This window comes from Arvicola amphibius, chromosome 6, assembly GCF_903992535.2.
Source record: "Arvicola amphibius chromosome 6, mArvAmp1.2, whole genome shotgun sequence".
Lineage (NCBI taxonomy): Eukaryota > Metazoa > Chordata > Mammalia > Rodentia > Cricetidae > Arvicola > Arvicola amphibius.
In genome coordinates this window covers 2,164,965-2,293,337 of record NC_052052.2, presented here as the reverse complement: position 1 = coordinate 2,293,337, position 128,373 = coordinate 2,164,965, and the positions used below count along the sequence as shown (strand labels likewise).

General features: G+C 51.9%; 4 protein-coding genes across 8 annotated transcripts; 1 reads left to right on the top strand and 3 right to left on the bottom strand.

Moving 5' to 3' along the window:
* Positions 1–536: 536 nt before the first annotated feature.
* Ccdc27 (coiled-coil domain containing 27) lies at positions 537–18,819 on the bottom strand. Its single transcript, XM_038335527.1, has 12 exons — positions 18,643–18,819; positions 17,850–17,976; positions 16,861–16,971; positions 15,944–16,098; positions 9,601–9,780; positions 8,908–9,000; positions 8,241–8,637; positions 7,885–8,015; positions 4,567–4,644; positions 4,068–4,280; positions 1,929–2,033; positions 537–659 (listed from the first exon to the last, which is right to left on the bottom strand). The coding sequence occupies exons 1-12, from the start codon at positions 18,817–18,819 to the stop codon at positions 537–539; spliced, it is 1,890 nt and encodes a 629-aa protein (XP_038191455.1).
* A 10,752-nt stretch (positions 18,820–29,571) lies between these two features.
* On the bottom strand, positions 29,572–107,177 carry Tp73 (tumor protein p73). Its single transcript, XM_038333413.1, has 14 exons — positions 107,103–107,177; positions 74,369–74,455; positions 73,856–73,961; positions 49,927–50,169; positions 37,986–38,172; positions 37,343–37,458; positions 35,028–35,137; positions 34,703–34,845; positions 34,267–34,355; positions 33,463–33,587; positions 32,941–33,089; positions 32,127–32,265; positions 31,645–31,738; positions 29,572–30,534 (listed from the first exon to the last, which is right to left on the bottom strand). The coding sequence occupies exons 2-14, from the start codon at positions 74,452–74,454 to the stop codon at positions 30,199–30,201; spliced, it is 1,923 nt and encodes a 640-aa protein (XP_038189341.1). The 5' UTR covers position 74,455; positions 107,103–107,177; the 3' UTR covers positions 29,572–30,198.
* Positions 107,178–109,661: 2,484 nt separating this feature from the next.
* Wrap73 (WD repeat containing, antisense to TP73) lies at positions 109,662–122,496 on the top strand. 2 transcript variants are annotated; one of them, XM_038334803.1, is made up of 12 exons: positions 109,662–109,786; positions 112,641–112,793; positions 113,348–113,464; positions 115,579–115,651; positions 117,379–117,482; positions 118,619–118,705; positions 118,844–118,978; positions 119,058–119,135; positions 120,432–120,537; positions 121,260–121,385; positions 121,746–121,937; positions 122,201–122,496. In XM_038334803.1, exons 1-12 carry the CDS (start codon positions 109,718–109,720, stop codon positions 122,347–122,349), a joined length of 1,389 nt encoding a protein of 462 aa, XP_038190731.1. In that variant the 5' UTR covers positions 109,662–109,717; the 3' UTR covers positions 122,350–122,496. The 2 variants fall into 2 exon arrangements, with proteins under 2 accessions (XP_038190731.1, XP_038190732.1); XM_038334804.1 differs by lacking the exon at positions 118,619–118,705.
* A 499-nt stretch (positions 122,497–122,995) lies between these two features.
* Positions 122,996–126,473, bottom strand: Tprg1l (tumor protein p63 regulated 1 like). Of its 4 annotated transcripts, none has more exons than XM_038334805.1 (5): positions 126,168–126,473; positions 125,892–126,068; positions 124,766–124,966; positions 124,638–124,711; positions 122,996–124,127 (listed from the first exon to the last, which is right to left on the bottom strand). In XM_038334805.1, the coding sequence occupies exons 1-5, from the start codon at positions 126,440–126,442 to the stop codon at positions 124,048–124,050; spliced, it is 807 nt and encodes a 268-aa protein (XP_038190733.1). In that variant the 5' UTR covers positions 126,443–126,473; the 3' UTR covers positions 122,996–124,047. The 4 variants fall into 4 exon arrangements, with proteins under 4 accessions (XP_038190733.1, XP_038190735.1, XP_038190734.1 ...); XM_038334807.1 differs by having other exon boundaries at positions 124,766–124,903; XM_038334806.1 differs by lacking the exon at positions 124,638–124,711 and having other exon boundaries at positions 124,813–124,966.
* Positions 126,474–128,373: the final 1,900 nt, after the last annotated feature.

The following is a 128,373-nucleotide window of genomic DNA, read 5'->3' as shown; positions in this document are numbered from 1 at the left end:
GGAAGACAGAGATGGTGCTCCTGCACTGATGCCGTCCCGTGCACGGGCGGCCGCAGGATCAGGAGAGTGTATGGCATAATATGTGTATAAAGAGCCGCTTTATATTCATCAGGGTACGGGGCACAGTCGTATGTGAAAACATCCTGACCTCAGACGCCAGGAGGCAATCGATTGGGAAGAGCTGTCCTCAGCCCCTGCACTACCTACCCCATCCCACGCTTTTCCCACCTTCCAAAGGGGCCCCAGTAGCAAGAGCATGCCCCAGGCAGAAGTGTTGGATCTGAAGCAGGGAGTGGTCTTTGGCCCTCTGCAAAGTGAAGCCTGGAAGAGGGGTTCTGGAGGTGTGGCTCTCCCCCATAAATGGGGCCGTGGCGTGGGACCTGGCCCGTGTGGTTCAGGTGCAAAGGATGAGGTCCTGTAGGTAGCAGAGAAGATGAGACCATGGCCAACTCTAAGGTTTAATTCTTTAACACACAGCAAGCCGCACAGGTCCTGGCTTCTGCCCGGAAGGCCACGTCCTGGGGTCCCTGCCAGGTCTACTTGGGAGACAGCTTCTTGAGCTTGCTGGGCAGGGAGATGTCTGACTGTTGCAGCGGGGGCACCTTGACACCTTTTTGTTTCAGCTGGCTGTAGAACTCGCTTCTCTCTGTGATGATTCTCTGCACAAGAAACAGTCCATGGGTGGCCTCCAGCTCCTTACCTTGGTCCCCCACCCCCCACCCAGGACTTGCTGCTGCAGCAGGCAAGTTGGAGTGTTGTATCCCTACCAGTGGTGGGACCTCAGAGATGCTGTCCCAGGAGTCAGCCCGTGCACCGAGCCCACCCCTTTAGTCAGTGTGCCACTGAAGGGAACCTTAGATTCCTAGACACCAGAAGCTGTTTGCAGCAGGGCCTGACCAGTCCCTTCCCAGCCCTAGCCCTGTTCTCACTCCTAGCAGAGATGCAGGGCCTTGAGCATCTTCTCTGACTTTCCGTCCCTCTTCTTCCCCACCAGCAGACATATGACCACAGGCCTGTCCCCACAGGTGACAGTGGAGTGACCCAGGCTCCTTCCCCAAAGCCACAGGGAAATGTGAGCATGTTGGGTTCGCTGGGCGATGCAGCGGAGATGTGATCCTGTGTGGCATACGACCCCAAGCAGAGCAGCCTGGTACCTCAGCCATCCCCAGGGCTCTGGTACCCTATACCTTCAGGGTAGGTGGGTTCATCCCCTTTATAAAGGGAAGGCCCTGTTATTCAGGGAAACACAGAGTAGCTAGGATTGGCACTGAGGGCTGGCAGGTGGTGACTACTCCAGCCTGCACCCCCAGGTGCTTCTGCTTTGGGGGACTCTAGGTCCATAGGAGTTGGCAAGGCTGAGGCCAAGAGGAAGGAGTCTGTGCCAGAACTCTGGCCCAGAAGCTTCTCTGGAGGGAGCTCCACCAAGGAAGCTGAGCTGGGCAGAGAACTTCCAAAATGCAGATAGCTTGTCCCTCTCTGTGTGCAGGGATGAGGATCAGGGGCAACTGGGTGCCATCCTCCATGAGGCTGAGAGCAACTCAGATTCTCCAGCTCCATGCTAGAGCTATCTCCAAGGATGGGCTGGCCCTCTCTGGTTGAGCAGGGAAAAGGCACAGTCCTGGAGTTACAATGCATGGTGATACAGCTGGGATGAGAACCGGATTTACAAACTGAGTCCAGACCTCCTCAGCGATGGGCAGGGGGATCACAGCTTGGGACCGGTCCTCTCCTCCCTCAGCCTCAGCGAGGGGCAGAGGGAACACAGCTTGGGTCCCCTTCTCCCTCAGCCTTGGCAAGGGGCAGAGGGAGCACAGCTTGGGTCCTCTTCTCCCTTAGCCTCAGCGATGGACAGAGGAACACAGCTTGGGTCCCATTCTCCCTCGAGTCTTGGGTGGTGGGCAATTGGGACACAGCTTGGGTTGTCTCACCTGCAGGGACTCCAGGATGTAGTTGTCAGAGAGCTCTGTGGACAAGTTCTTGGTCCCACTGACGCTGTAGACGGCCTGGATGATCTTATTCCTTAGTCTCTCCAGCTGTGAACAAAGGTGAAGCCATCTCCCACTGTTACTAAGAATGATGCCTGGTACTGCCACCGTAAGCCCTGCAGGCCGGGAAGTTATTTCTTGCTCTTGCGTGTTATGGCTGGAAGTGGTACTTACCTAAGAGCTGTGGCCCCGCATTGAAGCACAGAAACTTTAGCATGCCAACACACTTATTTTTAAGTTCTTAAACTAGAAAAGTACACGTCTCCACCAGGAGTCCTGGGAATTGAAACGAGGGACTCCCACATGCTAGGAAGCTCTCTACTGCTGAGATATATCCCCAGCTCTGCATATGACTTTAAAATATTAGCACAGGGCTGGGGAGATGGCGCTGCAGTTAAGAGCACTTGCTGCTCTTGTAGAGGACCTAAGTTCGGGTCCTAGCACCCAACAGGACCCAGGACTCTCAGCTGCCTGTACCTCCAGCTCCAGGGGATTGAATGCATACAGACTGTATACACACAGACTCACACATGCACCTACATAAAAATACATGTTTTAAAAATAAAAGAATGACACAAATAATTGTTTTAAATTTTAGTTTCCAGCTGCCACTGAAGACCTCAGCCTCTCTTTTGTTTGTTTTGCTTTAATTTTATTTTATGTGTATGGGAGTTTTGCCTGCTTGTACATCTGTGCACCAAATGCATGCAATGCCCACAGAAGCCAGAAGAGGGGCATCAGACCCTATGGGACCAGAGTTGCATGTGGTTGTGAGCTGCGATGTGGGTGCTGGGAATTCAACCCATGTACTCTGAAGGAGCAGCAGCCAAGAGCTCTTAATGGCTGGGCTATCTCTCCAGCCCCACCTCAGCCTCTTAACAATTCACAGCATCCCTTCTCTGTAGACTATCAGTTTTTAGACAGCTCTCTCTTATCTATGATATATACCCCTTCAACCTCCACAATCAAAACACAGCCATGGAGGCCAATACTAAGCCAGTTAAAAACTCTAGTATAGGTTGTGAGAGACAAGATGGTTCAGTGGTTAAGAGCCTTGCCTGTTCTGCTCCTGTAGAGGGCCTGAATTTGATTCTGTCTAGTTACTTTTCTATTGCTATGATAAGACACCCAAACCAAGGCCACTTATAAAAGTGTTTGGTTTGAGCTGCATGTTTGGAGGGTTGAAGTCTGCGACGGTGCAGCAAGGGCATTATGGCACACACACCCAAGACCCACAAGTAGGAGGTAGAAGCAGGCCCATCCTCCAACAAGGCTGCACTCCCGAATCTTTCCCAGGCAGTTCTACCAGCTGGGGAACCTCGCAAACAATGGAAGCTGAGCCTCTGAGAGTCCTTCTCATTCAAACCACCACAGGTTACAGCTCTTAGCACCCACCTGGGGTGTTTCCAACCCCCTATCGCTCCGCTGTGCGGGAATCTGAAGCTTCTAGGCTCACAGGCACCTGTGCTCACACGTGCTGGCGCCCACACACCACATACACATGTTTGTTTGTTTGTTTGTTTATTCCAGAGTGGAGCACAGAGTGGGCTCCTAAGGTCCCACCCCAGCTGAGGAACTATTGGCAGTTAATGAGTGGTATGGGAAGGAGTCTTTGTGACCACTGACTGCTTGTTCATGCCCCCCAGTGTGTGACCCCACAGCCGTTCACATATGGGCAGCACAAAGTGGACTCAACGGGTTATAAAAAAAAATCAACTTAGAAAAGATAAGAGGACTTGAAGCAGGAAGGGAGACACACTGGGGAGGGGCAGGAGGGGTGGGATGAGAGGAGGGCAGACATGGACATCATCACCCTCCCTCCTGCCTCTTTTTCTAGGTGAACCCAAGGTCCACTTTCTCCACGAACATTACTGGCTCCTGTCCTCTGCTTCCAGAATGTTCCATGAGCCTTCACTCCCTCCTCTACTACTTCACAAACATCAGTTCTACACTGCACGTTGCAATCTGAGGCAGAATGAGCCAGAGCCCTCGTCTGCTGGGCATATGGTCGGTGTGGGTTAGGATATAGGTGGTCATCAACATGAATCTGAACCCTCGGTGGGGCGCAACGGTGGGCGTTACCCTGGCCTGAGAGGACTCCAGGACCACGCGAGTCTGTTGCTCTGCTTGCTGGATTGTCTCATTCCGGCTCTGGAGATCATTGTGGAGCTCTTTCCACCGCTTCAGGTGGTCCTCGTACAGGTTGACCTGAGCCTGCAGCTCGCTGGCTTTGCTGTGCAGCTCCACAATGGCCTGATCACGCTTGAGGAGCTCTGTCTCCAAGTCAGACACTTGCTGGGGGAACCAGGAAGGGCAGAGCATTAGCTGTGTGGCCTGAGCTGCTCCTGTGCAGATCTCACCGAGTCTTCCCAAAAGATGGAGGCAAAGAGCCTCGGGTTCCTGCCACCCAGCCCAGCCATTGGCAGGGGACCCAAGTGTAGGTCTGTTGAGTGGGGTGCTGTCTGAATTAAGAGGGCCAACTCCACTGTGAAGATGCTACAACCTTATCTTGTCCATCATGGTACCCCAACCCACAAGGAGGATAGCCCAGCCCAGGCTTCAGTGGTGCCCGTGCCATCACCTGTCGGAGGATAAAGTTTTCCTTCTCAATGAGGCCCATTATCCCCTGCTGCTTCTTTTCCTCCCGGAGGCTGGAGAACTGCAGAGCAGAAGGTGGAGTCAGCGTGGGTCCCAGGCCCAGGACAGGTGGAATACAGACACCCGACCTGCCTCCCCACCCTCCCAAGAAGAAAAAGCCGTGGGTTTCTGCAGACATGCAAGAAGAGAGAGAGCGCCAAGGACACAGTGGAAGATGGGAAACAGAGCAGTGGATGGCATCCAACATGGCAGAGCCAAGAAAGCCAGACGCTAAACCGTTCACAGGGAAACCAAAGGCAGGCCCTGGCCTGCCAGCTACCTGCCCTTTTATCCAATCTGATAAAGACTAGTCATTTTCAGGCCTGAAGATGCCACCCTCCCCTGTGTGCTGAGTATAGAGACATCCTTAGCTTTCTGCCCTCCAGGCCCACAACCGGAGCAAGAAACCTTTGCTCGTTAGTCAAGACGCTCTTTCAGCCCCTAGCTATAAAGGAAACTTGACTGCCCCAGACACCAGAGGAGACCTCTACGGAAACTCTCCAGGGGCCACTCTGGATCACAGTGTGTTCACTGCAAAGTCCGAGGTTCCAGGTAGCCCTGGGGCAGCCAGTTTAACAAACAAATAGTAGAGACCAAGGGAGGCTCATCAGAAATGGAAGAGCAAGACATTGAAATGTCAGAGACACTGTGATCCCAGGACAGGAAGGCAGAGGCAGGAGGATTGTCATGAACATGCCTGGGGCTCAGTTCTAGACGTTGTCACAGAACGTGACAGCCAGCTCCCATCAATGCTGCCTTTGCAGGAAGAGAGGACAGGCTCTTGTGAGATAGAAAGGGGACGGCATTTGGAAAAAGAAGATAAAAAACCTTGGCAGCATAGATGGACATTTCAAACATTTGAAACAGAAACTCCCAAGCAGAGCTACCGATGGAGTTGAGGAAACCTAAGGATACAGAAAGCTAAAAGTAAGGGCAGCTCACAATGAGAGGGCCAATCCAAGTTCCTGGAGCTCCCTAAGAGAAATCAGAAAGGAAGAATGTGGTTGCTTGGCTGGAGAGATGACCAGGTGGCTAAGAGCACTCACTGCCTTTGCAGAGAGCCGGAGATTAGCTCCCAGCACCATGTCAAGCAGCTCACTCCAGCAGCCAGGCTGACCTCTACTGGCCTCTGTGAGCACTTATGCACACGCATTCATTCACACATACATTTGTGTACGCACACATACACATAATTTTTTTGCTTGTTGTTCGAGAGTTTTTCTGTGTAGTTCTGGCTTTCCTGGAACTCACCATGTAGACAAAGCTGGCCTTGAACTCACAGAGATCTGCCTGCCTCTGCCTCCCAAGTTCTAGAATTAAAGGCATGCGCCACCATCCTTTTTACTTTAAAAAGTAAAATCATCTTTTTTCCCCTTCCTATGTCTCTCTTAGGGTCCTCTTTGTTCCCTAGGTTCTCTGGGGTTGTGGTCTGGAGGCTGGTTATCTAATATCCACTTATGAGTGAGTACATATGATATTTGTCTTTCTGGGTCTGGATTACCTCGGTCAGGCCGTTTTTTCTAGGTCTGTCCATTTGCCTGAAGGAGCATAGAGGGCAGAGGGGAGGAGAGGGGGAGAGGAGGGGAGTGGAAATGTATAGCACATGCCTAACCAAACAATTAAAATGAAAAGGATGTAAAAAAAAATAGTAAACTAATCTAGAAAAGAATGTGGTTAGTTTAACTGCCAATCTGATACAACCCACAGCTGGGAAAAGAGTCTCAATGAAGGATTGTTTGGATCATGCTAGTCTGTGGGCATATCTGTTGGGGGGATTGTCTTGATTGCTAATTAATTTGGAAAGGCTAAGCCTGAAAATGGGCAGTCGTTTCCTGACTGGGGTCCGAGACTGTGCAGGAGCAGACAAAGCTGCCTGAGCATTAAGGAGCATTAAGCATCCTCATGACTGGACTTTAGCTGTTTCTGGCTCTGCCTTGACGGACTATGGTCTGGAACCATGAGCTAAAGCGAACCTTGTGCCTCCTAAGTTGCTTTCTTTTTCTTTTTTTTTCAAGACAGGGTTTCTCTGTGCAATAGTCCTAGCTGTCCTGGAACTAGCTCTGTAGATCAGGCTGACCTCGAACTCAGAGATCCACCTGCCTCTGCCTCCCAAGTGCTAGGATTAATGATGTGCGTCACCACTGCCAGGCTTTCCCAAGTTCCTTTCTATCAGGGCATGTTGTCACGTGTGGCAACAGAACTAAACAGAAGGAGGAAGTGAACAGCAGGGCACACAAAGATTGTAGAACACACGACACACTTCCAGAGTGTCACCCAGTGCCTGCCGCACAGCGTGAGGTGATTCACTTCCAGGCACTAAGGCATGGCTCTGCCAGATCTCAGGATGCCCTGGACAGAGACAGGATCTGACAGCTTTCCAACAGACAACCTTCAAAACACACAGGTGACCTCAGACTTCCCACCAGCAGGCCTGGAAGTGACAGGAACAATGTCTTTGCCTTCGCAGCAGGGCAGTGCTTCTGCAGCTGGGTGGGATAATGATTTCCAAACTGTGGTCAACCTGATGGTTATTAATGTGTAGAATTGAGGCGTTTGCAGGTGGTTTGTGTTCCCACAGCTTACAGGCATACATCCTTTCTGAAAAAAAAAAAACCTAGAAATGCGTTGCGCAGAAACAAGAAAGAGAAGGACGTGGGTGCAGAAGCTTAAGATTATGACAGGAATCTCAGTGTTGCTTAGTGAACTCTTACATGTTTCAAATGATGGCGGAAATGATGTTAGCACAGAATGGAAGCTAGGATACGATGATGTTAGGTGAGCAGAGGACGGGGAGAATGCCTGCCCCGTTGGAAGGCAGATGAGGATGCTGGGGAAGAGGAAGTCATTTGATGATGTCACAGTGAAGATGACTCTATGAGACGCATTATCTGATGCTATAGTGGAGTTTCCTGAAGAATTTTCTAGAAGACTTAGATGTCATTGCTATGGGATGGGGGCCATGAGAAGAGGCACTTGTGGGGTAGCCTGGGTAAAAATAAACTTCCCTACTTCATAACATGTTCTGTATCTGGCATTTGTTAACAGAAGCGTGAGTAGCCCAGTAGCTAAGCATATACCCTAAATGTGGAGAAACTCAGCCTAGGTATCAGGGGCTGGCAAATGTTTCAGAAGTAACCAGGGTTACCATGGCACAAGACATAGGGACACAGAGGCTGTCCACAGTCTGATAGGAATCTCAGCTCTACCACCACCAGCTGGCGCCCTGGACTTGGTTAGCGGGGGCTGCTGAGTGCACAGCCACCTTGTTGGTCATGGCTTGTATCTGCCGCTTTCGTTCGCGGAGTTCCCTTTCCAGAAGCTCGTTTTCCATGGTGATCTTTCGCAGCTGAGACTCCTGGAATTCGGTTTGCCGTTGTAAGGATGTGATGGCCCCTAACAGCGAGGCAGGACACAGGCAGAACGAGAGAGTGAGGAGAGAGTGAGGACCAGCTGTGAGCCCCAGGCCCCGAGGTGCTTGTCTGAATGCCCTGTTACCTTTTCTTGGTGCAACTTCCTGGTGGAGAGGGACCTGTATCTCCTGCCTCTCCTGCCCGCTGGACAGAGTCAGTGCAACCGAGCGCCCACACCCCATGGCAGCCGCCCCTCGGCCCTTCCTACCTGTGGCCATGGAATATCTGGTCCTGGTGAGTTCCAGCTCACTCTGGAAGTCCAACAACATGCGCTCATACTCCTCCAGCTGGGCCATCAGCTCCTCCTCAAAGGATTCGGTCAGGGAGTACGACCTCTTGGGAAGCTGGTCCTCCTCCTCCTCCCTCAGCTCCCACAGTTCTTGCTCCTCTACCACAGCCTCCTCCTCTTCTAGTCCATTTGCTTCTTCCTCCTCTTCCTCCTCAAGGCCCTCTTCACGCAAAGTCCCCATCTTGCCCATGCTACTCCCAGGTCTGGCAGTAGTTCCAGCCTCCTCTGGGGGCCCCTTGGGGCCCTTTTCCTCCACGACACTTCCTGGTTCCATCGGCAGCTCCTTGCTCTCGGTCGTGCTAAAGTCATCCTGCATCTGAGGAACAGAGAGAAAAGGGACTGGGCGTTGACACAAATGTCCTTAGGTACAAGGGAGAGGTACCTCCACCTTTCAGTATCTGTGCTCTTGGTGGGGGAGGGGCATTGATTGAGCTTGCACATTGGCCTCATCTGCATTTAGGGAGGGCCAGCAACGTTCAGGGCTGCAGGGAGGGGCACTGTGGCTGGGGCCTCCCTCCTAGCGTTCCTCTTCCCCTAGGAGCATCTAAGGAGTGACTTCAGCCTGGGGCTTCAGCCTGCTCCACACCTGCATCCAGGGCTGAAGCTCCTCCTCTTCTTTGTGTGGCGTCTTCAGCATGCTCACCCTTCCCAGCTTCAGCGAAGCCTCAAATGGCCGATCCTGTCAGATGCTGCTATGAACCCCATGCTCTCCAAACTCCCACAGGAGCTCCAGGTGATGCTGCCCTCGTCCCTCACCCTCCCGGAAGGGAACATCAATATCTCCAAGCGGTAACCATAGCAGAGGGCAAGGGAACAGTGCCATCCAGTAGAACAGGGCGAAAGTCTGTGGGTGAGCAGCTCTGGGGCTCTGGGCCCTACCAGAACAGCTTTCTGCAAACACTTGGCACAGTGAGCATGCTCGTTTGTAGTTCATCTGCCTGCCCTGTGCTCTCATGCCTGTGTTAGAGCCCTTGGAGAAAATGGGGGAGCAGAAGTCCCATCTGTTCCTCCTCAGGTATCTATCTGTGTGGGCAGTTTTTCACAAGGTACCCAGACACTGCCCATGACCTCCAGCCTCCTCCCTGTTCCCACTTCACATCTGCCCGGACAAGCACAAGCTGTTATCAGGTGTGAAAGACATCAAGTCTTGGACCAATCCGGGGACCATTCCTGGCCATAGGGTCCCGCCTCCCCCACCCTCTGCTAATATCTGAGAGGGCAGAGCCTGCAGCTCATGTGTTATCTCAGTGCTCCCATAGGCCCCTGGCAGAAGGCTCACCGTCTTGATGGAAGAGGAATATGTTTCTGTGCCTTTGCTTCTGAGGAGGGCCTTCAGTTGCTTCTTCAGGGCCTCCTTCTCCTTCTGGAGCAGCAAGATCTCCTGATCTTTCTTCTGCATCTGGGTCTCCAGCACCGAGAGGCGCTGGAGTTCTTCTCCCAGCCGGACCAGGGAATGATCCTATGTGGAAACCAGAGGCAACTCCTGGGCCACCAGGCAAGGCCAACTGTCCCCATATCCCCTCCCAGCCACCCAGAGAGCAGTAGTTCCCAGACACTTAAACCCTAGGACAAGTTTTGCAGCTCTTTATTGCAGCCATTCCTGGGGAGCCACACCCTGGGAGCCACGCCCTGGGATTCTACTGCATTAGCATCTGTCCTGGGAGTGGACCCTAAATCCTTGCGCAAAGGCATTTAGGTCAGGACCAGAGCCTGGTCAGCATTCCCGCTGTAATTCAGGATACCTGTATTCTTGGTGGCCCACACATTTATGCGGAAGTGTCACCCAAGAGTGACCCCCCCCCCCAAGGAGCTTGTTAGGGAGCCCCTCAGTCTGCCTTCTCAAAATCTCAACTGTGTCAGTTCTTCAACGGAAGGCAAATTAAAGGCATCTTCGGCTAACAGTTCCTCACCAGCAGGTATGAACTCAGAGAAAGACTAAGGTAAGGCTTCCAGGCAGGAGGAAAAGTACCCACGCGGAACAATCTGGAAGGGAAGGCAACTAGAAATCTCTCAAGTTAATTGAAATAATGTTATAGGCTTCTGTGTATCCTATGGAATGAAGAAGAAACCACTTGAGAAGTTAGGAAACATTATGAATGGATGAAATTGAATGTGGGGCCATTGTCACACCGCAGGACAAACATAAAACTGTGATGGAAGTAAAGATGCCTCAGAAATGAGTACTGTTGGCCGGGCGGTGGTGGCGCACGCCTTTAATCCCAGCACTTGGGAGGCAGAGGCAGGCGGATCTCTGTGAGTTCGAGGCCAGCCTGGTCTACAAGAGCTAGTTCCAGGACAGGCTCTAAAAAAGCTGCAGAGAAACCTTGTCTCGAAAAACCAAAAAAAAAAAAAAAAAAAAATGAGTACTGTTTTTTTCTGAGACAAGTGTCTAACTGTTGCTCCAGATGACTGGAACCAGTCTGGCCTCAAACACACAGAGATCTCCCTGCCTCTACTGAGATTAAAGTGCTGTCCCACGTGCCCAACTCTATACTGCTCTTGCAGAGGACCAGAGTTCAGTTCCTAGAACCCATGCAGGGCAGCTCGTAACTACCTGTAATTCCAGCTCCAGGGGAGCCAGCACCCTCATCTGGTCCTGAGGGTATTTGCACATGGAAGAAAGTCACACAGGGACACACACACTAAACAAACAAATAAATAAATGCCAGGTTGTGGTTTTGAGATTTACTTATTGGGAGAAATATAAACTAATATAAACAGCCATCTTAGAGGCTGGAGCGATAGCTCCATACTTAAGAGTATTTGTTGACCTTGCAGAGGACCTAGGTTTGGTTCATAGCATCCGTATGGCAGCCCACAACTGCCTGCAACTCCAGTCCCAGGAGTCCTGGCCTTTGATGGCCTCCACAAGCACTTTACAGCCACGATGCACAGACTTTCATGCAGACAAAACACCCATACACATGACATTTTTATAAATGAAGAAAATAGACACCTCAAAAATCTAAATTTAGAATTTAGAAAAGAACCAAAACTTGAGCCTAATGAAAATAGAAACCAGGGGAAAGTGTGAGACACAAGAACTGATGAACTCCCAACTATTCAGAAGACTGAAGCAGGGGGATCACAAATTCAAAGCCTGCCTGGGCAATTTAATGATATCCATTCTGAAGTTTTCACAAGAGTAGACAGAGAGCTAGGGGCATCATTCAGTGGCGGAACTCTTGCTCTGAGTGTTGAGGCCTGGGCTCAGGCCCCAGTACTGGGGGCAGACGTCAGGAGTTAACTGTATAGGGAGATGGTTGAAAGGGAGGAATGGGAGGGGAGAAATGAAGCCAAAGGAGGTGAGATGGCTCATGGGCAAGAATACAGAAGACCTGAGTTTGGTTCCCAGCACCCACATGGTGGTCACAACCACCCATAACTCCAGCTTCAGGGCATCTGATGCCCTCTTCTGGCCTCTGAAGGCACCGCGCATAGCCACCTTCAGGTCCATCCATGCATATACATAAGTAAATAAACACAGATCTGAGAAAGAAGGGAGTGGGGCTGGAAAGATCGATGTCTGGCTGTACAAGCGTGAGAACCTGTGCTGTGGGATAATCCTTCTGTACACTGTGAAGATGTGTTGCTCTCATCGTTAACAAAAAGCTGATTGGCCCATGGCTAGGGAGAATTTTCAGGGCAAAGAAAGAGAAGCTGAGGAGAGTAAAATCTCAGGGGTCACAAGGAGATGCAGCGAGGAGAAAGACGAACTTGCCCTGTTGGAAAAGGGTACTGTCACGTGCTAGAGCATAGATAAGAAATACAAGTTAATTTAAAATATAAAAGCTAGTTAGTAATAAGTCTGAGCTATGGACGGAACCTTTATAATTAATAAGTCTCTGAATAGCTATTTGGGAGTTGGCGGTCCCAATGAAGAATTCCACCTACAAACCCAAGTTTGGGTTCTCACTTCCCTCGTAGAAAGCCAGATGTGAGACCCTGTGCACCTTTAACCCCGATACAAACAAGAAGATAGCTGGAGCATGCTGGCTGCAAGCCTTGCCAAAAAACAGCTAGTTCCAGGTTTGGTGGGAGATCCTGCTTCAAGGGAATAAGGCAGAGGGCAACTAGAGAGGACAGCCAAGGTCCTTTTCCCACCCTCACAGGCATGCACATGGGTACACGTGCCTGCACATGTGTCTGCAAGCACAAAAACCACATACATACCCCTGCCCCCCCATGATGGAGGACTGTTATCTGTCTATGTTACTTTCATTGGTTAATTAATAAAGAAAACTGCCTTGGCCCTTTAAGAGAACAGAAAATTAGGTAGGCGGAGTAGACAGAACAGAATGCTGGGTAGCAGGGTGGGGGAGACGCTTCAGACAGTTGCCATAGTGAGTCTCCATGCTTCTCCTCTCCGAGATGGACGCAGGTTAAGATCTCTCCTGGTAAGCCACATCTCGTGGTGCTACACAGATTACTAAATATGGGTTAAAGGAAGATGTGAGAATTAGCCAATAAGAGGCTGAAACTATGGGCCAGGCAGTGTTTAAAAGAATACAGTTTCCGTGTAATTATTTTGGGTAAAGCTAGCCGGGTGGCGGGACACAGCCCCGCTGCTCCTTCAACACCCCCACACATCAGAAAGAGGCCAGCATGCAACATTGTAGCATTGGAAAATGTGAAAGGGGTGTGGGAATTATTTGTATGACGATTAATTTTTTTAATGTTCAAAATAAAAAAGCAAAGTGGGAAAACAATACCAGAGAACACATCTCGTTGTTCCGACCATGGTGATCTCAGACATATGTAGGTGCCTCCAAGCAGTCTGAGAACTGCTGCCGGGGAAACTGGCCATTTCCTGCTGGGGACTGCTAAGATGGCATGGGGCAAATTTGCTGGTGCAAGTGGCTCCCCTGTCACTACAGCCTCTCAGAAGACACAAAGACAATCCCAGTAACACCATCTGAGCTCCTAGAGGGAGCCAGGCCTGTCGCCATCTCTCAGAGGCTTCCATCCTGGTGGGTGAGCAGCAGCAGCCCTGTGGTGAACACCTTTGCCAGCATGGCAGAGGTGGAAGGGCTGGGACAAGGGACAGACACACTTTTGAGCTTCTGGACCTATCACACATATGCCAGGAACCTGTCCTGGCTGGGACTTGCAGAAATTCATTTGCTTCTGTCCAATGGTGTTCTTCCTCATGCATTCAACAAGTGTGCAGGGTTTCTCTTATAGCCCCACTGACTTTTAAAAAAAATGGATGGGAGGGCTGGAGAGATGGCTCAGTGGTTAAGAGCATTGCTTGCTCTTCCAAAGGTCCTGAGTTCAATTCCCGGCAACCACATGGTGGCTCACAACCATCTGTAATGAGGTCTGGTGCCCTCTTCTGGCCTGCAGACATATACACAGACAGAATATTATATACATAATAAATAAATAAATTTTTTAAAAAAGTATTTTTTAAAAAAATGGATGGGAGCTGGGGAGGTGCTCAGCCAGTTAAGTACTTGCTGAGCAAACAGGAAGACTTGAGTTGGATCTCTGGAACCCATGTAAAATAGGTGTTGGACCTGGGGAGATGTCTTAGTGGTTAAGAGCACTAGTTGCTTTTCCAGAGGACCAGGGTTTTATTTCCAGCGCCCACATGATGGCTCACAACCATCTGTAACTCCAATTCCAGGGGATCTGGTACCCTCTCCAGACTCCACAGGCATCATACACACATAAAACATAGATATACATGCTGACAAAACACTTATACATATAAAATAATTAAAAAGACAATACAGATAAAATCAGAATGGAAAGCTGTCTCATTCTATTAAAGCCAATAATTTAAAGTTAACCTAACATTTAAAAAGCCAGAAGGGGCACACACTAGCCCTGAGATGATGGACACGGGCAGATCCTTGGGGCCAGCTTAGTCTAATCAGTGAGATCCAGGCCAGCGAGAAACTCTGTCTCAAAAACAAGGCAGACAGCATTCGCAGGACAGTATCCAAGGTTGACCTTTGTCCTTTACACACACGTTTACGAGCGCACACAGATGAACCTGCACATGCATGCATGAACACATGAATTCAAGATCTAGAAATAGTAAGTCCATTTGAAAAAAGTTAGCACATCCTAAAGCCAACACTGAGAGAAAGCCTAGCACAGAGAAAGCAGCTGATCAGAAGAAGACATGACAGGAGCCAGCGGCTTCAGGAATGAAGAGGCCTCTGCTGCAGGAGTCACAGGCCATGATGGCACCGCTCCCTGCTGCTGCACCGCATTAGGTTAGTAACACAGACTTTCAGGGGTCAGACACTTCCTACATGCCTGCTAACTGCAGGAAGCAGAAAAGGGGAAACGCCTACCTTGTAAAGACATAAAATCTGTGATTTATTAAAACTTGTCTGTTTTGTAAGCACGAAATCCCAACTCACTCCAGAGGCTGAGGCAGGAGGATTGCAAATTCAAGGCCTGCCTGTATGTAGAATGAGTCCAAAGCCATCCTGAGTAAATCAGTGAGACCCTGTGTCAAAATAAAAAGTAGTAGAAGGTTTGGTGCTATAAGCACATGCAAGACCCAGGGGTTGAGCCCCAGAGGGCAAAATGGTAGGAAAGATGATTTGAAAAACAAATACTTCAGAGTTTGGGGAATAGTGATAACCTAGAATCTCCCAAAGCCTAGATGAAGTGTGTAGAACAAATTCTAATTAGTATTAATAATAAAAAACCCAGAGACAGATACTAGAGGATGTAAGCTGAAAGATCAGAGAAGCAGAGTGGCCAACTGCTAGAGAGTTCTTACCTCTACTAATGCTCAGACCGAAGAGGTGACGCCGTCTCTACGAATCCTCAGACTGCGTCTCAGACTGAATCCTCAGACGGCAACTGAGCTCCTGGCTCCTCCTGCCTTATATTCCTCTCTCCGTCCAGTCATGTCCCTTCCTGTCCCCACCTCCCTCGTTCTGAGATTAAAGGTGCGAGCCACCACCTTTTGGCTCTAGTTTCTCTTTTAGACTGATTCAGTTTTGTGTAGTCCAGGATGGCTTTGAAATCACAGAGATCTGTCTGCCTCTGTCTCCAGAGTGCTGAGATTAAAGTCTGCCACCACCGCTTGGCCTCCATGGCTAACTTAGTGGCTTAGCTCTGCCCCCTGATCTTCAAGCAAGCTTTATCTGTTAGATACAAATAAAATATCACTCCAGAAGTACTTCTGAATTTTTAAAAATAAGGCCAGAATAACCTGGATATCATATTTCAACATAATTCTAAGACAAGTGAGTTTGTGTGCTCAACTTTTACAAGTATCACCTTTGATTTGTTGTTGGTTTGTTTTTTTCTTATTTAAAGAAAGGATCCCACCAGAATGTGCTGGCTTATGCACAGATCTCTGGGCATTTCCTAGCCTCTAACTCAGATTGTTTGAACTCATGCTCACAGGGATTTCTGGGCTGAAGGTGTATAGACTGGTTGATGGCCACACATGCTAACTAGTTCTGTGCCAGGTTAAAGTGCCACACACCGGGAAGGAAGGAGGCAGGGCGGGTGTGTGAGAGAATCATTGGATTAATAGCAGCCAATGTGGGGTGTCTGGGTGTCATTTTAGGCTACGGCTAGCCAGACAGTAGAACAACAGTCCCCTGTGGGGTGGGCAGGATGCCGGACCAGGTGTAGGACCCTACCTTCTCATGGATGACTGAGATGTACCAGGGCATTCTGGTTCTCTGGGACCTCTTGACCATGGTTGGGCTGCTGGTAGGGCTCGTGGCCGGGGGCTCACTCCTCTTGCGTGAGTAGTTGAGCTCGCAAGCACTCTTGCTGAATGAAAAGAGGCGCCCTGTGGAGGAACACAGGCCAGAGGGCAGTTGGAGTCTTCCCTGTGGATATGCAGTGGAATCTTCCGTGATAATATCCACCCTTCCAGACCTTCCCTCAGAGGCCGGTATCTGTCCAGTCAGCTGTCATCCACTGCCAAACCAAAAGCTTAAAGTTTGTGTCTCCTCGACCAGAATTCTATGTATAGCCCTTGGAACCACCACAATCTGTTCACACACACCAAGAACACACTCAGGAGGGTTGTCGGGTATCAAAGTCCATATTCAGACCCCAGGGTGGAGGGACGAGAGCCTGGGATTCAGGGCAGGAAGCCATCTGCCACTGCCCATGACCCAGTCCTCTTGCACCCCAGAGTCTTGTTTTAGAATTGGGGGTTCTTCACCTTCTTGACCTTGGAGGCAGTTGTTCACTACGGGTTATTATTTGAAACTATCACGTTTATCTCACCTTCTGGCAAAGGAAAGCTTATTTAGTTATTCAAGGATGTGGTACCCAAGGGGCTGGAAGGAAAGGGCACAAAGAAGGGAGAGGACACAGATTTCAGCTGCAGTTCAGCCAAAGACAAGGAACAATGGTAGTGTCTTCCACCAATGAGAGAAGAGTCCCGCTACAGCCCTGGACCTGGGTAGCCTGTGCCTCAGCGTTTTTGAGAAGCAGGCAATTCTAGGAAGAGTTCCATGAGGACACATCAGGCATCCCTGGGGGTCAGCTTCATTGCCCAGAACCCCAGAAGATGAAGGCGGAGACCTCAGGATCCCCTTACCGTCCATACTGGTGGCAGAGCCCTGCCGGTCCAGGGGCTGGTCCTCGGACATCTTCCAGGTTCCGGAGCTGGTGCATGTGTCCCTGGGCAGATCAACCGTGGTGGCAGAACCTGGAATGTGCAAGGTGCCAGAGGTGACGAGAAGTTCTCACTGTTCCAAGATCTCTAGGGTCAAGGCTGTCATGTTATCTTTAAACAGGAGGCCAGGATCAAGTGAGTCTTCCTGATGGAGGCACAGCACTGAACCCTGGGCTCCTTCAAAACAGAGGCTTAAACAGAGCCGTGGTGGCACACGCCTTTAATCCCAGCACTTGGGAGGCAGAGGCAGGCAGATCTCTGTGAGTTCGAGGCCAGCCTGGTCTACAAGAGCCTGTTATAGGACAGGCTCCAAAGCTACAGTAAAACCCTGTCTCGAGAAACAAAACAAAACAAACAAAAAACAACAACAAAAGATCCCATGTGCTCTGTCTTTTACCCATCTGATCACAGTGTATCACCTGAGCGGACTGATGGAGGTATCTGTGAGCGAATGTAGGTACAGACCCTGCAGCCTAGACTCTGTGGCCCCTCAGCCCACCCCACAACAATTCCACAGCTCCCCTTGGGGAGTGGAGCCTATGCTGGGCTATTGCTGAACTTCACAGACAAGTCCCCAAGTTGGTGTCGGGGACATGGGGCAAGAGCAGGTCAGGGATCCAAGAGGTTGGAATGTAGCCTTGACTCTGAGATATGTGCCCTGGGTAGGCGCTGAGTGCTCTCCTGGGCTTCAGCAAAGCAAGATGTAAGCAAAACAAGAAGGAGCAATCATGAGTGTGAGGTCTGTCCTCTCGCATCTCGCCATCCCCCAGTCTCTGTGCAGGTCTCAGAGACTCTGTGCTCCCACCGGCGATTTCAGAAGCGTCCCCAGAGGCTCCTTTTGGGCTGAAGGGTTCCAGGAGGCAGCAGGTTGTTCTGGTCACCCTTGTTGGTCTGGGGGAGGGTGGTCTTACCCACGTGAGATACAGATGTAGCTCTGGTACTGAACTGGGGGCATCCAGGCCGCATGAGAAAGGCCTTTTTCATTTCTTCCATTTCAGACACAAAGCCATTAGGGCTATTGAGCTTCTTGAGTTGGCTCTGGCAGGGGAAAAAGTGAGACCAGGGGCTTGGGCTGTGCCTAGGGGTGGCTGCAGGGGCCCTGTCTATGCTGTTACTCGTGGCAATGGGCCGCCCCTTTCCTGGCCAGCTGAAAAGCATTCCCAGAAGGCTCTGCATTAGAGACAACCCTTGGCTGGGCTTTCAGCACCCAACTAGGAAGTCACCGAGACAGCCTTCACCATCCCTGGCTCCCCTGGTGCATGGTGGGTGCAGGTGGCCTTTCCATCTGGACTTCCCTTTCTTGGGCCCTTGTCTCTCATCTTCCTCTGTAACACTCAGGACAGACGGGGTCTCTTTGCTCAGGGTTCAGAGTTGACTTCCTCCTTTGGGCTTGGCTGTCCAGAGCAAGTAAGAGCCAAGGTCTGCAGAGGGGGAAGTCAGCAACTCCATACAGCTACCCCCAAGAAAGCCTGGGGGCTCTGGATAGGAGGTCATAAGTCCTTCAGGAAGTCGGGCTAGGCCAGCCAGGGCTCTGCCACACCGGAAGCAGCAGTCTGCAGGCCTCCTGGACTCTGTGTGGCAGATTGCCAATAAGCATGTGCCAATGGGGCTGCTAGCTCCCATGGGTCTTTGGCATGGAAGAGGAACGGCTAGCTTCATGCTGGCTGTGCCGGGAAGTTAGAGCTACTCCACCCAACTCCGTACCACTTTGCGGTAGTAGCGACTGACAGCCTGGGCTGACTTGCTGGGTCTGTGGTTGTCTTGCAGCTTCCTCTCTGGACCACGGAAGTCTCGGTTGGCCATGCTCTGAAGCAGCACCAGGCCCTTGCTGATCTGAGGAGATGCCAAGCTGAGCTCCTCAGGGAAGTTCTCCTTCTTCATTGAGAAGACAGAACCAAAGGCAGACAGTCACCCTGAATGACCCCACAAGGTCTATTGCTTCTGCGTACAGCGCCAGTTATGGAGGGGATGTCAACCTTAGCTTGAACCCTCAGAGGGGCCCAAGCTAGAAAAGACAAGCTTCCAATGCTCCTGTCCTACAGGCTCCTGGGAGCAGTGTGTGTCATCACAGATGTCTCCATAGAAACAGGGCATGGTCATAGTCTCCTCAATTTTCTGCAATTAGGTAAAGGAGCTGGGGAGCAGACCCACACGCCGTTCCCACAACTTCTTGGGATGTCACAAGAGTAAAGGAAATCGTCTGACCTCAGGGGCCCAGAATCCTCCTCTCTCGTTTTTGTTGGGTGCAGGAGTAGGAATTTTCTTTTCTTTTATTGGCACATATTCACTGTGCATATTGACAGAACACTTCATTCCAGAATATCACCCCCTTCATTTGCAACACGAGAAACACTGATTCCCTCCCCCCCCTTGATAATAAGAGCCCTGGAGTTCAGGTGGGCGGTGGTGCGCATGTCTTTAATCCCAGCACTGGGGAGGCAGAGGCAGACGGACCTCTGAGAGTTTGAAGCCAGCCTTGTCTACAGAGTGAGTTTCAGAACAGAATCCAAAAAAAGCTACAGACAAACCCTGTCTTGAAAAAACAGGAAGAAAGCACCGGAGACTTGAGTAGTGGAACCAATGGAATCAACACAAGTTATTTTCCTATCTTGCAAAGACGAAAATCAGCCTACATTAACTGGCATGCCCCCTCCCTCCCTTCAGGAGTAATCAGGGCAGGAGGTTTCAATCGTACACGTCATCCACTTTTTCCGCTTTTCAAGGTCTGGTAATTTATTTGTTTCTCTTAAGACTTGTTTTTACCTAAAGCTCTCAGCAAGGACAGCCAGTGTCTCCTGGCATCCTGTTGCTCATGGTTTTCTTTGTCTTCCCTCATGGTCTTGGCATATTCCGCAGCTTCTTTTCTGTTTTTCATAGTGTTGTTTCTTCAGAGCAATATGTCGGCGTTCATGTTGCAGGACGAGTGGAGTAACAAGACGCTGAACCCTGGGTGCTTTGGTCCTGGGTTTCCCACCTTCTTGGTTTAAGGGCTTTCTGAGGACGTAGTGAGACATCATCTTTAGAGAGATTGAAAAGGTTTTGGATTCTGCTTGCTCTTTTAGGTCCCTACTGGTGAGGCACAGTCGATCTGTCAGTCCAGGAATTTCCTTCTCTCCTTTTCTCTCTTTTTTTACAACAACCAAATTGAGAACGCTCAGATTGGCACCCGCAGTTTATCCAGGAACACTTGTCCTTCCCCTCACGTACCAGCAGGTGCACTCAGCCGTGGGTCAAAATGCCTTGCTTCTTGGGAAAACCTTGCTTGTCGTTCCCAGCACTGATTCGAGTGGCACAACCCTTCCCCTCTTTGGAGCACCCACAGCTACTCCTGTGGCCGTGCGCTTCTCACGACCAGATGAGGTTGCATTCATCATCCACTCCAATGGCAGCCCATGGCAGGGAAGGAGCCACTCAGTGAGCTGCTTAGGCGGTGTCGCGGAAAGAGGCTTGCCTTCCGCTCAGCCCTGGTAATCCCCTACCATTTACAATCTGTCTTTCACACAACCACGCCTGTGCATGTGTTCATCTTTATGTCTCACAGCCTGTTTTTAGTATTTGGGGCAGGATTCCTTATCATGTATGCTTTCTAACACTGCTCCCTTCTCAGATATAATGTTTACTACGTCCTGGTCTCTTATCAGATAGCTGTGTTTTCTGTTCTCTGAGCCCTTCTCAGACATGACCTGTGATTAATTACATTACTCTTGAAGAAGACCATCCGGTGTCTCTGAATCATCACACAAATGGAAGAAAATCCAATCCTGATGGTCAGTGTCTCCTCCCTCATTTCCTCATTGCTCACAACCAATCTCAGCATTTGAGCTCCAACCCCAGAATGGAGTCACAGCCTCCAGTCCCACCCGCCACCTTCCCAGGAGTCAGGTTCGGACTTTTCTAAGGACCCCTTGAAGGTAATTGACATCTCTGTCAGCGCCTCTGAGACTGGAACACAGAAGCTCACAACCGTCAATGAGCAGAGGCAGGAACTGAATGTCTGTGTTGCTCAGATGGCTCTCCATCTGAGAAAAAGCAGGCTAACACTCCCAGAAGCCATCTTGCCCCCTCTGTCTCAGATTGGCTGTTTTTATAGAAAGTAAAACAAGGAGAGTTTGGGCACTGATCAGATGGCGGTCACACTGCTGGACTTTGGGATGTGTCTCCCCGTGTCGTCACCGTCTGGACATCTGACAGTGTTGACGGTTTGTGCTTCCCTCAGGCACCACCTGGGTGGAAGGGCTGACTCAGAACACACAGGCCGTTCACAGCATGCACGTGAAGGTTCCTTCCTGTAGGAATTGTGTTAGGGTTCTCCAGAGAAGCAAAACTGATAAGGGTTTCTTTGTGTAGCCCTGGCTGTCCTGGAACTCTATGTAAACCAGGCTGGCCTTGAACTCAGAGATCTGCCTGTCTACCTCCTGAGTGCTGGGATTAGAAGTGTGCACCATCATGCTTGACTAAAATTTGTATTTATCATCCCTCTATTTGTGTGTGCACACACGTGTGCCACAGCTCATATGCAGAGGTCAGAGGACAGCCTTTGGAAGTCCGTTCTTTCCTTCCACTGTGGGCTTTGAACTTAGATCATCAGACCCATGTAGCTGGCTGGTGTTAACCATGAAGCCATCTCGCCAGCCACTCGGCACTTCTTGTGGCCTGGGCACCAGCCATACGCCTTCCGGGTTCTAGTCATTTGTATCTGAAGCACCCAGGTAGACTTTCCTCAAAATCCAGTCTTTATTTTCCTTCCACCTCTTTTCTCTTTGCTCAGGTGTCTGCAGAACAGCTCAGGACCCCTCAGGGACAGCTCCAACCCACTTGGTGGCTTGCACTGTGGCAGTTGCTAACCAGTGCTCAGTGGCTGGCTGGGCACCTCAGTCTTCAGTAGGTGAGGGGGTCAGGGAAGCAAACCATGAAAAGAGATGAGAATGAAAACCCAATACAGATTGACTTAGTCAGTCTGCCAGACTTCGGGGAGTCTAATGTCAGGAGGTTCATGTCGGCGTATTTAAAACGCAGTACAATTTGAGGAAAAATGTTCCAGGCAATAATCATTCCAATTCCAGGTGCACATAAAGCTTAATGTTTAGCTACACAGAAATGCCTTTCCAAAGTACGTATGACTGCGAGGGTGGGTTCTCTGGCTGGCTAAAAGGTCTAGTTTGGTCTCTGATAGCATAGAGATCAGCAGGCTATAGGATAAATACATGTGACATCTCCCTGAGGACGGGTTTAGCTGGGAGCTAAAGATAACAGTCTTCCCAGCACCCACATGCTGGTTCTTTTTTTTGTTTTGTTTTGTTTTGTTTTGTTTTGTTTTTCGAGACAGGGTTTCTCTGCAGCTTTAGAGCCTGTCCTGGAGCTAGCTCTTGTAGACCAGGCTAGTCTCGAACTCACAGAGATCCGCCTGCCTCTGCCTCCCGAGTGCTACATGCTGGTTCTTAACCATCCATATGAGAGCTGATGCCCTGTTCTGCCTCTACAGGCATCAGGTGTGCATATATGGTAAGGACACACGTGTAGGCAAAGCACTCATTCGCACAAAATAAAATAGTTTTAAAAGAGCCTATTAAAAGCTTACATATTGAGCTTTTCCTGTTTTCCACTCTGGCCTTTTCAGTTTAGCCTAGCTACAAACATGTGGTCACTAAGGCACCCAAGTGGACTTCCAGTTCTGCTACAGAAATGCAGATGGACAGGTGACACAGAGACTCAATCAACTGCCACAAAATAGAAAGTTTTATCCCTTGGGATGGACATCCAAATTTAATAAGTGAACCAGATCTCTAGTTTTGCTATTTCAAGGGGCGATGAACAGATTTTCTCTAAATTTGGAGGCTACGTGTGGAATAGGCTTCAGTGCAGACAGGTGGCACTGGCAGCCCCATCTGATGAAGCAGGAGTCCCTGGGGGCTGACACTGCTTGCTGTCTTGGGTCTCTACCCTAGGCACTCGTGAAGTGAGGACAGCCACCACAAGTGTGTGAGCCTTACGGGCACACGAGCTTGCAGGTGATGTGTGCCTCAGAGAACAGCAGCCTGGGTGTTTCAGGATTCCAATAATGAAACTCAGTTGGGACGTCAGATCCCTAAAACGTCTGTTTTTGTTTTTTTTTGCCAAGAGGCTAATTTTTCAAAGGTATAAATTGGCAAGAAAAGCTGTCTGTGAGCCAAGGTGATCCCCTGAGAGGAGACACTTCGCTAGCAGAGAGATTATGGGTCCAGAGAAGGGACTCCGAAGTAGAGATGGCAAGCCCTTGGGGACAGGTGCACCTGAACAGGCCAGAACTTGCTTCTGTTGGGCCAGCCCTGACATCAAGCCCCCAGACAGGAGCTCCAACCCTCAGCAAGGGGACACCCACAAGATCTTGACCCTGGCTAGAGAGCTATTCCCTAATATAGCCCTTCCCACTCCCCAACTGTACCCGCTTCTGGATCTGGTTCACCTGAGTTGAGCCATGGAGCCCTTGTGAGCTGAAATAGATTGGGGACAGCTGGAGGCCACACTGACTTTACCATGTCTCATACCACTGTCTTCCCAGGAGGCCTGCGGGCCTTTGCCACCTGATGCCAGATCCTTGGTGATCCTCCTCCCCCTCCCCCCCCAGCCCATAGGATGGGGCGCTCTTGGCAGGTACAGTTCTCCTGGCACCTGGGCGGGGACCTGCCTCAAGGGCCCCATCATCACCTATGTATTTGCTCAATGGAAGAAAAGCTTCGAAACTAGCCCGGAGCCCAGGTTTCTTCCCCTTTTATTAGGCACAGCCTTCAAAGTCTTTAATTAATGAGGAAGGATGTGGAGAGTCAGGAAGGCCAAGCTAGAGGAGAAAAGAGATTTGTGGAAAGTTCAGCCTACAGCTGCAGCTACTGTCTCATCCCTGCATCTCAGGAAATCCTGCTGCTCCATCTAGTGGCCTCCTGGTCCAGTCTCAGCACTAACCCAGCCTGGGGGTGAGTCTTTTCCCGCTAACGGGGTCAGCTAGAATATACTTCAACTGTCATTGCCCAAAGCCACCAGGGTACAAGTCTCTCCTAGACCCACATTCAGACTGCAATGTAGGGACAAATTGGAAGTGAAAATGCCTCTCCTCTTCCCTAGGGGAAAGCCAATGTGGCTGAAATTTCTTTCCGGGGGGGGGGGGGGAAGGGGGGACATGAACAACATCTCCTGCTCCTCCTAAGGTCCCATGGAGGGGGGCGGGGAACCAAAGAGTGCATTAGGTTTACAGAGCGATGGTTGAGGGACTGTGGGTGGGAGCGTGGGTGAAGGTCTGCACCCAGCGGGGATGATGACTTCCCCGTGGCTGTGTGGATGCTGCTCTAGCTCTTCCTTGATACTATGAGGTCACGTGCAGTTTTATCAGAATTGCATACACCTGGTTGGGTGGGTAGCTGGATACGGAGGTGAGGGTTCCCTGTAGGCCCATTTTTCTGTATGGCACAAGAGCCGAAAGCCTGGTCTGAGATGGTCACTTAACTCGGCAGACAAGCTGTCTCTGCCTAACAATAGTGCTCCTTTCTCTTTTGTTATTAACGTAGATCACCTGAGGAGAGGTGTTAGCTGAAGCTGGTGGTGCTCCTTCCTTTTGTAATTTGGAGGATGTCTTATAGAGATGCTAATTTAGGCCTAAGTGACAGCTAGCAAACGAGACAAAAAGCCATTCACCTGGTTACCTAGGAGACAGCCTAATTCCCCCCCCCCCTCAATTGATGATATATAAGTTGTGTGGAGAATAAACGAGGGAGATCTTGCCCTTCAAGGATGACTGTGTAAGTTGTGTCCGATTATTCCTCGCTACTCCATTCCAGTCTAGTTAGGGAAAATAGTTATCTGTGTTGGAGCAACACGGGCTTCAACAGTTCCCCAGGACTCTCCATCTCCCCCTCCAAATAGGATGGCCAATAGCCAACAAGCCCAGATTGAATGAGGTTTAGTAAGCAGGTTCAGTCGGACTCCTCAAGATGGTGCCGGTTTGCCTCAGAGGACAGTCGTGCACAGCCAGCTTTCTTCCAAGGTCATCGGGCTCAAGACAACAATGGAACTAGATAGCACTCTCCACGTTGTATGTGGAGTGTGAGCAGCCCACTGAGGAAGGTCACCCTCTCTGTGAGCCCGAGGCTACGTGGTTTATGAACCTTCACTAACCTTAGCCGTGCAGCGGAGACTGAGATTCCAGTCCTCACTGGTGTGGAGTGGCTATTTCTGGTTTGATCCTCTGGTCCCCAGCCTTCCTCAGTGATATTGATGAAGCCCCAACCATCCTGACTGACACCCATATTAACAGGTAGGATATAACAATGCATTTTCACTCACACTCTTCTGGTCCAACCCACCCTCCCCATCCCCCTCCTTGGTGGGATGTCATATCTAAATGTCAAGTCCAGTTAAGGCGTCTTGTGAGTATAGAGGCTCTTATGAAATTCCTCAGTCCCCTGTCCTGAAGTGGCCTGGAGCCATCTTGTACTCAAGGACCCTCCCTATATGTTTCTATGTCACCAGACAAGCTCCCTCTGCCATCTGGTATACCACCATTCTTGGGTGTTCACTAAGAGAGGCAACAGCTCTTAAGGTCTTTCACAAATTTCCTGGAAGTTCCCAATATCCCAAAGCTTGAAGCACAGAAAAGCTGACAGCCTCTCTTGGTGAATTCCTGGCTAGTGGGCGTCTGTACTCCTGCCACACCCCATAAAACACCTCCACTTCAACAGTGAGGAAGTCAGATGGATCCTACAGAAGGGTCCAGGACCGTGCATGAGGCTATGCTCTCCATTTGCCCTGTATGTCCCAATCCTTTTACCCTCTCGGGGAAGACACCTGTCAACACCTCCTGGGTCACACTTTAGATCTAAAGAGAGTCTCTCTCTCATATTCCTGCTCACCCAGACTCTCAGCTCCTATTTTTCTTGTAATGGCAGGACCCCTCTCCCCAGGTTGCTCAGCAGCTGCTGGGGACTCTCTTACCTCAGGGCTTTTAGGCTAGCCCCTGACTTTATGGACAGACCCTAGCAAGAGACCTGCCATCCCCTAAATTTCACCCTGGAATTAGCCGCGTTCCATATATACATCATTAGACACCATCATAACTCTCCAGAAACAAGCCTCATGTACATTAAAGGGTTCTCTTTCAAAGGCTCAAATGTCTTCACCAAAGGCACAGGTCTTGGGACCAGCTAGACTGTATAATGATTCATGCATTAAGCATCTCATTTTAACTACAGAAATTCCAGTCACAAAAATAATAACCACAGACCCTCTTGGGGACAGCGATTTTTGCTGAATTTGGATTCTTATCTAGTTCAGCCAAATAGCTAAACCTTTCTATGAGGTCTTCAGGGAACCAGAGAAAGCTGTTAGTTTGGACCCCTGAGATGACATGGGCCTCAGACCTCCTAAAATTCATCCAAGCATCAGATCCCCTGATCATAGTAAACCCTCTTCATTAGGCGTATGAGTGAGAGAGCATGGAGCACTTGGAGTTCTAACCCAAATTCTGGGGCCCTCACGGTGTGTAGTAGGTTATCACATGAAGTCATGAGATCTGGTGGTATGGGTGCTGGCTCCCTTGCCTCAGGGTCCCCAGAGCTTTTTAGATCAAGGCTTCACACTCACCCAAAAGGGGTGCTACAGTTCATACCCTTCAACCCTCCACAGTGGACCCTGGGGACCAACGAGGGATCGGGAGGGGTGAAAAAGTGTCAGAGCGTGGTGCCTCACCTGAGCGCTGTGCCTCGCCTGGTCTCACCTGAGCGCTGTGCCTCGCCTGGTCTCACCTGAGCGCTGTGCCTCGCCTGGTCTCACCTGAGCGCTGTGCCTCGCCTGGTCTCACCTGAGCGCTGTGCCTCGCCTGGTCTCACCTGAGCGCTGTGCCTCGCCTGGTCTCACCTGAGCGCTGTGCCTCGCCTGGTCTCACCTGAGCGCTGTGCCTCGCCTGGTCTCACCTGAGCGCTGTGCCTCGCCTGGTCTCACATGGATTCACCCTGTACCCTCTCATCCTTATCTCCCCCCCCTCCCCCCCCCCCATCAAGGCAGCCAGCACGGAGACTCTAGAACTGTGCTGTTCCTGCAGCAGCGGTTGCGGGAGGTGAAGAGGAACCTGGGCCTCTCTCCATCTCACCTCAGCCTCCCTTGTCTTATTCTAAATTTCATTCAACTCTTAGAAGTCTCAAACTTCCCTCAAAGCAGAGTAGGTTTGTAGAGCCTTATTTTTTGCTGAGACACGTCCACAGGCTGAAAACCAAGAAGTCCGAGGACCACAAAGAGGCCCAAGTGACGGCGAAGCGTGGGTAGAGCTGACAGAAGAGGTGTGCTCCCCCCTGTACTCACCCTGAGGTGAGCATGCAGGCTACACGTCACCTAGGTGTCTGCAATGTCCCCAGACATCCCTTTCCAGCCCACGGGGCAGATGCACAATTGCAGAAAAGATGCAGATATTCAGCAGGTACTGCTGGGCCTGCACGGGTGCACACTTCCTGCCTGTGCTTGTTCTCACTCCTATGATACTCCTCACACACCTGAGGGAGAGGTTAGTCATAAGAGCCAGTCACAGGAACATGTGATTTTTTTTTATTATATTACAAAAACAAAAATTCCCACCAAAACACAGCTAAAAAAATAACACATTTTTCTAAGATGACATTACTCAAAACAGTGAATAGTGTCATTGGGCTACATCCATCAATACTGCCTGGAGAAGCATGTCGTTACATTGGAAATGGACAGTTTGGTTTTGGTTTTCGTCTCCTGTCTGAAATGTTGTTCTAAGTAGCAACTTTTGACCCTTGCAGGATTCTCACATGGGGATCCAGGGCTGGTGCTGCAAGCTCAATGCCATGACCTCAAAGCAGCCCAAGCCAGAGCTATTAGATGGGGCAAGTAGTGCAGGAGGACCATGAGAACAGTTAGCTGGAGGCACGGAGCCCCCTGGGACCACACAGGCTGATGAGTGGCGTGGCCTGCTTGTCCAGCCTCGAGGTACCCACAATTGCTCAACAGCTGTCTCCAGGTCACCCCCAAACTCACTCCCAGTCTACCATATCAGCGCTCCCAGGAATCCAGGTGACTGAAAGATTGGCTTTCTCTTGCTTTCTGTGTTTTGCAGAACAGAGTTTATTTTGGACCCAAAGGCTGGTTCCTGGAGAGCTACACGTGTTCTCAGTCACGACAAGGCTTGCTTCTGTGACATTTATTTTCTGGAGATGGTCCTTGGCGGTTCCCTCCAAGTGTGGCAAGATCCTGAAGGCTCTTGAGGCAGCTTTGGCACTTGAGGCAGGGTCTGAGGAGACACGTAGCTCTGGGTCCTCGCTGGAGATGGGTTCTTTCCTGTTGACAGCCACTATTAAGTAAGTCCTTCTAACCCTTCCCAGGAGCACGAGGTGGGGCGCTTACGATGGGTCCTCCTGAACAATGCCTGAGACATAGTCATGTGAGACCCCGGAACTTGGGGCTCACAGAGCCAGGAGTGAGGATACAGTATGCTATGCTATCCCTATGCCACCTCAGCGTAGCTCCTGAGGTAGCATAGGGCTGCGTGTGCCTCAGGAGTGATCACCCACCTCTACTGTGACCTGACACCATAGGCAGCAACACAGTCTGTCTAGCCTCAGTTTGCTTCTCTGTGCAACAAGAAGGGTATACTTGTCCTCTCTTTGTGAGGTGTGTTAGTGTATGCCAGGATGGTCACACCCTGCACCCAGGAAGTTCTAAGCCAGTGGCTGCAGCTGCTGTGGACCATCTGAGCTCAGGCCTGCTTAGAACCCCCCTCCCCAAGACTAAGCTGTCAACATCTGTCCAGTTGGAAGAACCTCCATGATCAGCTGATCTCTGGCAACCTGGTGACTGCACCTTCCCTGAGTGCATCCAAACCCTGCCCCTCAGAGTCCCACAAAGCATGGTGTGGGTGATAGCCCCCTGAGTTTGCAGAGCCTGCTAAGATTGGCAGTGTCTGTTCCTGGGCTCCCAGGAGGCATCCCCAATCCGATAGGAAGCCAGTCCTGGTGGTGCTGACTGTATTACCATCCCATGGTCTTCACTGCCTCTGTTGGACCATGCTAACCAAAGCCAGGCTGAAGGGGAATGGCCGGCTGCACAGAGTCTGGGCAGTGCATCAGGCTTTATGGCATCAGGGGCTCCCTGTGGTCCTCTACTCCTGCAGGAACTGCCAGGGCTCTTGCTGCAGGAGTTCACAGTTTCTGACAGGCAGAGAGAGCCCCGTTGGCTGAGTATAAGCAGGAGCTGTCTCTCCAAACCCACTCTGTCCTTGGGGTACACCATGAAGGCTGAGACCCCCAGCAGCTGCCCCGGTTCCCCCATGGGGATGAGCTAGCATTTAGGCTGGGCAGGACAGATGTTCTTCTTGCAGCTGAACTTTGACCTGCCCTCCCACAGCTGTGTTCTCTTTGACTTTCCCATCCAATCAAACTGGCAAAACGGAGGGCCCTTCCTGGCTTGACACTCTGTTTTCCTAGGCTTGCTGACAACAGCATATGGAAAAGCCAGGAATGCACTAGGTTGATGACAGAAAGGAATGCTGGGAAAGTTGGAGTGGTGGGGGTGGGGGGAAGAAAGCAAGCTGACCCATCAAATAGAAAGAGTAACATTTTATCAAATATTGACAATTCAATTTTCAATAGTCTGAGACTCCCACTGTCCCTCTGTCTGCTGAGGGGGCCCATAGAAAGGCGGTGGCCAGTGTGTTTTGGGTGCTGGCTGAGCGCTGATGCCAGAAGCTTCCCCTGGTCCTCCAGTCTCCCCTGGACTCTGACTTTGTTCTGGGCAGGAGACTCAGGGGACCAGCAGAATGGCATACATGAGGGACAGATCCGTCCCCACATCCTACAGAGGCCGTCTCCAGACTTCACCTTCAAGACACAGTTTGCAATCAACCTGCAGAAGACATGGTGGCCGGGCCGCTCACAGCTAGCAGGAATTATAAGACGCCAGAATACTTTGTGGCAGAGGGTAAGTGAGAGAAGGCTCTCGCTCTGTTCTGGAGATGGCAGAGTCTTCAAGAAAGAACGGGCGTAGAGAGTGGGTACTGGCATACCTACCCACAAAGGGACAGCCCCTGTCTCAGCCTTTGGCCCACCACCTGCCTCGTGTCCATGTAGGTAGGGCAGTTCCAGAAGTTTCCTAGGGGCAGTTCATGAGTGTCATTCCTTCGGAAATGGCATCTGGCAAAGGGCCCTTGCTGTTTCCGTGGGTACAGTTGAGGGGTCCTGCTTCCAAAGGTGGTTTCTCAGACAGAGGAAGGAGAAGGCACGGCCCTCAGTGACTCTCTGTCTCTGTGAACTCCTCTTTGATGGGTTGCTTCCGAGACTTGCAGTCAGGCAGGTCAAAACCAAAGTCTGCCCACTCGTCGGGGCCCGTCACCCCACCTGGGCCTCCACGGTTAGGGATAGTGATGGTGTGGCGTACGCGGAAATGGACAGCTTCCATGACCCGCTGCCGCTGAAGCTCGCCAGAGCCACCGATGGAGATGGTGGCCGCATTGCTGCTGGAGCGAAGCAGCTGCTGCCCGCAGTCGTGGCTCTGCTTCAGGTCCTGCAGGCCCCTCCAGATGGTCATGCGGTACTGATCGGGAATTTTCAGGGCCCCCAGGTCCTGCGGGAGTGATGGACACTTTGTGGTTATAAAAGAGAAACTACAGGGTTGTGTGTCCCCCACACCAGGGACATCCTACCTGCAAGGAGGCTTCTGCTTTCAGGGGCCACTGACTTATTAGGACACGGCAATGTGGGTGACAGAGCAGCCCCGAGAGGGACAGCATCAGGGTCACCTGCACATGCACAGCGTCTAGCCACACGGTTTTGTAGGACACCTAAATGACGTGTGGGAGTGTCGGAGGGGACCGTGATGAGGGCCTCTCTGGGGGCCGCATGCAGCCTGGAACCTGGATCACAGTGAGAACAGAGATGGGGGCCTAAGAGACCACCTGTCTCCTGGCCTCAGGCTGCCCCTTGGCACCAGGCTCATCCCTTAGCTTCAAGCACATGAGTCTCACTAGTGAGGCAAGGGTTAATATGTGACTCTAGATAGAAGGAAAGGAGTTAGTGGTCACGCAGATACGGGTTAGGCACCGGCTTCACCGCCTCTGATAAGTCTCTGTATCCAGCCTGGGTCCCTGGGCAGGCAGCAGATATGGACTGGCCTCTAACTTAGGCAGGAGTCTAGGAAATAGTTACAGGAGGGGTAGGAGGGTCTGAGATGATCCCCCCCCCCCCGGGCCCTGAGGCTGTGTCCCATGGACAAATCGAGGCTGGCTGTGTTACTGGGCTGCACTCAGATGCTGGGGCTCCAGTCTTGATGTCCAATACCCCTCTAGTCCACACTCAGCCCAGAGTGAATGTTCTGTGCTGATGTGTAGGCTGGGCCCCATTTATTCCTTCTGGGCCTGTTCCCTCCTGGCTCCTGCACATCTTAACCACTGGGTCCTGGAAAAAGCCCAGCCCCCAACATTAAATGTAGCCTGACCGCGGCACCAGGGGAACTTAACAAAAGAGGAAGCCCTCCAGGCCACCCCCAGGGACCGGAGCACTTGTCCACCCAGACTCCTTCAAGTCACCGGAGCCTGTTTTGGCTTCTAAGAACCAGAATCTGAGTGTTTGTGGGAAAGGCTCTGGGAGTTCCCCTGGCTTGCAACCCTAAATGGTGCACTCTACTCTGCCTTGGGCCAGGCTCTCCATCCCTTTGGGGAGGTCTGCCGGGGTTTACCTCTATGGTGAGGTTCTGCAGGTGGTAGATGCTCTGTAACCCTTGGGAGGTGAAGCATTCGATGCAGTTTGGACACCCCAATCCTGTTAAAAAACTGCAGAGAGAATTTGAGAAGGTGGCATTAATCCCCAGTGCTAAGCTGCATGCTCAGGAGTAAGTGGTCTTGCTGGGGAGGGAACTGTCCATTGCAGTGGCAAAGCCGCTGGTCCCTTGGAGCAGGTGTGGCCAGCCATCGGTGTCTCAGCCTAGGAGTCCTGGCTCAAGTGCCCTTCTTCCTAAGGTTCTGTGCCAACACCTGCTGATGAGCCCTGACACAACCAGACCATCTTAGCCTTTCTTCCTTTGGGGGCAGCCAAGCAATACAAACACAGAATAAAACAGCCACATGCAAGGCTGCTCCTCCAGAGCAGGAACCCACAGTTAGTAACAGGTGAGGAAGAGGGGGTGCAGCACAAACCCAGGTCCGGACACGACCCACACACCTGACAAGGCTGGGGTCTGCATGATAGGGGGGTGGCGGGGTGCAGTGTGACCCCGAAACCATGGTCTGGGAGCTGTGGCCGCCATTCATCTCACCGTTGGCCGTCATGGTGTGGCTGTGGCTGTTGAGCATCCCGGAGCCTGGGCAAAAGAACAGGTCGAGGAATCCGAGAGCAGCTCCACACGTGGTGGGAGGTGTCCCAGATTGGGATCCAGCCTGGCAAGGGCTGTCTGAGGCTGAGCAAGGGCTGAACCCGTAGGCCCAACTCTTTTCCTCAAGAGGTGGAAGTGGGACGTGGCTCTGTACAGGGGCACTTAGTTTAAATGAGCCAGGGATTAGCAGCTGGCGTATGGGTGTTACCAGATTCCAGGGCCCTTATGGGGGACACCCCTGGGAGTATTGCCAGGAGCGTGTCCATTAATGTCCATGTAAAGACCTTACAGAGGAGACCCACATTCCAGTCTACCCAGCTCTACAGCTGCCCCCACCCCCGGCCCCGCCGTGAGGCCTCATGCCCTATAATCCTTCAAATGAGGGGACTTGGTGTTGTCATTTTTGCTGATGGAGAAACTGAGGCAGAGTGGAACTAGGGACCATCCTCAAGAGGAAGGATAAGCCAGGCATGTGTTATTAACTATACCACTTCTGCAAAGCCCCAGATACAGAACCCCTGGGATTGGAATGAAGACAGCCAACCTCCCTATGGCTATCGCCCTTCTCCCGGCTGGAGAGGCAGGGAAAGCAGCCCCACCAGTCCTGTTCATGATCCTGGTCTCTGCAGCCTACACGAGGTCTCCACTGCTTTAGGGACTCACCCATGGGTCCCAGGTTGGGCCCAGCTGCTGAGCTGTGTGGTGGAGGCTGGCCCACAAGCTGGTTGACGGAGGGCAGCTTGTTGACACCGCTGTGTACCTTGTTTATCGGGGAGAGGACGGGCCCATAGGATGAAGACTGCAGGTGACTCCTGCTTAGAGAACAACAGCATACGTTCCTAAGAGGTAAAGCAACTCCTTCCTTACCTGGCACTTCTGCGGACATCCCTGGATGCAGGTAAATGAAGACCCCACCTCCCGGAGAGCTACCAGAAAGACTAACGCCTCACCAGCAATGCCAGCCCCACCTGCCCACTCCTGATCAACATTTACAAGGCCCATGGGAGGCAGAGGTGTGGTGAGGGTAGGGGCTAAGTCCCAGAAGGCTAAGTTCCTGGAGAAGATGCCAGCTGAGCACTGAGCTGCCTTGGTCCTACTGTGCGCCACACCTCTCGGGCTCCTGGCCATCTCCCTGCTGGGTCAGACTATCCACACTTCCCCATCCAGATGGTGGGGTTCACTCACGGCCTCTGTAGGAGCTGCTGCTGCTGCTGTCGGTAGGAGTCGACCAGAGGCTGTGGTACAAGTTCCATCAGTTCGAGGCTTTCCTTGACTTTCATCAAGATCTCAAAGTTCTCCCGGCCTCGCACCTGAGCACAGAGAGGCAGACCCTCTGCCTAGGTGCCGGGGAGCCTCCCCTGGCTCCACGCCCCTGGTGGGAGGGGGCAGCTGGAGCCTAAGGAGGACCCCGGGTTTGTGGCAGAGTGTTGTTCTTCTCTCAGGGTCCCCTTGCACTCCAGAGCTCAGGGCAGCTTGGCTTTCTTTCCTCTGCCCATGGGCAGATGTAGGAAGGGGGTCTGCAGGGGTTCAGAGAACCGTGCCCAATCTTCCCACTAAGAGGCTCTCCTCTTCCTCCTCCCACTTGGCAGCTATAATTCTTAGAACAGGACCCACTCTCAAGGAAATAAAAAGCATTCCCTCAGAACCTACCATGACCTTGCCACTATCCAGTGTTCTCTGAATCACGTAAACATAGGCTATGCCCTGCAGGATCATGGATTCCTACTGAATCTCCACCATGGGGGTCTCTTGGATGCAGAGCTAACCTGGCTGGCATCTTCACGCTCACTGAGTTCGGGCACTAGAGGGTCTGACTCTGAGCAGAGACTCCTTCGAACCCCATCTCCTCCAGGGCCATAGTCTCCACCCCAGGTGCCTAGGTGCCATCCTTGCCCATCTCTGTGGCATCTGGAATTCGCCCACCTGGGCCCTTGGGTAAGGGGCACCCCCAGGCCTTGTCCTCCCCAGCTCACTCTGACAGTCACTCACATGCATGTAGAACATGTCCTCATCCCCATGCCGCCTCTTCTTCACGTTAGCACCCAGGGCCGGGATGGCAGGAGGGCTCTGCTTGAATGCTGGGAAGCAAGTCAGGAAAGACGCATGAGCGAGAGGGCCAAGGTGCCCAGGTGAACACCTGCCACGGGTGGAGCATGGGTACAGTGCCAGCCTAGGCCAGATGGAGCTGGGCCCAGAGTCGCCTGGCCCTGGCCTTCGAGGATAGGGTTGGCTTGGGTTGCACTTGCCCTGTTCAGCCAGAGAGGCCTCTAGGCCCAGGCCACTGAGACCCGGATCCATCCCATGGATGTGAGCATGCTTGGTGTCTTGGTGTCTTTCTGCGGTGACACGCCAGCTCACACCCAGCACGTCCAACTCCATCTTGAGGGATGACCCGCCCTCCACCCTGGCCCAGAGCACCACGCACCACGTTTACTGGCAGCCCCATTCTTTGTGGCGCTCTCGTTCAGGGCCTGCTGCTCGCGGTAGTGGTCTTCATCAGCTTTGCGGTCACGGCCAGGGCAGGCGCAGATGCGACCCTCGAAAGACCGGCGGCCCAGAACCTGTCCACTGTAGGGTGGGCGCAGCACAATGGTGAACTCCTGATCATGTCCACCCCCTGCAGACCCCATGGACTGGCCTTGGACTTGAGTCCCAGGAGAGCAAGCCCTCTCTGTGTCTATGACATGGCCCCCCACAGTGCTGGCCCAAGTCCCTGCCCCATCCCTACCATCCCGGCACCGCAGACTCACTCCCGGGTCTCCAAGGTGATGATAACGAGGATAGGCCTCCGGTTCATGCCCCCTACGCAGCTGCTGTTACACATGAAGTTGTACAGGATGGTGGTGAATTCTGTCCCCACCTGTGCACAGGGGAGGCAGGGAAAGGGCTTGGCATCAGTATGCAGAGCCAACCGACTGGAGAAGGGACTTCTAGCTGCCATGTCTGGCCCTGGTTCTAGATAGGCATAGGAGTGATACACTATGGTTCTCTGTCACCTACCCATCTATCTGCACAACCACCCACCATCTATTTATCCTGTCTGTGCACTATCCATCCATCTCTCTGCATCATCTATCATCCGTCCATCCACCTGCCCATCCACCTGCCCATCCATCCACCCATCCACCCACCCATCCGTCCATCCACCCATCCACCTATCCACCCATCCGTCCACCCACCCATCCACCCACCCATTCATCCACCCACCCACCCACCCATCCACCCATCCATCTATCCACCTATCCACCCATCCATCTATCTATCTATCCACCCACCCACCCACCCATCTATCTATCCATCCATCCATCCACCCACCCACCCATCCATCCATCCATCCATCGTCCATCCACCCACCCACCCATCCATCCGTCCATCCACCCACCCACCCATCCATCCATCCATCCATCCATCCATCCACTTGCATGCCTGCCCATCATCCACATATCCAGCCACCCATCTACCTACCCACCCGCCCACTCACCCATACACCTATCCCATTCCCTTGCCCGCCAACTTCTCACCCATTCGTCCACCCACCCACCCGCCTATCCATTTGCTTACCCATCTATTCATCTATCGACCAATTTACATTCCTGCCTACCTACCCTTCCATTCATCACCCCCTCACTGGCCCGACTCCCCCCACCTACTCACCCACCCCTCCACCAACACATCCACCCACTCACTTGAGATTGCCTACCCAGCCACGGGTCCATCTGTGCCCTCATAACACTCTGCTGGCTCTGGGATCACAGAGCTTGGGAAGTGCAGAGTCTATGGTGCGATTGCCTCAGCCATCTCCCATAATACAGATGGAGGTCAAATCTTAAGGCCGTATGTGGGTGTGTGTGTGCATGGGTCTTTGTGTCACGTGTTTGCTGCATGCTCTGGGCTCATCTGAGCAGAAGAATGAGAGGGACTCCATCCTCATAATGGAGGAAGTTCCATGGTCTTGCTAGATCAGGACACCAAAGCCACAAATACCAGCCCTTCTCAGAATTCGCACCTGGCAGCCACTAGAGGGCACGAGAATCCCACTTTGTTTGCAAGGCTGCTCAGGCGCAACCTCCTGTGAGGATAGGGAAGGATGCTGGCCCACCCGGGGCCCTGTCCTACTGATATAACAGCTTCCTCAGAGGATCACAGGACCTGGCAGAGGATAGAGGAGGCCTCATACCAGCACAGCATGAGACCTGACTGTCTACAGTCCTCCTCTGAGTCTCCACCCTGGGGCCACAGGCCATCGGTCCTGTAGAGCAACTTCCCTCCACCTTGGCCTTCAGCCCCAGCTGGGCCTCATTTCAGATCTAGAATGGTGATCACACACCCTTCTGTTGCCAAGAGTCGACACCCGCCTCCTCCAGTCTTTCTTCATTTGACTGCTTTTTGCAGCCACCACTTCCAGCCTGGATCCCTCACTTACATCCAGCCTGAGCCTCCACATCCACCCTGTACCCCATATCTAGCCTGCGCCACCCACCTCCGCTATATGCCACCTCCAGCTTGCACCCCACTTTCAAGGCTCTGCACACAGGCCCTCCTAGTCTGACCCTTCACCTCATCTTTCCTGCTCTCCTGAGCCCACGTTCCACGGCTCCAGTCTCCTTTATCATCTCCTGTGATCCCCATTCTTGTCTAGGGAACCTTTTATGACCCCAGCTCCCAGCATGGAATTCCCTATGCTTGCTGGCTTGGTTTTGCCCTTGCCAACGGAGTCTGAGATGTCCAGGAACTCTTTCTCACTCCTCATTCCCATGTCTAGAAAGCTATGCTGTGCTGACGTTGGGAGAAACAGACAAGACTAGACTCTCCTAGTAGGGAAGGGCTGAAAGCTTAGAGGTCATGTGACCATTCCTTGCTATACAGCTAGGGATAGTGTGTGTGTGTGTGTGTGTGAGAGAGAGAGAGAGAGAGAGAGAGAGAGAGAGAGAGAGAGAGAGAGAGAGGTCTGAGAAATGAACAGCCAAGAAAAGGCTCTGGAGAGGCAGGCTGAACTCAGAGCAGTGGCCAGGGGAACCCCACCCTGTAAGGTTGTTTTTGAACCCCTGTCTGGCCTCCGGCCTACCTGTGGGGGTTCGTAGGGTACAACCACGCTTTGCCTGCCGGTGACAGGGTCATCCACATACTGGGAGAGGTTGTTGCCTTCTACTCGGATGAGGTGGCTAGCCGGGGCAGACTGTCCTGCCAGGAGGGGACATAGCTTTAGAGAGTGGCACATCCTCCAACCTGTCACCCCATACCAGGTGCATGGCAGAGCTGAGACCATAGGGCGTGTCCCTGTGAGAGTCCCAGAGGAGGCTCAGTGCTGTACAACCCTCATTCAGGTGGTCTTGAGCCTGGCAGATGCTGTTCCCAGATCTTCTGACCCTGGGGGTGTTATGGGCTTCACCAGGAACACAGCAGGAATGCTTGCTCTACAAGGCTCCCCAGGGGCAGCTGGTCCCTCAGGCTTCTCCCAAGCTACACCCCTGCTGGAACATCAGCCTCTGAGGCTGCAGCCAGCGCTGAGGAAATGGACTGGGAGGGATGGGGCGGGGTTCCTGCTCAAAGTTCCTGGTGAGGGAGCCGCTAAGAGCACCACCGGCCCACTCATTGGCCGGCATCTCTCAGTTGCACTGCTGGCTGGGTTTTCCCTTCAGTTGGGCCCTCAGGCCACTGGCCATGGTGCTGTAGAGGTTGGGGACCCACAGTTGGGAGGGGGTGCTCACCTTCATTGAAGTCCCTGCCAAGCTCGTGGTTGGGGCAGCGCTTAACGATGTCGGTCACATGCTCTGCCTTCTTGTAGACAGGCATGGCCCTGATGGCCGTGCCCGGGGGTGGCGGCGTGGACACCTTGATCTGAATAGGGCACGTCTTGGCAATCTGACAATACAACTTCTTCAAAAGTGGGGAGTACTGGGGGAAGAGAAGAGCCAGGTTGAGCTCACAGCCCAGCTCAGCATGCTTGTCTGGGCTGGACACTTTCCACGAGACCCCCTTCCCAGGCACCCTGATAAGGCCCGTGTGTCCCCTCCTTCAGACATCCTTCCTCCAGAACACAGAGATGGCTATACCTGCTGCCCACTCAGCAGCCTGAATCCCAGAGGCTGCACGTGGTGGACAAGGGTCAAGGGTGAGAAAGTATGGGAGGACAATGGGGATCGGTCTCAGTCTTGTTTCCCCAGCCGAGCTCTTAGGCCCGGCTGCAGAGGAGGATCTGGAGTGTTGAGTTTGTTTGACAAGCCCACAATTGTATTTTGCTGCCTTGCACAGAAGAAACACTCTGTAGGTAGACGGCTTACGTCTTCCACTTTCTGGGCCAGCATGGCCTTGCAGGATGACCTGTCACACTGGCACTCTTCCACCAACAAAAGCCACTGAGTCCAGGTAGCCAATCTCGACAGTTGTGTGTGGCAAAACCCGGTTTCCCCACCCTAGAACCTGACTGGACCTGAGATCATGCCCAGGCGACAAGGTCATGCTGCCATTCCTCCAACCATCCTGGGGCCCAGGTCACCCATCTAAGGACTGAACTGGCCCTGAGGAGGCCACTTCAGTTATGTGCACTTATTTATACGCTAGCTGACCCTCCCTCGCACTCCTGAAACCCCTGGAGACTCCTCACATCTTCCTCCCCAGGGGCAGTGGCGGTTTCCAGGCCCTTGGGTTTATAGGGCATTTTTATGGTGCTCTGCTTCCTCTAAAGTCCCTGTTGACTTAGAATTATGAATTATGAGTTACATCAACCCGGAAAATGTTCACCATGCTCCATTGTGACAGTTGGGGAAACCGAGGCTAGAGATGGAGAGTTGTCACAAAACCGGGAAGAGCAGGTGATGCTCACATACTAAGAGTCTTTCCTTTGCGAGGGACAGTGGAGGATCCTGACCACCCCAATCCTATAGGCTCAAGGTTTCCCATAAGAGGTTTACCGAAATATCATATACAATGGGCAAATGCAAGGAAGGGGAGGTGGGAAGAGGTACCATGAAGTAGGTCCCTTCCATTCTATTTAAAGAGCAAGAGAGGCTCATTATCAGGACCCTGCAGAAGGCCTGAGGGGTTGTTTTGAAAAGCAGTTGAGAAAAAGCGTTCTAGTCAAAGGAGCCTTCTCAAAGCAGCAGCTCGGGGCCACACCAGGGAGGCCAGTTTGACTTTCTGGAGTGACATAAAGTTCACAGTGTGGGGATCCCCAAGCATTAAGTAAATTCATACACAGTGCCAGGCAAACAGTTGGTACCAGTGGAGTGCCCAGGCCTCCTATTCACAAATGAAGGCTTCCCAACAAGGCCCAGGCTCAGACAACTGTGCTTGATCTCCTGTCGTGGAGGGAGGACTGAGCTAGTCCTGAACTCACAGAGGCTTTACCTGAGGCTAACCAAGGCAGTTTCCTGGGGAAGGGATATCCATCACTAACAAGCTATGGCTGAGTAACTGTTGTTTGCCCATTGTGGAGGCCTAGGCTACTTAAAGAAAATAGACTGAGGGTTGGGGGTGGAACTGGGGTCAAAGTCACCAGGAGCAGCAAAAAGAGGTTGTTCGTTAGCCTTTGAAGTCCCCTGTTCTGGTTCAGGAATGTAGGCTGGATTGCCCTAACCACAGGGCCACCTGTCAGGTTTGCCTACCACTGACTTACCACAAGACCCCCAGATGCCAGCAATGTGGCAGAGTGCCAGCAAGGTCAGACGCCTCGTGTTCCAGCATGGCCGCTCTCACTACCAGGTGAGGTGGTAGGTGAGTTGGTACAGCTGACGGGCACACGAACCGGGGAGGGGGGGGGCTCCTACAATCACCTTTTCCAAGCTGACTACCCAGAGGTCCCTTCCTCTCCCATGCTCATGACCTGAGAAGGGTTCATAGACCCACCGGGGCCTGAGCCAGGATGGGCTGAGAGCAGGGCAGGTATGGTGGTGCCTTAGGCCACATTCCTGGGAAGCCCAAACATGCCTGGAGGGAGGGACCGTGCATTAGGCTCATCTCAGTGCTCCCATCAGGATGGAGCCAGGCTCAGGGCACAGCCCAGCCACGGAGGGAGGCATCGGGGCTCCCTTCAACCACCTACTCCTGAGCAGTGCCTTACCACAGTGCCCAACCATCCCTGGAGCCCTGCCCCAGCCCTGCAGGCCACTGTTGCCCTCCCCCACCACTGCCCTCTGAGGATCTACGCCCCAAGCCGTGCACCATTACTGCCAAGGTGTGACTAGAGGTAGCTGAGGCCTGAGCCTCCTCCTCAGAAGGTGGCTTTTGTACCTATGGGTGCCCTGGGATGGGTGTGAGGTGGCACTGCCCTCCATGGCTTACAATGGGACCCTGGCAGGGGTGGGGGAGGGTGATCTAGAGAAAGCTAGGGAAACGTTTCAGAGTAGCAGGGCTGGTAAGGGACTAGCCATGGATGCCCCTCCCTGGGGAGGAGCTCAAAGTGCCAGGAGCTGTCCCTGGTACCAAGACAGCGGCTGCCGCATGATAATCTCTCAGAGAAAGAATCACCTGATGTCAAGTCATCTCTGGTGAGGCAAGTCTCCCACCGAGCCACTGTGGATGGGAAGCCCACATTCAGGGATGAAGCTACAGAAGGTCCCTCTCCCTAGGGCAAGGCAAACACCTCACCTCACTTTTGCACCCTCAGGTGGCATCGCTATTAGGTCAAAAACAATGGTTTTTGAGGCATTGGGGCTGTACACACACCCGATAGCCCTACACTAGCCACAGGTTAAATCTGTGGGTATCTATTTGAGCCAGGAGTAGGGAGTTTCAGGGTGGGGTGCCAAGGCTTCCCCACATCCCGGAGGGCCAGACGGTAAAACCAGCGGCCACAGGGAAAGACTCCAGGATACTCAAGTCCTGAGACCAGGAGTTCACCAGTACTCCCCTTCCTGGGCAGAGTTTGTGGGGTCAGTCCTCAGGGTCAGACTCTGAAGAAGGGGCAGGAGGGTGGATATCTCTTTTCCAGAGTGTCACGTGAGAAGGCTTCCTCCCTGCTGCCCTCCTCCTGCCTCTCTGTCCCTAGAACCGCTAGATAGATGTGTTTCAACAGATTCCGAGCTGATAAAATCTTATTTATCTTCGGCTGTTGACACAGAGCCGTCCAGACTTGCCTGCGCGGATGCGTGTGTTCCGCGGGGCTTGCAGGAAATACTTTGCCCAACATTGGGGCAGAGCAGACGTCCCTCCCGCTGCACTCCTCTGCCGAACCCTCCTCCTTCGCTCCCTCCCTGCCCCCACCCCAGTCCACTATGGTCCCCACCTGGCTGGAAGACCCTAGCCTGGCAGGGCTGGTGCAGGGTGGTGGGTGAGAGGGCGGGCGGGGGCAGGCACGGCACAGGGCTGTTAATTTCCTCGCACCCGCTCCCAGGCAGCTGGGTGCCCGGCATAGGCAGGTTTGGGCAGGAGGACAGTAGGGAGGTGATAATAACTTGTCTGTCATTTTCTCAGGACATGTAGCGTCTTGAAAACCGCAAATACCGTTAACCAGCTTGGGTGAATCTGTTAGGACAGATTCTGAACGAAAGGCGGTGGTGGGGGCTTTATTTTTTTAGTTTTTTTTCATAGCCCACTTTTATATAGTGTGTGTGTGTGTGTGTGTGCATGTTTCTGGACTCTGGACCCCCCCTTGAGAGTCAGCCCCATGGTCATAGGCTTTTACTCTTGCTAGGACAGATCCAAGGAGCAGGGCGTGGAATCTGGTAAACTCAGATTGATCTCTTAAACCTGGAGGAACCCAGGTCCACAGCCCCTAAGTTGTCCTGTTCCCTTTCCCCTCAAGAAAGGCCACTGGGAGAGATGCAGACCCATGGATCCCAGCAGCCGAGAACAGGTCCTGGGCAGCCACTCGGTGGGCGCATCTTAGCCTCGGCTGAGTTTGCTCTCATGATCGTTCATGTCCATGATCAATCAGCGGACATCTGAGAGCAGGGTGGGTGCTCACACAGGCTAGGTTAGCAGGGGTGGGTGCTCACACAGGCTAGGTCTGATAGGACAAGGTCTAAACCTAAGCCCTAGAGAGGGGATGATGCTCAGGTGATGTCACTCAGCCTGTGCCAGAACACCTCCATGCCAGGATATAGGCTGAGGGCAGGAAGAGTCCGTGTTCTATGAACCCATCTTTGGAGGACCCAGGCTTCAATGCCTAACCCTGCCAAATGCGCAATAAAGAGACAGTGGTTATTCCTAAAGAGCTGCAATCTGAGGGAGGGTAGAGGACCCCAGGAGCCATGTAAAGCCTGAGTGGCTGCCACAGTCTAGGGACAAAAACCTGTCCCCCTGGGAAGGACCAGTCCAGGAGCTAGCTGGGACTCCCCTCAGGAGCTGGGCAGCTTGTCCCACCAAACAACCAAGCGGGAGCCATTCGGGTACCCTGGTACCCTGTGCCCTTTTTCACACCAAGACTGTGGAGTCAGAAGGCCCAGGTCATGGGGTTTGGGCCTGCTTAGCCTCTGCATGGCAGAGAACCTTCCAGCAGTTTCTGCCCTAGGCTAAGGAGCTGGGAAGCAGATAGATAGCTACCTGTGAGGGCCCGATAGCTGTCTCAGAGGAGAAGGGTAGGGCGATGGTTGAGAATCTGGGAGGAATGCACGGTTGAGGGGTCCACACAGAAACCTGAGGAAGGAAAGGAGCCCTGTCCATGCCATTTCCTGCAAGGCTTCTGGGTCTACTTTGACTTCCTGGGAACTAGAACTTGGCTTCCAAAAGCTGCCGACTGAGCTGGGGTAAATCAGTAACCAGACATTGTCATCTTGCGATTGTTATATATCTCTGGTTCCTTGTAAACAGCTCTCAAAATCCAGAGACTCTTCAAAGCACCAGTGCTGTTTAATGCTAACAACTAGCTTAGGGCTGCTTCCCTGAGTAGCTCCCAGAAAGATCCAGGCAGTATATGCTACACCCCAGCCCCAGCCTTTGGGAAGGAGCAGAGAGCATGAAGGTCAATTGGGTCCCCAATGTCAGATGATTACTCATGGCTTCATAATGAAGCCTCTGCATTAACCCCAAAGGACAGGACTTGGTCAGCTTCTGGACAGCTGGACGTGTGCAGGTGCCTGGATATGGTAGCCAGAGAGGACCAGGAAACTATATCCTTTCTCTACCTTGTCCCACACATTCCTTTCCTACCCTATGTTTCTGGGGGGAGAGGAAGCTGCCAGGTAGGGGTGTCTTCCCTGACATCAAGTCATCGGGGCGGACGGAGGCTCCGGAAGCTGATTGGATGGGTGTAGCTGAACTACAAGCAAATGCTGTGTGGTGCCCCAGCTCCAGAGTGCCACTGTCAGGATTTTCTGAGACTTCCCTAGGAGGTACTGTCACCTACCCCTAGCCTGGACACCTAATCTTATCCCAGGACCCAGGGCCATCTGAGGACCTCAGGAGCAGAATAGAAGGAAAGTACTCCAAACACATCATGATGGGGTCCTAAGCACCCTAGCTTCATCCTCCCCGTGAGTCCAAACAGGGACCCCCTGTCACTCTTCTTCCTGATCCAGCCACCAGGAGAGTTGTGCCTTGTGTCTTGGCCACTCACGGGGCCAGCCTGCTGCTGCAAGCAGACTTGCTTGGCCCGTCCTCTGGCCTCCAGTCATTGGCTCAGTGATAAGGGACTCACAGGCCTGTCCAGCACAGGATCCCACAGGGAGGGTGGCAACCAGCCTGCTCTGAACACAGCGTGGAGCCTACGCTGGCTGTCAGTGGCGACGTCCACAGGCAGGATCAACCTCGTCAGCATGAGGATTGCAGGGCATCATAGGACAGTCTGACACACCCATCTCCACTCCAGCTGTGAGCTGTGACCCTTCTAAACACAGACCTTGGCCAGCTCCTCTCAGGACCGGTGGCTTTCCGTATAGTCTCAGGGGCTGGTGACAGCCAGGAGTCAGGGAAGCAAGTTGAGTGTGTGTGTGTGTGTGTGTGTGTGTGTGTGTGGTGTGTGTGTGTGTGGTGTGGTGTGTGTGTGTGTGTGTGTGTTGGGAGGGAGTTGCTCTTCAATGCTGTAGGCAATAACTGATTAGAATACAAGTTTCCACTGAACTCTGGGCACCTTATTGTAGTTTTGGAACAGGAACATTCAGGTGTCTAAATGTCCAATCCCGCATTAAGCATGGCACAGCAGACTGGGAGCTTCCGTGGAACCAGCACTACATGCAGATGTGACACTGCCCTGTTTTACCTCCCGCCCCCTCTAAGGCTCAGCAAGCTCCCTTAGGTTGTCAAGCTCAAGGGGACACCAAGTGAGCAGATACAGCTCGCACTGCTGGCGGAGAGGCAGGTATACAGGCCAGGCACTGAGCAGTGAACCTGGGACTCCGGTCACTGAATGGTTATTTGCCCCACAGCAACCTGTCCAGGAGATTCTAATAAGCCCTCAAGCGCACTGCACAGCCCGGCTTCACAACCTGCTACCCCGTCTCAGAGCACCAAGGTTGGTCCACCATGTCTTCTTGGACTGATCAGTGGCGGGTGATGGCAGAAGACCCCTCCTCCCTACGCTCGAAGCCTAGAACATTCCAACTCGTACAAGCAACAGAGTTCCTGGATGGGCTCTGGGCTTTTCCAGGAGGAGGTAACAGAGTCTGGGCTATTCTGGAGTGGTCTCCATGCATCTTAGCTTAGCTTCCAAAGTGGGAGTCTGATAAATCTCATGTTTTTCCTATAACCATCACCAGCCTGGAGGGGCAGGTGTGCAAATCCCAACTCACCATTCGGCCCTGGAGCTCACCTTACTCCATTCCCCAAACCCTGCCCAGCTGTAGCCTAGCATGGACACCTCCCCCGCCCTGGTCTCTCATCTGGCTGTAAAGTGTGTTGACAGACTTGAGGGGCAGTGGGCAGGGCTAGGTCCTGCAGGGAAAGCATACCATGGATCAACAATGGGGAGAGGTGGTTCACAGACCTGGCTGGCTAACTCACCTTTGAAATTGGTCAGCCCTAGAAGATTCTAATCAGGAAGCATTTAAGAATCTACCCAGGGTGGATGGTGGGAAGATAATGTCTCTCTGCCAGCGTGAGAGGTGGCAGAAATTCTCAAGGTGCTAAGGAACAAGCCAAGCTCCCTTCTTCACAGTAAGCGGTGCCCCCCACCCCCCAAGTGTCAAAGCCTCATCATTACCTGTTCTCAGAGCTCCTAAGGTTCCAGAACCAGCCCTGGAGAACTTGAAGCAGTGGGCAGGCAGAGAGAGTTCCACAGACTCCTGGGACATGCCACTGGGTTGCCATCCCGTCCCTGCACTTTGCTGATGTGTGCCCTGACCCGGCCCCTCCTCTGAGTTCTCCTCTGCAAAGCGGGAAAGGAGGTACACACATCCCCTGCAGGCTGAGGGGTGGCACCGGGGGTCCTGAGATGCCATGCCCGTTGCATCAGCTGCACAGAATGCAGGAAATAGGGAGTCTTCCACAACCCCGGTCAGACCAGGTCTCTATCTACCAGTATGGTGTGAGTTGATGTGAGAGAGTCTATGTAAGTATCAGCACTAGGCCTCCCAGGGTCACACCAGGCAGGCTGAGTGGAGAGAAAACCAGGAACCACACTCCCAGTCCATACAGCCGAGTCTCTGAAAAATGGATGGTTCTTTGCGATGTATGAATCAGAACTCAATCCTCCATAGCCCCATGGGATAGAGTCCTATCCCACAAGGTGCCCTGTCTCCTGCTCCACACTAGAGCCCTGGAGGTATGTGGTGTAACCCAGGTGGGGAGCATCCTTCAACACGGGGACCATGTTACCAGTGTCTAGCTGCACTTGGATCCAGAGGTTCAGAGTCTCCAGGCTAAATTCTGTGCCCACTGTGGACCAAAGTCCCTTGGGCCATCAGTGGAGGAGAGAGCAGAGACCCATCTCTGAAGCAGGGACCCGGCACAGACCAGGGCCAGCCTACCGGGAGCCTGCCTTCTACTGTGAAGTTACACACAATATGAGCAATTGCTGTAATTCCTCTCTAAGTGCTCTTGTTTCCCCCCAATAATTCACGTTTCATCTCCACAATAAACATTGTTAGAACTCTCCTCTCGGCTTTAAATATACATAATTGCTCCCGGTGCCAGTAAAAGGTATTAATTCCATTTATGCATTCCATAAACTTTTAGGATAACGCAATTGATACCACAATCATGTTGGGACACCTCCTCTATTCTTCTGCTTTGCAAACCTCCGAGGGGCTGGAAAGTTTGTTCCAAATCCATTAGTGTTGACTCAGCCCCATCCTCCCCAGGAATCCCTCACAGAGGCTTTGTGCTTCCCGCCAGGGGCTGGTGGGTGGGTGGGTGCATAGCTGCTCCTTCTCAGGATAGACAGGCAGGAAAGCAGGCAGGCAGACAGGCAAGCAGACACACACACACACACACACACACACACACACACACACACACACACACACAGAGGCTGAGCACCACTGAAGTTTACTTGGGGCCGTGTCCAAACCATCTGTTCATCAATGGTGCTCCCAGGCCAATCAAGTCATCCATGAACACGCCCTCACTATTAGCCCCCTCTCTAGCAAGCTAGCGGTGTCACAGCCTTCCCCTGGGGTTCTACGGACACCACACCAGGCCAGCGTTACATCCACACGGGCCCTCTTGCCCAGCTGCAGAGCCCTCTCTCTCTCTGAATGTCTCCGATATTGAAGACAGCCACCTCTGTAAGCAAGACGAAGGCAGCGTGAAGGGGCTGCGCTTGGAGCTGGACAGCGGCTAGCCACCCTTCCCATCATGCTTGTTGGTTCCACTTCTTCCTCTGTTGAGGGACTCCTGAGACCAGGTGTCCACAATCTCACACCCAATAATAAAGCTCTCATCTGGCCAAGCCACTCGCTGCTCAGCCTTGCCTGAGGAAAGGGGCTGTCAGAACCCAAGACAGCAACCAGGGAGACTAGCATGTGTGCTTGCATGCTCATTCTTATTTGTTGGCACGCCTGTGTTTACTGGTATATGTGTGTGCATCTCTGTATATGCCCAAGTGTGTTTACATCCTTGTGTGCCTATAGATATATGTGCATGCACTACACACATCTGTGTACCGAGGTGTCCACCCATATGGGACCCTGGGCATATGTACACATACATGTGTGTATACATTCATGTAGGACCATGAACTGAGGGCCAGACCTCTTACTACACAAGCAGATTTTTAGGTTGAGGGAAGCTGATTTGGGCAAGCAGATCCTCTGGGGCTGGAAAGGTGACTTCGGCAACGCTGAGGCCAAAGGCCCCATTAACAGCTGTGGTCACTTGGAGGCCAGGGAGGGTGTTTTGCCAGTATGAGAGGAACGAAGGCAACAGTCAATATGGAATTGTGCTTGAGAAAAATATGAGTTATCTACCAGTTACCAGCCAGCAGTGTGGCAGGGGCCGAGGTGCAGAAGCCTAGACGGCAAGCCTGGGCAGCGCACGCACAGCTGGACCCCCAGAGCTGAGAGCAGCCGCCACCAGCCCTTCCCTAGGCATTGAGAAAAGCCCTTGGGTGTCTGCTCCCAGATCGCCAAGGTGCCAAAAATCTCATTATCAATGTTGGTCCCACCTCCGCCCCCTGTGTGGCAGGGCTGGGAGGGTGCGGGAAATAGCATCCTCTTTCCCAACAACTCAGCTCTGCTGCCCCGGCACTGGGTGAAGGTTAGGTTGGGAGGCCAAGCCTTCCGTGATCCATGGCAAGTCTGGCCAGCCAGGACTGTCTCTAGTCTGAGCAAACCACCCCATGAGGACAGTTAGAGCAGGGCAGCAGGAAACAAACCATTATGGGAGACTTAGTGCCAGACACCTCCAAGGGGTTGCAGAGGCCCCAAGTGGAAGGAGGAAGCCAGCAGAGAGGGCATTGCCTGCCCCTCTCAAAGACCAATACTGACCATCTGAGGTACCCTGAACCCTCAGACAAGTCAGAGACTGACCCCATCAACATCCTCAGGCAAATAAGATGGAGGGGGCAACTCTACAAGCTGCATCATCCCCAGGGTTTAGGGGACTTCCTCCTGACACCACCAGACCTCTATGACGGACCAGGTCCCCACCTCACCCTAAGAGGGAAAGGCGGACTTAGGGAAGACATTTGAAAGTGGAAGAGCAGTGTGGAGAGCCTCTTGTCACTGGAACTACCCATGTTTCTCCCAGGCTTCCTGACCTCACCCCAGGTCAGGAGCTGGGCTGGATGAAGAATCTATGGTTTACCCCACCCCAGCCCATCTACAGACACAGGAGAGACCTTCAGCAAGGATAACAGTTCTATAGAAAAGCCAACTCAGGAGGCCCCGCTGGATGGCTCCCTCATCTCCACTGCCCCAGGACAAGAGTAAGATCTATCTGTGTGCTATACCGGTCCCGTCTCTTTCGGACCCTTACCACTGCCCCTCAGTCAGTGGTTGGGGAGAATGGAGCGTGAGACAAACTCAGGATGAGGCACTGTTATAGTCACCCAGCCCCTCTTGACTCACTGGAGCCCGTCAGAGCCCCAGCAGTTGGGCTGAGCCATTAGTTAACCATGGACCAAACGCTGGGGAGCCCACCAAGAGCAGTAGCCAAAAGAAACTGCAGGAGGTCAAGGCCTGAGACCAGACCCAGGCCAACTAGACAAATCTTCTGTGGCCACATACAGGGCTGTCTCTGTCCAGCTCTTCAGTCTCCAGAGAGAAGGTGAAAGCTGCACCAGTGGGACTTAGGTTTTGGAGAGGAGCCTTGGGAGGGGCCCTGCTCCCGTTGAGAAGAGGAGGCGAGACAAAGCTTGCACTGCAGAGACGGCCCCAGCCCCAACTCCAGCTACAGAGGACGGATGCTGCTGCTCGGTGGACAGCTGGACGACCCAGTGTCCCTCCGTGCACCTCCGACTGGCCCAGCCAGTGCAGGGTTCCCTCTTCCCAGCTGGACGGCCCTGGGACTGCCCTTCCTACCCAATGCCTGGCATGCCCCGCACGTCCAGACAGTGTCCCCAAGGTCTGACCCTGCTTCTCCTGAAGCCCTTGCTCCCAGAGACAGCCTGGATGCTCAGTGGTTAAGAAGGCTTGTGGCAGTGACCCCTGAACTCCAAGTCTAGCACCTACTTACTAGGTGCACAACTCTGAGCAGGCTGTTTCCCTTCTCACACCTCAGCTTCCCTGCCTGTGCAATGGGGGCAAGATCAGACTCCACCGTGGGCAAGTCATAGCACTTAGCTGGCTACCCAACTCGCAGCCAGTGCGCATGGGGTGAATTTTGACAACATCAGCTAATTCCCAGCCACAAACCAGACTGTTCCTAGAGGCGTCTGAGACAGGACCAGAGCTCCTGGCACTGTGCTTACACTCCTGGAGATCCGGTCCACAACCAGCAAGCCACCACACCACCTGGAGGAGGTAGTCCCCAAAGGATCATGTGGGCCCCCAAGACTCAGCAGAGGTGCGGGACTCAGCTCAGGATGGATTCCAAGGCACTGAGCACAAAAAAGCCGGCCAGTCTCCCTGCCCCATGGATCTCATTGATTGCAACACTCCTGACCTTTCCAGACCCATGGGAGGCTGGCTGACTCTGGCCACACGTCCGAGGGGTGGGCACACCCAAACTGCCCAGCCCCAGAACCCGCCTCCTGCTTGATGCTCCTCCTGGCTCTGGCCAGGAGGGAACCCCATGTGGACAGCATGTGTGCTCAGACAGACCTCAGTGCCAGGACCGTGGTATTCCACCCTGCTGCCCTCCCTCCAGATGCCCACTGACAACACGGCTACTCACCGTCCAGGTGGCTGACTTGGCTGTGCTGGACTGCTGGAAGGTGACCTCGAAGTGGTGGGGGCCAGGGTAGTCAGTGTTGGAAGGGATGACAGGCGCTGGAGACATGGTGTCGAAAGTGGAGCTGGGCTGCGCGTAGGGCGAGTGGGTGGGTGCGCTGGCAGCGTGCTCCGGGGTGTAGGGGCTGGCCGGGGCCGCGCGGCTGCCCATCTGGTCCATGGCGCTGCTGAGCAAATTGAACTGGGCCTGGCAAGGAAGGGGGAGGAGGGAGGGGAGAAACGAGGGCTAAGGTGGAAGCCCCAGCTCCAGCTCCTGTCCCGTTGGGGAGGTGTCTTGTTACAGGAGCCTTAAAGGGCCAGCCGGCTCCAAGTCATCCCAAATATTTCCTGGGGCCCCCACCCCACCCCAACAGGTCACTACTTGTATTGGGATAAACGCATATTCACCTCTCCTGCCTGCCCCCTCCGTCTGCCTCCCGGGTGCCAGGGCTTCTGGGGATCCACCCAGCTGCCAGCAAGGTGGATTGGGGCTTTGCACACCTACCTGGAGGGGAGCTATTTGGTTGGGAAGGTTCCCAACCCACCCAAGACCCTGGTGGGCTCCACTGTGTTCCTGGGACAGCACAGGGGCTGGAGGGCCACAAAGATCAAAGTTCTGAGAGCCTGTAGCCTGGCTGCAAGGGTAGGGTGGGATGCACTGGGTTCTAGAGCATGGGTACCCTGAAGTCCTGGAAGGCCAGATGTGACTCCTAGGTCCAGCCCTCTGAGTGATGGGCAGAGGTGAGGCTGCCATTGGTCCCCAGAGGTCCCAACAGCCATTTTCAAAGGAATTTCTTTAAGCCTTGGCTTTATCTCCATTACTATAATGTCCCCACTCCTCCAGGGTCCAGGCAGCTCCTCCAAGAACCCCTGCTGGTTCTCTAGGACAGCCCAGGCTGTCCAGCCCTTCCTCCAAGTCAACTACCCCACTGGCCCAGGAACCTTAGGGAGGCCCCACCTCTCTGCCATGGGTGTCTCGACAGCTATCAACTGGAAGACTGGAAGACCCCCCCCCTCCCCCCGGTCCACATCAAAAGGCATCAAATCAAGAAGGATTTGGGAAGATAGTACCAATGGCTGATGCTGGTCAGAGTGGGTCCCTAACTGGGTTGCTTAATTGATCCTCTCTGCGCTGGTGAGCTTTCCTGCGAACTCAGATGGACCTCCACAGGCCTGAGGTGGGTACTGCCGTCTATTCCCACTTCACAGATGAGGACCCTAAGACTCTGAGGGGGAAATGACTGGCTCCAGTTAGCCAGCAACATAACAGAGACTGGATAGATGGTGAAGAAATGGGGTCACAGTACAAAGTGCCCCCCTTTGCCCTGTTGCCCTCTTCAGAGAGGCCTCTGAACCTGGAGTCTTGTCCTCGATGGCCCCTCCCACTAGCCAGCTGCAATCCATGTTCCCAGACAACACCGCTGCAGGCCGCAGGTTTCCCTTCTCCTGGATACTTTGTGTTCAGCCCCTCCTGTCCCTCAGTCCTCACACGGAGGGCAGTTTTACAAAGTGACCGGTGATGCCAAGGCCCCAGTGGTCCACTGTGAGTCCTTGATTGACAATTCGAGTGTCCTTGAGAACACCAGACTGAAGATAATACAGGAGAGAGGGTCCTACGAAAAGGCTGCCCAGCAGGAGGAGGATCAGCTCAGAGGACAGATCAGATGAGGGAACTCGGGAGACAAGGGGCCAGAGACAGGTTCTAGTTTGTTTGCTTGTTTTTAAGATTTATTTACTTCTTGATTGACTGATTGGTTTTTCAAGACAAGGCTTCTCTATGTAGCCTTAGCTGTCCCAGAACTAGCTCTATAGACTAGTATGGCCTTGAACTCACCGAGATCCTCCTGCCTCTGCCTCCTGAGCGCTGGGATTAAAGACATCAGCCACCACCTCCCAGCTCTAGATATATTTTTTATGTTATGTGTATGAGTGTTTTCCCGGATGTGTGTTGCTCGCCACATGCGGCCCCATGTGGAAGCAGGCCAGCATGATGTCACTCTACCCCTGAATGATATTCTAAAGAGAGACTTGTGCCTCTCTGTCAGTCAGAGTAGTAAAACAATGGACCCCAAAGAAATGGGAATTTCTCCTCGCACCTCCCACCTCCCCAACACAAGAATCTCGCCATGGGAGAAGGAAAAGGCCCCAGGACGGCTTGTCGCTCAGAAAAAGATTTCACATAAACTTGCCCCCACTGAGGCTGAAGCTCAGTGAGAGCTGGGTCGCACCCTGACCAGGATGCTCAGATATGTACATTCCTGGCCCTCTAGTTAATTTTTTTTTTTTGGTTTTTCGAGACAGGGTTTCTCCGCAGCTTTAGAGCCTGTCCTGGAGCTAGCTCTTGTAGACCCGGGCTGGTCTCGAACTCACAGAGATCCGCCTGCCTCTGCCTCTTGAGTGCTGGGATTAAAGGCGTACGCCACCACCACCCGGCTCTAGTTAAATTTTGATTTCATTTTGGACCCTGAAGCCAAACTTTAATGGCTCTCTCTGTCCTGCTTGCCAGTGTGGCCACATTGAGTAAACTTTCCCGTCTTCATTTGACTTCTTCAATTGGCTTCTTGTGTATGGGTGGCCAAAGCTGGCTCAGGACACAAGGTAGAACCCCAAGTTCAATAACAAAGAGAGCATCTGAATCCCCTGGACCTGGAGTTACAGGTGGTCATGAGTTGGCGCGTGGGTACTGGGAACCAAACCTGTGTCCTCCAAGGGGAGCAAGTGCCCCTAACCACTGAGCCATCTCTCCAGAACCAAGTTCTGTCTCTCGCCGGAACTGTGGCCTCTGCACCTGAGACTGAGGACCAGGCAGAGTTACCAGCTCTGGGACACTGGGGCAGCCAGCGGCTGCCGTGCAGAGCAGATCTGAGCAAAACCTGAGCCGAGCCAATGTCTGAGTCCCACCTTTTCCCCACTATGCAAGGCCCTACTGGACTTGGGCAAATAGACCCTGGCAGGGGGACCCATTTCCATAGTAAAAAAACATCTATCCACAGAGGGGCTGAGACCAGACCCTGACCACTGTGTACTTCCTAGTCCTGGGCAGGCTCCCAAACCTTCTCAACTTTCTGTGCGATAGGACACTAGCTCCTCCACCCCTATCCCGGACAAGTGGACAAAGGAGTTAGAAGAGCACTGGCATTGAGGACTGTGATGACATCATAGGACTGTGATGACATCATAGGACCATGATGACACCATAGGACTGTGATGAGATAGGACTGTGTTGATATCATAGGACTGTGATGCCATAGGACTATGATGACATAAGACTGTGATAACATCATAGAACTACGATGACATCATAGGACTGTGATGACATCATAGGACTGTGATGACATCGTAGGATTGTGATGACATCGTAGGACTGTGATAACATAGGACTGTGATGAGATAGGACTGTGGTGACATTGTAGGACCGTGATGACACCATAGGACTGTGATGATGTCATAGGACTGTGATGAGATAGGACTGTGGTGACGTCATAGGACTGTGATGACATAGGACTATGATGACATAAGACTGTGACAACATAGCGAGCCTGTGGATGAAACTCCAAACCTTGTTCCGAGCAGACACACAGTGGTGACTTCATGTTGGTAAACAACACAGAACAGGTGAAGCCAGAGAGGAAGATGGCAATAGACCACAGAACTGCACAGAGAGAGGTAGGGGAGCTCAGGCACTGTTCCTCTCCGGCAAGGAGAAAATGTTCTGGAGGTGATGGATGCGTACATCTGATCAGACTGAACACTGTTGGGTGGTACATTTTGTTATTTACTTGTTTGTTTTGTTCTTTTTAGTTTTTGGGATGTGGTCTCTTGTAGCCCAAGCTGGCCTGGAGCTCATTATATAGGAGGCTGACCTCGAACTCCTGATCCTCCTCCCTTTTCCTCCCCCTCCCCTCTCCCCTCCCCCTTCCCCTCTCCCCCTCCCCCTTCCCCTCTCCCTTTCCCTTTCCCTCTTCTTCTCCTTCTCCTCCCTCTCCCTCTCCCTCTCGAGTGCTGTGCTGGGATTACAGGCAGGCACCAGGGTGCCTACTTCATACTGTGCTGAGAATTGAACCCACGGCCTCAAACACTCTAGGCAGGAAGTACTCTACCATCTGAGTCACACCCCCCAGACCATATGTTTTAAATGAGTAGATTGTGTGGTGTGTGAATTACACCTTAATAATGCTATCTAAAAGCAGGAAGGAACTGATCCTTACCTTCCCCAGCACCAAGGCCATGTGAGGGGAGCATGGGATGTGACAGTTGGCCCCCCTCAGAAAGAGGGGTGAAGCCTCCCCTATTGGAGTATCTAGGCTGATACTCCATCCCATCCCAAGATCTGACGACAGATTCCTGGTAGGAAGGTCATGGTCCCACTCCTCCTCCTGGCACAGGAGTGTGGGTGTCATAAAGGCAGAACTCTGGTTGGCCCAGCACAGCCCCCCACCCAAGCATCCCCATTCTCAGACTCCTCCTATAGGCCTCTGACCACAGCCCTACCTCCCAGCAGAAGCCTCTTCCTTGGCCTTGCCATAGACTCCGCTGCGCTCAGAGGGGCTAGCCCTGGCTACAGCAGCTGGAGCATCTGGGCACTCTGACCTTTGTCCAGTCCTAATGCCTTCCACAGGAAGGTGTCACTCCTATCTCCCCTACAGAACTGTGAGCGTGTGAGGACCCACACCATCCTGTGAGTTGGACCAGTGGCTAGCACATGAAGGAAAGTATCCCAACTGCAAGGACTCTATGCCAGAGAAAGAAGGTCTAACACCTTTCTCCTAGCTCCATGGTCACACACTGAGATGACCCTAAATTGGCAGAAATAACTATCAGTTGCATTTACCAATTCCTTTCATCTGTTTTATGTTGCAGTCCAGGGACTGAGCCCAGACTTCACATAGGCAAACACTCCACCCCCGAGCCACATCTCTGTCCCTCTTCTCATCATGGGAATGCAGTTATTAAAGTCCAGAATTCCATATGTGGTTCACATTGTGCATGTGTCCCGCAGCGCTTGTGAGCCATCAGGCCCAGGAACCCCATGGATGCCCTTAACATAAAGCCCTTTATAGACAATGGCATAGCACTTACACGGAGCCTACACACATCCTCTGGCTGGCTCACAAAACCTAGCACGTGGTATCTGCCATGTAACCATTAGACTGCCCCACTTAAGGGATGAAGAGAGTCATGCCTGTACTTGTTTAGTATAAATGCGATTTTTCCAAATATTTTTTTGATTCCTACTCATTAGAATTTGAGGATGCAGAACCTACAGACATGGGTCCCCACAGACACGGGGTCCCACAAACACGGGCTTTAACTGACGCAGACAACCCCACAGACACAGAACACACAGACAGATGACTCAGCAGACACAGGATCCCACAGACACAAAGGAGCCCACAGACAGGATAGGTGTCATAAACACTGAGAGTCACATAGACGCAGACGGAGGATGCCGTAGCCGCAAAGGAGCCCACAGACGCAGGATCCCACCCACTGTGCTCCCTGAGAGGTGTGCATTTCAGAGCGGTTGCTTGAGGCATTTTTCTGTGCACACAAAGTAGCAGAGGAAGGAATGAGTGAGAGAATGAATGAAGAAGGAAGGAAGGAAGGTGACGGCGAGGCTGTGAGTCCGGTGATGGCTTCCCACGTCTGAGTGATGGTCAGGAAGGCAGCTCTCTCCGATGTGGCTGTCTAGGAATGAGGATAGAGCCGTGGTTCTACCTCATGTTTCCTGTCTTCCAGGGGATCCCTGGACCTCGGGGAAGGCATTTCCCTGTTACGTTTCAGATCCAGGATGGGACGGTAGGTCCACCTCCTTCCTGCAGCCTTCAATGTCTCCCCAGCGAAGGGCTCTGGGAAGGGAGGTCACGACAGCGGCAGTGGGCAGTAGCAGCCTCTCCATGCCCAATTTCTGTCCCATCCTGATGGGCAGAGAGCCCTGCCTCTCTTGCTCAGAAGCAGAGTACAGGCCCATGGCAGTAAGGTTCATATTTTAACTTGTCTGCATTCTTCCGTGATTGGAGGTGGGTGCCAAGGACTTAGTAATTGAACCAAAAGGAACAGTGATAGCATCTGTGGGGGAGCATTCTGCAGGAGGGACCGGGCGCTTCCAGCAGTCAGGCCCTCAGCACTGGAGTGCAGAACCTGGCTGGCATGGCGAATCTGAGGCCTTCTCACAGAAGCAGGCCCCCGAAGACCTGCTTTGGGGACACTGGACTGGCCGGCCAGTGGGCCAAACTGTCCCCTTGTCTAGTGAAGGCTGGACCTCCCCTGCCTGCTCTTTTATTGCATTTCAGGGACTCCACCCACTTGCTCACAGTCTTGGTGTCTATTATGCCTCCCAAAGACGGCAAGGACCCCACTGATTACAAAGCGTAGGAGATCTCCTTAGCGCTCTCTCCTTCCTCTGAGGCCCTGGGGAAGGATCCGCTCCTGTTTCCTCATTGCCAGGCTGTGAGGCTCAGTCAGGCCCCCTACTCCTGCCTCCAGATAGGCTGTTGAAATTAGAAGCTTGTCAGAGAGGTCTAAGAAGGTCCACACAGAAGCCCAGGGGTCCCCCAGGCCCAGAGGCCCCCCCGGAAGCCCAGACAAAGCCACTTGGCCTCAGGGAAGAACCTGGGCAAAACCCGAAGTTTTTTGGTTTGTTTTTCTTTCAATGAGAACTCCAAGATAGTGGGCTAATTAGGACATGCCCGGCCTGCGGCAGCCCACATGTGCCTACATGTGCATGTGGGGTGCCTGGGCGTGACCTGAGGAAGCCTTGAGGAACGAAGGAGTCATGGAGCCAGCGGGTGGCCTTTCCTCCAGTGTCCAGGCCACTAGTGGCCAGTCTCCACGACATCAGGGGACAACAGCTCTGATGGGGGATGGGTTTGAGGAGAACACAGCCCACCCCCAGGTCTCTGCGTCACACACTAGACTTTGTCCAGTGGTACTGGAATCATCCAGCAAACCCCCGGGACAGTTGAGAGTAAGACCTGTCCTGGACTCAGGCAGATGGGGCCCCTGTGAGCCCCACCCTCTACACTGTCCTGGGCACAGACAGATGGGGCCCCTGTGAGCTCCACGCTCTACACTGTCCTGGGAACAGACAGATGGGGCCCCTGTTAGTCTTGCTCTCTCCGGAGAAGGCCAGGCTTTCTCCAAAGAGTCTCCCATTTCCTCACTCTTAGTGGTCTGTTCTCGGCCCCTGCATAGAGACCTGCAGGAGGCCTCTCAGGCACCCCTGCTGGAAGCAGCGCCATCAGTGCCTCTGCCCTCTTTCCTTGAGCTCAGACTTCAACTCAGTTCTAACACCTTGTCTCCTGGAAGTCTCTTCATGCTGTGGGGTGACAGCACGCTGGTGACCCTGCCCTATAGCAGAGGGTCATGGAGCACAGGACACCAAAAACTGGGCCTCTAGCTCCCCAAGCTCCTGCCAAAGGCAGCTGAGTTTCTTGTCTGCTCTGAACAGAGAGAGAAGGAGATAAAGCCAGTCTAACCCTCCAGCACTCTCTCCTGGTTGACGGTGGGTCCAGGGTGAGAACTGTGCTTCAGGGCGTAGGGGACAGCAGGAGCTGGAGAGAGGTAGGAAAAGGTTCCACATCCCTGGACCTCCGTTTTCTCTTTTGCACAGTGGGAATTAAGTCCATTCATAACTCATAGCACAGTTGTGAGGGTGGGGCCTGGAAGCCGAAACCCTATGGCTATTGAAGAGGAATAACCCTGGTTCAAGCAGCAGGACACCAGAGTCCAGGAGCTCCACCGCCTTGGGCTGGCACATTCCTACCCTAACATACTGGCACAGGGCCCAGTGAGGAAGGGACAGAGGCTGTCTGCCCACAAGAAGCAAGGCTGGTACCAAAGGTTGAATAGAGCTATGAAGCTCTATGTGGGATAGACTTGCCGTCAATAGGTAGCATTCTTGAACGTGTACCGGTTGTGCTAGCACCTGGCATGGAAAGAGATGCTCAGAATCTCTTGCTGAGCGAAACAGACCCTGAAATACACACGGAGACCTAAACACAGTCAGAGAGTCCTACTCCTTGGACTTCAGCAGCCTCTGAAGGAAATGTCCGCACGATGGTCCCCGTTGGCCACAGACAGTGCCCCGGGGCGGAGGACGGGGCGGGGGGAGGGGGGGAGCAGGCTCTGCCTGCTCAATGCTGGAGTGAGGGCAGGGCCTCCCCCATGCATCCCTTTTTTCCCCCACCAGTCACCTGTCCTGACCAGACAAGGAAGCTCTCGCCTTCCGCCTTCCTGCCCTCATGTTAAACCTGGGTACTGTGCTCTTACCTTAAGGACTCCCACCTCCCATCTTAACTGTTTCAAACCCACGAACAATCTCAATCGATAGGTTCTTATACGTGGATTGAAACTGAACGTCTTTTTAAAGGCTGGGGCAGGTTACCGCCCTTACGTAGTCCCTTCTGACGTCATCAACCTCGACAGCCTTTGTCATAGCCCAGAACACCACGATGGACCACGAAGGTGGACGGGCTGCGCCCAGTTCTTCGCAACAAAAGGTACATGCTTTACACGACGTGCAACATTGTCCAGAAAGTTGATTTTTTTCCCCTAATGAAAATAATAACAGAAAACTTGCCTGCTGCATGCACTGGATGTCAAACTTAAATGCAAAGGCCTGGGGGTGCAGGCTAACTTCATTCTCTATCTCATCACCAGAAGACCAGCCTGCCAAGGTGCCCTGCCTCCAGGAAGCTCCCGTGTGCTCTTCAGCTGCCCCAGCATTCTGGGCTTCCCCTCCCTGTAACACATCTAAGGCCGTGCTGTCTGCTGTCTCCCCATCTGCTTCACACAGAACCCAACATTTTCATGCAACTGCTCTGCCTCAGTTTACACTGGGGTGATGTGGGTTGGTGATACTGGGGGGTTCGGAAGTCAGTAAGCACAGAGAAGTGGGAACACGTGATGGCACACGGGGCCGCGAGAGTGTTGTCCACTGACGAGGCTCCCTCCATACTCCACCTTCTCGAGGGGCAAAGGCGCTAGGCTCTGCTGCCAGTGTGCTTCCAAGGACCCAATACTGAAGCCTCCAAATCTCCACAGACAAAAAGAACCAAAGTCCACACACCAAAGTGACCAGTCAGTTCCTGATCCACAGTCACCAGCCAAGAGCTTGCTTGCCTGCCAGGGGCACCCAAATATCTCTGTACCCTGGATTTGGCATGCCTTGCACCCAAGCATTTCTGTACCCTGGATTCAATATGCCTTTGGGGGAAGGAAACTTCCTTTGTCTGTCCTTCATTCTTTCCTTCTTTCCTTCCTTCCTTCCTTCCTTCCTTCCTTCCTTCCTTCCTTCCTTCCTTCCTGCCTCATGCTGAGTCCACAGCTGCTCTAATAGGTCTACCTGGTCTGGCCACTTCCTCTCCTCAGCCAGGCTCACAAGGATAATGCCAGGGACCCTAGTACACAGCAGGAGATGGCAGCAGCAGCCTTAAGTTCAGAGTTCCCTGAGATTTTGATATGCACGGAGGGAAACATGGCTTCATAGACCACACAGGATACCTGGAAAGTCTGGAGCACAACTCCACCCAAGTCTACTGCGGTATCAGTAGAAGAGGACCTTTGTCTAGGTCTCCCTTTCTTCCTTCTCCTCTCCACTCTTCATCCCTCTCTCCTTCCCTTCCTCCTTCATTTCCTCCCTCCTTCCCTTCCTCCTTCTCCCCACTACTTCCCCCTTCCTTCCTTCCTCTCCTTCCTCCCTCTTCCACTTCCTCCTTCTTTCCTTCCTTCTCTCTTTCCCTTCCTCCTTCCCTTCCTCCCTCTCTCCATCATTTCCTCCCTCCTTCCTTTCTTCCTTCCTTCCCTTCCTCTCTCTTTTCTCCCTTCTTTGCTTCCTTGGCTTGCTCCCTTCCTCCCCTTTTTTTGCCTGTCTTTTCTTTCCTTCCTCCCTGCCTCCTCCTTTCTCTCTTCCCTCCTTTCTTTCTGAAAATCACCCCAGCCTCTGTGTGTCCCCTCCTGTGGATGACAGGGCAGTTGTGGCCCACCCTGGATTTCCCACAGAAGTAGCTGGGATGAAAACTGGTGAAAGGAGCTAGCTGCCATGTCCCCATTTGCCGTGGTCCCTCAGGCTCCCCTGTGCTGCCGCTAGTACTTCATATTCCAATGCCACTTCCTCAACGCAAGGCCTAGGCCCTGGGCACTTGTTCTGTTGTCCCATGGCCCCTTTCTGCTTTCTTACTAAGGTAGTAACTCTGGGTAGGAGCCAAGTAGTGTTTACTCATGCAGCACAGGTATGAGTGCCATGGCCCCCGTGACCACATCTGCTTCTGTGGGGTCTCAGAGTTCTACAGAAACCTGCTCACTCCTGGGCCTCTTTCCTTTTCCCTGGGGCAAGCGTCATGCTCATTCTGATGTGAGGGATGGGGAGACAGGGTCCTCTCATTTCTAGAACACCAGCCGAAGCTGTGTGGACTCTTCTAAGGGTAAGCAGGCTTCTGGAGTCCCAGTCTTCTCCCGTAGGCATGTCTGAGCCTGGGTTCAGCTTGCCCGGGGTTAGTGACTGACAGAAGCCTGGCCCTGTGGAGACAGCCATCCCTCCTGCCCGAGTGCTCGCTGGAGACCTCCATCCTGATGGTGTTTCCCACAGTCTCCCTGAGCCTGTGATTAAACGGATGGAAATGTCAACAAGACACGACTTGTGCATGGGGGGAACGGCTGTCTCCCTGGAGGTATGCACACAGCACCCTCCTTTTGCCCGCTGAGGCAGAGCCTTGCACGGTCCCATGCCAGGGCCATGTGGAACTTTCCACACCTCACACCCGGGAAACGTGCCCCCAGAAACTCCACTCAGCTGCCAGGCGTGCGTCTGCAAGACCCAGTGTGAAGCCTGGGCCACCCCTCCACCAAGTGTAGCCTAAACCCTGGAAATCATGGAGCAGAACATTCCTGGGGGGTCTCCGGGCAGCTCCCCATCTCTTCGGCACTATCCAAGCAGCAGTGATTCACAGAAAATTTTAAACCATCTGAGTGTACCCCAATAACATAGGGGAGGTGGCGCTCAGAGAAAGATATAGGAGGGGGCATGACTCTGCCAGCTCCTCTTCCTGGGCACATTCTTGTACTCTGGAACTCAGCATCCACATCCATGCATTCCTCTTGCTGTCCTTCTGTCTGTCTTGTCCATGGAGCCAGCTGAGGACACCTGGAGCCAGTCAGTGAGGATCTCCCAGTTTTTTCTTAGATTTTAGGTCCGTGTGGAACAAAGAACGAGCAGATGACCGGAGAAATTAGGATCACGACAAAGGTGATGTGAGCCCAAGCGATGTGAGCCACCTGCAGTGGTCCATAGTGAGACCATGACACTGTCTTGGGACCCAAAGAGGGAGAAGACAGCCCAATGTAAGCTGGGAGATGTGCCATGAAAGCTAAGGACAGATGCTGCCCACACATGCTGGGCATCCCCTGCCCTGCACTGCTCATGCCTTCTCTTGGCAGAGGGTCCTGAGCTCTACCCCGGGAGTACAGTGATAAATCTTCTGGCCAATCAGCAAACAGCTCAGAGCTTCCAGGAAACAAGGGCGAACACTGCCCAGCGAAGAGGCAGAAGCAAGCCTGCCCAGGTAGGGAGGGCCTCTGGGAAAGGCACGGGCTGCTGTGGTTTCTAGTCTGTAGGAAGCAGGCCCTTGGCTCCCCCAAATCTTGTGGGATCTGGTGTAGTCCTAGGCAGTGGGGCAGGGAAAGGACTCTGGCCAGAGGAAGGGCCAAGAGCAAGTGCTTGGGTGATGGATGCAACAGGAGAGGTTGGGGCTCATGACTGGGTTCAGCAGAAAGGGTTATAGACGAGGTCTCTAAGGACCTCTGACAGGAAGGTGGTAGTTCTGTGCACGTCTAAGTGGTTCTGTGCATGTCTAAGCATGGGGTAGGCAACACTGCGGCCTTTGGGCACACAGTAGAAGTAAAGAAAAGGTGTTTGAAGGGGGGTCAGAGATAGCACTAGGGTTTGGGTCTGGGTCAAGGGAGTAGAAAGCGTCTCACGGCTGAAATGATGTTGCCCAGGTGGGACGCCGGAGCTCAGTTTGGCTTCATGAGTGGATATCACATCATCTGGCTCCCTGGGAACCAGGAAGGAATACAGAAAGCGGAAATGTCCCCAGACAGTGAAGAGACAGAAACAGAATAGGTCCAGGATGACCTCCCTGGATCAGGCTCCAGTGGGTGTGCCTCTCCCTCATCTAACCCTACTTCAGTTCTATCCTCCCTGGGGTCACCAGCTCCTTCCCTGTGTTTGACTCTCATCCCTTTCATAACCTCATAGTGGAACCCCTTGTCCCAGGGCACCACGATGCCCCCTTCCTGGCTTCCAGGCTTCTCCTTAAAGTGGCTGTCTTTCCCAGAACTGCTTCGCCCCCCTCCACGTAGCTCCCCCTTAAATAAATTAATAACTTAAATAATAAATAAACCTAATGACTTATGTTCATCTCCACAGCATCCTGCCCACCTGACTCCCACACCTATGTACACATAGCCTCCCCATCCATGTGCATGTCCGTGTCCACAGCATCCTGCCCGCATGGCCTCCCCATGCATGTGCTCACGCTCTTGAGCCTCCCACACAGAAACCGTACAGCCTTTCTGACAGGGCTCCTAAGGCAGCTGTGGCCTTGTCCTCTAGACCTGTCTTGGTCCTCCGCAGGTCTCACACCTGACCACCTCTACGGATGCCCTGTCTCCGCCACCAAATGGGCAGATCCCGCTTCCTCCTTCCTTTTGTTGCTTCAGGAACTCCATGCTTGGTCTCCAGTTCCTACTGGCCAGCCACTCTCTCTGTCTCAGCCATCCAACTGCGGAAGCACCCCAAACTCTGCACGGTCACAGAACAATGCTTGGTTCTCCCTTCTGAGGCGCCTGCAGCAATTCCCCATCACAGTGGAAAGCCCTTGAGGTCACCCTCACACACCCCACCCCACCTGGACCACATCCCTTCTCCCAGTCTCAGCTCTGCCCTCCTCTGGTCACTTCCCAGCACTGCACCGTGCCTTTCTAGACCCTAAGGCCGGCTCCACCCCTCTGCTCTCCAGTCCTTTCTTGTTGCATAGCTATCTTTTCCCTCATGAGATCATCCCTTGGGCTTCCTGTAGGATCACGGGAAGCCTGATCCAGGCACAGGGTGGACTCCAGACCTGGACCACACATGTGCTTCTCTGCAATCTCAAACACACGAGTGTACAGCATTCACACAGCACTGTTTGCTGGAATGTGCTGTGCTAGAAGGGAGAACAGCCAGGTTCACCAATCATACAACACACAGCAGGCATGGAAGAACCAGGGCACCCACACTTGCCTGTATCTTGGGGAGACTGAAGTGCTCTCTCTGTGTCTCTGTGTCTCTGTGTGTCTCTCTGTGTCTCTGTCTCTGTCTCTGTCTCTCTCTCTCTGTGTGTGTGTGTATTTGTGTATGTGTCTGTGTGCACATGCAGGAGAACTGGAAACTGAGGAAGAGACTAAGAGTTTGGGGTGTCAGAAGATAGTCCTAGTTATCATATGCTCTTGTTTATCTCATCCCATCTAGCAGGCCCAGTTCCAATGGCCCTCAACTTCTTCCTACACTGTAAATGGGCTCCCTGCATGCAGCCCATCCTGCATTGCATTCAGGGTTTGACTCCAGCTGAGGGGCATCACTTGGCTAAAGACTCTTAAGTCCTTGGAGAGAAAGGAAGGTGGGGGAGAGGCAGAGTCAGCGGCGGCGGCGGCGTAGGAAGCAGCAGCAGGAAGATGAGCTCACGCCCAGTTCTTGCAGTCAGCTTCTCTGTAACTCCCCTGACGCTGGCACAGCCATGGCCAGACGCTGTCATTGGGACCTCGCAGCCCATCTCTGTGACCTAAGCAGGCATCAGAGTTAGTACCACCCTGCTTACAGAGAACAAAACCGTGCCTCGGCATGTGGTCTCATGCTCCCCCTAAAGTCATAGCTGGGAGGAGGACACCAGAGACAATGTCTGAACCCATACACTGAACCCCAAATCAAGATGGCATGCACTTATCAGAAAACCCATTCCTGGACCAGACAGCATCCTGAAAATCAGCCACTTCTCCAAAGACAAGGCTTGCCTATGGACTCCCAAGTGGCTGCTTCCACCAGGCAGGGACAACAATGATAGATGGGTGGGAATGATGCACCGAGTCCGTGGTTCATGTTAACTTTAATACACTCCGAGCCAAAGGCTACTCTCTGCTACACAATCATTCACTGGGACAAGGTCACGAACAAATAATGAAAACGAGTCACCCACCCACCAGTTAGACTGGTGGCTCAGCCCGGCTCCCAGCAGGAGAAGCTTGGAGCCCCAGCAAATCCTGGGCTGCACTGCTGCATTGGGCCGAATACAGAAGGGGCATCCATGGTCCACAATGAGAGGACACGTGGCTGGGGAGATGGCCCAGTCAGTGATGTGCATGCCACAAAAGAATGAAGACCTGAGTTCCATCCCCAGCACCACGACAAGGGCCAGACGTGGTGGTGTGTACTTATAATTCTAGTATCAGGAAGCAGAGACAGACAGACAGACAGACAACCCAATCTAGCCTACTCAGTATGCCCCAACTGCAAGAGAGAGAGACTGTCTCAAAATACAAGAACACATACAAACACACATACACACCCCACCACAACAACATAACGCACACAGAATAACAGCGTGACATGGTAGCCATTACTGGTTCTGGGACCTCGGGCAGCAGTAGCTGGGTGGGAGTTACTGATTGTCTTGGAAGCAGGTCTCTCTCTGCGAGGCCCTGACAGTGGCTCTCTGCCTCCTGTTTGCCTCAGGAAAGGTATCCATGCAGAACCATGATTCGACCTGCGCTCAGTCTTTCCCATGGGTGGTGCCTGTTCCATTAGAGGAAAAAGAAGCAGTCCTCTGCCCTCCGACTTCCAGATTAACCAGTAAGGAGTTCCCTTAGAGTCCAGACATGGCAGCCAGATACCCCAGAGGTCAGTAAACTATACAGCCCAGAACTGGGTATGGGAGTTAAAGACTACCTGGGTAGCTAATACCTGACAGCAACACACTGGTGGAGAGAAGAATCGATGAGGATGTGGGTGAGCATAGACAGAGGAAGGAGGACACCCCCTCCTTGGATTTCAGGTGAAGGTAGAAGGAAGGGTGGAATTGCTATCCCTTGGAGCTATGCCATTATGCCCCCAACATGTGCATGCATGAACACTTGCACACACACACACACACACAAAGCACGCATGCACACACACATACACACACACCGCACACATACCACACATGCACACAACACATACACACCACACACATGCTCACACCACACACATGCACATACCACACACACACACATCACATGCACATACCACACACACATACACACACATGCAAACATCTCACACACCACACACGTACACAATACACTCACACAACACACATATACATGCACACACATGCACACATACACACACACACACGCATGCACGCACACTGCTCATTCTGCTAGGAGCTGCAGTTCTCCAAAGATCTCTGGTTTTTCACAAAGACTTCTTCAGCTCTGTATGCATGGCTCCTATCTTGGGCACACCTGAACCCTGTCATCTTCCACAATCCTTTACCCATTGTAAGGTCTCTGCACAGTGTATGCGTTCATGGCCCATACTCTGCCTGCTCCCCTAACGGAGAAATAGCCCCATGTGGGGCAGCTGCACCAAGACCTCCATCTGCTCAATTAGCAGCCTGGTGTCTGCTTGACCCCAGGGACCTGGCAAGTCTGGAAATGAGCCCAAGTCCCTTGGGCTCAGGCCAAGCACAGGCTGTGGCCCCTTCTGCCTTCTGCTCCTCTGCTGGGGCTAGCTGTACCTGAATGAGAAGAGCAACAGGAAGCCTTGGGTCCAGCCTGCTAACCATCTGTGCCTTGGAGTTCACACCCACATTGGGAAGAGCCCACGGCTATGAGAAACACCCCATCTGCACTGTCAAGTGAACAAAGTCCCAGGTGAGGATGCTCTTGGCAGGGCGAGGCAGCCTCACGCTAAAGCCCAAAGCAAAGATGACCTCTTTGCATAAGTTCCTCAGCAGCTGAGTAGGCAGCACAGGATAGCCCAGGGAACCTGAGCAGGGCCAGAACCACCAGCCTCACAAGCTGTTTCAGGATCACCCAATTCACAGGGCAGTAACTCAGTCACCCCATCAGACACTAGCAGAGCCTCCCTCCAGCTTCCCACCCACTGCCCTACCAGAAGCTGCTGGTCCTCAAGAGTCACCTCAGGATGATGAGAACTAGAGCCGTCCACCCTCCAGCCCAGGATCTGCCTCCTGCCTCCCCAACGCCACTGGTCACCCAACCTGGTAGCAGGCACCTGGCCAGGGAGACAGGTGAGAGAATGTCTCTCTGAACCCCAACCGTGGCAGACCCTGCCAAGCCCCAGAGACGCATGTCGCCAGGTCTCCAAGTAGACCCGGCACAGCACACCTACCGTGGCGAGGTGTCTCATGGGGTCACCGACGTAAAGCATGGTATGCTTGTGGGGGTCTGCACACGCTGAGGAGCTGGTGTGCTGCGGGACGAGGCATGGGTCTGGGTGGCTCGGTGGGGTAGGGGCAGATTGGTGGCTTCCCGGTGGGATGGACTGAGGAGGGGCTGAGGCTGTCTGGCTAGGAAAGTAGGAGCCAAGGATGCTCAGGAGTGCGTGGGCTGTGGGCTGGCATTCTCACCCTGCCTATCTCCCTTATTTCTGTCAACTGGCTGCATCCAACAACAAACCGGGGCCCACCCCTTTCTTCCTCATGACTATTCATCAGCGCAGGGCAGGCCTCAGCTTGCCCGGAGATGTGCTGGACCGCACCAAGCAGGCTGCACAGGGGGAGCCGGCCAGGATGCGGGGTCACTGGCTGGCTCGGAGATCATCCATTCCCACCGTGCTCCTTTCTAGCTGCCCCCCAGTGAAGGCTCTGGGGGCTGCGGCTGCCACCTATAAGCAGCCGCCACTCGAAAGCATGAGCGGTCAGCCTGATCTTGGAGACCATGGTAGCCAGGGCTTGGCCACCCTCAAGGAACAGGTGGTGCTGCCAGCCTTGGTGACCCAGGTGAGAGGACCTGCCTCTTCTTCTCAGAGAACTATGGGCCCATAGGGACCACTCCAAGGCCCGAATAGAGGAAAGACACACCATTATGCTTGTGTCAGGGCACCCGTGGAGAGCTGGGCACAGGATCAGGTGGTCAAAAGCCCACAATGGTGGGTGGAGTCAAAGAACCCACAGCATTGCATTATAGATAGTATTTTGTCCTGGCTCTTACTAAGCCCAGGAAGCAGGGACATGGCCACCCCACCGAAGATAGTTCCTGAGGGACCCCTTTAGAATGAATCTCAACCACTATAGACCTTGCAGAGCCAGGGTTTCCACACCAGCATCTGCCTAGTGGTGGCCGAATGGCAGTCACCACGGCTCTTTGTCTGGGGGCATCTAAGTCTCAGGTTTATTTCAAACCATGAAGTCACCTTTGGTGTAGGTACCTGAACCCACCTTGTCTACAACAGATGTGTGTCCCGTGGAAGTGGACATTGGCCCTGGATTTCCAGGCCCCCTAAAACACATCAGTGTGATCCCCACATTTAAAGTTTATAGATGTTCAAAAAGATGCAGAGATGGCACCAAGAATGAGCCCTTCTAGCCCTTTCTTGCCAAGTTCCAAACCACCTTCTGCCTCTCCAGAGAGCTAGGAGTAGCTGGGTTTGGGTGGGAACTATAGCTATAGCACCAATTCAGAGTTCGGAGACCCACAGAAACAGCAGAGGTACCCTACCCTGGCCGAAAGCCACACCTCCACCTGGCTTGGTTGTGGCTGGAGCCACAAACTGCTAAGTCAGATATGAACAGTAAAGTCAGTTTGTTAAGTCAAATTTTGTGGGAGGCAATCTTTTGAGAAACACTGCTCAAACTGGGGTTCATAGTAAAAAGTTCTGGGGAGCAGCTGCAGTTTCTCTCCTGGGAGCTAAGGAACAGGTTTGCAGACTCCCACTCCAGTAGGTGTGGCTTGGCTGCTCCAGAGAACCCTGAAGAGATGGCCCTCAGTTTCCAGAATGGGGTTTAGGGATCTGTGCCCCTCAGCAGCTCTGAGTCCTTGTCAATCAACTCATGTTGGTCTTGCAAATACGCAAAGGAGGAAACGAAGGCGAGAATTAGTGCTCATGTCCACTCTTCCAGACAAGGGACCTGGCCTGAGAGCCTATGAGTCCCATGTGGAAAGATGTGTCCATCTCTGAGCTCTCTTCTCTACTGCAGTCTCTGCCCCAGCCTGGCGCCTGCCTCCTCCTGGGCAGACTGTCTGTCTGCCTCATGTGCCCTCAAACAGCAGCGGGGATCTGCAGGTATCTCCAGGGTGTCCTCTGATGTCCCTAGGTAGTAGCAGGGGTCCTCAGATACCCCCAGGTACTCTTAGGTACCCCCAGGCAGTGGCAGGGGTTCTCAGCCCTGCTGGTGGCTTCGTCCCTCTTCCCCTGGACCCTGGCGTCAGGAAGAGGAGTTGCGGGTTGGTTGAGTTCAGCGCTGTACACGTATGACTCTTACCATCAAAGTCTGTCAAGGAAAGGGTGGCCAGGAACAACTAGGGGTGGTGGGTAGGCTTGGGGTGCCCAAGTGGACTATACTGAACCCAGTCCCTGTCCCCAGCTTAGCCCCACTCTTCTTCTCATTGTAACTTCTTGTAAAGATATCTATATCCTTCCTGCCCTACCTGCCCCAAAGATGTACACACTGGCCCACATGTGTTCTTTTCTGTCAGGAGAGACATCCCCTCCTCAAAGCCAGGAAGGCTTCTTTGGATGCCCCTTGGGGTCTCAAGGCATTTACTCCTCAGCTCAACCCCCTACAGGCTGCAGGGAGATCAGCACAGAACCTTCTGCCCTATCCAGTAGCAGCGCCGCCACCCCGACCCTCTGGGGCCCACCTGCTCACAACAGCTGTTGCGGAGAAAGGCGCCAGAAACCGCGGGAAGGGGTTGCCTCTAGTGGAGGCACAGGCCTGAAGGAGGATGTGGAGAGGGGAGGAAAGGGCGATCCTGCAGCCACACCCGGGGCACCTGCCTCTCTCCCCCTTCCTTTGTGGAACCACAGCCAACTCTATACGCTTTCTGCACCCTAAGAGCAGGAGGGACTCTGGCTCTCGGTGCCCATCTTCATATGGCTCATGGAGACTAGGGAATCAGAGTGAAGGGGCTGATCTCACAACATGTTTATCATGTTTATGGGGTGAGAATTGGGGTTCCTGCCTTCAAAGCCAAACTTCTACGGTCCCTTGGCACACCGTTGGTGTTCATGAATCTTCCAAGACAGTGTGGTGGAAGCCTCAGTGATCTGGGACTCCCCGATACACCATACACACACACACATACACACACACACACACACACACACACACATGCACAGCTGCATCAGAAGCATCTCAACCTTGCTGGGCACCCTAGGATAGGCTGGAGCAGTCAATCCTATCCCCAGCCTTTGGCATGGGCCCCACCCCCCCAGCTCACCCTACCCAGTACCTGGGAGAGGCTGCTCTGAGTCCTCTTCTTGTTGGACAGGGGTCACTTCATTTTTAAGACAGGGTCCCCCTAGATAGATCAGGCTGGCCTCAAACTTGAGATCCCCCTCCAAGGGTTACCCAGGAGCTGGGATTTTAAGCATGTGCCACCATACCCAGCGACCAGGGCCTGTTTTAAAGCCTGGTCCTGGAATCTTCGAGGGCAGCTGGAACTGAAGACCACTGCAGGGCAAGGAGCTGCATATGCAAAGGCCGAATTGGACAAATGGAAAACCAGCTCGAGGACCCAGTGCCTCTGCATTCGGGCAAGCTGTTCAGGGCCTTCAAGGAAACAGTCTAGGAAACACAGGACCCCATCTTTGCCATCCCCATCACTCCCGTGGGAGAAAGAGCACCTGTTGCCCCCAAACCCTAGAGATTTCTAACTGTTCATCTCCCCATTTTACAAATGGGGCCACTGAGACCCAGAAGACTAAAAGACCTTGTGGTCTTCCCAGCTTAGGCCAGGGTGGGCTATGAACCCAGGATATTTAGTCTTAGGGACCTCGATTTCCCCCTACCCATCCCAACCTTCTAGATTCTGCTACATTGTCTACATGGCCACAGGAAACTAAGGCCACAGGGGCTCATGGCTTTTCTCACCAAGACTGGGGCTCTTCCACAACCCACCAGGGTCTCAGCTGTTCCTATTTACCCCATTTTCTTTAACCCCACAACACAGTCTCCTCGAGTAAGACAAGGATGTGGTCAGATGTCAAGCCCCTCCCTCCACACAAGACCAGGCAGGCGGGCTGGTTCCCAGCATCTGCTGGTACTACTCAGGATCCTGCACATCCCCCAGCATCCTCTCTGTTCTAGTCCCTTCCATCACACCAACCTCACAAGCAAGGACACGGAGACTCAGAGGCATGTGAGAACTTGAACTCACTGACGGTACCGGTTTCTGCCAGCCATAAAGATGGGGTGAAGGGTATCGTGTGGTTTTGAGGGTTCACTGTAGCTTGTAGACCTGTTCGAGACCTCTAATGCGACAGAAAGCAATCTCCCACGTGAGGTCTCTTGGTCACAGCATAAACCATTGAAGAGATGTCCCACCTGTTCAAGAACTGTGCTGGCTTAAGCCGGACCACCTTTGCCAGACTATCCTGGTATTTGGGTAGCGATGTCCAGCACAAAGGAATAACTAGGCACGAACCAGCACTGGGTGAGCTTCTGTGGGAATGGGTGAAGCTACTTGAGGACACAGGAGGTGGGGTTGCTGAGAGCCCTTGGTACCTCAGATTCCAGAACTGCTCGCTGACCTGAGAGCGAAGCTGGGTAGTATTCCTTGTGCTGGACCCAGCCAGAGGGTGGGTTAGAGTTCCCAGGGGTGGGGCTAACATTTGGGAGCTCCCATCCAGTCTCACTGTTGAATGGGCCCAGGTACCCCGGCTGTCTCAGCACCGTTTCCTCTCTTTACTGCCCAGTACCCCTGGGCTCTAAGATCTTAAAAGCCACCCAATACTTTAGAAGCTGCTGCAGATTGTGGGGTGTAAGGCTGGGGCCTTACTTTGTGGTGGTGTCCTGTTTGAAACAACACACAGAACCCACATGTGGGTCCACGGCACACGCACCCTCTTCTCTGTGTGAGTGTGGCCAACTCCTCCCTCTGATGTCCGTCAATACTCTGAGTCCCCGAATGTGAGCCATTAACCTCAGCTCCTGGGCTACACACTCCACACGTAAGATCACCATTCAGCTGACACGTGGGAGTGTGGGCCTCTGCAGGCTACCCTCCTCCGTCTGTGGCTTCCCTAGACCGGGAGTATGTGCTCTGTAGTCTGAGCCCTGACCGCTGCTTCCTTAGAGCCCCAGCCTGCAACAGCAAGGGACCTTGCAGGTCCCCAAGCCACCCCAACACAGCTGCACCGCAACCTGTTTATTTCCATAGCCACCTCCGTCCCGTGGACTCGGTTGGTAGCTGCGAATCCCAACACTGTCCACCTCACCTTGCTCTGGGAGCATGTGTCCTGCAGTATCAAGCTGTCCCTTTCTTCCCTAATCATTGTGATCCTGATAAGCTGCAATCAGCCATGTTATGTGTGAGCTCCAACTTCAACCACCTCATTGCAAATATGAAACATCTATCATCCCCGGCAGTTCCTCGCAGCCCCCTGCAGCCCTCTGCTAAGGGAGGCAAAGTTGTCTTCCTGCCCATGAGTCTGGAGCACAGCCGCCAGATGCCCATAGATGTGGCTTATATCTGAGTCTTGATCTTTTGGTATCAGAGCAGCTGGGAGTTTTGAAACATACAGGAAGCTGTTGGGTCCGGAGCTGTCTCTTGAGAAGACTGGGTATAAGGGTTAGGTGAAGCCTGAAGAAGGAGGCCAGGAAGTCCTGGCTCCAGGGAATTCCCACTTCCAGGAGCTGAGCTGTGCACCCAGGAATTTCATCCATGGCTCTCCTGCAAGGCATGTTGCTACCTGACGAAGCGGGCCCCTTGTTTGTGGAGGCGTTGTGCCCCACCCGAGTTACCCCCACTGGGAGCAGCATGCCCCAGCAGGTGAGGTCTCATGAGCACCCTGCCAACATGTTTACATTGGGTATCCTCAGGGCCAGGGGTGGGTACCATATCCCTAGCCTTAGGGGCTTGGGACTGTTCCCTGTTTACACCTTCAATCCAAGACTCCCACCCAGGTAGGTCAGTGGGGTCTCTGAGAATTCTGTCCTCTCAGGCATGGACTGGGCAGCTTGGGCCGGGGGAGGCAGATGCCAGCATTGCCAAGGCAGACATCTTTAGAGTCTTTGTATAAGGTTCCCCCTCCCTGCAGCCTGGTTGCCATTTCCTTTCTCTCTAGACTGGAAGACACCAATATCGTAGACAATGAGGGTCAGGACCTTGTCACTAAGAGGTAGCAGGCAGGGTGAGGGACTATCTTTCTTGCCATACTGCATGGCTGTCTTCTGTTCCTAAACCCCAGGCTACCCTGCTGCCCCAGTTTCCATGCCTGTCACACGGACACTCAAAGGTGTTGAATGAGGGTGAACTCTGAGACACACTCCTGAGCAGGCAGAGACCAGGGCTGGACAGGCAGAGCTCAGAGACGTGGACATCACCAGGCCGACATCTGAAAGACCCCGGCACACTGGGGCTGCTGCTGTAGGAGACAGTTTTCTCCTAGTTCTACGGGGACCAGAGGGCCCTGACCCATGCTCCACCCTCTACGGACGGGGGTGGGACCACAAGGAGATGTCTCCTGCCTCTTCAGCCTTGCTGTACACTCATTCTGACAGCTCCACAGACCTCTTGTTCACTGATGCCCAAGGTGACCAGACTTCCCCTTGCAGCGTGAGTTAGCCTCACACTTACCCAGCCTCTCCAGTCCCTGACCCTCTAGGACGTGGGTCCTCAGGGGCTAGTGGGAGAAAGGCCATCCCGGAGACCTGCTCAGCTCTCTGGTGCCTCTGCAGCTGGCATGTGCCAGCTTGGCCTGGGTTTTGCTCTTTCTTCATATGCTTGCAGGGTTCCTCCAACGAGTCCCCGCCTGACACCTTCCCAGTCCCCATGTCTGATGGGATCCCAGCACTCTGGCGGTCCAGTGGGGAGGTTGTTGAGGAAAGAAGGCCTCAAGGGGCTTCCTTGGGACCAGAGGTCATCACAGGCCCCTTCTTGTATGCACCAGCCACCTCCCTCCAGCTCCTGGCATCAGCAGGGTATCGCAGCGGCAGCCGGAGAGTGGGGCAGGGTCAGAACCCCACTAACGACTGTGGCTTGCCTTCTGCCTTCAAAACAAGAGTTCCCAGTAGGAGCTGGCATCCTGGCACCCCTCCTGGTCCAGGAAAGAGACTGTTCCCATTGGTTACATCATCCACTCCTCATATAGAGAGCTTGGCCCACTTCCCTTCATCCTGACCTGGTCCACAGCAGATAAGGGGACACGAGAGATAGGGATAGCTCAGAGACAGACAGCAATGCGTCTACTCAGACCAACACGGAGCGGGCTTTCTGGGCAATGGAAAAAGGGAAGTGCCCTCTCCACAGGGCCTTGAGATGTTAGAGAATCCCAACTCCCTTCTCTCTGAGGGGTGAAGCTGCCTAAAAACAAAGGCATCTCAGGAAAAACTAAAGAAAGAGGTGAAAGAGGCAGCTGGGAAACCCCTGGGTCCAGCCATGCCGGAAGCTCTTCCCACCACTGGAGCCAATCATGCTTGAATTCATTCCTCCCTAGGAGCTGACATAAGACAAGCTGGTTCTACTTCTTATAACTTAAATATATTTACTTCTTTATAATCTGAAGTGTCCTGACTAATGCAAGATAGACCACCCAAAGCCCTGGCTTCCTCATTCTGCCTGGCTCCTGAGAAAAGCCGACCCCCGTTTATTACCAATGTCCAGTCTTCAGCAAGGACCGCCCCACTCACCATGCCCGGCAGGTGGAAGACATCCATGCTGGTCTCCTCGCTGCCCACTGCCTCGCTATTCCCCCTGCTGGACTGGGGAAGGTCGAAGTAGGTGCTGTCTGGCTCCCTGCGTTGTGGTGGGGAATCGGCTGTTAGCATCTGGTCCAGCATCCCCTGAGTTCCCATGGTTCAGGATGCCAGGCTACCCCATGGCTCCTGGTAGCATTTATGTGTCCCAAGAGATCGATCATATGTCCTCCACCTTCTGGAGCTTTCCTGATCCTGTCCCCACCGTCCCCACCAGCCCGTGGCTTGTCCCTCAGACCTGGCAGTACTGGGATGAAATCGTTTTGCATACATGATCTCTGCGCCCTGGACCTCTCCTGCCCATAGCCATCTAGAGCAGTGGCCAGAGGACAGACCACCCAGGCCATGGCCTAAGGCAGCTGCTACCCTGGCAGACCCCTCTTCCAACCTGCTCCAAGCCGGCCAAGGTCAAGCAAGCCCAATGTTTGTAGGGGTCTCCATACTCACAGAGAACTCCACAGATGCTCGAAGGTAGCTCCCTCGCCAGGGGAGGAAGAGGCAGACTGGGTCATCTCTCCCACGCTGCGGCTCATTCTGGAGGGAAAAGGAGAACAGCATGAGCATCCGGGGAGCCTCATCCTCTGCCTTCTCAGTACCAGGTGAGTGAAGTGAGCAGGGCTGTGACCGTGCAGGGGAGACCCCAGAGCAGCTGCCAAGCTCTCTGCCCATGCTGCCGACACCACCGCTGTGCCCTCCTCTTCCTCCTCACTCTCTTCTCCTGCCCCTCTCTCCTTCTCTTCCCCCTCAAGCAGTCCATCCACTGGCCCAGGAAGTGAGACAGAGGCAAATTTGGGTTTCGATACGTCATTCCTAGATTCTGCTGGGGTGGGAAGGGTTCCGGACAGGCAGTAAACAACCTCCGGGAAAACGGGTAACAAGGGCACCCCTTGTGTAGACACTGTGGGTTGAGTGAATTTAGTCTCCAGGGTCTGGGGTCAGTTTGCGCAAGAATAAGCCAGGGCTGCCATCACCGTGTTCTGAACCGACAGGTATGGCCAGGGTTAGGTCAAGCCAGGTCTTGGTTGTGTGTTTGGTGGGGGAAGGTTGTCTCAGGTGCCCAGGACTTGGAGACAGCTCAGACATCATCAGTTCCTCTTAGTAAGAGCATGGGCAGAGTGCCCCCTGCTGGAGCCAGGTCTGGGATGCGTAGCTATGCAGGCTGCTGTGGAACTCAAGAGGGGAGGGGTCCTCTCTGGACTCACAGATAAGACAACTTGGCAGAGTCTAAAGCTAAGGCCCCGAGACTGTGCTGGAGTTGTCACCTGTGGGTGGTCTCCTCCTCAAGGAGATGAAGGGGAACAGGGTTACTGTGACCCCAGCTAGAACCCACTAGCTCTCTCTCCACTCTTTCCTTAGCACAGCCTCCCACATGGAGACTCCACCCAGGAAGAGGGTGGGGGGAACCCCAGCCCACCTGTCCGCTGCTGCCCCTATCCCAGCTGAGGAACAGCTCCCTGGGGCAGCCTTCGGAGCCCTGGGAGTCAGTCTGGCCCAGCCCTGCACTGCCAAACCAACAGGTCCAGACTTGCCCAGGGCTGGCAGGGCAGATCTGTCGCTTTTGTCTGACCCCAGGCAGGCGGCAGCTCACAGAGGTTTGTGGCACACTCTAGAGATGGCACAGGCCAGGCCATCGGTCCCCAGAGAAGTAGCACAAGCTGGAAGAGCCAGTACAGCGGCCCAGCAGAGCATAGGCAAAGAGAAACCTGAGGGTGGAGGCTCACCCAGGAAGGGAGGACGGCACGGGATAAGCACCCTGTACCTGTCACAGCCCCGTCCTCTTCAGAAGACGGACTCTGAGATATTAAGCGCCTTGCTCCACAACTATAATCAGCTCAGCTCACACAACTATAATAAGCTCAGGAATGAATAATTAATCTATACTCTTCTTTAATAATAGGAATTAATTTTCCCCACTTCCCATTTACCACAATTATGAAGGTTTTGATACAGCATTGGCCACCCAACACAGAGGGTCAGAAGAAACCTGCCTTCACCAGTTCAGGGGAGGGGAGGAGGCAAGGGCTTGTCCTTTCTGGTGAGGAGCCATTGGTCATGGTGGGCTTGCCAGCGGGGCCAGGCTGGTGGATGGGGAATGAATGGCATAAAAGTGTCAGCTGGGCTAAGCCAACACCTTCAGACCCTTGCTCTGGGGTCCTGACCTACGGGCCACGTGGTCATTTTCTCCCTTTTACACTGACTATGCCAAGCTCAGAAAGGGAAAGGACATGGCTCTTGTCACGTGGTAAATAGACAGCAAAGCCTACGTCCCTTTGCAGAAGCACTGTTCACTTTAGCCAGGTGGGGTGGAGGGTCAGGAACACATTGGCAGAAGAGCTGACAGACACGATGTAACCCGAGCACACGCAAGGTGGCATTTGGCCGTGACCAGGGACAAGCTGCCAATTCAAAACCCCCAGTGTGGATGAACCGTGAGAACAGTGCTGAGCCACCCAGTGTCTGAGTCTGTTGCTTCCACAGGTACAAGACAGGAAGTCCTCAGAGGGAGCCAAAGGCAGATCGGGGGTGCTAGCCTGAGGTGGTGCAATGGCAAACAAACACTATGGTCCCAAGTTTCTTCTAGGGGTTAAATATGCTGGGAGCAGGCAGAAGCAGCGGCCGCACTACAAGATGAATGGAGGCCGCTGAGCTTCAAGCTTCAAAATGCTGTTTGGAAGCCAGCAGAGATGCACACAGACAATCCCCGTCATCAAGAGGCTGAGGCAGGGGCATCAGTTCAAGGCCAGCCTCAACTACCTGAGACCTAGTCTACAAAAGCAATATTTTAAGATAAGATGCTAATTATGTGTTAGGGAGATTTCAGGACATTCTTTGAATTTTTATGTAGTTACATTTATTTATACATTACCTATTTATACACGTGTTGTGTGGTAAATGTGTACACGTGTACTGTGGTGTGAGGGCAGAGGTCAGAGGACAGCTTTCAGGGATGGGTTCTCTCCTTGCAGGTCATCAGACTTGGCAACAAGCACCCTTGCCCCCTGAGTCACTTCACTGGCTCACGCTGGTTTTTGTTGTTGTTGTTGTTGTTAATTAAAAAAAAGAGACCCACGGCAGCATCTGGAACACATATTCAGTCATGCTGTAATCATTTTGCCCTAGATGGTCTCCCACATTCCCGTGCCACCCACTGAAGTAACAAGCACTTTGAAACTCCCTGTCAGGTGGAGGACCCCAAACACTTGCTCCTCCAGAGCTCCGTAGCCTGGATGTAACTTGGGAAGACAGCAACAAGAGCCTTGGCTGGAACTGGGATCTGGGTATCCCAGCCTAGGATATGCCAGGAGTGCTCTGTGGGTACCTCTGTCTTCCACACCTCACCCTACCTCTTTGCCACCCATGCTGGCTGGCTTCTCCAGTTCCAGCAACGATGTATCTGAAAATGGTCAGCCCTCTGGGGAAGCCAGGGAGGACATGGGTTCCACTTCATCCCTTGTGCAGAGGACAAGCAGAGGGAGACTACGAAGTGGCAGATGCCCAGTGCCCGGGGGTGGGGGAGGGGTTATCTGCAGGCTCCAGACTTCCAAGAGGTCAGCAGATTTTACAACTCTGCCCCCACCACAAACCCAAGACTCCTGGCTGAGTGCTCTTCTCGCCCTTCCTGTCTGCCAGGTCCTCCTGCGCCCACACAGAAGAAGGCACATCTGGCCAGGGGCCTCAGATCAAACCCTGGCCTGCTTACTATTCACACAGCACCCCCCGCCACACACACACACTCTCATTTTTCCACCACTGGTCCCTCCCGTCTTAATGGGGTGCGCCTGAGCCAGCTGCTGATAGTTGGCTCTGCACTACTGTCCTTTAGCTAGGACATTGCCTTCTTGCCCATGTTTTTGAAGACTCCATCCTAGCATCCAGGTCTGGACTCAGAGACCACCACAGCCTCCGGGAGGCCACCCACACCATCCAGCCTTGTCTCCCTTCCCTTATTTTCTACAAAATTCCCACAGCTGGTAACCCAGCCTTTACTACATTACTGTCTTATAAGCTCTCTCTTCAGAGAGGGTAGGGGTGGGGATGAGGGAAAGAGAGGAAGAGAGAGGGGAAGGGGAGAGAGACCTTTGGGATATCTGCACCCTGGGGCCAGGGTTTGGTGAGGAATATCAAGGGCTTCTGTGCCCAGTTCCCTGTTCAGCCAGGATGCCAGGTTTGCTTTCCCTTCCTATCCTACCAGACTGCAGTCCCAGCCTCTGCTGCCACCACCAGGAGTGTGTGATGCTAGCCACTACAGGAGCCAATCAAAGGGGCCCTGGCTGCAGGTAAGTGTGACCTCAGGGTGAGAGGGCAGGTCAGGACCTGCACTCCAGTAAATCAACCCTAAAACTCTAAGTTAAATCCTCTCAATGAAATCCACATTCTCCAATAGCCTGTCTTGTGTCTGTGTGTGTGTGCATGTGTGTATACATGTGTGCGTGTGTGTATACATGTGTATGTGTGTGCATGTGTGCATTGTGCACATGTATGTGTGTGCACATGCGTGTGTGTGCATGTGTGCATGTGTGTATGTGTTTTACCATGTGTGTATGTGTGTGCATGCATGTGCATGTGTGTGCATGTGTGTATGTGTGTGCATGTGTGTGTGTGTGTGCATGTGTGTGCATGCAGATGCACACCTCAGAGGTCAGCTTTCAAGAGTCGGTTTTCTCCTCCCCTGTGCAGGTCCCAGAGCTAGAGCTCCAGCCGTCAGGATGGGCAGCATGCGCCTTTACCCTTGAGCCATCTCACTGGCCTATGAATTGTAGATTTTGTTGGGGACTTGAGTTTTTCTAGAGAGAACATGCATCCTGTGCTGTGATGGGAGCCACAGAAAATCAAGGATCTTCAGAGGAAGACTTCAGGCTGAATTACACTTGGCCATGGTACCCGCTGATGGCAGAAGCACCAAGGGCCCCCAGAGGAGCCCTGGCCTGCTTGGCCAATCACGTCAGAAGCTCCGAATTGAAAGACAGTTGTATCGTGCACATCTGTCCAGAAAGCAGGCAGGTCACAGCCTGTAAGCACGGCTGGCGTATGGGCTGCCTCTGGCCCCATCCTAGCCCTGCCTCCACCTCCTCAAAGCCTCAGATGGGTTCCTCTCTTTGCTGAGCTGGACCTCTTCTAGGCCTGGCAGCGCCTACATCAGTGAACCAGTGTGGCACAAATCTAATTGGTCTTAATAATAAAAACCCGGAGTCAGGTATCAGAGGGTGAAAGCTGAAAGATCAGAGAAGCAGAGCAGCCAGCCACCAGAGAGTTCTTACCTCTACAAAATCCTCAGACCAAATTGGATATCCTGTCTCTTAAAGTCCTCAGACTGAGCCCTGAGCTACTGTCTTCCCCCACCTTACATTCCTCTCTCTGCCCAGCCATATCACTTCCTGTCTCCACCTCCCTAGTGCTGGGATTAAAGGTGTGTGCCACCACTGCCTGGCCTCTGTGGCTAACTAGTGGTTTAGCTCTGCATTCTGATCTTCACGCAAGCTTTATTTGGTAGATCACAAACAAAATAGCGCCACACACCCGACCACAGCAAGCTGCTGAAGATGCTCTGTGACCAACTCAGACCTCAGCACCTGCTGCACCCCACAGAGTCCCAGCAAGCATGGGAGAGTCAGGGGGTACGTCAGCCAGGCCTGCAATGCCCAGGGCACCAGTAGAAAATAGGGTTATAGGAGGAAGTTAACGCATCTAGACAGCAAAATCTCTTTGAACCAAGGACAGCACAGTTTATCACAGAGGTCTGGCAACTCTGAGCTGAAGAAATGCCATTAGCTCTAGTTTCTTATTGGCTAACTCTTACAGATTAATTTAACCAATCTCCATTAATCTGTTCATCACCATGAGGTCGTGGCCTACCAGCAAAATTTCAGCGTGTCTGTCTCCAGAGGCAACTCCATGGCTTCTCCCTCACCCGCCTTTCTTTCTCCCAACATTCAGCATAGTCGCCCCCCCCCACACATACCACCTAGCTCTGTTCCCCTATAGCTCTGCTATAGGCCCAAAGCAGTTCCTTTATTAACCAGTGGTATTCATGGCATACAGAGGGGGAATTCTACATCACCCAGGGCGAACTTGAACTCACAGAGATCCATCTGCCTCTGTCTCCTGAGTGCTGGGATTAAAGGTGTGTGCCACCACTGGGTGATCCTGCACAGAGAGACCCCAGCAAAGCTGACTGAAGATTCCTGGCAGGGCCACTAGGCCCACACAGACACTGGGCTTCTTGGGTATGGCAGAGTCTTCTCTCTTCCAGTCAGCAGAAAAAAAAAAAACCCAGAGGAACCCACTGTGATCGGACCACCCCCGCCATGGTATATCGACATGATATACCATGACAGTTAATGTGGTCTGTCAGGGGTTCACTTCACACTGAGTACTGGGCTCTGTCAACCGAGATGAACAAACCAACGTCCCAAGCCCACAATGTTTGAGACCCCAGGGACTTGCCCCAGTCATTTTGCAATCCTAGTTGGGGCTTGAGCTAAAACGGGTTTGCTGATGACCTAATGGAAGTTGCTGGCTGTCCTCTGTCCCCTAACAGAAGCTGCTGACTCTTCTGTTACCTCACCCTGCCCATTATGGCTGGTCTTAGTTTCCAAGAAAAGCTACCGCCCTGTGAACCTTCCGTCTGATCCCCACATGTTCTGGTATCAGCCCTCTCCTTCTCCCAAACACCTCCTCCTTGTCTCCTGTCACCATGGCCCTGGATACATGCTACTTATACATTCAGCTGTCCAACTCTTCTTTTCTGTCACTGTCCTTGAAAGCTGAAGGCAGCCTTCATCTTGGACAACTCTCAACTCTCCTCCCCTACCTTCATCTATATCACCCAACTGGAGGTGGGGACACAGATGTCATCTCATAGAACATATCAATTAAGCAGAATGGGGGCATCCTGCCCTTGCTATCCCTACTTTCTCCCATCGCACCCTCCCCCCGTTCCTGCTATGCCCATGCTTCACAACCACCTATGATATACCAGACACTCACAGTCATCCTGGGCCATCTGTGGGGACAGACCTTCACACCTGCTAGAGCTCCGATGCCCATCCTCCCCTATGGAAGCTGTGAAGTCAGACAGTCCACATTTAGCCCCGAGGCAGGCCCTTCAGCAATATGGGGATTTCTGGGTATGCTAATGATCCTTTCTCTAGGTCAGCAGGGGAAAGCCCCAGAGCGACCCACCTTGGCCACCCTTTTCTTGGTAACTCTGCTACGTGATGTCACAGTTAATGCAGTTTGTTAGCACTCACTTCGTATTGGCGGTGAATGTTAATAAACAGAAAAATGGAAATCAGAAGTGCCTAGTAGTGAGTTGGTGGTGACCACAGAAGGGGCTCTCCATTGCCCATTTCAGTCATTGTGTGGCTTTTTTCCAGAGAACTCAAAATGCCCTAGCTAGCACCCATGAGATCCTCTCATGGAGGGAAGTCAGGTGTCAGGCTCAGGGACATGGCCAGGGAGTGTCCTGTCCCTCTGGAAACCGCAGTGTTTCTAGTCAGTGACCCAGTCCAAAGATAGGAAGCCAAGAACCTGGCCACAGGGGGCCCTGGTGCCAGGAGCCTGTCTCTCCCAAGCGGTGCTGCTAGCTAGGAGAGGTGCTGCTCTCACCTAGTATGCTGGCAGAGACTGGGGTCCCCCCGGTGTGAGGCAGAAGTACCTCCCTCCTCAGGGCCAGCCAGTGTGGCAGTGACAATCGCCTTCGTCTGTTGGTCCTGTCCCAGCGGAAAGTGGCGGAAGCCCTGCCTTTGCTCACCTCACAGTGCCATGGACCGGTTCAGGAAAGCCACTCAGACCATGGGAGAAGCAGGGTCTTGGTAACAGGAAGGCACAAGTTCAGCAAATGACAGATAGACACAACACACAAGAGAGTGGTTGGAATCTGCTGCGATTTTACTGAATTCGTGTTTACATTATATAGTATTCAAACAAAGAACAAATCAGAAGGTCATATATCATTGGTTGGCACATTATGAAAGTTTCTTTTAGTCACATCAGCAATATTTAAGAAAAGCATATTATCAGGGACAGATGTTAGACATGAAGCATCCTTAGAAGAGGAAATCTTGTCCTTGGGAACGTAAACCTCAGACAAGAGGTTTCATCTTAAGAATAGAAAGTTTCTGTCTCATTATCGCTATCATGGCCCTTCCTCTTTCTAACCCTTTCTTTATCTCATCTAGTGACCAAATATGCCTAATCAGTTCTCTGCACCTGTTGAAATATACTTTTTAGTACCTTCTTATGCCCCAGACACCACGGGGGGTTGGGATCTAGCAAGCCTATTCATAAAGTTCAAAGTATAACATAACAGTCTTTGTCCATCAACATTAACCCATCTATTCCCTTGCTCATCACACTCCCCGTGTATGACAAAGGTTCTGCTGTAGTCTCATACATTCCCATATTGTGATTCCCTATCTCAGAGCTGTTCCTGAAGAGAATGATATTTGTCTTGTATATATAAAGACTATCATTATTATGAAAGAGATTGTGCAAAGCTCATATCCTGCATAGCCAGCTAATCGAGAAACCTGTCTATGCCCTAAGGACAGCCAATACCGGGCTCTCTGCCACTGACCTCCAGGAAGCCTAGTTCCATGGGATACGTAGCTCCAGTCCGGCATAATGACATATGTCATGTCACACAGACGACACTGGAGTTGGTGTGGCATCACAGGTGGGAAAATCCCAACCTTTGGGCAGCCATTCTGCTCCCTAGCTAGGTGAGACCCTTGACGTCCAGGTGGCAGCTGCTGCCCTCTCCCCGAGCTGGGGGAGTGAAGTGCTGGCGAGGGGAGACAAATTTAGCCACTCCGTGCAGGGTGGGGTATGTTATGTGAACTATGAAGCAGCTGCCTTCTCTTGCCTGGGCTGAAGCCATCAGCCGCAGCACGGGGATGGGGTTCATCAGTCAGGTCACCCAGAATTCCCTGGACTTCTCGAAGGAGACAATAGTTGGTCAAACTTCCCACCTATGCCAAGTCACCTGGCACCCTGTGGGGACTCAGACAAGACCAAATGAACCGAGTACCGAGTACCGCAGCATGCTGACCTGCACTTTAATCTCCTTTCTATGATGGGGAAGCTCAGCCAATCACATCTGGCTAGGGTGTGGCTGCCTGGAGCCCGGGTAGAGAAACAGGGATAGATAGGTGTGTGCGCTCTCTCTGAGGCACAGCGCTGTCTGGAGCCTCCTTCCCAGCTCTCCTTCAGCACACCCTACCAGCGTGCAGTCCCTCTCCAATTCCAAGCCTGTTCTTAAGAAAAAACCCAGAGTTTCTGTCTCATGTCAAGAGCCATGATATGGGACAGAAGAAAAAAAATAATTTATAAACTTTCTTTGCCTTTCCTCATATCTGTTTTTGTCTTTATCATACCTTTCATTGAATATATATGTCTATATATGTCTATATAGGTCATGCTTAAGTCTTCCATAATGAACAATAAATTTCCCTGCAGTAATCTTTGGAGTTTCCAGGAAGAAGATGGGGCCCCATAACAACAATTCCACCTGGTTGATATGACGTTGTGATGCTGATAGCTCTACTACATGACCTGTTTTGGGTACCAGCTGCACACGACGGTTCCAACTTGATTAGCTGAAATGGTGCACATCTTTTACAACACTCTGGCCAGACCTTCACAAAATACTCAGAGACTATTTGCAATTTTATCAGACCAAATAGTAATCTTGGAATTTAACCATCGTTACTTTCACAGGATCCCCTAGGAAGAACGTCGCCCCCATGACAGCTGGAAGCAATTTTAGAGGACGACATCCCCTCTCCCAGCAGAGTTTTCCCTCAGGTTTAGGGACATCATTTAGGGGTTGGTTTTAATTGGCATATGGTTGAGGGATGGGGGAGGAATTTTATAGGGTCAGGGGTATTCTTGAAAAAAAAAAAGGATAATTGGTGATGGGATAATAGATTGGTATTTGTGAGCTATTGTTTTTAGACAATTATAATGGTATCGATTCTTGTATATTGATACAAAGTTAAATTATATTGAATGTTGTATGCATGTGTGCTTCTACCTCTGTTTGAAACTTTATGTATTGACATATGTATTTACCATATTTCAGTGTACATTACTACCTCTGATCAAGATACTTATACGTTGTTTACATTTGAAGGTCATTGTTCTTATTTACTGCAGAGTTGTTTATTGTCTTAGTCTTTAAGTTAGATAGGTATTGAGAATTATAGATTATTAGTCATCTATATTTGTCAATTTATAATTAGGCTAATCAAGTTCTTCAGATACATAGAGATTATATTTAGTATAGATAGTATAATCTTCAACCTCTTCAAAGAGCTGTAGAAAATGGCCTTTAATCTAACCTAGAGTTCCATGGTAGTGAGACACAATCACTCCTGGCAACACGGATCTACTCCCGAGAGAATGTTGAGCACCAAAGACACTCCACCTGGAGCCTTTCTTCTTGGCAGAACTGGCCTTTGGGCAAAGAAATGCCCATACCTCAACCACTGACAGAGATACAGAGTATCCATAAATGGATAAAACAGGACTGTCATATCCTGCCAAGACAGGGTAAGATAGTTCTGAAAAGTTTCTTGCCTTTGAAAATGGTATGTCAGTTACATCAGGCCTTAGCCAAAGTTGGTTGCCTCAACATTGCAAATGAGACTTTGGGTGATTGCCCAGGTAGTCAGTTGTCTCTGTCATTTGTTTCACATTTTGGAAGTTTCTCGATTTGGAAGTACAGTTTCTCGATTGTTCTTCCTGTTTATTCAAATAATATTACTTCCCTTCTCAGATCTTTGATGGAGTTGAAGATTAGATAATTGTAGTTACCCTCCTCATGATTTAGCTAAATTTAATTTCAATACATTATTTAGACTCCTTGAAATAGAATTCTTAGTAAAACTTTTGTTATGCGTTTCTTGCTTAATATTGTTTATTGCTTGTAATTTTATATTTGGTATCTGCTCCTATTCTATATAGTTGTATTGGGTTTGGTTCGATCTTGTTTAGACAAAAGGGGGAGATGATGGGGAAGCTCAGCCAATCACGTCTGGCTAGGGTGTGGCTGCCTGGAGCCCGGGTAGAAAAACAGGGGTAGGTAGGTTTCTAGAAGTGACAGTGCTTCCGGTATGCACTCCCACCTTCCCGGGGAAGCCCCCACTTGTTTTCAAGGCCCTGCCCACATGCAGACCTTCAGGGATTCCCCATCCGCAACTGACCCGCTCAGACCTTCCTTCTGCCCCTGATTTCTCACCTACATGTTGGGGTGATATGGGACACATGGTATCTACCCTGACACTCAGCCCTGCTAGGCACCTAAGCCGAGTCTCTTCTGCTCTGTCCACACAGCCCACCTCCGCCACTCTCCAGCTGTGTGAACCTGGGCAGGTGACAACCCCATCCCGAGCCTCCGTGTTCTCATCTGTAAAGGGATGATCATGGATCCTCATGCCCACCACCCGTGAAATGAAGTTAAGAGGGTGACCATGATGCAACAGCGCTGGGCAGGATGGTGTTGGATGCACAGCAGAGTCACGGCTCCTTTAGGGTGGGGTCACAGTGGGAGAGAGAAAGTCAGGCCCTACTGTGGGAAAGGCAGAGTGAGAAGCAGCATCTGTGGACAGAGGCAGGTCACTCACCTGTTCTCTGTCATCGTGGCAACTCCGGTCTCACCCCTCGTTGAAAGTGGTCTCAAGCCTACTGAGCGCCTCCGTGTAACACAAATTCTAATTGGTCTTAATTAATAAAACCCGGAGTCAGCTATCAGGGGTGAAAGCTGAAAGATTAGAGTAGCAGAGTGGCCAGCCACTAGAGAGTTCTTACTTCTACCAATGTCTACCAATGCTCAGACCAAAGGGGTGATCCTGTCTCTATGAATCCTCAGACTGAATTCGCTGAGCTTCCATCTCTTCCTGCCTTATATTCCTCTCTCCACTCAGCCATATCCCTTCTTGTCTCTACCTCCCTAGTGTTGGAGTTAAAGGTGTGACTCTCAAGTACTGGGATTAAGGTGTGAGCCAGCACTGCCTGGCTCTGTTTCTCTTTGAGACTGGATCAACCTCGTGTAGCTCAGGGTGGACTTGAACTGACAGAGATCTGTCTGCCTCTGCCACCCGAGTGCTGGGATTAAAGGTGTGTCCACCACTGCACCGCCTGGCCTCTATGGCTAACTAGTGACTTACCCTGCACTCCGATCTTCAGGCAAGCTTTATTTGTTCGATCACAAACAAAATATCACCACACCACCTCACTCACAGGACTTCTCAAAAAGAGAGTTGATATCTATCACATGGAAGAGGTGAGTCAGGGATAACCTGATTATCTGGGGGGCAGAATGGATGATGCCTCTGATGATGCCTAAGGATAGGTGCCAGGGAGGACCAGGAAGCCAGGTCTGGACTCCCACCCTATGCCTCCAAGTTATGGTGGCTGGAAATCAGGCGACAGGTGAATTTGGAGGGTGGGAGGGTCACAGGCCTGATGGAGTGAGTTCCTCTGAAGGGCCAGGGGGATGGGTGGGACAATTCAAGGGAGCTTGCTGGTGTGATCCCCCCCATGTACCATCAGTGCAGCTAGGCAGACGTCCCCTGTCAGTGTGCAGCAGCAACTTAGAGGAGGTCCTCCAAGGGAGCATGGCTGGAAAGAAGTGGGTGGCGAGACCGGTTGAGGCCGGCAAGGATAGAGTGGAAAGGGAACAGGGTCCAGTGGCTGCCGAGCACAGAGCAGGGCTCATGCTGAGGGAGAGGAGAGATGGGAGCTTTCAGCCAGGGAGGGTGTCTGTCTAGACACTGTGTGGACAGGTGACCAGAGCAAGTCTCAGTGGGGCGGGTGCCCACCTCATGGGAGCTATCACAGCCTTGCCCTATGACTCAGCTCTTCCATGTGCCAGGCTGCCAGTTGCCCTGGTTCTTTCAATTTGCCCACTGAATCCCTCTATTTTAAACCCAATTCTACCCTGCTCACAGGAGGCAGACGGTCTCTTTGCCTACTGGTCACCATCGTTAGAGGGCCTGGGGTTTAATCAGCGAGTCAGCGCCTCGGCACATCACACTGCTGCCCAGCAGAGGCTGCAGGTCATGGAGACAGGCCTCGGGAGGGCAGATGGAGCTACTGAGGACAGTGATGGGGACCCTCCAGGGTACGCCCTGGTCCTCAGACCTCTGCACTCACCAGCACCAAGACCTCCAACAAGCCACCAACTTAGGGACCCCCATCTCCTCCTGTGTGTGGAGCCTATATTCTCTAGTCCCTAAAGAAGGCTTTCATACCTTCCTTGCATGAATGGTTCACACAAAGCTCTCAGGAGACTCCTGGACAAGGTTGTTACCAAGAATCCGATGTGGATGGCTGATCTGTGTCTGTAATATAGCCACCTGTGGGTCCTCATGGCCCGACTTCCATTTGGTTTTGGATGTGGAGGGTGGCTCCTTGCAGGAACTTTCTGTCACGCTCTCCTCTCCAAGGGGACTCATCTATTTCTGGAGAAAGTTCCAGGTGACCTTTAACCTGTAGAACTAGGTGCCAAACACCCCAGAACCCTTTGTCTCGGGCCCGAGGCTGCAAGGAAAGGCCGTACACTGCCAGATAACAGTCCTACAAGTCCTCTGTAGGACCAGATGGCTGCAGAGCCTCACCTCTCGGGGTCTCCGGACAGCCCTTGGCTCCCCGAATGTCATGACATCGTCTACAGGAGTAGAGCCTATGTGTGTTCAGATAAAATGCAGAGGACAGACCTGGCCGTGTTGTTCAGTAAGTGCACAGCCTAAATTTGGTGTCTAATGAACAGACATTAGTGGCAGAATTAATCATTCAGCATGATCAGATGGGTGAACCCCAGAGTGAGCGATTCGGGGGTCAAACCTCACCATTTGCACCCCAGGTCTGAAAGGCTCCTATAGGGGCTGAGATGATCAGCAGTTAAAGGCGCCTGCTGCCAGGCTTGATGGAGTTCAGTCTCTGGAATGTACTCACATGCCTTCGAACACATATACACACAAAATAAATAAAAGATTAAAATAACAAAAAAGGAGCTATATCCTCATATGGTCTTTGATCTGTTGGAAGTTCAGATTTTAGAACCCAAGGAAATATCACTGGCCATGTGTGGCACCACAGGGACCTGTGTCCTCTTGCTGGCCCTGTTAGCTTTCACTACAGGCACGAGACCCTCACAGCATGAGACCTGTTTTGAGGGTCTCTTGCCTACAGTGAATGCAAATGGACCAGCAGTTGAAGTAACCAATCAGATCAGAGATACCCCAAGACAACCAGCCATGGTGATATATGCCTGCAATCTCAGCACTAGGGAGACTGAGGTAGGATGATCAAGACTCAAGGCTAACCTGGACTATAATGAAATCTAGGTTAGCTTGGGCTACAGAACGACACCCCATTTTAAAAACCGGAGGCAGATATCTTCCTTCCAAACAACATTCCAGCCACCTGGGCTCCAGGACAAAGGAAAGTATGATTAGACACAGGGGTATGGCCCATACACCCCAATTCTCTGCCTCCCCACCCACCCTCTCACACACATATACACACCGCCTCACAACATACTGCACAACTGAGGTGTTCATATGTGTGCATACACATGTATGCTCAAATGTTCTCTAGCCCCACTGTAACCATTTCTATTTAGGATTTTCTCCAGGTCATCCTGCTAGGGCCCTATGTAATCTGCCTGTCCCCTTGTTCACAGGACAGCAGCCCAAGAGGACAGCAGCAGGAGCAGGTCCTGCTGAGCTCACTACTGTCCACACCCAGGCCAGCCTACAGACATACACATGAGGACCATGAAGGCTGAAAGAGGCTGAGGCTAGGCAATGGAGGAGAAGCTAAGGAGAGCCAGTCAGTTCAGGGCAGTGGCAACATCCTGCAGGACAAGCATGGCCTCAGAGGGTCCAGGTAGCTGCTTGATGTCTCTTGGGCAGGGAATGAAGAGAAACCCAGGTGGCTCCTTTGAGAATGAAGGCTGCAGAGATGCCAGAACCACTTTTGTTCCCATCCTGACCAGCCATAGCACAGGGTCACAGACAGGGAGGCCCTGAAGTCCACTCAGGGCAGATGGTTTCCCAAAGGGCCATACCACAATGCCTTGTCCCATCAGAACCACAGACAGGACCTCCTCAGATTGCCTTGGCCACCAGCTTGTCTATGGGGCATGCCTGTTCACACAGTGCCTCACTTCTGGGCTGCCAGATGAGAGTTAGTGGGGAAGGACTTTTGTATCCTGCTGGCACCCTGAGGCTGTTGTCCTGTGAGGGAGGGGGACAGCAAGAGAACCCTGCATTCAGAGCAGAAAGTCAAACAGAGCCCATGCCTACCTTGGCTGAGTCTGGGCCCTGGGTGGGTCCGTAGACTTGGATAGAGGTGCTGGAGGCCCCGTGGTTTGCAGGAGGGCAGTGGCAGGGCAGTGGCAGCAGCGTCCCAGTTGCCTAGGTGATGACATTGGAGTTACGGAAGCTGGGAGGCCTATGTGGCCAGCTCCAAGCCAGTGGGTGGAGCCTGGCTGGGAGCCCTGGGTCTGGGGACCAGCTAGTAGGCTTACAGGTATTGTGTTCATGACCCCTGCTCCTGGCGACCAACCTGAGGACACGCTCCCATTACCTGGGAAACGAGTTCAGGAGGTTAAAATCACAGAGGGTAGTTCCTGTTGATGGTCCCAAGCACATAAACAAAGCCAGAAGATGGTACAGTGAACCCATTTACACCTTGGTACCACCGCTCCCTCCCCTGAACAGTTCAGAATAAGCCCTGGGAACTCTGACGTCTCAACAACACACCTCCACGTGTTGGCGGCAGCTAAGAACTTGTCCTTTTGTATGTTAGGAACCATGTCTTTGTCCTGTTCACACCCACACCTAACTCCAGTTGGTGTCGACCCGGGAGGATGAGCAGCCAGAGTGCTGAATTCAGAATTTCTATCTCATGTTCCTAACCTCTAGTCAGAGGACTTTGAAGATCCTACTACACTCCTGCTGCAATGTAGTTTATACTGATAAGCTATCATGTGCCAATGAAGCTTTGCCAAAGCAGACTATGGGAATGGGGAGGGTCCTTTGTCTTCCCCAAACCTTTGTCTTGATAGAGGCTGGCCCCCTGACAGCACACGGCCAAAAGCATCAAAAATATTGCTTTTGCTGGCAGTGTGATGACACACACCTTTTAACTCCAGCACTGAAAGGCAGAGGCAGGTGGATCGCTGTGAGTGTGCGGCCAGCCTGGTCTACAGAGCGAGTTCCATACCGTCCAGGCATAGTGAGACCCTGTCTCTAGAAGGCAAACCATTTCCAATGGACATTACTACTGCTCCTCTCATGAGATAAACATGAAACATCAAACCAGAAGCTCACGGCATCCGGCAGAGATATCTGGAGGAGCGTGATTGGTGGAACAAAAGTAACGTCATGGGCTGGAGGGATGGCTCAGAGGTTAAGAACACTGGCTGCTCTTCCAGAGGTCCTGAGTTCAATTCCCAGCAACCACATGGTGGCTCACAACCATCTGTACTGAGATCTGGCGCCCTCCTCTGGCGTGCGAGCATACATGGAGGCAGAATGTTGTATACATAATAAATAAATCTTTAAATAAAAAAAAAAGTAACGTCATCAAGTCAGGGGCTTAGAGAAATCCAGCAGAACTGACAGGGGAAGTTGAGGCAGTCATGCATACACACACACACACACACACACACACACACACAGAGAGAGAGAGAGAGAGAGAGAGATACAGAGAGACAGAGACAGAGGACAGAGACAGAGACAGAGACAGAGAGAGCTCAGGGATACTTGTGGGTATGGCTGGTGCTTTTCTGGGTTCTCTAGGGATAAGCAGGGAACCCAGCATCTGTGCTACATGAATCCATCTATTGAAGGACAAAAATGAGTGGGAGGATGGATGGGTGAGCAGGAGGACAGACGGGTGAGCGGGAGGACGGACAGGTGAGCGGGAGGATGGATGGCTGAGTGGGTGGCCAATCACATCTCCATTTTTTTTGTTTTGTTTTGTTTTCCAAGACAGGGTTTCTCTGTGTAACAGTCCTGGCTATGCTGGAGCTTGCTTTGTAGCCCAGGCTGGCCCCGAACTCACTGAGATCCACCTGTCTCTGCCTCCTGAGAGCTGGGATTAAAGGTGTGCGCCACCACCACCCAGCTTCCGTTTACAGCTCAAGCCATGTTTCACGCTGTTTCCTGATCCACAGAACAGGTGACAGAAAGGCAGCCAACCCCAGCGCTAGGCAGGGAAGTCAGCAAGGAATTCAAGAGGCCAGGGTTAAAGATCTGTTCTCACCATGCTCCAGGCCCACGGAGGGTGTCTGGGTGTGGACTTTAAAGACATCCCCTGTTTGTCTCCATAGAAAATGGGGAGTGTTAATGAGTACAATGTTGAGGTGAACCTGGTCTCACCTGTTGTGAAGTTAGTAGCATCAAACAATGAATGCTGCTTCTCACACAGGACTGGAGAACTGAGCCAAACCGGCTAAAATCAAGGTGTGGCCACATGGGCTCCTTCCATTCCACAGAGGCTGCTGGAGGGAGCCACCTCTGCACCTCTCAAATCTTCCAGCATCTAGCCACTGCTTCTGGAATGGCACCCTCTCCCCAGGTCTGACCCCCCCCCCCATGATGGCATTGGGTTGCCTGGTTGATAACCCAGGATGACCATGGTTGTCACTGTCCCTGACAGGAGGAAAAGCACCCGAGGCCAGGATGTGGCTGCCTTAGAGAGCGAGCACCCCTCCTTTGTCTCAGCCCAGTCTTTGATCCTGGCCACCAGCTCCTCAACCCCCGCAGAAGTCCCGAGAGTTAGTAGGAGTTCAAGAAAGGACATGATGTTACCAATACCACGAGAAGAGCTACTACCCCTGTCTACCAAGGAAGTGGAGGGATTGATGTATCTAACATAGAGTTCGTGATGGAGACAATGTTCACCTCATCTGCGTTGGCAGAACATTGACTCTTTTCTGTTTTTTCGCTTCTGTTTTCACTGCACACATCCATTTTCACAGACAGCAGACCTGGGTCTCCTAAACACAACCTTGGCCAAACCCTTGTGCTTCTCACCTCATGTGATTGTGTGCCCTGTGTCGTACCCAAGATACAGGGAACAGGCACTCAGAGAACAGCAGTAGGGCATCACTAGACGTTGCCTGGCTTACTGAAGTTTCTGATGGTCCCTCGAGTGGCAGATCCAAAACAGCCTCTCCTGTCCTACTACAAGACCTATTCCCACCAGCCTCTGAATGATACAAAGCATATCCCTGGAGCACTGGTCTCTGTGTTCGGCTTTTTTGCTGTGGTAGGCTCAGTGACCTCCATATTACTCAAGAGGCCTGCACTCTGCAGGACAGAAACCTCAGCTTCAGACTGATGTCACCGAATGACAAAGGCTGAGCTTACAAAGTTTTGGTTCTCAAGCCCCACAACAGGGCCTAGTATACAGCAGGTACTCAACAACGAGCAAGAGATGAATGATTTCATAGTAGCTTTGTGGGTGGATAGATGGACAGGTGGATGGATGGATGGATGGATGGATGGATGGATGGATGATGGATGGATGGATGGATGATGGATGATGGATGATGGATGGATGGATGGATGATGGATGATGGATGGATGGATGATGGATGATGGATGGATGAATGATGGATAGATGGATGGATGATGGATGGATGGATGATGAATGATAGATGATGGATGGATGATGGATGGATGGATGATGGATGGATGGATGATGGATAGATTGGATGATGGACGGATGGATAGATGGATAGATTGGATGATGGATAGATGATGGATGGATGGATAGATGATGGATGGATGAATGGATGATGGATGGATTGATGGACGGATGGATGGATGGACCAGATGGGGCTTTTGATCCACGTAAGAACCATGATAATCAAGACACTGCAAAGCAATGATGTGAGAAAGTTCATCCTATGAATCAGGACTTGATAATTTAAATATATACATGGCTCAAGTGCTATGCTATTTGTCTAAATGAACATTTTTGGGAGACTATGAACACTTGCACAGTCTTGGTGCCAGCCAGGGTTTGAGGCGAGCAGTCCAGGGTTAACCCCTACTATAAAGTATCACTGTGACCAGGGCAGGAGTGGGCACATCTTGTCTGCAAGGTCCTTCAGGTGCCGTCCACGTCCTGTGAACCTGGCACCTCGCTGGCATATCAGGAGGACCCATGGCTAGTGCTCACCCTGTCCCTGTGAGGAGATTTCGTCATAAGCTTCTTGTGAGGGAGACATTTCCTGTTACCTAATGAGAGCATTCAGAAGTGGAATGGACACTCTGCTCCCACCCTAAGTTTCACCATTTTCTGACAGAGTTTTTGTTTTGTTTTGTTTTTTAAACGAAATTCTACTAGCTAACCCACACACAAGTTTGGCTCTGAGATTCAAAGAATTCAAAAGTATCTTGTAGGGCCAACAGGAGACAGGAGGGGTTGGGGAGATGACTAGAGTTTGATTCCCAGCACTCACACCAGGTGGCTCACAACTGCCGGTGACTGCGGTTACAGGGAGCGCCAAGGCTTCCGGTTTCATGGGCACCTACACTCAGTGAACATACCTATACATACACACATACGCAGAATTTAAAATAAAACTTAAAAAAAAAATGAAATGGAGGGGAGGATGGCAGCTGCCACGCAGAAGCTCTAGTGTTTCGAAATGACTCAGGGGTCCGATAGTCTGCCTCCCAGGCGGTTTGCACTGATTCAGAAGAAGCTGTGTGACTCAAATGTGTTCAGGGAGCTCACATTTCAGCATCAAGAGCAGGCCCTGTGTGGTTCCCGGGTTCTGCTCATCACATCTATCACACAAAGCTTGAGCGATGCTCGTGAAATTGCTCTGACCCCAATCTCGCTGTCGTCCTCCTCACTATTTTTATCCCCGTCTGTCGTTTTCACATTAATCCAATTAGCGCTCTGTTTACCGATGCCTCATTTTTTTAATTTGCAGCTTCATTCTGTAAGCTCGGGGACACTTTCACAACCTCGCCTCTCCTCCCTCATTACTGCCAAATAATTAGTCAAGGAGGCGTCCCTGATCAAAAATTAAGGGCCCCAAAGCAAGCTGGAGCATGTCTTATTCCAAAAGAAAGAAGAGACAGGAGGCTGCTGCAATTGCAAAGGCTTTGTTGATGGGGTAGGTGGTGGCAGGAAGAGGGGCTGCCCACATTGTCTGATCCAAGCCTTGCAGATCAAGAAAGTGCTGCCTCTAACTCCCATGGGAATCTCTAGTGGACCCTTCTTCTCTAGTATGGGGACTGAGTCTAGTCTGGTTTGTGTGGTAAAGAGTCCCAGGGACCCCGAAGGGGTAAAAGAGTCACAGGCTGCTTATTGCTCGTGGTCTGGGCAGCACAGATAACAGGAAGTACCCACTGCCACTGGTGAGCTCACCTTCCCTTTGTGGCCCTGTAGCATCTGGCCAGGGTTTCTGGGATTTCTGCAGAAGAGAGAGACCCCATTGAAGATCCTGCATGTCCTCTCCCTAACCCTGGTTCCCCGGATGCACTTCTTGATTCCCACAAGGGCCAGGGAACTGAGAGTTTCAGGGGTGTTCTCGAGTATGGCATGTCCTAGAAAGTGAACACGCCTGGCTGAGCCTGGAGGTCTCAAAATCCACGTCCCCTGGTTTAGCTAAACCCAGAAGAGGGGACAACTCAGAAGTCATTTCCAAAGTCCAGGACATGGTACAGGATGGAGGAGTAGTGTTTCCTTGCTCCCTATGAAGGACCCACTGAGAGGTGTACACCACGCATATTGCCCAAAGTCCAGGACATGGTATAGGATGGAGGAGTAGTGTTTCCTTGCTCTCTATGAAGGACCCACTGAGAGGTGTACACCACGCATATTGCCCTCACAAGGAGGGGCCGTGTCCCTAACTAGCACAGCTTCCTCAGACAACCCCTCCCAGGGATGGCAACTTCTCTGAGCCACAGGTGAGCAATTAAGAGTCCCTGTTATCCCCAAGGGAGGAATCTGGCAGCTGTCACTGGGCAGGGACACTGGGACAGCCCTTCTTAGATACAGCAGCCTGAGCAGGCTGACAAAGCCTGTCTTTGCAGGTCACCTGCCCAGGCCGTGCCTACTCCAGACCCTGTCCCTGGTTGGCAAGGAGATGGGGTAATGGGGAGGGTGGTAATGCCCAAGGAACCTATGCGGGGGGCTGAAACCAGAGAGGCTGTGCAAACTTTCCTGGGTGCCTGGTATCCCTGTGCTGTCCCTCCAGGGGTTCTCGGGTGTGGTCCATGGTGGCTCAGGGAAGATCACAGGAGGAACGAAGCCTCGGCTTCTCCAGAGAACCTGGTGTGGAGGCAGGTGGGTGACTCATGACTCCCAGGGTGGGACTCAGGACACTAGCTCAACACAAGGCACAGTGGCATTTGAGAAAACGGCAGACATGGGCGGGCGGCTGCACTCTGTCCTCTACCCCTTCCCCCTGCAGAAGCCCATTGATAAATGAGACTTTATGAAGTGCTTTAGGGCAGCCTGCACTCCCCCCCTCTCCCCCGTCTGTGCTCCATGTGCTACAATACAGTTCGCGAGCTTTGGGCAAGGGGCTGGAGGTTGAGAAAACAACACAGAGATAGACCGACACACGGACGTCTAATCACTGGTAAAAAGCCCTTTCTTTAATAGCACCATGGAGGCTTAAATACCCAGCAGTCAAGCGGGCCAACAGGTGAAAACCCCATCTTCTGATCCTCAAGGCACAGCTTTTAGTAACTCCAATCAGAAGGTTCTAGCAGGGAGGAGCAGCTGAAGGCCAGGACTCCAATTGGTCCCAACACAAAAGACTTTGTACAGGAAAAGAGAGAGCTACTTGAGCAAAGAGACAGCCCAGAATGGGTAGAAGTCTTTGCTGGCTATATATCTGGCAGGGGATTGACGTCTAGAAAACACAAAGAGGGACTGGAGAGCGGTTCAACTGTTAACACTGGCTGTTCTTCCCAGGGAGCTAAGTTCAACTCATAGCACCCACAGGAGGCCTAAGACTCTCTTCCGGCCTCCATGGGCTCCAGGCACACATGTGGTACACAGACACGTACGCAGGCAAAATATCCCTACCCATAAAACAACGGAATAGATAAAGAACTCAAAACTCCAAACACAGGGCCTGCAGAGCTGGTTCAGCAGTCAAAAGGGCTTACTGCTGGTGAATAGGAGCTGGGTTCCATTCCCAGAACCTGTACCAGGTGGCTTACACAACTGCACACATCTCCAGCTCCAGGGAATCCGACACTTTCCGGTCTGCTGGGGTTCTTGCACACGTGTTGCACACATGTACACGCAGGCACACATGCACGCACATACATAAAAATAAAGCAAATAACCAGGGCGGTGGTGGCGCACGCCTTTAATCCCAGCACTTGGGAGGCAGAGACAGGTGGATCTCGGTGAGTTCAAGGCCAGCCTGGTCTCCAGAACAAGTTCCAGGACAGCCAGGGCAACCAGGGAAACCCTGCCTCAAAAATCCATATATGTAAATAAACAAATGAAGCAAATATTTAAAAAACTAAACACACACACGATTATACAACCCAGTTCTAAAAAACAGACCAATGAAATGAGCAGACAAACCTCAGAAGGGGAAATACAGATGGTTAAAAATCAGAGAAATGCAAATCAAAAGTATGCCAAGATTCCATCTTATTATTCATTTGAAAACAAAACCCAACAGATGCTGGTGAGGATCTGGACAGAAGGAGGCAGAGGAGGGCAAACCAGCACAGCGCTGTGTAGTCAGCAAGGAGGGTCTTTAGAAATAGGTCTCATAGTGATAGTTCATTTGTATTTTAATAAATAAAGCCTGCCTGAAGATCAGAGAGTAAAACAGCCACACTGCCCAGTCTTACAGACCAGGCAGTCAGTGGTGACACACACCTTTATCCCAGTAGCCACACTAGTTTGCCATAGAAACCAAGCAGTAGTGGTGCACGCCTTTAATCCCAGAACTAGAGAGGAATATAAGACGGGAGGAGACAGCTCTCAGACACAGTCTCATTCCGAGATTCCTGGAGGTGGGATCACCATTTCAGACTGAGGGAGAGGTAAGAGCCAGTAGTTTGGCTGTTTTGCTTTTCTGACCTTCAGGTTGAACCCCAAGTTCTGTCTCTGGGTTTTTATTAATTGTGCTACAGATCTACCATATGGCCCATGTGTACCACTGCTGGGTTTCATACTAAAGACTCCAAACTGACACACTGGAGAGACACCCTCACAACCAATGCTCACGGTAGCACTGCTAGCTACTCAATAGCAGAGGACCGGATAAAGAAAAGGCAACAAGGGGCTGGAGAGATGGCTCGGTGGTTAAAAGCACTGCTCCTCCAGAGGACCTGGGTTCAATTCCCAGCACCCACATGGCAGCTCACACACAGCTGTCTGTAACTCCAGTGTGCATGAAATAAAGTTAAATAAAAAAAGAAAAGGTGACGAATATATACAATGGATTTTTTTTTTCAGTTATAAAGAAAGGCAAGGTTATGTCATTTTCATGAACATGGAAGCAGCCGGAAATGATAAGGTTCAGTGAATTGATCCAGTCTCAACAAGATAAACATTGTGTGTTTTCTCTCACATGTGGTTCCTAGATTTTTACATCTATGCATAAAGTCACATTGGTATGCGTGACAAGAAGGTAGAAATAAACTGTCTAGGGCTGGAGAGATGGCTCAGAGGTTAAGAGCATTGCCTGCTCTTCCAAAGGTCCTGAGTTCAATTCCCAGCAACCACATGGTGGCTCACAACCATCTGTAATGAGGTCTGGTGCCCTCTTCTGGCCTGCAGACATACACACAGACAGAATATTGTATACATAATAAATAAATATTTTTAAAAAAAAGAAATAAACTGTCTAAAGGAACGGAGGGGACTGGTAAGTGGGGGAGAAGCATTAGGAACAGTCTTTGTACTATATATGCCTGTCCAAAGAAGTCCTTATGTAACACAGAACCACATACAGTGGATATGCACAATGAAACCTTTAATAGAGAATTCTCAACCTGACCCTGAATAGCATGAGGTCTTCTGTGCCCTGTTCTGGAGGACAGGAACCCACAGAGCCCCTCTACTTTCACAGCATCACAGTTCAGCTGGGCAGGCTCCCTCTACACACACACACACACGTGCACGCACACACACGCACACGTGCACGCACACACACGCACATGCACACACACACCAAACATGGGAGAAACACACACACACATGCACACGCATACACACACGTACACACGCACACACACACACACCAGAGAAAGACACTCAGGTCTCTGTCTTCTTCATCTCTGAAGTCCCCAGTGTCTAATAAAACCAATGTTGAGGTGCTTAGCATTCACACGGTGGCTTCTAACTTTTTGTAACTCATGTTCCAGGAGATCTAATGACTTCTTCTGGCTTCCATGGGCATTCTCTCTCTCTCTCTCTCTCTCTCTCTCTCTCTCTCTCTCTCTCTCTCTCTCTCTCTCTCTCTCTCTTACACACACACACACACACACACACAAACTACACGCACATACATGTAAGCAAACACTCATATACATAAGATTTAAAAAATCTTATTTAAAAATTAAAATATAGCCAGGGGGTGGTGGCACATGCCTTTAATCCCAGCATTCAGGAGACAGAGGCAGGCAGATCTCTGTGAGTTCGAGGCCAGCCTGGTCTATAGAGTGAGTTCCAGGACAACCAGAGCTACACAGAGAAACCCTGTCTTCGAAAACCAAAATAGATTTTTAAAAACTAATTAATCAAAATCTAGTGTCAGCTCAGTTGTGGACTTCCCTGTTGAGATTCTCTCCTTTCTCGTTGTCCTTACCGAGAACCTGCCAGGCAAGTGCTCTGCCACAGAAGTGTATTAGAACACTTTGGACTTTTTGTTTTGAAACCGAGTCTCCCTAAGTCATTTAGGATGGGTTTTAACCCACTTTGTTGCCTAGGGTGGCTTTAATCTTTTCCATCCTCCTTTCTCAGCCTCCCTGGTAGTTGGGATGACAACCCCAGCCTGAATTTATCTGTCTTTTATGACAATGACCTCACCACACTTAGGATGATGTTGCTCCTCCTTTTAGTTGCTGCAGGGATCTCCCAGCCCTCTGCCTCTCCATATGTAAGTGGAGGAAACACAGCCCTACTGCTGCCAAGAGAGCAGTGCAGTGGCCCGCAGTGGCATCATGCAAATTCTCTAACCGTGGCTGCTGTTCATCCTTGTACCCAAAGCACACTGGGAAAACAAAAGGGGTTTTACTGAGAACCCACAGAAGGTTCTAAAATACCAGATGTCATCATCCCAGGGCCTCTCACCCTTCAGTCTGTTGAAGTCTGCCCCGGGCCAGCCCCAACCACCTCCATCCTGCACTGACTCTGTGTAAACGGGGTTCAGGACCACAACCTCATCGCTTCAGCCACAGGTCTAAGGTCCATACTGAGACTCAGGACATATAATCCCTGAACATGGCTGCAGAACACTAGGACATGTGACTCCATTGATCACTCTTAGTGTCTTGAGACTGCAGATCCACAGTGGCACTGAGAAGGAGCCGATGGCGTAGTTCTGAAGGACACATACAACAGGAAAGGGGTCCCAGCTGTGGGGAGAGGTTCTGGACCTCATCAAACCAAAGTCATGTCTAGGGCTGGGTCAGTGTAGTGCTTGCTGTAAGCATGAGTACCTAAGTATGATCCCCAGAACTCATGTTTAAAAAGTGGGGTGTGGGGCTGGAGAGATGGCTCAGAGGTTAAGAGCATAGCCTTTTGGAAGGTTAAGACCTTCCAAAGGTCCTGAGTTCAATTCCCAGCAACCACATGGTGGCTCACAACCATCTGTAATGAGGTCTGGTGCCCTCTTCTGGCCTGCAGGCATACATGTAGACAGAATATTGTATACATAATAAATAAATAAATAAATAAATATTTTTAAAAAGTGGGGTGTGCAGGGTCATTAAGATGGTTCATCAGGCTATAAGGCATTGGCAGCCAAGCCTGAAATTTGAGTTTGAAACTCAGACTCCACAATGGTAGAAGGACCCAACTCCTCCAAAACACTCCTCTGACCACCATGGGCATGCTGTGATATGTGTGTACTCACAGATGTAAAATGATGATGATGGTGGTGTTGGTGATGATGATGATGATGATGATAATAACAATAATAATTGCATGAAAAAGGCAAGAGCATTGGTGTCTTTAAGAACAAAACCAGGCATGATTGCAAGTACTTGTCCCAGTGCCGGGAAGGTGGAGATCCCTGAGGCTCCATGGAGAGACTCAGGCATAAATGAGAGGCTCTATCTCAAACAAAAAGATGGATGCAGCTGGGCGGTGGTGGCTCACATCTTTAATCCCAGCACTCGGGAGGCAGAGGCAGGTGGATCTCTGTGAGTTCGAGGCCAGCCTGGTCTACAAGAGCTAGTTCCAGGACAGGCTCTAAAGCTATAGAGAAACCCTGTCTCGAAAAAACGAAAAAAAACAAAATAAAACAAAAAAGGCGGATGCCACCTGATGAACAACACCCAGGGTTGACTTCTAGCCCCCACACCCATAGGTAAGCGTGTGCACTTGCATGTGCATGCATGCGCACGCGCACACAAACACACACACACATTTGCATATTCCTCACCTGCTCCCTTTCCCATTGCCACGCAGGCCTCTGCCACCCACAGGCCCTTTTCCTTTCTGGGGCCCAATATGAGCCACCTTTACCTGTGGAACACCTGTGCATGTGGATAGATACGACCAAAGCTGGATTCCCCTGTTCCCCATAAAGTGTAATCTTTTTTGTCCCTATACTTTAGTAACTGGGAAAGGACTTCAGTGGCTGGAACTTGGAGCCTGGCAGACGTCTCCTGTGACAAAACGCAAGCACCCGGGGTTGTGCAGAAAAGCTTCTTCAACTTTCAGAACGAGGCATGGATCACTCCAGAGGCCAAGGCAGGAGACTCATGACCACTAGGCTTAGTCTGGGCTGCATCTGGAGACCTTGCCCCCAAACAAACAAACAAACAAACAAACAACAGGAAACAGCCCCAAAGCTCAGAAGGCAGATCATAATTGCTGTTCTTCCTGGGTTTCCTGTCCACAGCCACAGCCCGGAACAATTAACCTTGCAGTAACTCAGGAACTAACGGGCATGTGGCAATGCCTGTAACTCCAGCTCCAGGGCATCTGTGACAACCGCTCTGGCTTGTAAGTACCGGCATTCATAGGAACATACCCACATGCAGACACACACGTACCCCCCCGCCACACAAAACTTTTAAAATAAAATAAACATTTTTAAACAGGAAGCACCCGTAAAATTTCTCCTGGAGTTTTTATAATTCAAGCACAGTTGTTAGAAACAATGAAAGCAGATGAATCTCAGAAAAATAAAATTATAAGCAAAGTCTTCCACAATAATTAGGGATCATAATATGTTTGCTTTAAAAATAGCTGCTAAGTCTTTAAAAAAATTTTTTAGTTACTTTGGTTTATCATTTTATGTGTATGAGTGTTTTAATTGCATATATGTGTGTGCCCCACGTGTGTTCCTGGTGCAGGAACCAAAGCAGAGGCCATAGAGGAAGTTGCTTATTCGCTGGTGTGGGAAGTCCTTCTGTATGTGTTGCTTTTATTGGTTAATGAATAAAGAAGCTGCTTTCGGCCAATGGCGTAACAGATTACAGCCAGGCTGGGAGATATCTATATCTATATCTATATCTATATCTATATCTATATCTATATCTATATCTGTAGTAGGTGGAGTCAGAAAGACACCATGGAGCCGCCAGAGGAGAAGACACAAGCTGGTGGTTGGAACCCTGCCGGTAGGCAACAAGCCTCATAGTAAAATATAAAATAATAGAAATGGGTTAATTTAAGAGATAAGAGTGAGCTAGAAATATACTTAAGCTATTGGACAAGTGATGATTTAAAAATATAGTTTCTGGGGCTGGAGAGATGGCTCAGAGGTTAAGAGCATTGCCTGTTCTTCCAAAGGTCCTGAGTTCAATTCCCAGCAACCACATGGTGGCTCACAACCATCTGTAATGGGGTCTGGTTCCCTCCTCTGGCCTGCAGGCATACACACAGACAGAATATTGTATACATAATAAATAAATAAATATTTAAAAAAAATATAGTTTCTGAGTGATTATTTTGGGGCTGGGCAGCCGGGAATGAACGAATGGCCTCCTACTGCAATTGGTTTGCTCCCATGGCTCACACGGCATGCCATCTTATACTATCTAGGACCACCTGCCTACAAGTGGTGCTGCCCCCAACAGCTGGGCCCTTTTACATCAATCACAAAACAAGAAAAAGCTCCACAGGTTTGCCCATAGTTGAGGTTTCCTGTTCCCAAATGGCTCTGTCAAGTTGACATAAAAACCAGCCAGCACTTATATTTTTTTTCTTGTTTTATACCAGCATCTCATTGTGTGTCCCAGACTGGCCTCAAGTTCCCAATCTTTCTCTTCCCGTCTCAGCCTCCCTCTTGCTTTAGCCTCCTAAGTCCTGGGATCATGAGTGTCCTGCATCTCTGGGCTCAAGTTGTCTAAAATTGGATTCATTGTAGGGATTTTGTGGGGTTTTGCTGTTATTTTGTTTTGTTTGACAGAATCTCACTATGTATCCCTGGCTGACCTGGAAAAAAAATGTATATATATATATATTTTTTTTCAGGCCAGCCTCAAACTCACAAGAGATCCTCCTGCCTCCTGCCTCTGCCTTCTGAGTGCTGGGATATCTAGCTGATAATTTTCTATTTAAAAAATGTTTCAGGGCTAGAGAGACCACTCAGCAGTTAAGAGCACCAGCTGCTCTTCCAGAGGACCTGGGTTCAATTCCCAGCACCCACATGGCTGTTTGTAACTCCAACAACTGTCTGTAACTCCAGTCCCAGAATATCTGACACCTTCACACCAATGCACATAAAATAAAAGTTGAATTAGGGCTGGAGAGATGGCTCAGTGGTTAAGAGCACTGACTGTTCTTCCAGAGGTCCTGAGTTCAATTCCCAGCAACCACATCGTGGCTCACAACCATCTATAATGAAATCTGGTGCCCTCTTCTGGCCTGCAGGAATACATTCAGGTGGAACACTATACATTTATATTTATTTATATATATATACATATATATAAATATATATATACATATATATAAATATATATATACATATATATTTATTTTTATAATAAATAAATAAAACTTGGAAAAAATAGTTAAACTAAAATCAGTGTTTAAAAAGTGTTTTAAAGCTTGTCCATGTGTATTTACACATGTGTGTGGGTACCTGCAGAGGCCAGGAGGGGTGTTGGACCCCCTGCAGCTGGAGTTAGAGGCTCCCAGCACAGGTCCTCTGGAAGAGCAGCAAATGCCTTCACCATTAAGCCTTCTCTCCAGTCTATTTCAAGAACTCTCCAGAACTCAATTCCATACTGCCTCTCTTAACTTCTGATTTCTGTTGGATTTTTGCAGATGGGCCCCACAAAACTCCCCATGAGTTCTCATTCAGGAAGCTGAGAAGCAACTCCCTGAAGACTCTCAAAATAAAATACTATTTTTCCCTTATAATGAAAAAAAAAACTAATTTTGTCACGTTTGCACAGAGCTCAGTGCCAAATGGCCTTTGTTGGTATACATTCACATGAATATTTAGTTAGTTATATGAAATCCCAAGAAGTCCGACCTTGTTTCTATCAGTCATACTTCTAGTTTTTCTGCTCTCTCTTCTCTCTCTCTCTCTCTCTCTCTCTCTCTCTCTCTCTCTCTCCTTCTTTATTCTTTTTTATTTGTTTTTTTTCAAGACAGGATTTTTCTGTGTAGCCCTGACTGTCCTAGAACTTGCTCTGTAGACCAGGCTGACCTCGAACTCACAGAGATTCACCTGCCTCTGCCCCCTAATGCTGGGATTAAAGGTGTGTGCCACCAACACTCATCTCTTTTCTTTAGAAAAAAAAAGATTTATTTATTTTATTTTATGTGTATAAATGCTTTGCCTGCATGTAGTATAGAAATGCTTATTTCCACAGAGGTAGAGTTATTTGTATAAGTAAAAAACAGTAATATCATCTCTCTCTCTCTCTCTCTCTCTCTCTCACACACACACACACACACACACACACACACACACAGAGAGAGAGAGAGAGAGAGAGAGAGAGAGAGAGAGAGAGAGCCAAAACAACATCATTATCAACAACAAAAAACTCCACATTAAACAACAACAGCAAAACCAAACCTGGCATGGCAGCAAATGTCTGCAATCCTTGCACAGAGGAACAGAGACAGTAAAAATATCAGTCACTGAAATGGGTAAGAAAACTCCATGAACTGTAAAGATTTTGGTTTGTTTGTACATTCATAACTGGAGAAGATGAGAAAATTTTTCTTAGGTATTGAGTTCACAACACTCCTAATTCTAGTCACCTAGCCTCAAAGAGTCCTTTCAAAAACAGTGCTCCGTGCAGGGTACTAGAGTGCGCGGCTCTGTCTTATGTTTTCTAGGCTGCTTAGCCAACACCAGCTAAAGAGGAGAGAACCACCCAGAAGCCCCTGACTTAGACCGTTTGTCAGATGGGGGAGGGGTCTCTCAGCTCTGGTAGTGTGAAGACGTAACTCCAGGCCCCTTGAATCACACACTAAAGCCTCCTTTGCCTAACTGTAAATGGGCATACTTGCAGTACCTACTACATCAAGGGAATGTTAGAAAATTATAGGCAAATCAAAATCCTAACTTATTTAGCCTAATACCAGAACACAGCCTTTACCCAAACACTCACTAGGTGCTAATTCCTGCAGCTACGTCATAAGCAGTAGTTTTGCTGAGCAATTCTTTCTTCTTTGGTCCTCCCCTGTGGAGCAACAAGTCCAGGAAAAGCAAACTCTCTTAAAGAGAAAGTGTCTGCAAAAGCACGCAAGGTTGCTCTGCAGGGTGGGAGGCAGCGAGAGGGCATTGCCTGGTCTAAGCTGTCTATAGCTGGACTAAATGACACAATGTATTTGCAGCATATTTAGGCAGAAACAAGGTTGAATGACCCGGGTTTTGTTTTTTTGTTTTTAAAGGAATCTCTGTCCCAGAATATTAATTACTCCACAGTTTCTTCTCTGAGGTTGAAGTAGAATTTGCTATCAATAACGTTTCAACGTAGTCTTTGATGAACCGGAAACTAAATCTGGCTTGTTAGAAGGAACAAACAAGAGTGTTTTGAGGATTTCTCTGGTTCGTTTTTCTTTTCTTTCCTTTTTCTTTTCTTTTCTTTTTTTTTAATGAACACCATTCACCATGTACACAGTCATTTGTGTTGCTTCTGGGCAGTAAATTGCCCTTGAATTTGGTGACAGAAACAGTCTCCCACTGAGGTGTAAAAACAACTGTAATTAAAGGCAATGACGAAACGGCTTTGCTTTGGGGTTCTAGGAGTCTCAGGGTTAGTACATCCCTGGATACATCCCGGCCTCCTTGAACCTCCCTCAGCCCTCAGTCTCCCCTCTTCATCCCTACTTTAGCTGTGTTCCTTTGAATGCGTCACCACCATAAGTCCATTCCAGAACCTGGGTTGGGCATGCTCTATAAATAAACATGAAACAGAAGCATCTTTACCACAGGACCTACTCCTGACAGATGCCACCAGCCTGCACCCAGGTCACAGGCAGATTCCTGCCACCACCTCTCCAAAACCTGGGGACTGGTCCTCTTCCCCGGGTACAATCAAAATCTAGGACCAAAAGCCAGCACATTTGGGGCCACTTGGTGGATATCAGCACTCTCCCAACCACTTTGGATATAGTGCTCTGGCTGCTTTTCTCCCAACCTTTTGAGAAAGACACTGTTATGATTGTTTTTGCAGGTAATAAACTGAGATTCCTAAGGGTTAAGTAACTTGTCCCAGACTATTTGCAAACAGGGTGCCCACCGGAATGGGGTGTCCACCGGAATGAGCAGGCCATGCCTGCTCCTTAGAGCCCTCACTAGAAGAACCATATTGCTCAGCATCCCGCAAGTACCCACAAGGACCCGCGATGGATAGGCAGTCTCCCAGTTAGGCCAACCAGTAAGCCCAGTCCCGCCAGACTAGTGGGAATGCAACATCTTTGAAGACACTTATTTTTAAAATTACATACACATTTATACAATCATGAATGGCAAAATTTCAAATATTCTCCTTTTGTTCACAAGGTAATGTTTTAAATTTTTTATTGAATAATTCAAAGAATGAAGGTGGGGGGGGATCCGCGTTTGCAACACGCCGAGAATTTGTGAGGCACTTTGTCTCCGTTGATTTTCTTCCCAAGTTAATGATAACAAGGAGCAACAGAAACAAAAACCAAGCAGGAGCTTGTTGCCTAGCCTGGACATTTGAGAGTTAAATCCCCAAGACCCATAGGATGGAAAAAGAGAATAGACTTCAGAAGTCATCCTCAAGGATGGGGGGGGGGCACCGAGGCAGGAACACACACACACACACACACACACACACACACACACACACACACACACACGACCGAATTTCCCCAAACATTGCTGCAAACCAGGTTCCAAGTGTCCACTTAATTAATAGAGAGATCACAGCACATATAGGGAACCAAGGGTCTTGGGGGTCAGAAGTCAGCACTCGTTTCCTGATGTCCCCCCACCTCTGTGTGTACGGACAGGCACCTACACATGTGCTCATCTCTTAAGCGCGCTGCCCAGTTCAGAAGGATCTGACCTGATCTGAAACAGGAGACAGCGCGGGCAGCCTGGATTCTCTCCTTAGAACACTAGGGAGGCAGGCAGGTGAGGCAACAACCCTCCAGGTAACTCGCGTCTGGAGGCCAGCGGGCCAGCGTAGAGAGGCTCTAGCTGGCTTTAGATTCTTTTAGTCTGCTTACAGGGCATGCAGGGAAAGGCCTTCGGGTTTCGCATTCCTTGCACCTCCCAACTTCCACAGAAGACCTAAGCTCTAGTATCTCCTGGGATCACCTGCTATCTGTGGTGGACTGGGTGGGCAGGAGGCAGGCCCCAGGGTTACCGAGGCACCAACTGGATCTTCTGGTAGCCCACTCCGGCCCCTCCTGCCACTGACGCGAGGTCCCTGGGGCGGTTCCCACGGCTAGCACCCCGGGCTGCCGGTTGCCGCTCACCCCAATCCCAGCCTCAGAGCCGCGGGAGGGATCCCTGGCTCTCACCGGTCCCAGGGCTGCCTACCTGGCTGCTGGCCGGGGCGTCAGCGTCGCAGAGAACCGGGCTGAGCCTCTGCTTTCTCGCTGGGCTGAGGGGCGGGCTGCAGGGACTGCGGGTTATATGGGCGCCGGGCGGGGAGGCGGCGGCAAAGGGACTGCCGCGGGCTTAGCGCCTTTCGCAGCGGACCGGCGGGAAGGCAGCGCGGGCACTCAGCCGTGGCGGGAGGAGGGCCGGCCACCCCGGCCCAGGGCTCCCACGCGCGCTCCGCCTCCCCAGCTGGCTCTGCCCGAGTCGGGGTCCGGGCCCTACTCCTCCCGCCTCCTTCCCGCCACCGCTTGGCGCGCGTCGTCCAGAGGAACCCCAGCGGGGTCTCCTTGCCGGACCGCACGCTAGTAGCCGGAGCCCTTCGCGGAGCTGTAGGGGACCGCGACCTTTGGCGGTGCTCGGGGCGCCAGGAAGGGTGCGCAGGCGCCGAGGGGTTGGACCCAGGTGCACACTCGGCACCCGACACCCAGGACAATCTCCCACTCTCTCCTCCGCCTTCTCCCCAGATGCCCATCTCCTCCGAACCCCCTGGCTGCCTCTACTGCCAAGCGCCTGCAACTCAGGGGGTCAGGAGTGCCCTCAGCGGGGTAGCTGCGCCTTCTCCAGAGCGAGCCCTGGCCGAAGTAAGCCTGGAGGAGGGACCGAAACTGAAGACTGGAAGCCCTGGAGGAGAACCGTTGACCCAGCGGGTCTCCTCCTCTGAGAACAGTTCGTAGCCCCTCTCGATTTGCCTGATGGAAATCCACAGCCCGCCTGGAAAGAGTATTCAGTGCAGACCCTCTGCGTTCGACTCTTCAAACTTCAGCCAGAGGTTGTGTCTTCTAAACCAACACCCCTGGTGCCACGGGTGGCACCCTGCTCCCTCCCATCCGGGTTTCCTAGCCCTGGGTATCAGTCGTTTCTTGGGCGAAAGTGCACGTGGGTGTCGGTGTGGTAGGCAATGCTCAACGGATGCCCAGAAATTGCTCACACAGAGCGGCTTGTGGTAGGCAGAGGCTCATCTCTGGCTTGAGATGCCTACTGCACTATTAGCCATCTCGCTGCTGGGCAAGTGAGCGGTCTAGCGGTCCCTCATCTCAATTCGGAGTCGGTTTCGGTCACCGGGTGTGCCCTGCCTTGCGTGGTTATGGGACCCCTTAGTGGCTCCGCAGGGTGGTCCTAGTCCAAGATGTTCGTTCCCACGCGCCCTCAAAGTCACGTTAGTGTCACCAGTGATATTGCATGAGAAGAGGTCGGGCGCAGACCCGATTTCCCCCTCTCACTCGAAAGTCTGACCATGAACCAGGCCGATAGCTAGGTGCAGGGTGGGGACAAGCAAGTTTGGGACTGGTTGGTATCAGAAAAGGCCAGCACTCCGGGCACTCTCCAGGTTCTCTCCTAACGGTGCAAGTACCCTCATTCACTCACACTCGGAAATTAGATGTATCGGCGAGGAAGAGGTTCAGAGCCAGGAGCTGAGCCAAACAATACCAGGTCTGTTCTGCTCTCAGAATTCGGGACCCGGGACCCAGCACCCACGGCAGCGGCTGCGCGATAAATTGATCCTCAGAAGCTCTGAGTGCAGACGGGAGCAATCAGAATGAGATGGGAATGGAGAGCCCTGTGGGACCGAGGACTTGGGGTTCCCCGTGAGTGAGGAGCAGGGCTCTTTGGGGAGCGAGCGGGGTTTGAAGCCCAGTTGGCGCTCAGTCCCACAGGCGCCTAGCGGGGCTGCCATCAAGAGCGTCTAAGTTTACACTCACACCCAGTACCTCCAGGAAGGTGAGCTGATCCACGTGCCTACGATTTCGTTTCGCCCTAGACTTGCGAAGCACCTGAGCATCACGAAGTAGTGCTGCTGGTGGTCGCTCTCAACAAAACCTCAAAGCAAACCTATATTTATACTTAGACAATACATAGACAATAAATTGTAATAGATACTATGTTTTGCTTTGTTTTGTTTGAGAAAGGATCTCACGTAGGCCAAGACGTTCTCAAACTTCGTAATTAACGGAGGATGACCTTGAACTGCCGCCGCCTCTGCCTCGACGTCTGGGATTAAAGGTGTGCACCGTCGTGCCAGGTTTAAGCGGTGCTGGGGACCGAAACCAGAGTTTCATTTATGCTAAGCAAGCACTCTGCCATCTGAGCCGCGCCCCCAACCCCTGTAACAGAAACTTTGTTACATACTAAAATAGGCTTATCTGCATACGACTACATACTTAAATATGTATTTACATGTAAACAAATGTTTGTTTACAAGTACAGACACCAGTTAAATCTGAATTTTAGATAAGGGAGTTGGTTTTTTTTTTATAAGGGAGTTTTTTTAGTCTAAGTATGTCCCATGTAACATGTGGGAACATATTTATATTGTGACTAATCTGAAGTCAAAATTCAGCCACGAGTTACACGGCTTGCACATAGATCCTTTATGGCGCAAAGGCGCTAGGCGCCTTTAAGGCACGAGCTCGGACTCCCCGCCCCACAATGCCGCGCGGCCGCTCGAGGCTCCCATTGGCTGCAGCTTGCTTCCGCCTCCGTACTTCCGGCCGCGGCCCGCGGCGGTTGCGGGCGGTACCTTAGGGCGGTGCTGGCCCCGGCTGGCCGCGGCCATGAACTTTTCGGAGTCATTCAAGCTTTCTGGCCTGCTTTGCAGGTTCTCCCCGGACGGCAAGTACCTGGTGAGCCGCGGTGCGCGGGGCATTACCTGTGCGTGGGCGCGCGACCTGTGCAGGGGGCCAGAGTGGGTCGAAGGGGGGCGGGAAGGGGGCCCGAGCGGGACGAGGGGGGCGGCCAGGGGGACTCGAGCCATACGAAGCGGGGCACCAGGCGGACGAGTTTTGGGGCGGACGGGGGAGATCTAGGTAGATGATCAGGGTGTGGAAAGAGGGCCTGAGCCAGGCCGGACTAGGGGGATCTTGGCAGGGGGGCGGGGTAGGGAAGGGGCATGTGGAGCGGGTGGCCTGAGCAGGGCAGGGATGGAGCTGGGGATGATAGGTCGATATTCTGGCAGGTGGTCATGGTAGGGAGGGGGACCTGGAACAGGTGGCGCGGCTGGGCGGATGCCAGCCTCCCGGCTCCAGTTTCCCTTAATCAAAGTTGGGTTAGGCGATGCCAGCTCATGGTTACTTTGTCACAAACGGCATAGTTTATGTTTTCTGGCGTGTAAGCTGGTTAGATGGCGCCCTCCTTTTGGTCCGCGCTACTTCTCCTCCTCCATGACATGCAGATGATTTAAGTAACTAGCTTTCAGTCCCAATATTGGATGTCAGCTGTCCATTCTATGGTGACAGACACCCATATGACCATTGTGCACTCAGAAGGCAGACACTTGGCATTAGGAAGCCATCAGGGAAAACATAAATAAAACTCATCTTATAAAAACTATGGTTCTGGACCAGTAACCGTACCTGCACTAAGCCTGTTGAGCTGAGTCTCATGTCTAGGGCCCACATAATGGAAGGGCAGAATGACACCTGCAAGCTGTCTTAACCTCCACATAAGCAACAGCCAGTGCATGACCCTCCCTGCATACAATGTAATCATACCTTTTAATGAGCTTCCTTTTACGCATTGATCATCTTCTTTAGACATGGTTTCTCTGTTCAGCCTCGGCTGCCCAGGAACTCACTCTAGTGATGTAGGCCTCTAGAGAGCTAGGGTTAAAGGCGTGCACCAACACCGCCTGACTATTTTGGTTCTTAATCCACACTCCTGCTGTATTTATCCAGGCCTTTGAGACATTGTTTAACCGCCTTATGTGTCATTCTACGAAAGTAGGGAGTGAGTGTCAGAATAGAGGTGGTAGTAGAAGATTACGGTACTGCTGTACAAGCCCGACGCCTTGAGTTCTGGGACCCATGGAAGGGTGGAAGGAGAGAACTCACACAGGCACGCGTGTGCGCGCACATAACACACACACAAGCATGTTCTACCTTGATACATTTTACCTTTTTCCAAGTATCTCGGCAGATTAGGGTTGTTTTACTGTTCTGAAAGTCCTTGTGAACAGCAAGGAGGTTTCATTTAGTTATCTGATGTTTGTGTTTGGGACTGCCCACTCATCAAAATGTTGTGAAACTCCTGATAATTGTTTCTTGGCAGTCTTGCCATACTGGGCAGAGCTGGCCCATGCTTCCTGCTTCAGTGTCTTCAATGGTTCCTAAAGAATTCACTGGACCTGGTAACTCTGGAATTCACAGCTCACAGGCTGTAATGTGAGAACCTAAGTCCTGTGCTAGGCCCTGTTCTAACCTGCACTTGGTCCTCGCGCTCTCTCTTTTCCACAGAAGACAAATTAGGCTTCCTTTTCTCTTTTTTCAATCTGCCTGTGCACCATGTGCACATGTGTCTGTGTTAGTGTGCAACTGTACATGGGTGCCACACACACACAGGGCAGAGGACAACCTGGAATATGATTGCTTGACTTCCACCTTGTTCCATTCAAGGTCTCCTGTTCTCTGCTGCATACACCAGGTTAGCTGGCCTGCCCACAAGCCCCTGTCTCTGCCTCCCCTCTTACCACAGGAACACTGCCATTATAAACAAGTACACCCAGTTTTATGTGACTTCTGGGGATCTAAACTTGCGTCTGAGGCGAGTGCAAGTTCTTTTAGACTATAGTGTGGTATGCAAAGCTGGCCTCAGACTTAGAAAGTAGCTGGCATCTCCCTAGAGCTGTAGTTATAGGTGAGTCCATCACACCCAAGCAAAAAAACCTTTTCTTTCTTTCTTTTTTTGTTTTGTTTTTTTGTTTTGTTTTTGGTGGTGGGGGTGGTTAAGGATAGAGTTTCCCTGTGTAGCTCTGGTTGTCCTGGAACTCATTCTACAGACCAGGGTTGCCTCAAACTAAGGAATTTGCCTGTCTCTGCCTCCCCAGTGCTGGGATTACAGGCATGCACACCAGTCTAATCTTTTAAAAAATAAATTTACTTGCACAAATCTGGGGGTTCCAGTTGTACAGATGTGCAGTGTGTGCAATGATGAAACCGCGTGGTAGAACATTAAATCTTTGTATGCGCCAACTTTCTCTTCTTCTGATTTTGGAACAAGCTATGTAATTACTGGCAGCTCTGAAATATGCCAGACAGGAGGAAAGGAGGACCACCGAGGCACGGCCTCAGTGTCGTTACTGGAGGAGTCTCTGTCACCCACCGTTCCTGAATAACTGCTCTGAGCCTTAATATTAATTATAATTGCTTGGCCGATGGCTCAGACTTCTTACTAGCTGGCTCTACATATAAATTAACCCGTTTCTAGTAATCTGTGTATCGCCACATGCCCTGTGGCTCACCGGTAATGCCCTGGCATCTTACTCCTTTGGCTGCTGTTGGGTCTTCCTGACTCCGCCTTCTTCCTCCCTCTGTTCAGTTTGGCTTTTCTGCCTAGCTATTTTCTATCCTACCATAGGCCAAAGCAGCTTCTTTATTAACCAATGGTAATAAAACATATTCACAACATACAGAGGGGCATCCCACATCAGAGAGCCCTCCTGTAGAGCAGACACTACTGACTGCTTTCTGCCTCATTTTTCAGGCTTCCTGTGTCCAGTACCGGCTAGTGATCCGGGATGGGAAGACCCTTCAGATCCTTCAGTTGTATACATGCCTGGACCAGATCCAGCACATAGAGTGGTCAGCAGACTCCCTCTTCATCCTGTGTGCCATGTACAGACGGGGGCTTGTGCAGGTGTGTACCATGTCAGTGGAGCTTCTCCAGATGGGCCCTGGGCAGGTGTGTGTAGGCAGGTACATGCAACATATAGGTAAGTATGTCCCCTGTGTGGATGGGTGCCTGCACTCACAGGGCGTGTGTCATTGGTCCGGTGCTGTCACTGTAGTGGAGTTAGAATTAGGAAGCTTTCCCAGGGGTGTGACCAGGAAGGAGTGGCGTTGTTTGTATCCTCTAGTTAGGTTTGAAAAAAAAATGCAATGAAACTATAAATTTTTTTCTTTAAATACCTAATGTTCTCTAATAGTTTAATCCAAATACTTTTGATGTTTAAAAAATAAAAAGAGAAGCACTAAAAAGTTTCAGTCTTGGAGCTGTGTTCTCCAGAGAGGAGGTGCTGAAAGGCAGTGAAACTGTTATTCACAAAGCCTAAGTGAGGTTCTAGGACGGAGACACGAGCGGACCCTTTTAAAGGTACGCCTGAGGTGACAAGGTAGCATCCTCTCCCTCACAGCGGCTGCGGGTGGTGCAACCGTGTGCTCTGCAACCCTGTGTTTCTTTTATGACTCAAGGTCTGGTCACTGGAGCAGCCAGAATGGCACTGCAAAATCGACGAGGGCTCTGCAGGGCTGGTTGCTTCCTGCTGGAGTCCGGATGGCCGCCACATTCTGAATACAACTGAATTCCATGTAAGCTGGCCAGACGTGGCCCATCCTGTCCCTTGTGCCTAAAATACTCTGGGAATGTGAAAGTCTGGGTTCTGGAGGAATACACAGGGCAGAGTTCTCAAACAGTATAATTCTTAAATCCTACTTTTTAAAATGTCTTTTTAAAAGATTTATTTATTCATGTATTTTATGTATATGAGGGCTCTGTCTTCATGCACACCAGAAGGAATCTGATCCATTACAGATGGCTGTGAGCCACCATGTGGGTGCTGGGAATTGAACTCAGGACCTCTAGAAGAGCAGGCAAGTGCTCTTAACCACTAAGCCATCTCTCAAGGCCCTTTAAATCCTATTTTAGAGAAGAAAATTAGAACATTTTAAAGGGTTGGCAAGATGGCTCAGGAGCTAAAGGCTTTTGCCACCAAGCCTGACCACCTGAGTTGGTTTCTACGAATGCACATGTTGGAAGGATAACCGATTTGTGTGAGTTGTTCTCTTGACCACACACATGCCTCCTATCCTGAAACCAACGTAAACAAAGACAAGTCTATGTCTTCTGTTACAGGCCAACTCTGTACTTGTTATGCTAACAACATAACAGGGCATCTTAAGTAGCCTGGGCTTGTTAGAGGATCATTTGAGAGTTTTCCAGACAACTTTGATCAGCAGTCCTCATGCTTAAGTTCTGCAGACCAGAGCCCAGCCTCCAGATCTCAGACCCTCAGTTAATGTCCCCCCCCCCAAAAAAAAGAATACCTTTATTCATTCAGTCACACACATACTGAAATGGAGAGGAACGTTTGGACAGATAAATTGTGCAGGTCGTTTTCAATGGCTTTGTTGGCCGACCACTAACTAGGTCGCAGGCCTTTGCTGGTGGCCCTGAAGTGACTGTTCAGCTCAGGTATGAAGGAATACCATGGCTTAGCAAGGGGCACCCCTAGGAAGCCACCTTTTTCTTATATTTTGGGATAGGGTCTCACTGGGTAGCCCTGGCTGTCCGTGAACTCTCAGAGATCTGCCTGCCTTTGCCTCTTGACAACTGGGATTAAAGCTTTGTGTCACCATGCCTTACCTTATTCCTAGCTTTTAAGTTTTAGCTTTAAAAAAATCCCTCAGATTTCATTTACCATGGTTATGGTGGTCAGGAGGTGCCCCTACAGGCATCCGTTAGTACAGTGGACGCATAACTGAGAGCCATGCAATTCCCATGCAGGACAGTTAGATCATGGGTACCCTTCTGGAGGCAGGACATCCATGAAGGCGCTGTACAGTGCAAGGAGGCCCTGCCTCCTGTGGGACAAGAAGAGGGCTGTCGCCTGAGCAGTGGAAGACATACCTACACACTTCTCGGAACACCAACAGGCCTTGAGAGCCTGCTGGGGCTGCATTGCACAGTAGCCATTTTCTCCCTGTTCTGGAGGGTCCTGGGGTCTGCAGTGCCCGTGTATTTATTTAAATATGCCTGTCCATTGCCCCTCCTGGCAGTCATAGCTGCTGCTCTCGTTCCTTAAAAGAACAGGGTTGCTGGATCATCCCCAGCTGTCGCTCTGCTGCTGAGATCTGAGTTGTGGGGAGCCCTGGGGCTCAGGGACAGAGGATCCTGCTGGGCCAATGCAGATGGAGGAGTTCACTCTCGAGGGCTCACATCAGGATTTGAGATGGGTACCAGGCTAGGGCACTGAAGTGACTTTGCGTCGTGGTGTGTGCGGGTTTCCACGTCGTAAATGTTGCGTGTCTTCCTCAGTTATTCTCCACCTCGTTTTGAGGCAGTGTCTCTCACTTGAACTTAGCTGTCCAGTTCTGCTAGTTAAGCTAGCCCGCGTGCCTGTCTCTGTCTTGCACATGCTGGGGATCTTAGATGGCCACCATACCCACCTGGCATTTGGAGGATGCTAAGTTTCCAAACTCCACTGCCTCCTCGAGCTGTGAGACCTTCGCCCTGCGCTGTGGAGTCAGTGTCCCCTCTGACGATTGGTGACGATCAGGGCTCTCACAGCCGCTCCTGTAAGCATGCTAAACTACCCTTGCTGTGCGCGTATAGCGTGAGTCCACCTTTATCTTCTCAGCTTCGAGAGTCTTTCTAGCGACGCGAAGCATCCTAACTCCTTTCTCTCTCCCCTTCTCCCTGGCAGCTGCGAATAACCGTCTGGTCCCTGTGCACAAAATCTGTGTCTTACATCAAGTATCCCAAAGCCTGTCAGCAGGGTGAGTCCGCCAGCGCCCCTCACACACAGTCTGTCACGGAGAGCAGAAGGCAGTGGCTGCAGCAGCATCCCCCTCCCAGCCAGCCTCCATGCTATACCCTCCTCTGTGTCGGGAAGGGCTCGCTCGCCCTCTGCCTGCTGCAGCCTCACTGCCCTCACTTTTTTTTTAAGATTTATTTTTATAATCAGATGTAGGTGTGTGTGTGTGTGTGTGTGTGTGTGTGTGTGTGTGTGTGTGTGTGTAGGTAATGTGAATGCAAGCATTCGTGGAGTCCAGAGAGGACATCGCAGTCCCTGGAGTTGGAGTTACAGGTGGTTGTGAGCTGTTTGTCTTGGGTGCTGGGGTCCAGTTTTCTGGAAAAGCAGCATACGTTTTTAACCCCTGAGCATCTCCGCTCATTTCACTAGCTCTTCTGTCAGGGCATCACATCCGGTCACATCTGAGCATCCCAGAGCAGGGGAAAGGGACAGGAGTCCCTCACCATTGGAGCCCTGGGCAGAGTGCATGGGATGATGGGATATGTATGCATCACTGCCCTCGATCCCAGAAACAACATACAGTTGAGGGAGCAAGATACTTCGGGCATCTTACTGTCTTCTTTGTTGCCATAAGCAGTTTGCAGGTCACACCGGACTGACATGCACTGTAGGTTCTGACATTTGTAGTCTGGGGTGTTGCTGTAGCTGAGCAACAATCTGGGTCTGGGTGGAGGTGCCCTCTGTCCTCTGTCATTCATGAAGCAGCAGCCTTTGCCTCAGGCTTTTTACGCTAATACTGATATTCATTTATTTGAAACGATAAGTTCTGGGCTAGAGCACACACTGCTCTTCCAGAAGCACCCATGTCAGGAGCTCACAGCTGCCTATAGCTTCAGCTCCAGGGATGGGACTTGTGGCCTCTGCAGGCTCCTGCTCTCTGTGCACAACCTGTACACACACAGGCATTACAGACTTACACTAGCTGAGAATAATGAAAATAAATCTAAAAACAATAAGAAGTGCAGTACCAGACAAGAGAGCTAGCTCAGGGTATAAAGTGCTTGTGCAAGCCTGCGGACATGAGTTCAGACCCCAGAGCCCACTGTGGAGCAGGCACAGCCCTGAGTTCAGACCCCAGAGCCCACTGTGGAGCAGGCACAGCCCTGAGTTCAGATCCCAGAGCCCACTGTGGAGCAGGCACAGCTGCACGAGATTACAGTCCCATTGCTCCTACATCAAGATGGGAGCTGGAGAATTCCAGAAGCTTGCAGGCCAGTTAGCCTGGCATATGCAGTTGCAAACAAACTATCCCAACAAGGTCATTGGGGAGTACAGATGCCCTAAGACTGTCTTTTAACCTTTATACACACACACACACACACACACACACACACACACGCCACGACACAGGTGTGCCTGTATTTACGCATGTGCTAAACACACAAAATAGCAAGCTGGCTTTTGACCACAGATGTCTCCTGTAGTTTCTTTGTGAAACATACTAACCAGCTAGGCCCTGCATTCAGTCAGTGAAATTTGTGACACATTAAAAATCAGGTACTTGGGCTCCCACCTGATTTGGAGGAGTGAGATCTCTCTGCTTGTCAGGTTCCTGTGTGACAATGTCCTGCTTACCACATTTCTGGGGCTTCCCCTTCTCTTGCTTGGTTCTTTCTCTTGTCCCTTGTAAAGTCTCTGCTGTCTGGGCATTTGTCCACGCTCTGGCTCCAGTACATTCTCTCTCCACAGGAATAACTTTCACCAGGGATGGCCGCTACCTGGCCTTGGCAGAGAGGCGAGACTGCAAGGACTATGTGAGCATCTTTGTGTGCAGCGACTGGCAGCTCCTCCGGGTAGGGCAGTCCTCTCCTGCTGGGGGTGGTGGGGAGAAGAGGGGCAGAGCCAGTGTTCTGATGATCCCAGGGGGCCTTTGTAGTCCCTGGTATAGGTAGAATGAGGTTTCTGTGGCCAGAGGGCAGGGGTACTGTGTGTGCCTTTAAGCAGTGCACACTAAGTGTGATCCAGACCTCGTGTGCACACTTGGTGCACACCAGACGTTGGCATGAACTTTGAACCCTCATTTGTGTAAGGGAATGCCTCGCTGGGAGGAATGCTGTTGAGTTGGCCCTGGGCAAGATGCCTCAGGAACTGTGACTTGAGCACATCGCCCTCCATGCACGCACGCCTCAGACCCATGAACAGATATCCAAGGGGGCACACTGGGAAGCTGATGGAGGAGAGTCATCTGTCTATGTGTTACTTTCATTGGTTAATAAAGAAACTGCCTTGGCCCTTTAATAGGACAGAAAATTAGGTAGGTGGAGTAGACAGAACAAAATTGTGGGAGAAAGAAGGTAGACGCTTCAGGCAGTCGCCATAGGCAGTCGCCATGCTTCTCCTCTCCAAGACAGACGCAGGTTAAGATCTCTCCTGGTAAGCGACCACCTCATGGTGCTACACAGATTACTAAATATGGGTTAAAGGAAGATGTAAGAATTAACCAATAAGAAGCTGAAACTAATGGGCCAGGCAGTGTTTAAAAGAATACAGTTGCCGGGCAGCGGTGGCGCACGCCTTTAATCCCAGCACTCGGGAGGCAGAGGCAGGCGGATCTCTGTGAGTTCGAGACCAGCCTGGTCTACAAGAGCTAGTTCCAGGACAGGCTCCAAAGCTACAGAGAAACCCTGTCTCGAAAAACCAAAAAAAAAAAAAAAAAAAAAAAAAGAATACAGTTTCCGTGTAATTATTTTGGGTAAAGCTAGCTGGGTGGCAGGACGCATCCCGCCGTTCCTACTACAGGAAGCAGGCTGCGGGAGGATGAGGAAGGATGAGGGCATATGGGCCTTGCCCGAATGGCTGGCACTCATGCAGCTATTTTGTCTGTTGCTGCATGTGAAATGATACATGTGCCAAAAGCATTGGTTATAAAATAAATGCACTTATCTAAGTAAATTTTTTCAAATTGTCGTGTTTTCCTGTCGTCTGGAAGCACTTTGACACAGATACGCAGGACCTCACAGGGATCGAGTGGGCCCCAAATGGCTGTGTACTGGCAGCGTGGGACACTTGCTTGGAGGTATAGCACATGGCCGCAGCACATTCTTTCTCGAGAGCACGCACCTGCAGGTACCTGTGTGTGCTTTTAGTGCAGCGAGCTGCTGGGCGCTGAAGCCTGCACTTGGTACCTGTGACCTGTCTACATGTCTGTCTGCAGTACAAGATTCTGCTCTACTCCTTGGATGGTCGCCTGCTTTCTGCATACTGTGCCTATGAGTGGTCCCTGGGCATCAAGTCTGTGGCCTGGAGCCCCAGCAGTCAGTTCCTGGCCATTGGGAGCTATGACGGAAAGGTGAGAAATGGTTCAGGGGATAGGCCACCTCTGTGAGCTGCCTGCAGCCTGCATGTCATCCTCATGGTTCCTTCCCCAGGTTCGCCTCCTTAATCATGTGACCTGGAAGATGATCACCGAGTTTGGGCATCCTGCAACCATTAATAATCCCAAGACAGTAAGTCTGCATGAATCTTGACTTGAGCATGTTGGTGTCTTGACTTCCTCGGTTACTGTGATGTCGTCTTCCCTGTCCCTGCACCCTGCGCCCTCACACCCTCTTTTGTCAAGGGCATGTCTAGTCCAGGCTCCGTGGACTGTGCCTCTCTCCTAGCCAGATGCTGCGTTCATCCATGCTCTGTCCTTTGCCGGTCCCTGGTGTTAGCAGAGGGGACTGGGTAGTCTTGAACACCTGCTGTCCTGCCAGGCACTGTGCAGACAAGCAGGGAAGGGCCAGGAGAGTTGTTCTGTACAGACCTTGGGGAGCAAGGGGCAGCTCAGGTCTGGGAACCAGGAAGGCATGTTCTGTAGCTCCATAGTGTTGAATCGTGCTGTCTTCTGTCAGTCCGCAGCAAGGACAGACTTCTGCTTTCCTTGTAGAGGTCACCCATCCACAGAGGTGCTAGACCTGAGGAGGACAAGGAAGGGGCAGGGCTGCAGGCCAGAACCTGGAGGAAGGAAGAGCTGGGCAGAGGTGAGGCTTTGACTTAGAGTGTGCTCTTCCAGTAGCAGTGGTTGGCCTTGGCTGAGCTCAGGTGAGGGATGGCAGGGAGCAAGGCTGGCCCTGCAGGCCGCCAAGGTTTGCCTGTGGCTCATGCATCTAGGTCTCATGTGTGCTGTGGTTTCTCTACCCGGGACTGGTGTATAAATCAGCTTTATGTCACTGGGACAGGATCAGTTTAAAGGAAAAGGGGCTTCAGTCCGTGGACCCTTTGCCTTCTTACTCTGGGCTTGTATTTAGGCAGCACACTGTGGTAAGGAGCAGATGGCAGGGCAGAGCTAATCTTACAGTGGCCAGGAGAGAGGAAGGGCAGGCGAGGTCCCAATACAGGCTTTTAAGGCTCATCTCCAGTGACCTGCCTTATCCCCATACACTGTTTAAAGTTGCTGGCAGCTGAGCCCCAGCTCATGGGCTTCAAGACCCACACCAGCAGCAAGTCTGTCATGCCTGGCTGATTGCTGCTCCCACAGGCTTGCTGCTCACTGCCCTCTGGCCTGGCACCCACACAAGCCACTTCCACATGGCTGTGACATTGTTTACCATGACACAGCCATGTAGTCAGGGCCCATCTCTACAGGACAGCCTGGTCAGCGGGACTGAGGTGGCAGCTGAGCTGTCCTTCACTGCAAGGGGTCAGACTGTTGCTCTTCTTCCTAGTAACTGTGGTGTCTGTGTCTGGCACTTAAGTTGGCCACCTTCCCGAGTCCCTGGTTCTTGTCACAAACTGGTTAGTGGCCAAATCATGTTTTTCAGGTTGTATATAAGGAAGCTGAGAAGATCCCACAGCTGGGGCTGGGCCACCTGTCCTTCCCACCACCCCGATCAATGGCTGGTGCGCTCTCTACCTCAGAGAGCAAATGTAAGCAGCAGAGGGCTGTGTCTTCCATGGGAGAAAGCTTGTGCTTTGTCTCAGATGAGAATCCTCTGTTCATGTGAATCTCAGGTGCTGTCTGTTTGGGCGGGGGAGATCTAAGCTGGGGTCTCAAGTTCCCTGCAGCATAGATCAGTGCTCTCCTGTAAAGCTCACCTTTCCCACACTGCCCTGTAGTCCATGTGCCCTCATACCACCTGTCACAGTAGCTTAACAGGCCTGGCCGTCAACAGTTCTCTGATGGACCTCAGAGGGATTGGGGAGGAGAGAGGACAGGAGCAGACATGTACTTGGTAGCTTAGCCTTTTCACTTCCTGCCCTGCAGGGAAATGGGCAGGGACCTGCATGCAGGCTTGGAGGGTTGAGGGCAGCCAGGCTTGAGAGGTGCTGCTCATACTGGCTGGTGCTTATCTAACATCTTCTGCCGGTTGATAATCTTCCTTCACCTCCCAGCTGGAAAAGGGCTGTCTGTGCAGATGCTGGTAATGAGTAGACCTGCCAGATGTTCAAGTAGCTGGGACTAGCTCAGAAAGCAGACCTTCCTGTGAGGCTCCAGACTGCATGGGCCTGTCCCCACTTGGGGCCCTCTCGGCACTAGGGAACTTGTGAACAGGCCTCTTCCCACAGCAGATCTGTTGCATACTCGCTGGCCTGATTTTCCTTCCCCCTTTTAACCAGCACCCTCGCACGTCCTCCCTGCTGTGTTCCAGATGAGATCTCCTCTGGGCCAGTTGCCTTGCAGACTCTGAAGCCGGTAGCTGACAGAGCGAACCCTAGGATGGGAGTAGGGATGCTGGCTTTCAGTTCTGACAGCTACTTCCTGGCAACAAGAAACGGTCAGTGTCATACTCCTGGACAGGGTCAGCTGCTCCCTGAACCCCTTGACGCCAAGAGCAGAATGAATGAGAAGCAGCTCAGGAGGGCAGCTGTGCGCTGTTCTCCCTGTGGACGGTCTGCACAGCAGCTCCTAGCTCGTTGACCCACACCCTGGCTGGCCGCCTACTCCCTCCAGCATTGGCCTCTGTGGCTCTGGTTTTGTTTGCGTGTTTTCACAATTACAAATGTAGAAACCACAGGGGAAAAAGAGGGATTTATGGCCTTTGGGGGGTGCTAGTCCCTGAGAAAGAAACCTAGTACATCCTTTGAGCCAGGTTTGCTCAAAGAGGACATGGTGCCCTGTCTCTGTTTCCTTGCAGACAATGTCCCCAACGCTGTCTGGGTCTGGGACATTCAGAAGCTGAAGCTGTTTGTGGTCCTGGAGCATCTGTCTCCAGTGCGCTCATTTCAGTGGGACCCACAGCAGCCAAGGCTGGCCATCTGTACAGGCGGAAGCAAGGTGTACCTGTGGTCCCCAGCAGGCTGTGTGTCTGTGCAGGTACCTGGGGAAGGTGAGCATATCCCAGCCAATGGACACGGTGGCTCATCTGCTAAACCTACTGCCTTGCATAGCGGTGACATGCCCCATGCCCCCATGGCTTTTAGCAAACTTGCAGGACCTTGCCTAGTGTGTAACCTGACACGGGACCTGCTGCCCCAGCTTTATAGGCTTTGGCTGCATCAGTCTGGGCTCGCCAGGATCCTCACTTAATCCGTAGGATGCCCTCCCTGGTCCTGGTCTCTGCTCTCTAACCCTGACCACCTGTCTCTCTAGGTGACTTCCCAGTACTTGGACTGTGCTGGCACTTGAGTGGGGATTCCTTGGCCCTCCTTAGCAAGGATCACTTCTGTCTCTGTTTTTTGGAGACAAGGAGGGGGTTGGCACAGCCTGTGGACAACGGGACGGCCATGCCTAGGACCTGAGTGGAAACCGAGGCGACGGGCCCTGCTGGTTTCAACACAAGCAACAGCTGCGCAGGCTCCTGATGGGTCGGGATACCCAGTTTTCTGTAGTGACGTGTTCTGTAAATATGTATAAACTGTAATATAAAATAGGTATTTGCTAATCCATGGGACAAGGGTGGTCATTTCCCTCAAGGCCTTAGGTTATAGGTTCAAGGTCTGTCTTAGGAGGATGAAGACTCCTGAGGTAACAACATTCAGCTGCCTTATGTCTCTTTATATTTTGAGCTGTTTCCAGAGTGCTCTTGACCAAGGGTGACTACTATCGATCTGTGCAGCCCCTCTGCAGCAGGATGTCCTCAAGGGTGCTGTGAGGCCAGCACCTGTGCCTCCCCCAGCAGTTCTGCCTGGCTGAGTGGAAGCACTTAGCCCACCCAGCGTAGCTCCACATCTCTAGCAAATGGCCTGAAAGCAGCCAGACCAAAACATTGGGATATCTGAACCAGGACTCTAACCTGGACTGTGGACTTGCCCATCTGAACTTTTGTGAAGAGGACTATGGGGAGGGTCCACAGCCAGCCAGCAGGTTCAGTCCCTCAGGCCTCAAGACAGTCTTTGGGTGGTACACCTGTCTTTGTGACAGTAACTTCAAAGAAGAGCGACTTCATTTGGTTTTCAGCGTCTTTACTACAAGACCAAAAGCAGAGGACAAAGACCAGATGCATCTGAGGCCATTCTGGTCACATCCATGGTTAACTTAAAGCTGTGGCAGAGGTATCAAGTGTACTGACAGGTGCTAGAGCCACAGGGGAAACCGTGTGTGGCTGGCATGGCGAAGCTCAGCAAAGCTCGGTGGGGCTGATGGCACCTGGAGCCAGGGGGATGCAGGCTGGTCTGTTTATTATAAACATGCACTTTTTAAACCAAACCACTCAGTCCCTTTTAAACAGAGACAGGATGATAAAACCCACGATTTCCAGAGGGGCCTGGATTATGTCATGAGACCGACTGTCCCTGGGCCTAGGGAAACTGCTGTATTAACACAAGCCGGATTAATTTGCAAAGTGTGACTTCAGGTCAAACATATTCACAGAAGGGCAGTTTCGCTAGGAGTGGCCAGGTAGGCTGTCTTTCTTGTAACTGGTCTGCTGACTGCTATTGTATGTAGCTTTTAAAAAATGGGCTGAATTTCAAAATACAAAACTTGGAGGGCGGGGGAGATAATGCAAGTGCATTAGCAGTGCAGGCACGGGTCACTCTGCTCCGCCCAGTGTCCAACAGTTTGTGTTCAGCAGAAGTGGGCGGCCACATTCTGCTCAGCATGCTGGAGGGGCAGGGCAAGAAGAACAAGCCCAGCAGGGACACTGGAGAAAACATTTATGTGGAGTTACAGAAGGAACACGGTGGCATAGGGACAGCCAGTATTTCTGCCTTCGTATATCATGTTGCCAAGGTGTCCAATATCCAACTAAATATATACAATTTGCTTGACTATTCTATCAGGCACCTAAAGGGACCATGCTTGCATTCTCTCCAACCGCTGTGGGTAGCTTGAGGTGGCACACCGAGTCCCCTCCACTTTGGTTTTCATGGGGACACGAAGACTAGAAGCCTATTTTGCCCCTGGTCATGGAGTAACCCAGCTTGGCTTCGTTGTTAATGAAGGACATGAGCCCCACGTAGGTCTCGATGAGGAGTGGGCGCTCCAGCACCAGCACACTATTCGCCTGTCCTGGCAGTGGGCTTTCCTTCTGGGCTTTCTTGACAGCTTGGATCAGGAGAGCCTTGAAGCTTTCCAACTTTAAAGAGAAAAGAAACATGGAGCCTTAACCTCAAGGCAGACAACAGTACTCCACTACATGGAGAAACGAGGATTCTGAGAAGTCATCAGGTCAAGTGCTAAGAGCTGTGTCACCAGGTGACTCATCTGTCCAATCGTCATTCAGCTCCAGATAGTACCACTCTGTCACTAAAGACACCATGAGGAGACTCAGCACATGCCCTGAGGTGATACGAACTACACTGAACATGTGACCTCCGACAGCACCGTCACCACACACACTGCACATGGGCGTGCTGTGCACTCACGAGAGCAGCATCACTGATGGAGAAATTCATGAGGACTATGACGTCATTCAGTGACAGGACTTTCTCAGCCCTACCATAACCTGTCTGGAATGCATGTACACAACGCACTATGTGCTGCACGTGTGCCCTTTTGAAGGCTCTCAGGGCTCCCTCAACACCTCCCAAGTACCCGCCTGCACCAGCGGCAGCGCCTGCAGAGCCTCACCAGAACTGCAACTTGCCTCCTCTAGATTGAGCATCCTGCGGCGGGATGGGGGTCCCACTGCACCTCCAGTGCTCACACTCACGGCTGCACCTCCAGTGCTCACACTCACGGCTGCACCTCCAGTGCTCACACTCACGGCTGCACCTCCAGTGCTCACACTCACGGCTGGCCCGGGCCTGGGATCTGCTTACATGGCACAGAGACGCGGTCTTCTCGTCCATGCCAGCCATCGGGTGTTCTATGAAGGTGGCGTAGGGCATATTTGTGGACCAGGGGTTCCATCTGTTGATGAAAGAAGGGCGGCTCTGCTTGTCCCACTGAATGCGAACCCCAAAGCCTTCTCGCCTGATGGAAGAGGGGAAGAGAGCCTTGCTTACCACCAGAGTCCAACGCTGCAGCCAGTTGCTATCGGGGAAGGCAGGAGGGACAGCTGGGGTGAAGTGTGACAACCGTCTCCGATAGCCACTGCAAGCACTTTCTTTCATGAGAAGTTCATGTCTTGGTGATGCTAAGACTCATCTTTACAGCCAGTGAAACCAACATACAGTTCAGTCTGGCCAAATTATGGATGTGTTCGTTCTTTAATGTGTTACTGAATAATGCTCACAGCCATTAGCTCCCTGGATTACGTATTCAAATTTCCATAGACTGGGCTCAGGTGTATGGGCCTCTTTTCAAGTTTTTCAAGACAGGGTGTCTCTGTATAGCCCTGGCTGTACCGGAACTTACTTTGTAGACCAAGCTGGTCTCAGATTTACAGAGATCCGCCTGCCTCTGCCTCCTAGGTGCTGGAATTAAAGGTGTGTGCCACTACCACCAAGCGGGTATGGGCCTCTTAAGCTTCAAAATACTTTTTATAGCAAGCTGGCCAGCTCTTGAAAACTGGCTGTTAGGTGTTTTCTAATGTATCCGATTTTTAGTACGTTCAATCAATGAATCAGTCAGTCAGTCTGCTTTTCTTTTAAAACAGGAACCAGAAAAAGACTGAACACATAGTAGCCTGCTGGAGGTAAAATGCCCGGTCTGGGGAGTGTTCAGTACGTAACACAGCTTTTAACAGTGGGCTAGGATTCCACAAATCCTAACTGGTAACTGGTTTTTTGTGCCGGCAGCCCTTTTAAGGTGGCACTGGGCCGCCTTCAAGTCAGTTTCTATTTTAAGGCCCTTTCCCCTGGTCCTTCAAGATGAGGCCTTTAGCTCGCAAGAACGGAACAAAAAGCACTTACAGGGTTCGCAGGGGCCCTGCCTTGTAGTGCGCTGGTGCACCTACTTGTTGAGCGACTTCGGAGGGAACTGGAACTCTCCACAGGAGATGGTGTCCACCGCGCTGAGCGCCACCCTGACCACCTGCTGGCACTGAAGGCTGATGAAGTCATACTTGCAGATGAGCAGTGACTGGTCGGTGACCAGCACCAGCCGCTCCTTCTCGTTGTTCCAGTGGTCCACCCTGGAGGGGAGAGGGACCGCCTGTGTCACCAGGGCCCCCGCCCGCTGCCCACCCGACGGCTGAGAGGCGAGGCTCCCACGCGCACTCGCGCAGGCTTACTCGGTCAGCAGCCACACCCCCTGGATCTCGCCGTCCTCCACGGGTCGCACGACGGCGCGGATCTCCTCCACCGCCTGCTCGATGGTGCCGGGCCGGAACACGAAGTACTCCTTGACGCGGGCGCGGCGTGTCGGGTCGTGGACGCTCAGCGGCCACAGCGTCTGGCGCAGCGGCGTGCCCGTCCCCGGCCGGCCCGCTCCCGCATCCTCGCCGGCCGCCAGCAGCGCCGTGGGGCTTGTGCCCGCCGAGTCCACCGTGTCCCGCAGCTGCAGCATCGCGCCGCCGCCACCCGCCGGCCCCACCGACGCGGCCGCCGCCCCGGCGTCCGTCGGCCGCGCCCCGCCCTCGCCCGCCCCGCGATTGGCTCGCTCCCCGGCCGTCTCCTGCGATTGGCTGCAGCGCGCTGCCGTTCAGAATCACTGAGACCCCGGGCCGGAAGCAGCCGCCACGCGCAGAGCCACTTCCTGTTTACTCGGCAGGAAAAGGTGTAGGTTGTCGGGAGGCTCCTGGCTGAGGACCAGGAAAGGGAAGGCTCGGTCCTGCTCGCGCGGAGGGCGGGGTGACGCGAGGGGCGTCGGCTCTGCGCCCTTCACCTTTTCCAAGGTCACGGTGCGTGCATTTTGGCGCGTGGCGCTCCGTGGAGGTGTGCGCACCGCGGGAGGGGGTGTTGGCATCTGGGGGTTGCGGGTGCTTCAGTGTGGACGCCTCGGATGTAGGTGTCTCAGGGTGAGCTGCTTGCCTTGTGTGCAGGGACCTCAGGTGTGTGGCATATCGGACGGGCACCTTGGGGATGTTGGTACCTAAGGTGTGGACACCCAGGGCCAACCTGAGTGTGTGGCTTTCTAGGGTCTGTGCACACTGGTGGTGGGTACCTCAGGGCTGCATTTAGGGTGTGTGCGGGGCATCTGTTCACATTGGGCATCACGCCCACAAGTAAGTTACCGAATCACAGACTATGCCGCTGTGAGTGATTTGGAAGAAAACGTTGGATGACTTTTGGCCCCTCAGCTCCTTCCCGAAAGATAAATCTTCCTTAGCGCTCTTCATCCAACCCAGCCGGTTCACAGCGGGATAATGGCTCCCTTTGGGTGGATGGTGTATGTAATCGCTTCGTAATCGGCATGTCGCCAGGGCACTCCATTTGTCCAGATGTGCGACACAAGCCTGGGCTCAGCTGTCCTTCCAAGAACCTAACTGACCCCCCATGTCACCCTGCATTGCACCGTCCCCACAGGCTCCGAGGGCTGTGCATCCACGACAGTTGAAACCTTCACCCAGGTGGTCACTTCTGACTTCCCCGTCTCTGTCACGTTCCCTCTTACTCCCTCCTCGTCCCCAAAGCCTTTTACCTCCTATGTCCTGTGTTCACCTGGTTCCAGACACCCTCCTGAGAGAGACTTCAGTCCACCAGGGCTCTGAGTTTTTTGCCTTGTTTGTGTTGTTACAGCCCTGTTTGCACCTGTCACTCTGCTCCGTGTCTGTCTGTGTGCACAGGCATACGTGGAAGCTGTACTTGGTAGGGAGGTTTGTAGATCGAGCCCCTTGCATGACTGGCACTTTGGGTCCTCTAACCATGGCAGAATTCCGCCTACTGTTGTACATGCTAGGGGTTGGGAAAAGGGTTCAGAGTGATCCTGTAAGAGCCTGCAGCCACAGGACACCACATACATGGACCCACAGGCCTTTGTTCTCTGGAAAGTTCCCCACACTGGCACTGGAACTTACAGCATTCCTCTATAGTCACTCACTACTATGTATCAACCCTGGCAGTAACAAGAGGTGCTGCAACACTTTAGTGCTAAGATTGCACAGCGTGGGAAGTGTGGCTGAGAACCGCTCCTCCTCCTGTAGACTGCCCCCCACGTATGTGTACACACACATGCACACACACCTATGCTCTCACTATAGGCCCAGTCTTCCTCTGTCGACCAGTACCCCAGAGCAGCCCCTGCGATTGCTTAGGCAGCCGAAGTTAGTGGGGCCATGGCCAGGGCCAGCTTCCTGCTTCTGTCTCCCAGCAGGTTCTCTGTACCTCTGTGTCCTTATCTCAGTGGGGCCATCGCGTCTCCTGTGGCTGCTGGGAGCACTGAGTGAGCTAGCCCTGTGCTGCTGTAACCCCAGACGACGGCACCAGCGACCGAGCAGAATAGCACTTCTATACAAGGGTAGCTGAGCATACTGGCCGTACTGGGCTCAGCTGTGGGAG

Bases quoted from the DNA above. Each gene is read 5' to 3' on its own strand.
- Tp73 (XM_038333413.1), bottom strand. From the start codon at position 74,454: ATGAGCCGCAGCGTGGGAGAGATGACCCAGTCTGCCTCTTCCTCCCCT. The intron at 37,459-37,985 runs GTGAGCACCCCC...CCCTCCTGGCAG, and splicing joins TGGCAGGGACTTCAATGAAG to GACAGTCTGCCCCGGCTAGC. The intron at 34,846-35,027 runs GTGAGTCTGCGG...CCCACCCTACAG, and splicing joins ATCACCTTGGAGACCCGGGA to TGGACAGGTTCTGGGCCGCC.
- Wrap73 (XM_038334803.1), top strand. From the start codon at position 109,718: ATGAACTTTTCGGAGTCATTCAAGCTTTCTGGCCTGCTTTGCAGGTTC. The intron at 112,794-113,347 runs GTGTGTACCATG...TTATGACTCAAG, and splicing joins ACAGACGGGGGCTTGTGCAG to GTCTGGTCACTGGAGCAGCC. The intron at 118,706-118,843 runs GTATAGCACATG...GTCTGTCTGCAG, and splicing joins CGTGGGACACTTGCTTGGAG to TACAAGATTCTGCTCTACTC.
- Tprg1l (XM_038334805.1), bottom strand. From the start codon at position 126,442: ATGCTGCAGCTGCGGGACACGGTGGACTCGGCGGGCACAAGCCCCACG. The intron at 126,069-126,167 runs GTAAGCCTGCGC...TCTCCCCTCCAG, and splicing joins GGGGTGTGGCTGCTGACCGA to GGTGGACCACTGGAACAACG. The intron at 124,967-125,891 runs GTAGGTGCACCA...CTCTTCCATCAG, and splicing joins CCTCCGAAGTCGCTCAACAA to GCGAGAAGGCTTTGGGGTTC.
- Ccdc27 (XM_038335527.1), bottom strand. From the start codon at position 18,819: ATGAAGAAGGAGAACTTCCCTGAGGAGCTCAGCTTGGCATCTCCTCAG. The intron at 17,977-18,642 runs GTACGGAGTTGG...TTCCCCTGCCAG, and splicing joins GTCGCTACTACCGCAAAGTG to AGCCAACTCAAGAAGCTCAA. The intron at 8,638-8,907 runs GTGTGGAGCAGG...TCTGTTCCTCAG, and splicing joins AGCTTCAGCCCTGGATGCAG to ATGCAGGATGACTTTAGCAC.